General features: G+C 36.4%; 15 protein-coding genes, 1 long non-coding RNA gene and 1 other non-coding gene across 40 annotated transcripts in view; 7 read left to right on the top strand and 10 right to left on the bottom strand.

Annotated features, from left to right (window-relative positions):
- LOC130981719 (phospholipase D gamma 1-like) overlaps positions 1 to 1606 on the bottom strand; it is a 5458-nt gene extending 3852 nt beyond the window's left edge. The window contains exon 1 of the mRNA XM_057905369.1: positions 442 to 1606. Within this exon, the coding sequence (XP_057761352.1) occupies positions 442 to 1401 (960 nt within the window). The 5' untranslated portion in view covers positions 1402 to 1606. The remainder of the gene's footprint in view (positions 1 to 441) is intronic.
- A 959-nt stretch (positions 1607 to 2565) lies between these two features.
- Positions 2566 to 3528, top strand: LOC130980464 (uncharacterized). Its single transcript, XM_057904143.1, has 3 exons — positions 2566 to 2643; positions 3096 to 3212; positions 3307 to 3528. Exons 1-3 carry the CDS (start codon positions 2566 to 2568, stop codon positions 3526 to 3528), a joined length of 417 nt encoding a protein of 138 aa, XP_057760126.1.
- A 10348-nt stretch (positions 3529 to 13876) lies between these two features.
- On the bottom strand, positions 13877 to 17718 carry LOC130981953 (homeobox protein HD1). The gene is made up of 5 exons (XM_057905727.1): positions 16731 to 17718; positions 16528 to 16648; positions 14441 to 14769; positions 14227 to 14363; positions 13877 to 14129 (listed from the first exon to the last, which is right to left on the bottom strand). Exons 1-5 carry the CDS (start codon positions 17019 to 17021, stop codon positions 14123 to 14125), a joined length of 885 nt encoding a protein of 294 aa, XP_057761710.1. The 5' UTR covers positions 17022 to 17718; the 3' UTR covers positions 13877 to 14122.
- Positions 17719 to 26113: 8395 nt separating this feature from the next.
- Positions 26114 to 32949, bottom strand: LOC130981993 (uncharacterized). Its single transcript, XM_057905790.1, has 12 exons — positions 32554 to 32949; positions 31316 to 31434; positions 31076 to 31182; positions 30904 to 30991; positions 29324 to 30362; positions 29159 to 29213; positions 28956 to 29037; positions 28738 to 28818; positions 28270 to 28374; positions 27601 to 27650; positions 27341 to 27458; positions 26114 to 27053 (listed from the first exon to the last, which is right to left on the bottom strand). The coding sequence occupies exons 1-12, from the start codon at positions 32777 to 32779 to the stop codon at positions 26961 to 26963; spliced, it is 2163 nt and encodes a 720-aa protein (XP_057761773.1). The 5' UTR covers positions 32780 to 32949; the 3' UTR covers positions 26114 to 26960.
- Positions 32950 to 33730: 781 nt separating this feature from the next.
- LOC130982227 (protein STAY-GREEN, chloroplastic-like) lies at positions 33731 to 36132 on the top strand. The gene is made up of 4 exons (XM_057906126.1): positions 33731 to 34205; positions 34286 to 34459; positions 34851 to 35018; positions 35250 to 36132. The coding sequence occupies exons 1-4, from the start codon at positions 34080 to 34082 to the stop codon at positions 35613 to 35615; spliced, it is 834 nt and encodes a 277-aa protein (XP_057762109.1). The 5' UTR covers positions 33731 to 34079; the 3' UTR covers positions 35616 to 36132.
- A 739-nt stretch (positions 36133 to 36871) lies between these two features.
- On the bottom strand, positions 36872 to 41651 carry LOC130979615 (B-type cell cycle switch protein ccs52A-like). Its single transcript, XM_057903091.1, has 10 exons — positions 41123 to 41651; positions 40909 to 41031; positions 40575 to 40679; positions 39220 to 39399; positions 39053 to 39115; positions 38762 to 38956; positions 38254 to 38355; positions 38085 to 38147; positions 37884 to 37952; positions 36872 to 37461 (listed from the first exon to the last, which is right to left on the bottom strand). The coding sequence occupies exons 1-10, from the start codon at positions 41540 to 41542 to the stop codon at positions 37408 to 37410; spliced, it is 1374 nt and encodes a 457-aa protein (XP_057759074.1). The 5' UTR covers positions 41543 to 41651; the 3' UTR covers positions 36872 to 37407.
- A 2995-nt stretch (positions 41652 to 44646) lies between these two features.
- LOC130979177 (expansin-A7-like) lies at positions 44647 to 46227 on the bottom strand. Its single transcript, XM_057902548.1, has 3 exons — positions 45669 to 46227; positions 45274 to 45589; positions 44647 to 45147 (listed from the first exon to the last, which is right to left on the bottom strand). The coding sequence occupies exons 1-3, from the start codon at positions 45832 to 45834 to the stop codon at positions 44835 to 44837; spliced, it is 795 nt and encodes a 264-aa protein (XP_057758531.1). The 5' UTR covers positions 45835 to 46227; the 3' UTR covers positions 44647 to 44834.
- Positions 46228 to 46383: 156 nt separating this feature from the next.
- LOC130979175 (PGR5-like protein 1B, chloroplastic) lies at positions 46384 to 48871 on the bottom strand. Its single transcript, XM_057902547.1, has 10 exons — positions 48441 to 48871; positions 48240 to 48358; positions 48052 to 48148; positions 47816 to 47916; positions 47629 to 47685; positions 47462 to 47538; positions 47238 to 47289; positions 46949 to 47059; positions 46764 to 46861; positions 46384 to 46668 (listed from the first exon to the last, which is right to left on the bottom strand). Exons 1-10 carry the CDS (start codon positions 48640 to 48642, stop codon positions 46599 to 46601), a joined length of 984 nt encoding a protein of 327 aa, XP_057758530.1. The 5' UTR covers positions 48643 to 48871; the 3' UTR covers positions 46384 to 46598.
- Positions 48872 to 50435: 1564 nt separating this feature from the next.
- On the top strand, positions 50436 to 51923 carry LOC130982365 (leucoanthocyanidin dioxygenase). Its single transcript, XM_057906340.1, has 2 exons — positions 50436 to 50968; positions 51053 to 51923. The coding sequence occupies exons 1-2, from the start codon at positions 50469 to 50471 to the stop codon at positions 51612 to 51614; spliced, it is 1062 nt and encodes a 353-aa protein (XP_057762323.1). The 5' UTR covers positions 50436 to 50468; the 3' UTR covers positions 51615 to 51923.
- Positions 51924 to 53763: 1840 nt separating this feature from the next.
- Positions 53764 to 57547, top strand: LOC130979631 (uncharacterized). 4 transcript variants are annotated; one of them, XM_057903111.1, is made up of 9 exons: positions 53764 to 53988; positions 54279 to 54381; positions 54975 to 55166; positions 55306 to 55557; positions 55646 to 55722; positions 55806 to 56100; positions 56894 to 56950; positions 57033 to 57094; positions 57181 to 57547. In XM_057903111.1, exons 2-9 carry the CDS (start codon positions 54355 to 54357, stop codon positions 57233 to 57235), a joined length of 1017 nt encoding a protein of 338 aa, XP_057759094.1. In that variant the 5' UTR covers positions 53764 to 53988; positions 54279 to 54354; the 3' UTR covers positions 57236 to 57547. The 4 variants fall into 4 exon arrangements, with proteins under 4 accessions (XP_057759094.1, XP_057759092.1, XP_057759093.1 ...); XM_057903109.1 differs by having other exon boundaries at positions 55009 to 55166; XM_057903110.1 differs by having other exon boundaries at positions 53781 to 54084; positions 55009 to 55166.
- A 540-nt stretch (positions 57548 to 58087) lies between these two features.
- On the top strand, positions 58088 to 60775 carry LOC130982464 (subtilisin-like protease 3). The gene is made up of 2 exons (XM_057906478.1): positions 58088 to 59738; positions 59937 to 60775. Exons 1-2 carry the CDS (start codon positions 58118 to 58120, stop codon positions 60596 to 60598), a joined length of 2283 nt encoding a protein of 760 aa, XP_057762461.1. The 5' UTR covers positions 58088 to 58117; the 3' UTR covers positions 60599 to 60775.
- A 526-nt stretch (positions 60776 to 61301) lies between these two features.
- LOC130982322 (subtilisin-like protease) lies at positions 61302 to 63797 on the bottom strand. The gene has a single exon (XM_057906289.1). It carries the CDS (start codon positions 63776 to 63778, stop codon positions 61526 to 61528), a length of 2253 nt encoding a protein of 750 aa, XP_057762272.1. The 5' UTR covers positions 63779 to 63797; the 3' UTR covers positions 61302 to 61525.
- Positions 63798 to 73918: 10121 nt separating this feature from the next.
- LOC130980465 (uncharacterized) lies at positions 73919 to 75409 on the bottom strand. Its single transcript, XM_057904144.1, has one exon. The coding sequence runs from the start codon at positions 75407 to 75409 to the stop codon at positions 73919 to 73921; it is 1491 nt and encodes a 496-aa protein (XP_057760127.1).
- Positions 75410 to 77403: 1994 nt separating this feature from the next.
- LOC130979209 (uncharacterized) lies at positions 77404 to 86139 on the top strand. Of its 18 annotated transcripts, XR_009086570.1 has the most exons (18): positions 77404 to 77866; positions 79217 to 79270; positions 79342 to 79577; positions 79694 to 80041; positions 80142 to 80218; positions 80358 to 80450; positions 80657 to 80764; positions 81033 to 81652; positions 82062 to 82138; positions 82534 to 82627; positions 82699 to 82758; positions 82848 to 83920; positions 84391 to 84721; positions 84830 to 84909; positions 85229 to 85287; positions 85365 to 85424; positions 85674 to 85704; positions 85926 to 86130. It is a non-coding gene; the product is annotated as an uncharacterized LOC130979209 (long non-coding RNA). The 18 variants fall into 18 exon arrangements; XR_009086562.1 differs by lacking the exon at positions 85674 to 85704 and having other exon boundaries at positions 85926 to 86139; XR_009086571.1 differs by having other exon boundaries at positions 84391 to 84508; positions 84628 to 84721; positions 85365 to 86130.
- A 3096-nt stretch (positions 86140 to 89235) lies between these two features.
- Positions 89236 to 91722, bottom strand: LOC130979612 (uncharacterized). Of its 4 annotated transcripts, none has more exons than XM_057903088.1 (6): positions 91699 to 91722; positions 91189 to 91420; positions 90923 to 91027; positions 90741 to 90800; positions 89823 to 89887; positions 89236 to 89726 (listed from the first exon to the last, which is right to left on the bottom strand). In XM_057903088.1, exons 2-6 carry the CDS (start codon positions 91324 to 91326, stop codon positions 89588 to 89590), a joined length of 507 nt encoding a protein of 168 aa, XP_057759071.1. In that variant the 5' UTR covers positions 91327 to 91420; positions 91699 to 91722; the 3' UTR covers positions 89236 to 89587. The 4 variants fall into 4 exon arrangements, with proteins under 4 accessions (XP_057759071.1, XP_057759070.1, XP_057759069.1 ...); XM_057903087.1 differs by lacking the exon at positions 91699 to 91722 and adding an exon at positions 91601 to 91692; XM_057903086.1 differs by lacking the exon at positions 91699 to 91722 and adding an exon at positions 91570 to 91681.
- Positions 91723 to 110001: 18279 nt separating this feature from the next.
- LOC130982417 (subtilisin-like protease 1) lies at positions 110002 to 112474 on the bottom strand. The gene has a single exon (XM_057906419.1). The coding sequence runs from the start codon at positions 112421 to 112423 to the stop codon at positions 110141 to 110143; it is 2283 nt and encodes a 760-aa protein (XP_057762402.1). The 5' UTR covers positions 112424 to 112474; the 3' UTR covers positions 110002 to 110140.
- Positions 112475 to 124064: 11590 nt separating this feature from the next.
- Positions 124065 to 124172, top strand: LOC130983421 (small nucleolar RNA R71). Its single transcript, XR_009087413.1, has one exon. It is a non-coding gene; the product is annotated as a small nucleolar RNA R71 (small nucleolar RNA).
- The last annotated feature ends 15832 nt before the right edge of the window (positions 124173 to 140004 follow it).

Genomic DNA, 140004 nt, shown 5'->3' on the forward strand with positions numbered 1-140004 from the left:
AATTTATCATATGTCTTTAGAGTACATATTAACTAAATCCTTTATTAAATTTAATTTTAGTAAGATTATCCTTTAAATATTGTAACCTGCTTAATTGAACTTAAAAATAAGTATTAAAATTAATACTATATGAAATCAGTTAACACATCACCCAATTTTAATAAATTACACAAGATTATAATGATATATAGATAAATTAGATATTTTCATTATTAAAATTGAAACAGCAACATTGTTGATCATAATTGTTTGATCCATATCCAAAAAACTAACCATATTGGTTTATATTACTACCATTATCTTAATCAAAAGGACTAAACTATAAATTGAATAACTGTCAAAAACCAGCTAGGCATGACAAAAAGCTTAATTAAAACAACAGCATAAGCAGCGGCAAACAGAATCACCAATACAAAGCTTAATTGAAGTTTAATTTGTTACCGTTTTCTGACCAAGGAAGCTATTGGAAGTAGGATCATCCCACACAAGGAGCAAAACTCTCACACCTTCCTGTGATTTGGCTTTGAGAAGTTCACCTAAAGTGCAATCCTTTCCATCACCTCTAGTACCTCGAATCAAACTGACATTGTAGTAAACAGACCAACCAACAATATATACCAATCTACGTGCCTCACTTATTGCATCAAATATGTCATCCCAACAACTTTTATGCTTATAATTGGCATCCAAATTGTTAAGGAAACCTTCATGAACATGAGCATCCTGATAGAGTGTAACTCTTCCACCCTTTCTAAGAGGAAAGTAAGTGTCTGGGACCCCTTCATAATTAGGACCAGCACCTACACCATTACCATAAAGGGCAACCTTATCAACATGTGTGTACTGAATTGACAAATTCAACACTGCTCCGTGCTTACAAGGTTTTCCGCTAGCATTAAGGATAGGGAAAACGCCTTCAACTTTTGTACCATCGATTAACCTTTCCACTGGGATCCCAACTGCACCTATAATCTGTGACCCCACATAATCACTGTCCTTGACAACAAAGTGAACCTCTGCAGCATGATGAGCAACAGGGACATTGAAGTGCTGCATCCAAACAGGGCTCTCAGAGTTTCTGATGACAAAGGTTCTGGCTATTACAGCACCTGACACAGACACTGTGACATAGGGATCACTGGTGGATAAGTTTTGGGACACGTGTCCTTCTATTTTGCCTCCGAGATTCTTAGGGAGCTTGGAAAGCATGCCTCCTAGCTTGTTGCTGAAGGTGTCCATGTTGGGAAGGTTCTTGGCCTCGTGGATCCATATTTCCAAGTTGCCATGTAAGAGGAAAATGGGTAAAGAGGTTGAAGAAGTTGGAAATGGAAGAAATTGGTGGGGTTGTCCGTGATTTGAGCCTCCAAAGGATGGAGTTTCACCGTACACCAAATGAGCCATGATTTGGAGTTGCTAAAATGGCTGGAATTCGAAAGAACGAAGAATGAAGAGGATACAGATATTGCAATGCAAGATCGATGAGTGTTTGACTTTGATCATTGAGTAAAGGAAAGTCAACCAAATGAAAATGCGAATTGGGATTGGAACGGGAGGAGAAACCAACATGATTGAGAAAAGAAAAAGTCTAGTCTTTCATTACAACGGATTTCAACGTTATTTGTTCGTTTAATTTCTAGACGAATGAGAACAAGTCTGATCTCACGCTTTATTTTTTTATTATTTTATCATTGTGAAATATTTTATTTTCACAATATGAAACAACTCACTCGATCATAGTTATAAAAGAGAAACGTCGCATTACCGACAAAATTTATCATTTTTTTAATTTTAAATATTAAAAAGTAAATTCTAAATTTTCATAATATAAAATTAAAATATTAACCCAAAATATTAATTAATATTGATAAAAAATATTGACTCTAATATTTCTCTTTATAAATTCCTTGAGCCCTTGATAAAAATGGCTAATCATAAATCTGTGTTCAAGTTTTTGGAGAAGCCGAGAAGGTATAACATCAGTTCTTGAAATGGTCAAATATATTCTAACTAGAATAAGAGTGATGCTCCGAAACCTAAATTAATTATATTATATAATATAAATTTAAAAATATTATATTGTTTATAAATTAATTAAATAATATATAAATTAATATCAAAATTAAAGATTTTTTTTGTATAAAATATTTTAAATACTAAATTATAAATTTTAAATTCTAATAATATAAACTTATGATGTTAGTTTAAAAGTATTAGTTAATATTGATAAAAAAAACAGAAAAGCTCTGCATACAAGCCATAATGGCTTGTATGCTTTACAAGTTCATTAACTAATAAACCCTTAAAACGCGCTGCAACCCTACGTCCAATACACGCGCTATATAACTACCAAATTTAAAAGATTTATTTCCTTTCTACGTTCTTCTTCTCGTTCTTCTTCTTCTGCTTCTTCTTCTTCTCGTTCTTCTCTCCTTATTTCTAGATTTGTTTCGTTCTTCGTTCTTCTCCTCGTTCTTCTTCTTCTCGTTCTTCTCTCTTTTAACTCCAGCTTCGTTTTTCATCGATTTTTGTTTACTGAAATCAAAGTTTGGATTCGTTTTGAAGATAATGGTTGATTCAACGTCAGATTCTCAGCTGAATCAGTGTGAAGTGGATTATGAATTTGAATCTAACGAAGTTCCTGAGGTTTGATTTACATACGTTTACTTTGAATTTTGTTGTAGTAATTTGTATAGCATTGTGTAGCTGAATAATTCGTGAACATTGACTGTCAAAATAATGCATGAAGATAAATCTGTGGATTGAATGTAATGTATTAGTTTTGATTAATTATCTGGAATTTATAGCAGATGCTCGGGTGTAGATCAGATCTTTTTTGGGTGTATTTTTGCTAGAAGTGTGGGTATATTTACAGTTTACTGCTTTTTCTGTTATTTTAACTGAGTTGTTGTTGTTCGGGTGTATTATATCAGACATGATTGGATGTGTTTTTAGTTTTTGACATGGTGTATTCTGCAGCCTGTGTATTTACAATTTATGGCTTTTATTGTCATTTTAGTTGAGTTGTTGCGGTTCGGGTGTATCATATCAGACATGATTAGGTGTATTTATAGTTTTTGACATGGTGTATTCTGCAGCCTCTCTCAGTTGTTGATGACCAGTTTGTTCCAAAGGTTGGAATGACCTTTACCACCCTTGAAGATGCTGAAAAAGTTTACAGGAACTACGCCAAGGCTGCAGGATTTTCTACAAGAGTTCGGAGCACAAATAGGAAGGGAAACGAGATTAAAAACCAATTGATTACATGTAGCAGAGAGGAAAAATGGAAATCTAAAATATCTCAAACAGCACAGGGAACTAAGCATGTCTATTCGTCGTACAATAGAGAATAACGAGGAGGCTGGTATTAGACTAAGCAAAACTTACCAATCATTTGTTGCGGCTGCCAGGGGTCATCGCGAGTTAAATTTTATTGAAAAGGATGTGAGGAATTACATTACGAGAGAAGTGCGAGAAGCGTGGGTGTGCTTAAAGACTCATTTGATAGGAATTGAAATGATTTTCTGCTGAATTTTAGTCTTGTGGACAACAAGTGGCTTTCAGGTAATGTTTGTTTAAAATCTGCAGCAGAGGTGTAAATTTAATTTTTTTTCGGGTGTATTTATAGTCTGTGTTTGGGTGTATTCTGCAGATCTCTATGAAGATCGTCATATATGGGTTCCAATCTATCTGGATCACCACTTCTGGACAGGGATGAGAAGCACACAAAGGAGCGAGAGCATGCATTCTTTTGGGTGTGAAAGCAGTGTTCTTTTGGGTGTATTTCTGAATTTTCTTGTATTTCACATTTTACATATATATACATATATATACTTCAGAATCTTGTTTTTATGTTATAAAATACTGTTTTTTTTTTTACAATGGTTTAAGGGTTTTAGGTATTAGGGTTTAGGGTTTTAGGGTTTACGGTTTAGGTTTTAGGGTTTACGGGTTAGGGGTTAGGGTTTAGGTTTTAAGTGTTTAGGGTTCAGGATTTTAGGGATAAAGCATCAGGGGATAGATTTTTGGGTGTATATTCAACTTTCTTTGGGTGTAAAAAATGGCAGGTTATGGGTGTATATTTAGTTTGATGTTTTCCTTCATATTATAGTACCTGTAATTCATACATTTTGAATACAGCAGAGAGAGTTTAATTATTGAAAGAAATTTTATAATAAACTGGATTATAATTGAAAAATTTTTACAGCATGTGTTCAATTTGTTACAGGAATATATAACATTTACATTAATCAGTGTCAATATCCTTAGAATCTATCTGACAATTTGGTGATGTACCCTTAGCGGCGGGATGTGCATCAGGCCACCAAATCCCAAATTCCTAACAATTGTTTTCTTTTCCTCGCTCATGTTTCTGAATTTCTCACTTAACAAATGTGTTGCACACTTAAGGTCTTTGGTTTGCTGTAAACAAAGCAAAATTAAAGTCAGATATATTTCTATTATATAAAACTGATTTCATCTAAGACATATATTTGTTCTTACATTTTTTTCAGCTTGGTTTCTGCCTGCCATTTTTTCTGAAATGAAAAATACACCCATAGATATCAGTAAGATACACCCATAGATATGATTCAGATGCACCCATAGATATGAGTCAGATATACCCATAGATATCAGTCAGATATCACTCAAACATGCATTAATATATAAGGTCAAGCAACATTACAAGGTCAAGCAATATACACCCATGGACAAGCAAATATTAGAACAGTTGCAACTGTTGACTATATTACAGTATATCAGTTCAGAAATATACACCCAACAAATTATGCTATATACACCCAACAAAATACTCAATATACACCCACCAAATCACGCAATATACTCCCAAAAATCAGTTATCAAAAGAACTAGAACACCAAGAACAGTAACACCTAGAACAACTAAGAAGAACAGAATAACCTAGAAGCAAGAATAACAGTAAAACCTAGAACAAGTAGAACATTAAAAACTGTAAAATGAGACCTAAAACAAGAAGAACAATAAAACCTAGAAGAACGTAGAAGAACAGTAAAACCTAGTTCGAAATCTGGAAAATATATAGGAATGGTAATGTAACGTACCTTGAGTATTATAGCTTTGTTTTCTCTGGAGATTCTTGATCGAGAGTTTTATGGTGTGTTGATGGAGTTTTCGAATGTTAGCTTTGAGAAGTAGAAGAAGTGGAAGAGTCTGCCATTAAGGGGCGGTTTACGCTTTTGAGTGGGAGCGCGTGAATGTTACGCTCCATTCAATATAATTAGTGCGCGTGTGGAATGTTTGTGGGCTGGGGGCTTGTAACACTTGTAAGGCCTTATTACTTGTATATGTAGCAGGCCTGTAAAAAAAATAATGAATCTCTAATATTTCTCGTTATAAAATGTAACCTTTTTTATTACATCTATTAGTAATATATTAAAACAAGAATACAAAGTAGTTTTTAGATATATTCTTAACCTCCTTAGTTTCTATCATAATATCATATAACATTTGGTGGTTCTAGATTCATTTTTAAATTTTTACTCTTCTTTCTTCAACTACAATAAAAAACAAAAAAAAAATTATGAAAATCATCATGAAATCCCTCATTAAAATTATGAAACCTTACAATGAATAAAATTCAATGTAAATCAATGTAATAATTTTACCTTAAACTTCTATTAAATTTTTTAAATGTTACACCTTAAAAAATTTAATGTATAATTATCATATTCTACATTGATCTTAAGGTCACATTACAAGAAAAAAATAATTCTTAAAAATGCCACTAAAACTATCAAATGTTACAAAAAAAAACCAAAATTAAATGTAAAAATTCTTTTAAGATTTCACAAAAGTTAGAATAATCAATCTACTTTAAATATAACTAAAAATAATATAATTATATATTATATAATAAAATATTACAACAGTAACTATAACGGTCATTTTAACGGTCACAAATAACAAAGAACAATATAAATATATGTACATTTAAATACAACAGTAACTATAACTCTCATTCTTTTCATTCAACTCTTCGAGCCGCATAATTATGTCGTTCGAGATCAAGGTTGCCGAGGCAGCTCTCATCAACAATCGTACTATGGTAACTCAGTACATCATTGAGGTTTTTTATCGGTTTGTTGATTTTTTATTCTTTTATATTTTTCTAAACTCTATCTCGATCTCTTGAAGCTCCTTTTTCTCCGATTCATTGCTATGTCTTGCATTTTTTGAAAAATGTTGATTGTATTAGTGTTTTTTTTTTTGTATTGAAACAGGACTAAAGTCCAAAGAAAAAAAAAACTAATTACAAATAAGGCGGGGTAAGATAGCCTCTCTAACATCCTCCAAGAGAATAGCAACTAAATCTGCAGGAGGATTATCCCATAACAAAAAGCCCTCCTCCAACTGTATACTCATTTTTGCTAGGTAATCAACACTCCTATTTTCTTCTCTATATGTATGTACAAAAAGGACTCTCCAGTTTCTTCTTTTCATCTCAGAAATTTTTCTTACTAGAGAGTTGGGATGTTTCTCATGACATTTCTCTTCATTTACCAGGTTAATGACAGCACTAGAATCACTCTCCAGAATCACTTGCTTCAACCCCAACTCCCAGGCTAGGTTCAGGCCTTGGACGATCCCCCATAGTTCTGCCTTGAAAGTTGTTTCGCACCCAATGTTGTGAGTGAACCCCGACACCCACTTCATCTCATCATTCCAAATGAGATTGCCACATCCCGCCCTGCTGTTGAGTCCTTACTGAGTCCCATCGTGTTAAATTTTGCCCAGCCTATTGGAGGTGGTTCCCACCGAATGTGTGCCTCTCTCCACTTATTCGACTGCCCTTTCAGGTAAGCTTTCTCCATTGCTTGTTTGAACTATGCTGTTTGTTTGATGATCTCTATATGAAGCTTGTTTGGTCTTCTGTAATTATCGTCATGAATTTCCCTATTTCTCCAGTACCATAATCGCCAACAAGTAGTGATGAATGTGTCTTTCCATTCCATTCTTTGGACTTGCCCGAATTGATTTTTTAAGTTTTCCTGCACCCATTCCCTCCAATTAAGCGCAAAAAAATCTAAGGATTTCACTAGTGTTAAGAAGGTTTACCCAAATTATAGAGGCCTTTGGGCAATTCCTCAAGACGTGTATCAGCTCCTCTGGAGTTCCTTGACAATAGTTGCAGTCTCCATTTCCTCCAAAAATTCTCGCCCTCCTCTGGTTTGTTAGCGTCTTCCCATGCATTGCAATCCGGAAAAAGGTTTTTACTCTTTGAGGACCCTTCCAATCCCACAGATGCATCCACAGGTTCCTGGTTGGCTTAGTCCAATTGCTCAGCGCCTTATATGTTGATGGCACTGAAAAATTATCATCTACAGTGTGTTTCCAACTTTCTTTATCATCTTCTCTGTCCTGAGCAGAAGGTAGCATAGTTGTGATTTTCTGAACAGTGCTCTCCGGGAGGTTTCTTCCGAGTTTATCAGTGTTCCATCCTCCTCTATTATCTGTCCACTCCCAAACAAGGCTATTAATATCTATATCTGGCTCCAAAGCTAACTGGCGCAACACTCCTTCCCCTTCCACCCAATTATCATTCCAAAAATTTGTTGTCAGTCCATTACCAATATGTTGTATTGTGTTCGCTTGAAAGGTTGGCCACAATTTTAAGAGTTTCTTCCACAAATCAGAATCCCCCTTTCTAGCTTGTATACTATCATCTATATGTCTTCCTTCGGAATATTTGTGCAGCAGTACTTTAATCCATAAGAGATTTGTTCTCTCCTTAATGTACCAGAGAATTTTGAGGAGAAACAAGTCGTTCATAACTGAAAGCTTTCTGAATCCCAGCTCACCCTCATGCTTAGGAAGGCAGAAGGTTTTCCAGTTAATGATGTGCATTCTTCTATGCTCTGAAACATCACCCCAAATAAAGCTGCGTTGCATTTTTTCAACACTGTTGCAAATGCCCTTCGAAACTCTCTCGTGTTGCATTTGGTAGTATAGCGTTGGACTAAGCACAAACTGTGATAAAGTTATTCGCCCCGCTAAAGAAAGGCATTTACTCTTCCACCCATTGAGTTTGCTGCTAACTCTTTCCATGACATCCTTGAACTTCTCTTTCTTCTCTAAAGCCAGTAATGCTTCCAATTTTCCTCCTAGTGGTAGTTGTTGTTCCCTTGAAAAATACTATAGAGTTTTTGTTATTGTTAATCTTTAAGCCTGACGCTTTGCAAAAAATCTCCATGATGTAGTTGATCTTGTGCATTTGTTCTTGGGTAGCTTCTGCAAATAAAAGCAAATCATCTGCGAATATTAGATGAGAGATCTTAGGCCCTTGTCTTCCCACCCTTATCGGATTCCATTCCCCCTGCTAGACATGTTCTTCTATGAGATGTGATAGCTTGTCAATGCAGATCACAAAAAGATATGGAGAAATAGGATCCCCTTGCCTAATTCCTCTTTTAGGACAAAACTCCGCTGTTCTACTTCCATTCCAAAGGACATTGTAGGTAACCGTGGTGACACATTGCGTGATAATATCCGTCATCTTCTTCAAAATTTTAAATTCGTTGAGTCTTTGCTTGATGAAATTCCAATTAAGCATATCATAAGCCTTTTCAAAGTCAACTTTGATGGCCATGAATTGCTTTTTTCCTTTCATCCTTCTCATAGAATGCATAATTTCCTTAGCTATAAGGATGTTGTCTTGTATCTTCTTTCTTGGGATGAAGCTTGACTGATGGACTGAAATCTGGTCATTTAAAAGGGGCTTGATTCTATTCGTTATGATCTTGGCCATAATCTTTTAGCTCACATTACATAAGGCAATAGGTTTGAATTGGTTAATAGTATCAGGACTGTTCAGCTTTGGCATGAGTGCAATCAGGGTTTTGTTGGCATGTTTGATGAGATCTGGTTCCTTCCAACACATAGTGATAAAGTTGCAAACCTTTTCCTTCATTAAGTCCCAATTATTCTTGTATAACAGTGCTGGAAAACCATCACTTCGTTCCTGGGGCTTTTAGTGATCCTATGCTGAAAAGTATTTTCCTAATCTCTGCCTCATCTGAAATTCTGCTCAGGTTCCTGCATTCAAAAAGGCTAAAGTTAGGCAGAGAAAATTGTAATAGATTAAAGGGAACAATCATTACCTCATCTTGGTAGAAATTGTTGAAATGATTAATGACGTGATTTCTTAGTTCTTCCTCTTCTTCAATCCATCTTCCGTTGTTGTCTTTAAGCTTTAGGATTATGTTCTTTCCCCTTCTAATAATGGTTTTAGTATGGTAGAACTTAGTATTCCTATCTCCTTCCACAATTCATTTTTCTCTAGATTTTTGGAGCTAAAAGGTTTCTTCTTTGTCTAAAATCTCGTTCAAATCCTTATTGAGTTTCTGTTCAAGTTCATCAAGATAAGGATTCTTTCCATAATCCGAACTTCTCTGAATCCCCGCAATCCAGTTTAAGATTCTTCTCTTTATTCTAAAAATATTTTCAAAGCAATTCTTATTCCACTCAGTCAGATCGTTTCTCAAATTATCAAGAGTGTTTCAAGAGTAGATTATTGTTCACCCAGCTGTCTTCCAAGCATTGCCTGAAATCTGGGTGAAATGCCCACATAGCCTCAAATCTGAACGGTCTATCTCTCCTACTATTAGGGTCGTTGACCATCTTAATAAGAAGAGGATGGTGATCCGAATTAGTTCTAGCGAGGATCTCAACTTTGGCTTCGCTAAATCTAGTTCTCCAAGATGAGTTAGATAGAGCTCTGTCGAGCCTCTTGAAAACTCTATCCATCCCCTCCCACTTGGGTCCTCGCCAAGTGTATCTAGATCCCACGAAATCTAGATCAATAAGTCCACAACTATTAATCCAATTAGCAAATAAATTACAAGCACTTCTGTCCGTTGTTGCCCCTCTTTTTTTTTGGTAGTGTCCTTTATTTCATTGAAGTCTCCTGCTATGAGCCAATCTCCTTCCATTAAGACATTGGGCTCTTGAACTTTGACATGTATATATTGGTCATGGTTCTCTATGGCATTGATATAAAGGTCATCCCTATTCCAGCAGACTCATATGCCTCCCGCAAATCCTTGTGCTTCTTCTATGATGTGATACTTAAAGCCAAGTTGTTGTATAACTGTTGTAGCAGTACTTCCACTGCATTTAGTCTCGAGCAGAACAACTAAGTCTGGCCTATGATGCCTATACATGTCCTTGAAAGTTCTCCTGAAAGCATTACTTGCTGCTCCCCTGACATTTCAAATTAAGCAATTCATTAAACAAAAAAGAAAAATGAAGAAACCAACAACCAAAATAAACCATAAAAAAAAGCCTCAGCCAAGCAGAACCGAGAAAAAAGCTTAGTCCATATTCATATTAGTGTCATTTATGACACTGATTTGTGGTGTCGTGAAGTCTATTCCTTCCACAAGCTTCTGCATAGGGTCCATGCCTCCCCCCTCTGTCTCCATTTCACTTGGCAGAAAGTCTGGTGGTCTGTCTTTGTTGTGTGGATCTTGAATTGAGGATTCAATGCATTCTTCCATGATGGTAAGAGCTGTATTTTCTTCCACCATCTAATTTTTCTCATAATGGCAATCTCCTTTCCATTGTATGATTTGTTGAGGTTCTTCTATGGTTGTTGTATCTTTGGTGCTTTTTGTTAGGATCTTTGCTCTTGGTTCTGTTGGTGCTGGTATGCTCTGATTTTGGTTCAATTTTGTGTTGTCTGTCACCACCTTTTTTCCTTTCTTATTTGTTGTTATGGTTCTTGCTCCTTTAGATGAATCATTTTTTACTCTTTCTTTGCCTCTACTTTGACCAATGGTCTCCTTTTCTTTGTCGTTGTTGCTGTCTTTTTCCTTTGGTTGCTCTAGTTCTTCATATGATGTTTCCTTTATTTGTAGAACAGTGAATCTTGATATGTTATTTGATTCTATTTCTTGTCCCCTTACTTTACTCATCTCTGCTTCATTTTGGTTAACGTCATCCTTTAGGATCTTCTTTCCCCTTTTGGGCTTTTGGACCACCATCCATTCCCCAAACCTATCATGTGCATCTGTTTCAATTTGCTTCTCCTTTGCGGTATCCTCCTTTTTTTGCTTCCTTCTCCCTGGCGATTTTCTTGATTCATTTCTCTAGGCGTTTTATTACTTGCTCCCTTGTTAGTATTGCTTTAATCCCATTTTCATTGGTTACTTCCTTTTTATTTGGACAATTTTTTTTTATCATGGTTCACCTTCCCGCAGCTGAAGCATATTTGATACATGCCTTCATATTCCACTCTATATTCCCTCCCATAATGAGATATCTTCCTAGAAGAGGCTTTGTCAAATCCACTTCCACGCAGAGTCTAGCAAATTTTTTCTTGCACAATTTAGCTGTGTTGTTATCTACCTTTACCGTCCTTCCAACAAGATTTTTAATTTGCCTTAAAATGCTTCTATCATATAGTTCAATCGGAAGTCCAGGTAGCCTTATCCATACCGTCACTTTGTCAATTATTGCTAGTTGGGGGTTAAAGTTAGGCTCCCATAATCTCACGGTAAAATAATGGTCATAGACCTTCCAAGGCCCCTCTAGTAGTGCATGGTCGAAGTCCTCACTTGCATATAGCTTAACAAGATACTACTCTTCTCCCAAGTCAATTACTTTAATACCCCTTTTTTTCCTCCACATAGCTTCTAGTCTTCGTTTCATTACAGCATATCCCACTTTCTTTTCTAGCAATTTTACTATGAGAGTATTTCACCAAGGCTTCCATAATCTTCTTTCAGTAACTTCATCAATGACAATATTGAAAAGCCCATTTTCAATTTTTTTTACTCTGACATTTGTGTTCTAATTGTATGCATTTTTATTAGCTTTTTTTTTATCATTTTTTCATCTTCTGCATCCTTCTCTACTGGATCTTTCTCCAGAAATTCCTCTCTTGGGCTCTCTCTTACTGTTTGAGAAAAAAGATCTTCCTTTCTATTGTGTTCCTTTTTGGCCATGTTGTTCATGCATCTACTCCTCATCTCTTGGCATAAGGATTTGGTCTCCCGTAAATCCTTCTCATTTTGTTCTGACTTTTTTAATATTCCTCCGTAATAGGTCTTGCTCCTCCAGGGCTGGGTGATCCTCTTGAACTGTTCCGCCAGGGTCGTCGGTGGTGTTCATGATCGCTGGTTGTAGTTGGAAGTTCACTTGTACGAAGAGAATAGATGCAAACGGTCGAGAGCTAATGGCTAAAAAACTTGAAACTCTTCCTTAATTGTATTAGTGTTTATTCTTGAATTGTAAGAGCTTATGCTTTTTTGTTTTTTGTTTTTTATTTTTTTTAATAAGAGAGTTCAACACAATACATTGGAGCGACAATAAAACCAACAAAAAAAAACACATCAAGACAAAAACCAAAAAACTATCTCTAGTATGATCTTTGACATTGCCATCAACAATAAACGGAATCCAAACTCTCCACTTTTTATAATTGATTAAAAATTTCTGGAACACCTCCTCTACACCCCTTCTTTATTGTTGAACATCTCCGGCTTATGCTTTTTTGTTGTTGGAGCTGTATAACAGAAATTGATGATAAATTGATAATGGTTCTAGTTTTAGAATTTGTATGGTAAATGAAATTTGATAGAAATAAAAATTGAGTATGACTAATCATTTGTTGTTGTGGAATTGGCAGCATGGGGGAGATGTTAATATCAAAGATCATACTATATAGTTAAGGATTTTTTTTTTCACGGTATCCTTCAATCTGGCGGTAAGTTAAAGACTAATTTATTGTGGTACTAAGCTCTATTTAAAGGTTTGTCGTTGGTTAATAGATTACTGTATGTACAAGATAAGATTCGAAAAAGAGAGTATGAGAAAAAGAGGGATAGAAGATGGGGTTTTAATGTTATGGAGAGAAGTTTATATCATCAAATGCATCATATGACGTCGTTTCACGCAAAAGAGGCGTTACTCCTATACAACGTCGTTTTGGGATTACCAACGCGTCAGAATTAGTCCATCTCAGCTTTCTAATTGTAGCATATGAACGGAAAGTGACTTAGGGACTATTATATATGAATTTTGGAGTGTAAGTTTGAAGATAAAATTGGATAATTATTAATTTTAGAGACCACTTTAAGATTTGAATGTAATTTTAGGGATCAATTTGAGAGTTAATTCGAAAAAGAGAGTTGCATATTAAATGTTTATGGTGACTGATTTAATTATGTTATAACAAATTTCAAGTTGCAATTAACAATTTTGCATAGGATAGAAATTATTATTAAAAGTAGAGATTTTTTTAGTTATAAATTGTATTCGATCATCTTAAAATTTACATAAATTGTGCAAGAAAATTATATATATTTTTTTCGTTAAGTAAATGAGATCTGCGGGATGTATCACCAATTGATAAAAAAGATGATGGGACCACTGAATCATTCATCTTGAAGTTTTCTTTTTGGGGTCAAAACTTTATATTTTTTAGAGTATAGTTGGATTTTTTTTTTCGGCAAGATTTTCATTTAAGGTATAAACATTTTAACGATTAATTATAGATATAATTGATCTTTATAAATAAATTAATTGTAAAAATTCAGAGGTCTAATAATGTATTATATTACAATAGCAAAACCATTTGATTCAATCGTCCACTGTCTTGAAACAAAGAAAAAAAAATTACTGGTGGGAGTCGCTTGATGTATATGCATGTTAGCTACTTCGGCCATGAGCCTCAACTGAATTGTAAAATCTAAATAAGTGAATTTGGTATTGATTATACACTCAGTTCATCAGCTTGAAATGACAAGCTTTAATTTACTTGTTGATATAATATTCGCCAATTGAAGTCTTAAAGGTCACTTTTATCTTTGATTATATCAAGCATAGATAGTCTGTATAATTATCATAATAATAGTAATAAAATTGTTGATCAGCAGGTCAATCTCATCATCCATCAGAAACTTAGCAAACAATTTACAATGGCAAGTTAATTAATTAACAAGAAAGAAATGGAGACAACAAAAAGCTAAGGGTTTGATGCATGGCATCCTTCAAAGTCCAGAAACAGCTAGCTCGCGAGCATCTCTTTGATTGATAGCTATCTTAGATTAAACGTACATCTCCTGAATCTGTCTTCAATCCCTTACATTCTATATCACCAACAATCACCAATAAGTATATAATTAAATCCATATACTTATTAATTATGCATTGCACATACATATACTTGTTAATTATAAAATCTACCTTTTGCGCTTGGACTTGAGGGAGGTAACTGATTGAGAGTTGCTGTGCCAATTGCGTTTCCTTTGGTTGATGAACCAGTTGTTGATTTGCTTCAGCTGCAACCCTGTCTCCTCCACTAGTTTTGCCTTGTCATCTTCCTGCATGCACAATGATTAATTAACAATGAAGATATGTAATGAGATGCATGGATGCATGCATATATATATATACATACAGTTGGATAAGGCCACTTAGCATGCTGCTGCCACCAGTTCTTCAAGACAGAAGTGGTGTCACCGGGTAATTTGCCAGCTCTACGTTTCCTCAGGATTTCTTCCCTAACATCTTCAATCCTTGACTTGAATCCTTGCTTCAGCTCAATCTTGAGTTCTTGACGGACTCTTTCCATCAGTGACCTTTCTGATTCCGTAGGGAGTAAGGGACCAAATCCCATCATGTCATCACCACCACCACCACCACTCGACTGATCCAAACAGAAATCCATCTGAAATTCATCTTCATCATCTGACATTGTTGCCCCACTTCCTTCTCCCAGGCTCACTCCTGATATCATCAATTTTATATATACACTTATTAATTTCTGCTTATAAAAGTATAGTTTGAAGCACTTTATGATCCTTACAATTTTTGTCTGCACATCTCAATCATACATAATTACATATAATAAATAGCATACTCTAGGTCACATTAGGCATTGACTAAGCCAACTACAACATTTATTTTCACCTAAAGTGGGTTGCACGCCTAAAAGTACAGTTGAACGTCATCTTCATGCCTAGCTAATTAGATAGTAATTATAATATTGCATCCATAATTATGAGCTGCATATATAGTTTCATAGCTTCTATTTCTTTTTTTTATTAGTAATATTTAGTTTGTGTTTTTATTTTTATTTATAGTATTTTTATTTTAAAAAATTTATAAAAAAAATAAAAACATAAAAAAACACAAGCAAAACACATTCTTAAATATGTCAAATTTAATACATACCAACTAATTTAGAAACAATTATTAGCTCAATCAATCAATCAAACAACCAAGCATCATTTAAAATGTATTGTCTGATACCTAATACACAACAATAATCATAAATATTTCTCAATACCTAATAATATGGCTAGTAAAATAATTAAGAAATTATTTGAAGCAAAAGATGTGATTTATTTAAAAAGATAATTGAGACGTGTAGAATCTAAAAAGTTGATATGGCCGTTAGGTATAAATGACATTATAGATAGACATTTTCAGCTAGACATACAGGCCCTATCACAAATTTATTAGAACTAAAGGTACTAATACTATTTAACATGCACGTTTTAGTGGATAAGTAAAGTTTTATCAATTTGAAGAGGCTCTTCTAGTGGGAATGAAGGGGATAAAAAGGAAAATAAAGTATTGCTGACAAGTCACGGGAAGTCAAGAGTAAAAACTTCCCCCCCTTGGTTTACCCTTCTGATTTTTGTGAGTTTCGAGTACATACCCGTTTATGACTAAGATCTAATTAACAGCTAATGATATTAAAATTTAAAAAAGAAATTTGAGTAAAACAACATCTTTGTTGATTATATATACATGGTTCAATGTGCATGTGTGATAGCTCCAACTGTATGTGTTAAGTAACAGACTTGTTTAGGTGCTGTCATTTGTCAACAATAACTAACCACTTAAACAACTTATAACTATTGCTAACTAAAAGAAACTAACTGATAGATTGATCCTAACAGCATGAAAGCTCTTCCAAAGTTTTATATATATAGCAGTTTTCTTGATTGAAAAGCCTTTGACTGCTTTGCTTTGGAGGTACATTATAGAGCCCGCTGGTTACTTACCTTTGTAACTTGGAAATGGGATTATTTGGATAATAAGTAGCACTAATATGATTTAATCCGAATATGGATGGGAAAGGGTTGCAGTGGATAGATAGGAATATTCTATTCATGGTACATGCATACACAAAAATCAGAAAGAAAGGCTGATGATTTGTGATTGACATGATACCTTTACATTTTTGGGATTATCTCTTCATCAACAGTAGTTGTAGTTCCATTCCCATCCCACACTGTTCCACTCTAAGTCGTTACTGTTTTCTATCAGCCTTTAATCATTGATTGTCATCTTCTATCTCCTTCTTTGTCTCATTACTAGCTATATCTATCTATGTGTGTGCTTCATCACTTGCGTGCGTATGTATGTATATATATATTTTATAAATTAAATAACCAACTTAATTAATTAAAGCAAGGTAGTTGTTATGTAAGAAATTTGATAAAACTAAAATGGGGTGAAATTAGAAAAGAATACCGGTGAGAGCTTGCAAGGTATTTTCAATATCACGGCAGGCCATGACAGCCTCGACGGCATGGACTCTGACATGTTGCTGAAGCTGCTCTTTGAAAGTACACAACACTATCAAGTACTGAGCCTGCGATATTAATATACACATATATTACTAAACAAGAAGAACAATTAATTAGGCAGAAGAAGTAGAAGGGAATATTAATTACGAGGAAATTATCAAGGTCTTGACGGTCGTGAGGAGAGAGAGAGAGTGTGTGTTGAGAGACATAGGAGCGAAGAACATGGTGTGATTGTGATAGCTGTGCGTCTATAAGTGGAAGCTGGTCTATTGGCGTTGCAACTCTCAGGCACGCCACGTGTGCTGCCAGAACCTGCTCGTACAGCGGGTGTGTTGCTATCTCCGCCTTCAGCTGCCGCTGTTGCTGCTCGCCGCCGGACCCTGTTGCTGAAGACATCTCTCCTCCGCCCATCATACCCAAGCTTGGTTCTTGCATCATTACTCTTTGAACCCAAGGGGTGGTGTGATGATAATAAAGGCAAAAGGTGTTTGAAGAGAAAGAAAAAGAGATTCAGAAATATGAGAGGAAAAAAGCTGTGTAATTGAGGACCACTCTATGTATATGCTGCTGCTATATATCTATGTGTATCGTATCATCATATGTATGAAAGAGAAAGAGAGATGGATATATAGGAAAGTAGTCTTAGTCTGTGTCTGTGTGTGTGTCTGTGTCTCAGAGAGAAAGAGAAAGAGAGAGAGTTGGTGGTATCGTTTTTCGGTGAGGTGTGTGTGTGTGTTAGTATAATATAGGGATCTGAGACACACAACTTTCTGCACCACTTCTGATGGGAACAAAGATCTTACATACACATAGAAAGAGGAACCAAGCATAAGCATTTAAGACTCCATTCTTATTTGCGTGTTAGAGATTGAGAGCGAGAGAAAGACGAAATCACAGAGACACACTCTCTATGCTGCAGAATCATTATTATCAAACTCCATACAAGAACCACCCAACAAAATTTTAACTAAAAAAACGAAAAACAAAAAAATAAGCAGATAAAGCTGCTTCTCACCCCTGACATTTTTCTCTCTTTTTCGGTTTTTCCTCCTCCATTTAATTCCTTATTTCTCAAATTGAATTATTGGCTTAACGTTATTAGGTACTACCTTAATTATTATCAGTTCGGTTGGGTTATCACCTATCCGTATATAAATTGATTTATTTGCACATGGTTTACGCTTATACGCGTTAAGCATTGTTGGTTGGTTCTGGTCACTGTAACATTCATTGTTTCTTTTCTTTTGGTCATGACCTCTTAGCCAATTATAGATAAATTACAACCATATTTTAGTTACTTAGCTAATTAAAATTTTTGAGATTTAACTTATATAATATTTACTACTTTTTTACATTATTCTATAAAATACACTAAAAATTCTTATGTAACATAGCAACATTGTCATCCGCTATGTTGTTATAACAATGTTAAAGAGAAAATTTACATAAATTTACTTACTTTAAAGACATTAATTAATTAATATTGATGTACCCAAATAAAGACATGAGTACGGCAACTGAAAATACGGCATATGATGACTTTCAGTAGCTGAATCAACATATCAATACTTTTTTTTTTGGGTATATTAACAAAAATATACATATAATATCATGTATATTACCGTAATCTTTTACCAATAGATAGACCCACTAGGAGTTTAATTTAAATCAAATACAAATATGTAGGCACTGAAAAATTAGGCTTAGATGACCATTATTACTTCAATTATCAAACGGGCAGACCAACTTAATGTCTACTAAATGCAACAATCGTTAGTTGTACCAAAAAGAAAATCAAAGCTTAGTTAATATAGTATAATTTAATGTTTATAAAATAAGAAAATAATGTTTTAAGTATACGCAACCTGAAAATATATATATGCTTGCAATTCCAACCAGTAGGTTGAACCAAAAATTATATATGGAGCGAAATATAATAGGGAAATCTCAACCAAATGGAGTGCTCCACTAATCAAAAGAAGATAAAGATATATATCCTTTTTTGTCACCAACCTTTATTTAAGTTTTAATCTTGTTAGTTATGTATAAAGTCGGCTAAAGGTTGAGCTGTCAGTGTTTCTTCTCATTGTTGGAATGGTGCTAACTAAACTTTTCATCTTCCATGCTCTTTACCTGTTATGCTAATATTCCTTTTTCTACTTTTTCCTATATGTATTATTTTTCGTATAGGAAGTGTATATATACCGTAAATATTAATTAACTGAGAGGTTGGATTGTTGGAATCAAAGCAAGAAGGGGAAATGAATCTGCACTGCTCTTTGCTTACGTAGCAACCATCTGTTTGTTAAAACTGAAACTCACCACCAACTATGAAATGAAACCAAAGAGATCTTATAGATTAATTAAGGCTTTAATTAATTCGTCACCCAAATCCAAATCAAATTTGTCAGCTTCACCCACTAAAGATATGTAATCTTCTCTGATGTGAAATTTTTTATCCATCATTTGTCCAACTCTAACCGCATCCATCAAGGGGTTGTATATGGATGTAGGAAATAACAGAACAGTACAGTTTTGGAAAGATTTTTAGTTATCTTACGGTGTTCTTAAAGAGTTGTTTTTAAGGCTTTTTTCGATCTCAAATCTTTAGGTTCTGTTATTAGGGATTGTGGATTTTGGGATGGATTAGAGTGAATATGAAATTTTCAATGGAGGAAAGAACTTTTTTGGTGGGAGTTGGCACTAGTAAACCAACTCCATCAGGTTTTATAGTCTGTTCAGCTAACATCTGAGAGGGAGGACAGAGTGGTTTGAAAATTTGATAAATCTGATATTTATTTGACTAACTCATTTGTGCAGGTATTGCAGAAAGCGGTTCTTCTGGAGGAAATAACAAGTTATAGCTTCACAAATGCAATTTGGAAGGGTTTTGTTCCACCAAGGATTGAGTTATTCTCTTGGTTTATGTTGGTGGGTGGGTGAATACTAAGGACAGACTATGTAGACTAGGTGTAATTAACCCAAATGATCGTACATGCATCTTATGTGGTAAGTTTGTGGAGTCTGCTTTTCATTTGTTTGCTGGTTGTGAGATTTTCTGACAGGTGTGGTGTGCTTGGTTATTCGCCCTTGGAAGGAAATGGAACATGTCTGATACACTCAAACAACACTTTGAAAGCTAGACGAATGTTGCAGCAAGAAGAGGTGAGAGGAGGAGGTGGGTGATTGGCTTCTTTGCTGTTATCTGGACAATTTGGCTAGAACGGAATGATAGAATCTTCAGGAATCAAAGCTCGCGTGTGGTGGATATTATTACTAGATCCTTCTTGCTCTCCGATGAGTGGAGTGGTGGTGAACCCTATGGTTGATAATGGCAATGTCGAAGATAACTAGGGGTTGTCATGACTAGAGTTGTCGGGTTGTTCTTTATTATTTTATATGCTCCACTTTGTTGTGTTGAGTTTTTTTCTTCAAAAAAATATTATAATAATAATAATAATAATAATAACTCACAAGAAAACAGGTTTTTTTAAAAATAAAATAAAAAAATAAATATTTTTTTTAAATAAGATATTTTAACATTATTTTTCAAAATATGATTTTTTTATAATAAGGGCAAGTTCGCCGCATCCGCAAATTCTATGTTAAGTTCGACATAGTATATAAACCTAGTGGGACCATTTACTTTTCTTCTTTCTTTTCCAATCTCTCTTTTAAATTTACTCTGGTCGTCTTTTCTTAATATCGGTTTGACACCGGTGAAATTCATTGCGGACGACATTCTCAATTCCAAGTCAGTAAATAATAGGTTAGTTAGAGTTAATTTTTTTTAACTTAGTTAGAGATACTGTTTACATGTTAGATAAAATAATTAGTTATAAGTTGCATGTTAGTTAGAGTTACAGAGTTACTGTTAACTGTTTTTATGTTAGTTAAATTTTTTATGTTATTGTTTTTAAGTATAGTTGTTGTTTTGTTATCTATAACATATTAATTAGTATAACAAAGTAAATTGTTAGTTAGTTTAGTGAGAATAATTAGTTTAAGTTGTGAATCAGAAAGTAATTAGTTGAATAATTAATTAGGTTAAGTTAGACTAGAAACAAACTTGATTAGTAAAATTTAGGATTCAATTAGTTATTTACTAAGTTTTTAAACTGTTTTGGATTTAAATATATTTTTTATTAATTTAGTTAACGTAAAAGGAATCGAGTTTAGTGTGTGTGATTTTATTTTATTAGATTGTGTTTAGATGGAGCAGTAGTTATTGGGTTATGAGAGTGAGATGTATAGGTTGGATCACACTAAGCACATTGCTGGCAGACTTGATTGAGTGGTACACTTTTTTAACTATTTTGTATCTTATTGTAATTAATAAGCAGTAAACTTGTTATTTTATGTGTTCACCGTTCTGGTTTTTTCTTATTTTTTGTTTTCGTTTGGTAAGCGCCTCGGATCTTGCGCACCAGACGAAATTTGATGACACGGCCATCGGAGTAGATTAGGCCATATCTTAGACGAGCCAAATTTGAGTATGTGACCTATATGGTCGAGTTCGAGCATGATTGGCCGCTTGCATCATCTTTGATAGAGAGGTGGAGGCTTGAGTCCTACACGTTTCATCTATCGTGCGGGGAGATAACTATCACCCTGCAGGACGTGGCCTATCAACTGGGACTCAGGATCGACGGTGATCCTGCGAGCGGATGCATTGGTGGGTGGGAGCAGCACTATCAGGGACGCACCATGAGATTATGTGAGCAGATTTTGGGTGTTGTTCCCTACGCAGATGACAGACAGTCTCAAACGAGGTGGACTGTGAAACTCACTTGGTTTCTTAACACGATTTATAGAGAGCTGGAGCAGGACGCCGCAGAGGAACGCCTGATGAGGTACACAAGAGGGTACATCATGGAGTGATAGGAGATCTCCTATTTCCAGATGCATCTGACTCTCGGGTGCACATAAGGTGACTACCCCTACTGGAGGACCTCGAGGCGTGTGGCTGGTTATTGTGGGGGCTGTGCTGGCATTACGAACTTCAACACTATCGTCCTTTAAGTCAACATTACGAACTTTAACATTAGACCCCTCCTGACTATCCTCAGGTGGCATATTTAGATCCACCATAGTCCTTCTAATAGTTCGTCTAACAGCTCCACTCAACGGACTATCATCGACAGTATCTGCAGATGATCCTCGGCCACCCACCTCAACGAGATACACAAATAATTCCAACAGATAAACATTTGTCCATCGGTTGTGCCACGATCTTATAAGCCGTACGTTTTCGTCGTCGCGCAAATGGTATCTAATTCAAGACAATAAAAATATTTCTCACAACCGTGATCTGATAAATATAATAATAACAGAGACAATACAACTGTAATATACCTTTTATAAAATAAATTGCCATCTATTTCGGTCGGATATTTGTAGTAAACTTTTTTCACTATTTTTGTCTCTTGCTGTCCAACGGAGTACAATATCAAATTCTTCAAAACTGTTAAACTGTAGACTTTCGGTGTCATATAGGTAATTATCAGTTTTTCCGATCTAAAAACGATAGAACCTTCTTCGTCATACATTATTTCAATGAATGGATAACAATGGATTCCTTGACATCATAGAGAAAATGCCAACAGTAAGAGAAAAAAATAAACAAGGATATTGTGCTTTTCTGATCTACTCTCCAACAGACATACTTTTATCTTGGAAACCTATCATATAGTTTGGGGTGCGACAAACTCTATATAAATTATAAAGTTTGGGGTACAGCGAACTTGTTCTTATTATAAAAAAAAAAAATCGTGTTTTAAAAATTAAAATTAAAATATCTTGTTTGAAAAAATATTTATTTTTTTATTTCATTTGAAAAAAAAATTCCAAAAAAACAATATTGAAATGTCTAAAAAAATGTTACTAGAAAATAGATCAATAAAAAAATCAAAACTCAATAAAATTCGATATTTTAAATTGATAGTCTAAAATCAACATCAAAAAATAATTCTGAGATAATAAATATTAAAATACATTAAACGAGTGTAATAAACAAAATTATAATATCTCATTAAAAAAGAAAATTGTTATTCCAATAAGAGAAGAAAAAATATTATAAAAAAATTTAAAAAAATAAGTCTAATTTTTATTAACACAAAATACATAAATTTAATATAAATATCAAAAGTATTTTTTTAAATATTTTATCTAACGCGGATCTTATTGTTGTTTTGATTAGACATTAAAAAAATAGATAATATTAATATAAGAAGGGAGAAACCAAAACATAAAAGAGAAAAACAATCATAAATCAATCTAAGTATATATCTAATTCTTTTTTCTGAAAAAAGAGTATTGTAGTTGGCTAAAGATAGAGTATATGAGATAGGAAAGTTGTTAAGTATACTAATATACCGGTATTTTAATAATTTTTAACCATTAATTTTAATTATATAAATTATATATATTTTTTATAATTATTATTCGCAATTAAAAATTACTGATATATCCATAGACTTACAAATTTTCTTACAAGATAAGATAAAAGGAAAAGTAAACTAAAGGATACGGATAGAGGCGGCTTTGGGTGGGGTGGGTACAGGTAACATGTGGGCTGTGGTTGAATCCTAAAAAGTAAAAAAAAAAAAGTAATAAAAATTAAATACATAAAGCAACTGGGTATGAATGGGGGCAAAAAATTCATAAAAATCTGAAATGAATATTCTTTCCGCTCTGTTCTTGATTACTTTTGTTTGAAGAGTACGTGTTGCGTTGAAAACAAGGAAGCAAGCATTTTATCCAACGATTTCACGAATAAAAAGCCTTCAAGCAACATCTCTTATTTGTCCACTTATGTTATTCCATTTCACGTTAAATCAACTCATAAAAAATATCTAAGTACGAAGCTGGAAAAAATATCTGCTTTTTTTCTTCTAATTTTAATATAAATAAGTGTCATATTAATTTTTTATTTTTTACTAAAAATATCTATCTTTTAAGATTTTACTGTGAATAATATAGAATTTTAAAAAACACAAGAAGGAGAAGAAAACAGTTTATTTTTAAATAAATTTAATATTAAGTTGAAAAAAAGTAGAAAAATATTAAAAGTTATTACAATAATAGTATAGTACAACAAAACTCAGAGAGATACCAAGATCCCAAAGGAAACTAAAAAACCAATTACTCCTATTGGTTACAATATCTGCCATAAGAATGATAGGTCTCCACAATCGAAAATTGATCGATGTTGTATATTCATTAATGTGAGAAAGGATAATACACTTGATGCATATCGTTGAAATTTGGATGAAAAGTGACTCGTTTGCACACTATATATATCAGTATCAGCAGCTTGAGAAAAAGAAAATTAATGGCAGCAAGAAATCAGAGGCTTGTTATGAATGGAAACCTGACCTGACCCTAACTTTGGAGCATGGTAGGTCCAGCACTATATCTATCTATATCCCACGTGATCTTTTCCCCCAGTTTTTCACTTTTCCGTTTGCATGTAACAATTCATGTTCATGTCTAGCTATGAAATTACACACTTCAAAAAACAGGACTAGAAATGTTGATTTTATATTAAAGAATAAAAATATATCTAGGGACACAACTTAATGTATAAATAAAGCAACTCAATAATTGAAAGAATAAAGCTTAACTCTCTTGGCTATTCAATGATGGGATTAAGATTTAAGAAGCAGGAGTTGGGGCATGAAATAGCAAGGGATTGACAAACCCATGATTTGACCGTTAACCGTTAAGACATATGTAACCCCGAAAACCTTTATCAAATTATTCTAGCCCTTGAAATTTTTAGAAATATTGTAATCCTTCTTTTTGCTTGCAAGCCTCTTATTCCCTTTCACCATATATATGGGGTAAAGAAGTAAATATAAAATTAGTATTCACTAATAAAATAATATTTGACTTTTGTTATTAACAAAATTATTTTTAAAAGATTTTAAATTTGACAAGCTTACCACCAAACTCGTTGAAATACATTTCCTTCAAATACAATAATAATGTAGCCCACCGTGTTTTGCTAACCTGGCAAAACCCACCCTAATCCTAATCCTAATTCCTCCCCTCCCCAACGTGATTGAGAAGCTCAGAGAAAAAGAATAGCCATGAGCACTCCAATAAACATGTGTGGGTCGGGTATTATTGCAGGAACTATGGTAGAGTAAGAGAGGGAGGGAAACACCAAGAGAAGAAGGAACCACGGTGGTCATGTCAGTATCGTGCTCATCGAAGATGTGCTTCGACGAATTTCGAAGCATGTTTGTCAAATTTTGAAATCTTTCGAAAATCATTTTATCAATAACAAAAGTCAGATATTATTTTGTGAGCTCTCGAATTTTTTGGATATTAATTTAGTATTTACCTCTAGGATAAATTATGAAAATGTTTGGATTTTTTTATTTTATTTTTATTTTTAAAATTTTAATAAAAAATAAGAAGTGAAAATAAAAGACAACATCTTACTTTTAATATTTGATTTGTGTTTTTATTTTTAGTATTCTTTTTTTTTCCTAAAATCTTATAAAAAAAAGTGAAAATACTAATTACAATAATCAATTAAATAGCATATTCACCCTCTACCATTTTTAATTGATCATTGTAAATTAGTATGTCCATCATCTACTACTTATTTAAAATTACATAATTTTTTTATATTATATTTTGCATGAATTTACATTATAATAACATTACTCCTATTTTAATAATGTTACTCATTCTAAAAAAATCTTAATAGGTGGCCTTTCTTCTTCATCCGTGTAAAAAAGCCCAACTAAAATGTTGTATTAGTAGTATATGGTAAATCTTGTCTAAAAGTAAAAGTGATGGAGCTGGGAAGAGAGCAAAAGCATAATGGAAGCGAGAAGAAAATGAGAATGAGAAGAACGAGAGAACATAAGTGTCCAAGAAAAAAGTGGTGGTGGTCTTCTATGGAGGTAACAGCTGGACCTGCGTCACCATCACAGCTGTAGTACTGTCCTCTTTTATCATTATTTATTTCTTGCGTCCACAATATTACCAACACGATCAATATAAGTGGTCCCCCAACTATTTTAAATCAAACCTTAATTAAATTCAAATACTATAGTACCATAAAATAAATGAATTGCATTGCTAAGAAGAAAAAAAATACAATAAATAAAACCAAAAACTCAACTGCCAATGTACAAATCAATGACCAGTGATCTCACCTATCACTTTCACCTCACCACAACAAACACACTTCTATCATTTTCAGTTTTTGTCAACAAAACTATACTCTTTAATGATATTATTGATGATATCGTAAACCTTATCCTGCTATAATGAGTAACATGATATGCAGTCAATACTTATTTAATGCCGCCAATTTAAATTTTCATATAATAAATAATAATCTAATTTAAATTATTCAATCAGTACTATCTTGTAATATTTCGTTTATGTAATAAAGTAAAAAAAAAGTTAACAATTCGTATATCATTTCTAGCGAATTAGTGAATTACCACCACTTAGCACCTCTGGAAACATGTATAACACAAAATGAAACGTCAAATATGAAAGAGTCTCGACGATGTAAATTGTAATTGTAATTACAGAAGGAGAGATACGGCATTCGACAAATTCAACAACACCCTAGTCCCACAAACACCAGCACCGAAAGCTACTATCACATTCTAGATTTATTTGACGAGAAAGGCACGTACTACTGCACTAGGCTACATTTGACACCTTCAAAGAATCGTATTGCATGCTAAGTCTGTTGGCACTTGCTATTCTGCCACAAAACCTAGTCCTATCACAAACAGAATGTTTAATTACTATTAAGCTGAGTTTTCATCACAAGCACATAAAGGGTGCTAAAAAAGATTCATCCCACAAAAGGGTGTATAAAAAAATCACTTAACAGAAAAAATTTTATCTATCTTTTGTTCCCTAGGAAATTTTGTACCAAAGTCCACCGCATCCAACATGGATATCTAACCATCAAGCCGACAACAAAATCTATATCAAATTCTGTAGCTTTACATGAATTATTAGCGAAGGAGGGAGAGAACAAGGTTAAAAGTTAAAAAGGCAAAAAGAGAATTCTTTTCCTCCCTACTCAGCCTCTGAGCTGCGCTGCAAAATCAATCAGCATAAAATGGGGACCGCAACTTTGGTTGGGATGGTTAGAGTAGAGAAACTAATATAGAGCGTGGAGGGAGGTTAAGGGTTGGGATTCCAAGATACACAAGACAAGACCTACCTCTGTGGTCGTAAACACTATATACTACCAATATTTACATTAGAAACATAACCTAATATCACATACATGACACCAGGCATAAAGTTGTTGTAATGAGATACATGGAATCAAGGGCACGCATTTCAAAGTGAAATCTTCAAAAAATTAACTCCTGCTTATGTAATTCACATCACTGTACATTTATCTTTGGCTTTTCCATCTGCTCTGGGTGTTGTAGATCCAGAAGACGATGAATGCCTCCCCGTGTTTCTTGCCACCTGTGAATAACATTTAGTAGAAAGTTTGCAAAAGCTTCCATTTTTAAATTTCAATTATATAGAGAGCTGGTCATCAAACCAATGCATGTTCCTATTAACCATCCAGACATTTGTCATCGATTTAAGATCTCCATTGAAATTCAAAATTATCAATCAACCCAATTGCACGTATGAGGTACGAAGGCAACAGATACCAGGGATGTATATATCCAAATCATTTCAGATAATGATCGGTTGACAATAATACCATAAATTAATCGCAGCAATAATTGCAAAATAATATTTACCTGTGGACCTGTGATCAGTCTGGAGCCACCAGTGACTGATGATTGTTGAGTATTATGACGTGGAGGCTGCTGCTCAAACTCCTGTTGTTGCAAGGCTATTGCTAATTGCAGATCAGAACTGTCACACAATTACAGGTAAGATCAAAATTAACCATATCATATTGAATAATTTTAATTGAAATTACAACTGGATTTAAAAAGGAAAGGGGAAGGGAGAGCAATTTAAAAGTATGGTGCAAATGGTAAGTTCAGAAAATTACTTGATATCTAAGCCCGCCTGTGCAGCACTATCTATACTGGCAAGATAGTCCTGAAATATGAGCAGTTGTCTTTATATCAATGGGAATTCGGTTCACAAGATTAGATTTTATATCTTTTATAATTCATACCATTGAATAGCTTCATATATAAGATTAATTTTGATACTGATGGTATAAAAAAAAATTTACACTATCATCCAATGATATTTCCACTATTGTGAGAATACTGAGATAGTAGATTGTTAGACTCGTTTGATGATGTGATAAATATATAATTCAAATATTTGCCTAAACTTTTTTTGAACAAATAGTATATACAATTAATTCATAATATTTATTTTTATCAATTCAACCATTGAAGGATAACTATTTATAATCTTGATCATTTACGTCAACACTTATTTTCAAAAGATAAGTACATCAATAAGAATGTCAACAAGAAGTTCTTATTTCAAATTTATGTTAATGTATATAGAAAATGTGTTGAACTATTCGGTTAACTTAAATGTTATAGACATGATCTATAAGAGGAGCTTTCAATCCAAAAATGATTTTTACAAAAAAAAAAAAAAAAACTTCCGATACAGAAAAGTTATTCAACAGTGTAGAATGATTTTTTGATATATCTTCTCTACATATGAAAAATAACTTTTGAAATAATATACATACAGCAGTGCTGGTCATGACATTACTCTCATCCCAAGTGTTATTTTCATGGCTTTCTACCTTGAATTCCTTAAAGTTGCTGGTCATAAATATGGTATCACCATTGACCTGAAAAAAAAGTACAACACCATCTTAATTACCGTAATTTAATAATGACCTTACTGTTACTTGTTCATAATAGTGAAGAAAAAGCAAGAAATACATCCTCAACATCAGACATCAGTTCATCACAATAGAAAAGGAACTATACGTAAGAAGACACATAAAGTCATTCCAATTGAATAATACACATCCAAGACAACAGCACCTATATGACTTGGACTGATCTTTCAGTACCAAGAAGTTCGAATACATATGAACACAATACACAGTTCTCACCAATATCAGCATAGAATGAAGGGAAAAAATCATTAAAAATTTATACGGTAACCTGGGTGAGTAAAGATCATTCATCAATAAATAGTGTTTTACCTCATTCAATTTTTCCCACACCAGATCAGGTTGATTTATGTAACCTTGGTCTGTAGCTAGAAGATACAGCTCACCTTCAAACTGTGAATATTAATGAAAACTTCAGGACTGTAAAGACAGACTACGCAAGAAAGAGAATCAACAATTCCCACCACCCCTTATCAATGATGGGTGTGGTACTTTAAGTCAGGAAAAGGAAAACAAGCCTTTTTACTGACCTTAAACATGGTGCTGAAATGATTGTTTCGGAAAAAAACACATAATTCCCGTTCTTTGAGACCATCTTGTAGACAGAAAAGGCTGCAAAAGCATTTATTATAATTTATCATTTGTAAATTCTAAAAAGAAAAATTCCTCAATAATCAATGAGGAGAAAAATATGGATTACATTATTTAAACCAACAAGAGGAGGTCATCATACCCATAAAATGTCAATTGGCTGGCAGTATTCCTCATGAAACTCTTGATCAGTTCTCCTGATCATTAAAGGGGGATAAATTAAGGTGGGGGAAAAAAAGAAAAGAAAAAACTTTTACTAAAGATAATAATACAAATTATCTTAAAGTGATATTCTGATAAAAAAAACCTTGTTGTGGAGTAATTTCATCCTTAGCTCTTACATCAGGCGCAAGCAACGTGCTTTTGTCAGCCTGTTCCGCAAGAACCACCTCACCTTCATATACAGGTTCATGATCCTCAAAATTCCCAGTTCTTGTATCCAATACACATTCCTCTCCTTCATATATGGGTTCACTCCCATCAACACTTGAAGTCAGTACTTCAGAAGCATCAGTTTGATTATATCTGACACTAGACGAATCTGTATCCATATGATTAGAGGATACATATGATAATCCTGTTGCATCAGGTTCTTGAGATTCACCTGCAACTTCAGGACCCATAGTCTTAAAAATGGATTCGTCATGAACTTCTACACCCCCTCCGGAGTACTTTTCAGAAGAAATAACAGCTGCATTCTCATTTTGAACCAACACATCAACACCGTTCTTCTCAATCACATCATTCTGGGCAAAAGACTCTGTAGGTCCCACTGAAGCTGACTGATGAAGTTCATTAATGGTATCTGGCTTTAAAGATGAGTTAGCTGTTTCTACCTGAGTTGACATAGAAGATGTTTGTTCATTTCTGTCCTTGCCAGCAGCAGAGAAACCATCAGATATGGAAGGTTCTAGCTCATGGAAGTTGCTGTTTACAGCACCAGTGCTCTTTTCTAACTTATCTCCGCAATCCACAACTATATTCTCATCCATACTGACAGAAATTGGTTCTTCATTTATATGACCTACAACATGATCGCTTGTTGAAACTTTAGAATCAGCCTCAGACAGCTTCAAAGCTCTTAACAATTCTGCCTCTTCTTCAATGTCGCCTTTTCTTGGTAACTGATCAGAAACAGAATTGGGAGGATCGTCAAAAGATCTGGTTTTTGATAAACTGGGAGAAGGAACTCCAAGAGCAGCAGTTGTTGCAGCAACAAAATCGACACCATCTTCTTCTGGATTAGTTTTATGTTGAACTTCCATGTTTAATGTTTCAAGAGAAACAAGTTCTCCCATAAGAGCATTATAGGATTTCAATCCTATTGCATTTGCAGTATCAGAATCCTGGTCAACAAGCACATCAAGATTTACAAGGGAAAAAGAAAGGTCGTAATAGTAAGAAATAAACCTTGCATGCTTAATGAGACACAAAAAGGCAACATTTTGATAAGTATTAAGATGCAAATTCAAGAAAGAACATCCACATTTTAAAATTTACGATAAACAACTCTTGATCATGGTCGAATACCCCAAAGCCATATAAATCCCCTACTAGAATCCCATACTTCTGATATGGAACTCATGTCTCATACTTTCCTAACAACTAGCTAATAAAATGCTAGAGCCAACAATGATGAGGGCTAGATCAATTTAAGATATGGCACAAAAATGCCACACCATAGTAGTTTCAACTTTTAGGGAACTATGTCATTTTGCAATCTGATATATAAACCCTACTTCAAAATGCTTACCAATGTAAATATTCACTTCCATGTCACTAATTGATGGTGTTAATAAAAAGATTTCATAGATGCATTTAAACCAAAAAGCACAACAATATCATCATGGTAGAATGAGTATGAAGGTTTGAAGGTGAACAAAATACCTGAGGATCAACTATCCAGCCATGATACAGAGGGATGTCCAGCAGATCAAATATGGCACACTCTGGGGTGAACTCAAAATCATCTATTCTGCAATTAATATGCAATCTTTTGTTAGAACTATTAATTTATTATGAATGCAACACAATTGCCAATGAGAAAACCATAGCCAACCTCCTAAATTTTATATTCACATCAATGCCCGTAGCAAGCCTAGGGAGCAAATCAATTGCATCAGCGATGTTTTGTTGTTGGTTTTCGACATACCCTGCGTCTTTGTTCTATAAGATAACAATTTAAAAAGTTGTCAACTCAGGTTACAAAGAATAGAGCCAAAAATAAAAAAAACATTGTCAACTCAAGTTACAAAGAACATAGCCAATGCCACCAAAAATAAACGAAAGAAGATCTTACATTCACATTACTATTGGAATCAATTAATCGCTCTGCAACCAATGACAACAATTTCTCCTGTGAGACTTCAGAAATATCTGGACTCAAATTTATGTTGTTTCTTAGCAGAAGAACATTACCTGCAGTAATAAAATATAAAACAATAAGCAATAAATATGATATCTTCAAACAAGAAATGTAACGTAAATATAGCAAGTAGCCCCCCCTAAACTGCAAAGCATTGTGCATGGTGTTTGCAATAACATCTAAGAGGGATTCAGATTATTGCAAATCTTAGTGTCTCAAGGAAGCACCGTAGTACAAACAAAAGGATAAATATAGAAGGCAAAGGGTAACATGAAGAGAATAGACTTCAACTTTTATACAATGACGTGACAACTACAAGGCTACACATAAAGGGGCCAGAGAACATATCTTACATTAGGGATAAGCTTTTAATCATTTATAATTATTTTATTTTCTTCAATTTCACTTGTGGTAATTATAAGTCTCTGTAACCTGAAAGAGAAGAATTTTGAGGGAAGATTTCTTAAGATAATAAGGAAATTGGTCAAATGGAAAGTTCAAATGAAGATGGCAATTCTGTTAAGATACATGGGCAGAGCAAGCAGTTAAGTCATAGTGCATCAAAGATTCGAGAATAGTTTCGAAGACAGTATTTCTTGCTAAACTAACATAGTATTTCTCTAATAATAAAAATATGGAAAAGGAGATTAGCTCAGATAATATATTTCGTTTCTAGACCATGGTCTTTGCTGTACTCTCAATCGAATATATATGGAACAGAACATGTACATTAATGCAGCAAGAACGAAGATAAAACGTGAAAGGCTAAAGACCTAAGGGGGACATATTAGGAATCGACTCTCCTAATGTTGCTTGCGCAGCTAGGCAGCACATACTTATATCTCTAGCCAGTTATATAAACACAAAGGGCATCGTGACGGTAAATCCCAAATGGCTGGAGTTATTTCCTAATTTGCCATAACATAATTGATATTATGGTAAAGAACCATCAATGTTAATAACAGAATCCAAAATTACGAAGTTGATGCATGAAGCAACGAAATATGATACTGGTTCTTGAATGATAATGTCAATGATTATGGAATAAGATAACGACAATAAAGAAACAACATAATTGAGCTGATCCCTGTGCCGATTAAAATAAGAGGAATTAAATTTCTTAAGAAATAAGGAAGTGGAAACCCTAAGAGAGAGGGGAGGGGGGGACTGACAGATAGCGAGGAGAGGGCAGGGGCCATTGTCATTTTGGAGGATGATTGGCGTTGTGCGTCCAAGAAACTGGATCGTCTTTGTTCTGTGTGTGCACTCTTTCACTTGCTCCTGCTGCGGCTGAGGGTGCGGCGGAGGCGGCGGCGGCTGTTGTTGGTCCTGCTGATCGGTGTGTTGGTCGGTAGGGACAGAAGGGGAAGAAGGGGAAGAAGGCGATGACGATGCCATTTGATTTGATACGATACGATGCGATGCGAAGGGAAGAGAACAAGTGAAAGTCTGCGAATACGAATAAGAACGAGGATGGATGGCCTTTTTGCTATTATGTTATGTTATTATGTTTCCACAAAGAAACAAAACCAGAAAGAGGAAGTAAGTAAACGGAAAATTACGCCAATTGCGCATTTGTGATGACAAAATATATATCCACATAATATAAAGCTTCTCTCTCCGTGCTCGACGTGATTCTCAATGTTTTCCCCGTTTATTTTTTTGCTAAGCCTTGTTTTCCCGTTTCTTTCCTCTAATTCTCTTCATTTTATCCATTTATAATTTATTTACAGGAGACCAATTTAGTCTCTTAAATTAAACTTAGTATGAGTAAATATTTAATCAAAATATCGTATGTTTTACAAATTAATTCGAAACATATTTTTTTACTAATTATAACTTGTAGAAGTAGAACACATATTGCGAGATAAAATAGAAAAATAAAGATTGCGAAAAAAAAAATTGGTATACAAAAAAATATATATTTTGTAAATGAGATTTTTTTTTTAGTCCTTTTGTAAATGAGATTTTGTGTCTTAAGCTTAACTCTTTTTTTTTTTTTGGACAAAAGCTTAACTCTTAAGTACCGTGTGTAGCACGGGTTGCTACAAGTCATTTTTTGGGGGGGGGGGGGGGGTCATGGGTTGCTACAACTTTCATTCTGATTACAAGTTATTGGGCCTACTGCGCCTATTATTTACTATAACTATTGGGCTGTATGTCGTAACCAAAGAAAATATATGGAATTGAATTGGGGTTGAATGGTGATGAGGCCTGCCCAAGTTAGAAGCAAGGATGTATATCGGGGGAAGAGAGGGAAGAAGAACACGTGTGTTACGGTGGCAAAGAAACGTGTTTAGTTGATGCGGAGACAGCACTACCACCGAATCAATCCAAAACCATATTTCCGATGCGTATCACTATCAGTAGCCTACCACGAGTTGAAGCAACAGTTAGCATTGCCCCTAAAGTCTCGCAAATTAAACCACACTACACGCATCTACATACACTTTACGTTTCCAAGAGCAATGGGAATAGGAAAAGCATAAGCTAAAAAGAGAAGAGAAGAGAAGAGAAAAGAAAAAACTAAATCGCAGTCGCAGCCATAGACAAAGCCCTACCTACCTACCTCTACCTACTTCTAGTGACTCGTTGGTCCAAGAGCAAGAGTGTATACTAAAGTAGTAGTAGTGTATCGTTTCTCATTTGCGTATTTTTTGGAGTCCAAGAAGATTGGTGCCAGTTAGGTAGGGGGAACATGGGTACTCTAACTGCCACAGTTCCTGTGCTCCCTTCCAAGCTTTCCCCTTCTATTTCACCCCATCGGATCTCCATTTTTCCTCACAGGAGGAGATTCAGCAAGAACAACCAAGCTCTTGTGCCAGTATGTCTCTTCCTTCCTTCCTTCCTTCTTTTTATCTTTTGTTGTGAATTGTGATGGATGGAATGATGATTGATTATCAGGTTGCAAGGTTGTTCGGGCCAGCGATCTTCGAGGCTTCGAAGCTCAAGGTATTGTTCTTGGGAGTGGAGGAAGATAAACACCCGGGGAACCTTCCAAGGACATATACCCTAACCCACAGCGATGTCACTGCCAAACTCACTCTCGCTATCTCTCAGACCATCAATAATTCCCAGGTACTTCTCCTTCCATCGTAAATTTATCCACGAATCCATTCATTATTTAGTACTCTTGAATTCTGGGATTGGAAATGGGATGCCATATATGTATGAACATAAATAGATATAGCCAGAAATTTTGCCAAATATAGTATACTATTGCATATTTATTGATTCTATGAAAATCCTAAATTACCCTAAATAGGTGTTTCTTTGTTGGGAAGATTTTACCCTGTTTGCTTATTATGTTCCATCACTCGACAAAAAAAAGCAAGGAATTTTGAAACCAGGTAGAAGAATAGTACTAATATATTAGAAGCTGAATCTTATGATTTGTTGAGTATTAAAGTGGTTGTAAGAAGTCAGTTATAGGGAAATAAGTAAGCGTGGAAATTGGATTGGATTGCAGCTGCAGGGGTGGTACAACAAGTTGCAAAGGGATGAAGTGGTGGCACAGTGGAAGAAGGTGAAGGGAAAGATGTCTCTCCACGTTCACTGCCACATTAGTGGAGGTCATTTTCTCTTGGATATGTTTGCTAGGCTAAGATACTTCATCTTCTGCAAAGAGCTTCCAGTGGTAAGCAACTCAAAAATAATAATTGTTTACCAGCATAAATATCATTGTAATTTCTAATTTGGGTAGACACAGCACTCATTCACTCTTGGATTGGGTGTATGTTTGTGAGTCTACACCAAAAATAGGATGGCTTGTTGGCAAATAATACCTAAATTGCCTACTAGTTACTAGTCAATCAAATATCACATCTGAATTTGGTAATTGCAATATGTTGTTGCGTGTGGGAAATAGGTGTTGAAGGCATTTGTTCACGGGGATGGCAATTTATTCAACAGCTACCCGGAGCTACAAGACGCTTTGGTTTGGGTATATTTCCATTCAAACATTCCGGAGTTCAACAAGGTGCAGTGTTGGGGCCCACTGAAGGAGGCATCCGCACCATCAATTGGGTCCACTTCCAAGGGGGAGGAGGACCACCACCGTCAAGATGAGGGGGTGGCAATACCACAGCCATGCCAACAAGACTGTGAGTGTTGCTTTCCACCTTTGACGCTCAGCTCAATCCCGTGGCCTCAAGAGGTTCCCAATCTCGGTCACCAATATCAACCTTATGATTATCGTGCTGAGAATGGGACCCAACAATCCCACAACTTGTAATATACAAGAACTTAAAGTCATATTCGTGGGGATTGATGGTTGCTAATTATTCATCTATCTTTCCCCTCTATACTTGTTTAGGAAAAGAATTGAAAAGATTAAACCCACTTGGATTAATGTACAAAGCCAAAATTTATTTATGATTTTTTATGTTACTTTCTTTTCTTTTTCTTTTTACAATTGTGGATGGATGGAATTTGTGTCATAAAGGTTCATGTATGTATAATATGAATTATTATTTATTAATGATGCGTGATTTAGTAGGGATTATTTTATCGACTTTTATATGTATGTATAGCAGTGGTTGTTAGTATCTTGATTTACCATATTCCAATTACCATTTGGTTTTCATATATTTGTTATTTTATTCTGGCCGAGGCTTACAAGAGAACGAGAGATTAACAGGTTTGGACGTTTGGTATTGGTATTGTCTGGCTCTGCTCTTCTATTGGGCTCCTGGAAACGATTTTCAAGTTTTTTCTATATATAATTATATATACAAAGTAAGTTCGTTGCATTCGGTTTGTGGTGCCTAGGAAAATTGCCGACAGAGCCAATAGCACAGTACAACTGCGTGCTAAATTCAACCTAAAAGAAAAAACTTGTGGTAAGACCAAAATTTAAAAGGACACGCACAAAATCTGATTCCATTCCTTTTATCTGATACTTGCATTCCTCTATAGCTCCTTGAATGACAATAAAGTTTATCCTATAACTTTTAAAAATTGGCATGTAGTGTATATATAATCCAAGGAAAAATTTAGAGACTAGCAACTTTTGTGTTTTCTAGCCAGCATTTAACCATCAAAAGAAAAGTGAGTGATTTCTCATTATTGGATATAATTTCATACCATTAAAAACATTATTGATAGTACCGGCCGTAGCATTTCTCATAATCCAATAAAGAGAAGAGTGCAAGGACAGAATACACATGATAAATGCATCCCATACACGAATCAATATTCAGACATATTAGGTGTGTCATGTGTGGTCCGCTGGGTCTAATGTCCATATACAGTGATTGGATCACATTAAGTGGCGTGTTGGACCACAACATTTAAAAGTCGGGCTCATGCCAGTTCCTTCCAGAACTTGCCTTCACTAACTAGCTAAGATCTTTTTCTGAGTCTATAAGATATAATGTCTATTCTGACAAAAAAAAAAGATATAATGTCTATCTTCAAAGAACAAACAAAATTAAAGAGAGTTCAAATAATTTTTTTCCAATATATAAGAATAAGATATAATATCTACCTTCAGCACTTGCACTATAGCATCATTTTTTTTTTTCAATTCTATTAATTATAAGACAAGAGATCAAAATAATGACTATTTCATCAAGGGTCGAAAGAAAAATCGGCCCCCAGTTTGTTTTGTAAGCATACCCGAATCCTTCCTAGATACCATGATTCATATTATTATTATTATATACAAAGGCAGTTAGTTTCATTACATGGCAAGGATAGCTGCAAGGCGGGGAGAAGCAAACTCAAGCACCATCATAGATTAGAATAAAACATGACCATAGAATGAGAAACAAAATTGGTTATACCTCCCTTAACATGTACAAATAAATCTAAGGTGCTCGAGACTTGTCATCGATGGCATGGATTTTCCACCACCAGCAATCTTGTTGCAACTTCATAGCTCCCTGAAGAGCTTCCGCAGTTGGTAGATAAAACCATGGTGATGACTCGGTATTTTAGCAAAACTTTCCACCATGCTGTTCCCACTGAAATTTCTTTCGGCACAGTAATCCAGAGTTTGAATCAAGTCAGAAATATGAGTGGAGTCACCTAATAATTGTTCTCCCAAAAGATAATGCTCCAATTTCACTCTCAGTATTCTGCATCAATAGCCACAAAAATATATCAATCTAGTAGAACAACGAAGTTAATCAGAAGGCTATTGTCACTTCAAGATTAATCTCTATGCATAACCCATTTCATAGCACTAGCAATAAACATGATACTAGTGAACGTTCCATTAGCCATTTCTGCCAAGAATGCAGAGCAATTGGAAATCCTAATCTAGAAATAAAATAAAATTCCATAAGAGCGAGAAAAAAGAAGGAAAGCGAATCATGCTGCAGCCTGCAGCAGTTATGGTTAATTTGATGTATCACTATATTGACTTTTTGAGGGAATAATGATGAGAAAATGACACCATACAAACTAACCAAGCATGAAGGAGCTTGAATCTTCAAGCAAATGGTCAATCAAGTAAATAAGAGGAGCATTGTTCTATATCTTTCAATGAATGATTTACCTGTGATTTTAAGGAAGGGAATACGTTCCAAAACCTAAGTGTTTCATCTCCAGCACCAGTGACAATAGTCTGTAACAGTACGTCAAAGTCATCACAACCAAAAAATTTGTGCATTTAAGAAAATAGAAATTCATTTTCGTAGTAAGCTACAAGCTACTCATTACGTAGAGAGAGCAATAGGTGCAAAGACAACTGAAATACCTGCCCATCTGGAGAGATGGCAAGATACAGAACTCTATAAGTATGGCCTGTAAGAGTTGCGAGCTGAATAACAAGGACCAAACAAAAAAGGCAAAATATGTTTGAATTAGTTTTCTTTTGTTAGAAAGAAATGAAGATAATTCTGTTATATCATAGCAGGATCTTGTACCTTAGACATGGTGGGGTATCTCCAAACTATTATCTGGTTCTGGGAGTAGCCATGTGTGCTTACCAGTTCATTAACATTCTTAGACCAGGCAAGATTGCAAACCTGACATATGTAAAGTCAAACATTATTATGTTTGTTATAGAAAAGAATAAAAGAAAGGGAGGGGTAAGAATCGTCTTTATCCTTCGCTCGGTATATGAAAGTTGATGCTATGAATGTCATCATGTTACACAATTGATGATCGAGCCCTCTATTAACATTTCATTGATGATTAATCATTCAGTCTTCAATTCTATTGATGATTAATTAATTTCACTTTCCATAGAGTTGGGTTTGATTTGGTAACTTGTGATCCATTCATAGTTTGAGTTTCCAGAAATACCCTTCAACATGAGACATGTATTTTTCATAGTGCTTCCACCCAATAATCAGCCATGCAGTAGATGAAAAAAATTTAAAACAAAGTCAACTAGATATTATGAAAGTGATTCTGGACAAGTACTTTTACCTGACTTCCAGTGTCCATACAGCTTAAGTGTGAGTTTGTGGTTGTATTCCAGAAACGAATACATCGATCTGCAGTTCCTCCTCCAGATGCAAGGAGTCCATGAACATGAGGAGACCACGCTATTGCTTTAACAGCTGCCGTGTGTTCACAGTACTTCAGGACGGGTTGAGTTGAGTGTTGATTCCAAACAAGCAACTGCAAACATATAAAGGAAATTACTAGTGTTCCAGTGCATGAAAATCAAAGGAGTAACACAGAGCTAGAAAGTTGATGAAGCTTGCAAGTACATACTCTGTTATCATTTCCTCCAGATGCTAACTCACGGTTATCATAAGACCACTTCAGTCCACAAACCTTTGAAACCCCAAAAAAGGGGGGAGAACAAAAAAAAAAGAAGTCAGGCTGAATTCCATACACAATAGGTAGTCGATTGGTTTGAAAATGAAAACAGGACTCACCTCTGACTTGTGCCCGGACAGTTTACTGACAAAATCATCTTGTGCACGTATATCTCTTTGATAAATATTTTTATCCTTGCCACCAGAAGATAAAAGAGATGAACTCCAGGCCAAGGCCCCAACTCGTAAACGATGACCTTCCATAGTTCTTATCATCTTGCATTGAGATGCATCCCAAATCTACATGGAGAATAATTAGAGCCATTGGCCAATTCATGAGTGGTTAGCAACATTAAAAACACACATGTGCATAACGGAATGCAGAGAACAGAATAAGGCTCAGGTAAGCATGCTAGTTTTAAGAGTGGGTTCTCTTCTACAATATTTAGTTTTAATTGCATTAGGTATTAATAGTGACCAAGTTACAAAATCTTATTGCATGAATAGCAGCATCAGCTATATGTACAATCATTTACCATTGCATCATACTCTTTAATGACAAATAGATCATTTTTATTCAATTCTTTTAACTCAGCCAAAACTGTTGGATGTTTACGGTTTTGTACTCATTTTCTTTTTAAAGCTAAGATTACAGAATTAAGCTCCTTTACAAGGCTTAGTTCATCTACAGATGTCTGACAGCTCTTCCATGGTTTCTGATCCCCTCTAGCAAGCTCATATTATTTACTTAAATTTCTTTTTTCAATGATCAAAACAAAATACACCATCAATATCATTGACGTCTAGCAATGCTGCCTGGTTTTTGCCATTTTTCTTTCTTCCTTGCATTAGGAGTGCTTAACAAAATTCATTTGAAACATTAATAACCCTTAATGCTTATAATGTTAGGACATGCCACGAAATGCTATAGCCATTCCTATTCAGTTCTTACTAAGGAATTATAAGAAGAATTCACACCTTTGGATGTTAAAAAACATAGGAGTAGCACGATATGGATGTAAAGTAAACTTCAAACAAAATAGATTTTAAGAAAGTTCAAAGCAATAACAAAAAGAGACTGTTCACAAAATTGATACCCTTAATAATTAATGACGAGATATTTTGTCGCGTTATATTAAAGTACGAGAAAATAACTGATACCTTATAACTGTAATTGTGGTGCGGAAAATCCGTACCCCACAGCTCACAGCTATACTATTTGCAACGGGAGCCAACATTTCATCATGCATTACAGTACTAAATACACTCTGTTGCAAAATTTTATCACGTGTTATCTATAACCTAAATAGAAATTTGAGCCAATAATTGCCAAGGGGATAAGTAAGAAACTCAAAAACCTTTCCACACAAATAACTTGCCCTCAAATTGCTTCAAATATCCATAAGACACAGGAAGCCTAGGTTGAAGGGATAAAGAAAGTATAACTGTGATTGTAGTTGATGCAATTTTGTTACCTGAACTTGACCACTATTAGTTCCAACAGCAAGGAGTGTACCGCGCTGAGCCCACCCAACAGAACAAACGCAATCATCATTCCCCAAGTCACACAATTTAGTTACCTGCAACATTATAAACATATGATGAAACAAAAAATGAAAACAACAACAAAAATTTCAACTTGCCATTAGAACACCAGCTAGATAAAAACTAGATAAAGTTCTGAAGTTGAGCATCTCCCATGAGCCATATCATATCCAAAAGGTGAAATACTTATGACAAAGGAAGATTTACATTTTAGAAAACAGAAATAGTAAAAAACTTTGAATAATGAGGTAGAAGTCAATTCACCTTGCTGCTACAAGCATTCCACAAATAAACGCAGTTACCAAGACCAACAGCCAAAACATTGAGCGAAGACCAATCCACGAGGTTCAAATAAAAATCATCTTGCAACGCAGGCGCATCCAGAACCTGCCACAACAAACACACACAAACCACCAGCATTAGCATTACAATTTTCAGGAATTCCCAAAACCCCCAAAAGTAATAATAAAAAACCGACCTTGTATGGTGAACGGGGAATTTTCCTGGGAGGCTTAACCGGGGTATGATTAACAGTGGAAACTACGTCGTCATTGTGGATGAAGGGGGAGAGAGAGTGCATGGACTGGCGAGTCTCCGTCTTGTAACGAAAAATGTTGTGGCTGGTCTTATCGGGCGTGAGCGGTGCATCGGGTCCGAATAGCGCCGTGCGGAGGAGGGAGGAGTAAGGGGTGGAGGTATTATCGGTGGCGGGAATGTCGAATAGGGAGAATTTGGAGGCGGATCTGTACGGTATGAACCTGTCGGAGCAGATTGTTCTCGAAGGGGACTTGTAGTGGTTCGAGTTTATCATTCGCTCCACGCGATGAGAGGAAAAAGAAGAAGAAGGAGAAGAAGAAGAAGAAGATGGAGAAGGAGGAACAGTATTCGAATGGTCCATTGAGGAAGGGAAGATGGTGGAATCGAACCACTTCTTCTTCTTCTTCCTCTTCCTTTTGGGGTTTGGGTTGTGAGCTGTTTCCTCTTCACAGTTTTCCCGGGAAAATCCAAGCAATATTGCGGGAAAATCTGTGAGCTTTATTGTGTTCCCTTTTATAGTTCTAACTAATATTTTAATTAATTATTAAATAATTAAATATATTTTGACGTGCAACAAAGTGTGAAGCTAAAGTGCTAAACCCACCTAGCTAAGATTTAGCTGGAGAACGAAATTTAATCAATCCATCCACGATTTATTTACCACTCCAATCTAATATTATAATGTATTCTTTTGTATAACAATAAAATAAATCAGTAATTATCTAAAATTAAAAAAAAAAAATTATATACACTGTGTATTTGATTTTTTACTATGTCTACTTTTGATCAAAAGTGGCTTATATTGAGAAGATAGCTAGTTTAAGTGTTTAACTATAGCGCTATCATTAATGATTGATCCCCAAAAAAATTATCCAAGATTTTTATATCTTTTTTAAATTTATAGTTAAAAAAGAAAAGGGGAATAGGCAAAAAAAGTTTAATTAACTAGCTGTTATTTGTATTTGTTCCTCAATCTTATAAGGGTCGTTGAACAACGTTTTTTCCATGATTTGGAAGGATTTGAATGCATCTCATGCCATTTATATTCCGTTAGAGGGTGGGGGGAACTTGCATTTAGGATATGCAAGTCAACAAATTTAAGCATCAAATATAGATAAATATAGTTCCTTTTATTATACTTTAATAATTTTAAATTGATTTTCGAACTAAATAATACATTTATTAATCAAAATTCTTTGTCAGTCTGCTATACCTTGGTATTACTTCCAACTAAGTATATATCCACCTGGGTTCCAAATAAGCATAACTAGCAAATCATCAACACCACTTAAAAATTTTAATTAAATTTCAATCTATGTTGGTTTAAATATGGCATTATATAGTTTAAAACTTTAAATTAATCTATTTTCAAAAAGTTAATAATATAACTTGTTATATTTTGTATTATATTAAAAGGAGTCATTTAGATAAAGATATCAAAAATGTCTTTTTTAAAAGATATTTTTAAAAATTAAAATTTAATACATATAATTAATTAAACTGTGTTATTTTTATTAAAATTAGACCAGACAAATTAGTTTAGCTAAAAAATTAATAAATTAAATTTTAAATTAGTTTAAATTAATATTTTTTTATAAAAATAACTCTAATATCCCTATTATAAAAATAACTAAAATACCCCTATTATATATATATATATATATATATATATATATATATATATATATATATATATATATATTGAAAGATCTAAATTCTAATCCTATGACAACAGAGGAAAAAATGGCTAAAATTTAGAATTCTTAAAATTAATATATATAATAAGAGTATTTTAGTCATTTTTTATAATAGAAGTATTGTAGTCATTTTTTATAAAAAATAATATTAATTTAGATTGATTCAAAATTTAATTCACTATTTTTTTTATCAAATTAATTTATCTAGTCTAATTTTGACAAAAATAACATAATTTAATCGATTATATTTATTAAATTTTAATTATTAAAAAACATCTTAAAAAAACGTTTTAAACATCTTTATTGGAGTAGCTCCTTATATTAAATTATTCAATATTTACCAACATTGAGGTTAATGTGTAGATTAGTTTAGTCTAAAAATAGTCACCTATTACAATAATATAGTCGAATTAGTGGTCAGTTTATTAATCTAAATAATTCGTCGATTTTCTTCGACCAAAATACTTTCGAGTATATCCAAATGATTCTAGCTCAGTTTCTACAAATTTTTTATGTTAGTTCTCAGAATAAATATCTTCGTTTTTCTGTAATTGTTAACAGATCGAAACAAAACAAATTAAAATATATTGAAGATAAGGTCTCAAAAAAAGCTTTAAGTGTGAAAAAAATCAATATTATCCATAAGTGAAAGAGAAATTCTAATTAAAATAATTGGTACCGCCATTCCTATTTACATCTTAAGTTGCTTAAAACTTTCTGATATGCTAATAAAAAATATTCACAAGAAAATGGTATAATTCTGGTGGGATAAAAAAAAAACAATGTAACACAAGATGTATTGAATTATCTGCGACACTATTATAATAAAGAGTTCTCTCTCTCATGGATTACATGATGAGCACACTCACTAATCAGTAATCATAATGTAAACTTGCTAAGGTACTGATTCATACATAATGAGAGGTCCAAGTCTAAATTAGGAACAACATAAAACAGAGCTCATCCAAGTTGCACTCATGTCACGATAGAAACTAAGGAAGATTGGATTTTAAAGACTTGAAAACATTTAATTTAGCTATGTTAAAAAAAAAATAAGGTTGGAGACTAATTTTTAAAACCAACTCTCTAATTTATAAAATACTCAAAAGCAAGTACTCTTTCTTCTCATCATTTATAAAAACCCAACCAAAAATCAATCCATCTTGGGGATGAAGTATCTTGGAAGGCAAAAGGTTCTAGGGAAAAAAAAAAGTCTAAAATGGAAAATAGGCAGGGATGATTTAATTTTTAACTTTGAAGAAGTGTGGGGTGATAATACTGATATAATCTAAGGACCTCAATTATTGTCTCAACCAAAACTTTCAATGGATTTCACAGTTACTTCTGATCAATGGTTATTAGAATACATCATTTATTAACCCCTCGTATGACTCAAAATATACTCGGCATTAGAAGAAATCGAAGCTTAAATAAATTAAAGAGTGGCCTTACTTTATGAATTCTGGTTATACAGTTGCATTCAAATTTTTGACACCCCAATAGAATTCCTCCTAAAGTTTTCACCCGAAAGATGATTTGGAAATCAATTTGGTTCATCAAAGTTTTAAACTCTTTATTTGAAAAGTTATCCATGGAGGTCTACCGGTAAATCAACATCTCAAAACTAGAATTCTCAATTTCTAAGCTATATGTCCTAAATACAAGAATGTCCTAAAATAAAGCCATGCACTATTTAATTAATTGTCCACTGCTGGCACCAAAGACTTGGCAAGAACTGGGAGTAATGAATTTATCTACTGTAGAATTGGACCTCTAGCGGTGGTGGAAAAGCACAACGTTATACCTTGTTATTGAAAATTTGAAAATTATTAATCAAACATCTTAATTCATCTAAGAATTTTTAAATATGATCTTCACATAAAATCATCTAATAAACAAGGCAACCGATGCGGTTGTGGCGACAGATTCTGACTTATTTAGTCACATTACATACATTTATCTGAAATTGGCAGCGGAGGAGTAAGTGAGTCCATAGTTCCAATTAGAAGGAGCAACATTCCATGCAATAATAGTCTCTTTAGTAGTGTAAGAAGTAACCCTGAAAGACAGAGACTGCCCAGCCAGAGTCGCAAACGCTTGGTAGGAAGCCCCCCAGTTGTGGCTCATCTGAATCCATCCCGTTCTGCTTCCTCTCACCCACATGCTCGCAATGTCTCCTCCGCCTCCCACGTTCATCACATACACCAATAGCCAGTATCCATTCCCTTGGAAATTAAATCGAAGCCCTCCCTTTCTTTGGCATGGCACTCTGATACGTTAACCAATAAGTTACGAGAAATATTTTATGCCATGAAAACTCACGTGCAGTTGTATTAATGTGAAGTTAATAATTGAGTCTTTAGATGACAATTTAGTCAAACCTGTTAGATTATACCTGCGGTATAGAATGGGGACTATGCCGGCCTTCCACTGGGCAATTTTCATGAAGACCGGCTTGGACAGGTCAAAATGGGCTCGCGGAGGGTTGCACCAACCACCGTTATCGGAGGGCTCGGACCAATTTGGAGGGCAAAGATTGGTGGCAGTGACGGTTGTGAAGGCCACGTTGTTATAGCATGCACTTGATTGGTAGCACTTTATCTGGTAGCATGTCCCGCACGCATACCCGTTGTTGAACAACCTTGAGCTCAATGCTGCCGTGTCCGTCCCGTAACCGCTTTGAAACAAATTCCCGTACCCACATGCTCCTCCTTCGAAGCCATAGTGAAATTAATTAAGATAAGCAACGGTAATTAAGGAATAATTAATTAAGATAAGATATATATATACCCATGGTGGCAGAAGCTGTTTCATCACCGTAAAAGGTAGCATGTGCAAGAGCCCAGCTACTTGGTCGAAATGTTGCCATTACTACTTTTGACTCCCCCATGAATGTTGCGAAGATGCATGTGAAAGCAATTAGAAAGCTGCGACGACATTGAAGAATGGAGGCCATGATTATAGGTTGGAATTGTGCCAGATATTACTGTTCCTTAGAAAAGGAATGCAATGCGACCATGGTCACGGACAAGTACATCAATTCCTTATATATATATAAGTTCCAAATTCTTTGGACACGTATGTTGTAACTAAGAACTTGCCTTCGTGATCTCCACGAACATGGTATGGTGCCTCTAATCTTCCAAAAGTCAACACCACAATATATTGTCGTTCTTCTATTGTTTCCCGCCGCCACAATATTGACCTTAGGAATTAATTGATATTTAGTAAGTGAACTATACGGTTTTGTTAGCAAGGGTGACTCTTCCAGAATTCATAGTTATATTAAAAAAAGAGGAATATATATTATATTACAACATGATTTTCTTATGAGAGGATAACGTGCGGGCAGGTTCCGTTGGGTTGTTTGGTGTATTTCATCACCGGGTAGAGATTAGAAAATTAATTCTCATTAGTCAATGTAATAATTCTTTTAAGGGTTGTTTGGCACAATTCTTATACAGGGGATGGGGAATTTGGAGTTGAAACTTGATCGGTGACCGTGTTAATTAAGGAATAAGGATCCTGATTGCACTATCTCATCCAGTGGTGTATGAACAATTCTTGGTAATATATGATACACAAAGCTCATATAATTAAAGCTTTCAAGTATGATAGTGGTGGCACATATTACAATAGTGATTTATCACCACTGTTTTCTGAGTTGATAAAATTAGTCACTACCCATTTGTGTGTCTTATATATCTTCACGTACTCCACTTAGGAACTGCTTCCTTCTGGTAATGTAATCAATCTTGTAGTTGAATCATACACCAATGCGGTACCACAGCTGAGCATAATGTTAATTTCGATTGTCAGACTAATTATCCATCATAAACAAATATTATTATATAAAATGAGTAAGTGAAGTAGTGTTATACTTACTTTTCACATTTGACTTTGTTGGTGGAATCGCCACTTGAAATAGAAAGTATAGTCCCAAAGAATGAAGTATTTTCAGTACCACAGTTAGGACAGGGACCCTTCAAAAAACAAATTAGTTTAGTTTATGGTATGGTATGGTATGGTATAACCTCAAAATATAAACAGTGTTACAGAAATTCTTGTACCTTTAGAATCAAGGAATCCTTTATAATAGCACTTGTAAGTGACTGAGCCAACCACACAAGGAGGGGAACAGCGGCAAACCATGTGAAAATGAAACTAAACGGCTCTGGAAGCTGCATTCAACAATTAACAGTGTATGCATATAAGAGGAATCACTCTCAAAGTCTCAATTGTCTTAGCTTTGTTCATATTTTACTACAAAACCAATTCAGATGCTATTACAACCAACAATCAAACTACATACAGCAAGCAATGGGAGAAGGGAGAAGGAGGAGAAATTAAAGAGCATACCTCTAGAAGATATGTGATCTCGAAACCAGTAAGGTCATCGAGGAAGAAGAACCTAACACATGAATTAAGAAATTTTGAGGCACTAGGAAATTATGCTAACCATGCCAACTATAAGCTGGTTTGTTTCACTCCAAATGGAATATGTGAATCACCATGGATTCTTGAAAAATCAAGGCAGACCAATAAGTTAAGTTGCTGGGACATGGAAAGAGAGTTATACTTACAATCCTAATGCAACCACAGTTGCTGGGACATTGAGCAGAAACATCTTTAAGTAGTCAACAGATAGGTCACTATAAACCTGTCAATAGTAGTTACTAGTAAGGACTAAGGAATAAATAAGAATTTGACATGTGAAAAAAATGCATATGCATATGATAATGATTAGTACCTTTCTACTACGAAGACTGCATCGTGGACCCTCGGCCACAATCTCACTCCCTTCCATCTAGAAAACAACAGTGGAATCACTTGATATGAACATCTAGTCTATAAATTGCAACTGTATTTCCAAATTTCTCTGCCAGAAAATAATCTACTAAAGTGTTTCATCAACCAAATATATAGCTGTAGCAAACCTTTAGCCTCAATTTCAACTGGTCAAACTCCTTGTCGCTCAGGATTGGTTTTCCAGAAACATAGGCCATGGAAGCTTCCAAGAATTTCTGTTCATCAGAACCTGCACAAATGAACCAAGGAATACTTGAAAAAAAAGATTAAGTTACACGTCAAGAGGAATTCATTCATGTATCATACTATTTTTATATCAGTAGTTCAGTATCAGGGGTCAGAAAATTAAAGATATGTTCCATACTTAGCATGACAACACTGCTCCCTTCCCACATGAGTTCTTCTTTTAGATTATCAAATTCCTCATTTGACATAATCGCCTTCCCCTCATAATAGAATGCCTGCTCAACAAAGCAGAAGAACAGGGGTGTTTCATAGGACTTAGGGTAAATTTTAAAGAGTTGTTAGGACTTTTAGAGGGGTGTTTCATACTTGGAGTGCTTGAAGAAACTCTTGCTCCATTTCTCCAACTGATCTCTTTTTCTTGTCTATGCTACAATATTGTAGGATTTTGCCATCATCATCAACACCATCATTTTCTTCAACCTTGCCTGAAATGAAAGAGACAATTAGGAACAATAATCAACAGTGTTAAGACCAACCATGATAGATAGATATGAAACAAAAGAAGACCTTGTTGCTGATCGGCAGTGGCCTTGGGGGAGAGCATCAAGAGTCGGCGGCGGAGACATAAGTGGCGGCCACTGACTTGAACAAGGTGGTGGGCACCAAAATTAGCAGAAGAGGAAGAATAAGTTGAAGATATTGGAATGAGAGGTGTTGGGGTAGGAGCACGAGGGTGTGCCAATGCAAATGCTAATAACTTGCTTGCCATGGTGATGGATATAGTATTACTACAAGAAGATTGCAGTGTTTATGGCAGTGTTATGTGGAACCAGGTGCATTTGGGGAAGTTGGGAGGGTGGTTTTTGTTTGGAGGGAGGGAGAGCGAGCTCAAAGATAAGGCATGAAGCAAACGTGTGGAGGGAGTTGAAACCACTTTATTATTCTTGGTTCCTTTCATTTCTTCAATTCTCTTCTCTTCTCGCTTCTGCTGTGTGAGACATCACTTTGGAACTTTGTTTTGATTCACCGTATGTTTTCTCTGACATGTCTTCGTGACTTGTGGACTTCATCGTTCACCATGTGTCCACACACAAAAATCTAGCATTCCCTTTGGACCTGGCCACGTGGATGTGTTTTGAAGCTATGTGTTACCGACGTGGCTTTCCACAGTAGTTGCATCCTCCGTGGCTTTCAGTATCAATACACAATGAATCAAAGACAAAGAACAAGTATTAAAGGAGAGAATCTAATCAAAATCAAAATACTATTATAATTCAACACTTCTTAGAGTAACACTAAAGGAAAACGAATAATATGAAGATAATGTTGGATCATTGTAATCTAACTTAACCCGGATCCTCCGATAATATTGATCCCAAATAATATTGAAGCATGGTAACCTCCCCATATTTCTACAATAGTCGTACAAGAGTCAGAATTGGAACAACAAATGTAAATGTGATTGTAAAATTTCATATTTAATTCTTGCTAACTGCATTTTGCTATTAATTCTAAAATAAGAGAGGTCTTTTTTTTTTGCCTCACTCTATTACTTTATCAATTTCTTCCAGAATTACAACCACAAGTGTCCCTGCAGCTGGTACTAGTAACTGATTCTTCAATAGGATTATTTTTTATGAGTTATACTTATATCTATTTTTGATGATTCTTCTGTAGGATTATTGACTTTGATAAAAATATAATTTTATTAATGGCAATAATATTTAAACATATAATCCCATACACAATTTTGTAAGCGTTTATTTTAATTAATTCTTTTACAATGATAACAAATATGAATTAGATTCTCAAGCTCTCAGCATATTGATTTTATGTTGAATCAATATTATGAGTTGGAGTCAATTTTTTCATAATAACCATTTTTTAATATTAAATTTTATATTCCAAATTTTAAATTTTAAATTCTGACAGTAAATTTTATATCTTTTTTAAGAAATTAAAATTTAAAAAATAATTTTATAATAAAAAATTAACTAATATTAACTAATTAGAAATTAATTTCGTATGTTTATTCTTGCTCTCCATTGAAATCTTTTTCTCCTGGACTATCATGAATTAGCTACAACAATATTACAGTATCAAATGGGCAGCGGAGCATGTGGCTGAGGGTTTTGGTGGCACGCCTCTTACCGTATCAACCGTTCCTTTTCCATCCCCAATTTGTTTGTTTCTTTAAATCGTATATTTACTTTATAACCTTTAATAACCCAGATTATTTTTCTTGTTGGTAAAAGAAGAATCTTGGCGAAGAGACAGATGGGAAGGTTAGGCAAGGTTTTGTGCAATGATGATCATGCTTTAGCTGCCACCCAACCTTTAATGTTTGAATGTTGAATGTTGAGTGGCCGGTTGAGATGTTCACGTGATAACTATCATAATCACATCATATAATATTGTAATATGTCCCACACACTTCTTAAACTACAGAGTCACATACACATCACATATGTTGAAACTGCCTTAAGAAATCTGAATGAAAGGGCGGGGTGTGTATATATAGACAAGATTCATTGCGGACAAACTCATAGAAGAACAAACGATTATTAGCACCTACCTAGATACATATAGGGTACAATGGCAACTAGGGTGGCTTCAAGAGTTGAAAGCTTAGCAAGCAGTGGGATACAATCCATTCCCAAAGAGTATGTGAGGCCACAAGAAGAGTTGACCAACATAGGTGATGTATTTGAGGAAGAGAAGAAGGAAGGCCCTCAAGTTCCGACCATTGACCTCAAGGAAATCGATTCTCCGGATGAGGTTGTGAGAGCCAAGTGCCATGAGACTCTCAAGAAGGCGGCGCAGGAATGGGGTGTGATGCACCTTGTCAACCATGGCATCCCCCAAGACCTCATCGACCGCTTGAAGAAGGCCGGGGAGACCTTCTTCTCGCTGCCGATAGAGGAGAAGGAGAAGTATGCCAACGACCAGGAATCTGGCAAGATTCAAGGGTATGGAAGCAAGCTTGCTAACAATGCAAGTGGACAGCTTGAGTGGGAAGACTACTTCTTCCACCTTGTTTTCCCAGAGGATAAGCGTGACTTGTCCATCTGGCCCAAGAAACCTTGTGATTATACGTGAGTAGTTTGCATCTTTGGTTTGATGAGTAATGGAACCATGTGTCATTAAATAAATATGTATACATGTATGTGTTTTTGCAGTGAGGTTACAAGCGAGTATGCAAGGCAACTGAGAGGACTAGCGACCAAGATTCTTGGGGCTCTGTCTCTTTGTCTGGGTCTAGAAGAAGGGAGGCTGGAGAAGGAAGTTGGAGGGATGGAAGAGCTTCTACTTCAGTTAAAGATCAATTACTACCCTATTTGTCCCCAGCCAGAACTTGCACTTGGAGTTGAAGCTCACACAGATGTTAGTTCACTCACTTTCCTCCTCCACAACATGGTACCTGGTCTTCAGCTCTACTATGAGGGCAAATGGATCACAGCAAAGTGTGTCCCAGATTCCATCCTCATGCACATTGGTGACACCATTGAGATCCTCAGCAATGGTAAGTACAAGAGCATTCTCCACAGGGGTTTGGTCAACAAGGAAAAGGTTCGGATATCTTGGGCTGTTTTCTGTGAACCTCCTAAGGAGAAGATCATACTGAAGCCCCTGCCGGAGCTTGTCACGGATGCAGAGCCAGCACTATTCCCTCCTCGCACTTTTGCTCAGCATATTCAGCACAAATTATTCAGAAAGACTCAGGAAGGTGTCCCTAACTGATGATCGTTATCAGATGATAATAATTATTAAGCATCATCATCATGTGTACTAATACCGAGTTTTTGAAGTTTGTCTATAATAATAGGCTATCCATGAGGCCTCTATTTTACTAGTTTAAGTTGGTTGGCTATTTTGGATTCTCATTTCTCTCTCTGTCTTTTGTTGCCATTTCCTCTAGCAAGGAAGAGTATTGATGTATTTATGTTTTCGGATTTGATTGATACAAGCTGTGGTACGTCATAATCCAAACCAATTTGGTAGGTATATTCTTGGCTTCTTGCACTTTTTTTTTTGTTTTTTCTTTTTCTGGTGAAGTATGCTTTTTTTTTATTTCAAATGTTTGTAATAATTTATTAAGGAATCCAAATTTGTTTTTCCAATCTTGTCCTTCTCTTCCACTCGACCACTCTCCTTCTCTTCCTCCAATTTCATCGTCCACTCCTCATTCTTCATACACTAACCAGTAACACAAACCAATTCTTCTTCTTCTTTCAATCACCATTAACATCATCAATTCAATTCAATTCAATCACCAAATTCTTTTCCAAACCATTGACATTAGGAAGACATCATTTAAATGTAAAAAATATTAAAGCTCATTTACAAGACCGCAAAAGCATCTTTTCAAGAGTAGATAAATCATAGAGCAGTAAAAATAATAAAAAAAATTTGCAGCTTCAAACACATTGATTTGAGCTGCCACGGCTCATCATAACTACACTTCACATTTTCAACAACAACATTTTTCTTGCAGCAGCAGCAATTAAACTATTTAATACACACACAATTGGATGAAAGAAAAGGCGACAGTGGCATACTCTAGTTCGGCGGCGCCCCCGCAACACATTGTCAGGACTCTTCCCGAGCCACGTCTCCAATCGTCAGAGCCAAACGCGACCTTAGCACCATGATCTCCTCCGTATCCGACGGTGGCAAAGTGGAGAATGCCGTGTTGGGTTTGGAGATTGGAAAATTCGTGGATTTTTTTTTTCAGATCAATTAGACAGCTCTAGTCTTAGGCATTACAAATTCATTCAGACACACAATATTTAAAAGTTTCATCAACTATTTGGGCTTAGCAAATTTCGAATCCGGGTGTACCTAATGCAACAAGGTATAGAAGATGAAAACTTGACCAAAGTCTTCGTGCAAAGTTAATAGATGTTGAAGCTGCGACGGAAGAGGGAGAATTTTTTTTTTCGGTGTACGAAATTTTTTTTTGTGATGGTCGTAGAAGTAGCTGGCAACCCGGCTGGCCCACCAATTAGATAGCTTGGGTGCTGACAACCCGGATGGCCCACCAATTTGGTAGCTTGGGTCTTTTCCAAATCTAAGTCTGGCCCATTTAAGATATTATCCTTGGGCTGGGCTTTCTAATTAACTATTAAAGGTTTCAATCACAAATCCGGACAAAAATGGGTGACGGCAGGAACATATATTCATAAAAGACTATCCGTCCAAAATCATAAATTCATAAATGACTATAGGCTTTAGGTCTTTAACTATAGTGTAAAATACTCAAATGTAAATGAAAAGTATAGAGTAATATAATAATTAACGTATATGTAAAAAAATGTTATTTTTATTTACATGGTAATTTTTTACCAAAATATTCTTTGGAGGTTGGTTATCAAGAATAAATTGTCAAACTTATTTATTCGAATACAATAACTTGAATATATTATTTAAATCAATTGCTAATTTAAAGAAATAACTAATCATATGAACAAAAACTCAATTTTTAAGACTAAAACTAGTGTATGTTTTCGTTACATAAAATATATGAAATTTTTTATTAAAAATCAAATAAAAAAATATATATAGAAAATAAAAAATACATAATAATCGTATGAACAAAAATTCAATTTTTAAGACCAAAATAAAAACAAATAAATTAAACTAAAACAAGCAAAAAAATGTATTACAGAAGAACCAAAAACTAATTTATGCTTGTCACACTATTAGAAATCTAGAACACTAACCTAGAAAATTAGAAACTATTTATGTGTCATTTCAAACAAAAACAACACTGCGCAGGAAAAAAAAAAAAGAGAATGAAGTTGAATTTTAGTAGCATTGTGCAAGAACAACATGACAACTGAAATTAAAAAAAAAAAAAATAATAATAGAAAAAAGCAAAGAAGCTAAGATTTTATGAATGAAATAGCTTGGGTGAGAGAAAGGCGTGAGTAGCAGCAGCAAAACACAACACTTCACTTCACTTCACTTCTCACTTCTCACTTCTCACTTGTTATTAGCCATTAGCCGCAGCCGAAGGTGGAAGAAGAAGAAGAAGCAGAATCCGGAGCTGATAACGCCACAGCACAGCTAGGGGTCCCACCTCCCAATCCCACTTCCTTCCTTTTCCCTTATTGTGAGCCTCTCTCTTTCTCTCTCTTCCAACCTCATCTACAATTTCTCGATAACAACATTGATAGCCTCTTCATCTTTGCTTCAAATTTTATAATTGGTACCGTATTTTACTTTACCGGCCTTACTTTTTGAAACCAAGTTTCTAAGTTCCTTTATGTTTTAGAGATATAGCTGTTTGTGTAGAATGGTGTAGCAATCTATGTTTTCAGCATAGTTGTTTGTTTCCCTTCTCAGTTCTTCTCTCCCCTTTTTAGTGTTTGGTCTAATTAAACATTCACACTTTCATGACAGGTCAATTAGGATATGTCTTCTGATAGTGCAAAGGAAAATGCATCCGTAGTTGATTCTTCGCTCACTGAATGGAAGCATGACATTGGAAATTCAGATGACCCAGGTAGTTGACATATGTTCTATTCTCACCTACATATCTTCTAAATTAAATAGCCTTTATGTTATATGTTGTTTGGATTATCTTTAAGGGATTGAATGAAGGGGATTAAATTATGTATTTAAGATTACAGACAGTCTATACAGGACAAAATGATGGACCCAAAAAAGGATAAAGTTACAACTTTTTAGTCAAGAGTAGTGTTAGGGGGCAGCAGGTTTTGTAATTTGTAGCTATCAATTAGCTATTACTTTTTTTTTTTTTGCTGGTTAAGTGCTGGCCAGAATTTAATAAAAGTGCTGACTCCTTAGACTTTCTTATTAGTGAAAGCAAATAGCTACCAAACTTTACACTAAGTGTATTCTAGAATCACTGACTTCAATACTAAGAATGATATTATAGACTAAAAAAAAAATCATAAATACAGTTTCGTACCCTCTAATATATGCATACTAGCATGAGCATTTATGCAGTTTTCCTATGATCTTTGTTTCTTTTCATTATGGCAGTAATTTCTTTTTGCTTCTGATTTGTGATTTGTCTGTAAATCTTTTATTAGAGAACTCAAGTTAGTGTATTGAATACATTAATATAATTAGGGTGGTAAAGCTGGACTTTCTCATTGTCAAATAGGTATGAGTATGACAACTGGAACTGGAGTGGAAAGCATATATAATACAAAATATTTTATCATTAAGAGTTTAAATCATCAAAACATCCGTTTATCAGTTGAGAAAGGAATTTGGGCTACTCAAGTCATGAACGAACCCATTTTGGAAGAAGCTTTTCATGTAAGATCCCTGCTTGTCTTGGCTCAAGTTTATTTATTAAAAGTAACTTCTTATTGGCATTAGTGCAGCAAATAATATAATAAGAAATCACTATAAGTTAAATTGAATTCTCTTGATGATTCTTTGCATGCTTTTGCAGAATTCAGATAGTGTAATCCTTATATTTAGTGTCAACATGAGTGGCTGCTTCCAAGGATATGCACAAATGACTTCCTCCATTGGGTGGAGGAGAGATAATGTTTGGAATGAGGGTAGTGGTAAGGGTAATCCTTGGGGTCGCAGTTTTAATGTCAAATGGCTGCGTTTAAATGACCTTCCCTTTCATAAGACTCTTCATCTGAAGAATCCCTTGAATGACTACAAACCTGTCAAAATTAGTAGAGATTGCCAGGTTGGTTATTATTATTCTATCTTGGATCTTGCAAAATTGTGCTCATATTGCATGACTTTATGAGTCTCTCATCAAGTACCCTTTGCAGGAGTTATCACCAGATATTGGTCTTGCTCTTTGTGAACTCCTTGACGGTAAAAACGAGGTGGATGGCCTGCTGACGAGGTACGGCTTGTTAGAGGTGAAAGATAATGTGCTGTTAACTACACTAGAAGAAGGCTTCTACTTACTGGTTTATGAATTTGCAGTTCATCCACAGATGATTTATATTGGAAAGGGCATCATTCAAAGACATCAGGGGGTTTTGCGGGAGGTGAAGACTATAACTTCCATCCACTCCATTTATCATGGTCAATGTCCCTGCCATACTCTTCCATGCTTTACCAAAATCAAGCTGAGTTAAGTCAATTTCATTCAGCAAGCAATAGATTCAGTGGGACAACAATCACCAAAAGATTGCCTACCACCACTGTGTCATCAAAAGTGTCAGGGACTAAACATGCTCGTTTTAGTTCCTTAACAGAAGATGATTTTCTTGACATGGTATGTGAAATTTTCCTCCTTTATCATGTCAATTGTTTTGTTTGTCTTTTTTTACTTGCAAGTTGTTGTTTTGGTTGTCCTTAAGAATATGATGAATTGCTATGAATTTTACAATTCGAGAAAGTGAAAACCACAATGTGTTGAAACTTGGCATCTGAGCCAGTGAGCTGGTGAGGCTGTGCAAAGGAAGAAAGAAAAATGGTGAAAGAGAAGAAAGAAGAATAAGAAGGAGAGGCGAGAATATGGAAGATAGAGCTGAAGGTTTTCCGTTAGTGTGGCAAAATCACTCCCTGTACTATACAAAGAATGATCTTATTTACACGTGACTAACAAAATTGTTATTCTAACTAATTGTACAGCTGTAATAACTAGATTAAAGATATACAATGAATGATGTAACTATGGTAAATAAATGATCTAATTATATACATCTTAGTCATGCTAGCAGAGTTGCTATAATGGATACTCAATTAATCATTAATGAGCTCCAATACAAGGATTGAAGATTCTTTTTTGCTATTATTTATGAAATAACAGGAATATTATGGCTCATGTGGCGTTAACTTGGAAGAGACTCTTGTTAAAAATATAGCTCCTAATCCATATACCTCCCCAGTCTCTTTTGTCAACGGATGTGTAGAGGAATTGTCATTTCCTGCATGTTGTACTCCCCCTCTCCTCAAGTTTCTAGGTGTTTGCATGCATCAACAATGCAGCCCCCTAATCCATATATTAGAATGAAATAAATTATTATGATTCAGATTGTCTCCTGATTTATGTATTTTTAACACAGTCCTATGAAGAATACTTGGAGATCCATAGCAGATGCAGGAAACAATTGTGCCTCGGTGTCAGTATGCAGATAATTATTATTTCACTATTTTCATGTCTCTATCACATGAATCCATAACTAACCATCTAAGTTCTTACAGGCAGCTCAACCATCTTTCAAACAGACGGAATCATTGAGAAGTAATTCGCATGGTGATTATAGGTAAAAAGGTTTCATCTCATACCAATTGTTTTTTTCAAACCGAAAGTCAATTATGTGATTCCTTAGTGGGTTTTTTTTTTTTCCAGCAATTTGGACGAGTTTGATAGAGACAGGACCAGCTCTCAAAGGAGCAATCAGTAATCTCTGCCTTGGATATAACTGCTCCAACATGGAGACGTTTTGCATCCTGGACTTGTGGAGTTGTCAATCTTAGGGTGGCCCTATTCCATAAGAACTCGTGAAACAAAATTTAATTGTAATTTATCTAGAATTAAGATGTAGTATTGTACCTCTTATTAAGTGAGTAACTCACAGGGCTTAATTAAGTCCTGTTGAGCTATTTGTACAGAATGTAGAATTAGATTGGCAATAACTTTCACTCTATGTATGTAGTTATGTACTTTTCTAATCTGAATAATTTCTGGATAATTGTCTATAAAAAAAAAATGCTTATTTTGGTTTAGCGAGTGTAAGAAACTCAAATGCTTTAAACGTGCTATGAGATTTTTGGGATTCAGGCGATGTTGAAAATTCAAACATGTTATGAGATTTTAGAATACAAACCTCATGCTCTGGATTTTTATATTCTCTGTTATAGTAGATCTTGAGATCACTGGATTACATATAAATGTGATTGATACTTTCTGTTAGTTGCTTTCGATAGTCAGAAATGGCTAGAAAAGATGTTAAAGGACTTAAATCAACATTTCATATTATTGTTATTATTATTATTATTATTATTATCTGCAATACCTAGATCATTGGCGATGAGGACTAAGGCTGAAATCTATTTTCAAATGTCTTACATTGATAATAGCTTACCAGCTAGCTCTTGCTGGTTGTACTTCTCGTCAAGAACGGCGTTCAATCTTCAAACATTCCCTAACATGAAAGCTATAGCATCGTTAACATCCATATCCCATATTTGTCTTCACTCCACACTACATTCTATAAACACACGAGGTGCTAGTTGATGGCAATCTAAGAAACTAGCACCTTTGCTACTTGATCAAAAGTGCAAACATGACTGAAGCCAAGCATGGAAAACCGTCCAACAGCATGGAACTTACATTGCTTCTTGCTTTTGTATTCATTCTAACTTTCTGTGCAACTTCAGCACAAGAAGCTATGGAAATGGTAGTTGAAAATGAAAGCAATCTATTGACTACTTACATTGTTTACGTCCAAAAGCCTCAGGGTGAGGATTCTCTTCAATATGACGACTTGCATGGATGGTACAACTCACTTCTACCAGAGAGTGCCAAGACTCAGAACCAGCAGCGCCTTGTTTTCTCATACCGAAACGTGGTGTCTGGATTTGCTGCGAAACTGACAGCAGAAGAAGCAAAAAGCATGCAAGGGAGGGAGGAGGTTGTGTCCATTCGAGCCGAAAGGATCCTTTCTTTACACACAACTCATAGTCCAGGCTTCATGGGATTGCAAACTGGATTCCCATTGTGGAGAGGCTCCAACTATGGCAAAGGCATCATAGTTGGAGTGTTGGACACAGGAATAAACCCTTCACATCCATCATTTTCTGGTGAAGGAATGCCTTCTCCACCGGCAAAATGGAAGGGCCATTGCGAGTTTACAAAGCAGAGGACTTGTAACAACAAGCTCATTGGGGCAAGAAGCTTTGTCAAAAACTCAAGCAGGGATCTTCCTTTCGATGATGTTGGCCACGGCACTCACACGGCCAGCACGGCCGCAGGGAGGTTTGTGCAGGGTGCAAGTATCTTTGGCAATGCTAACGGTACAGCTTCTGGCATGGCACCCTTTGCCCATTTAGCAATTTACAAAGTTTGCCAACTTGATGGTTGCTATGAAAGTGCAATCATAGCTGGTATGGACGCTGCCATTGAAGATGGCGTGGACATACTTTCCCTCTCTCTTGGAGGCCCCCCTTTTGAATTCTTTGAAGATTCAATTGCATTGGGCGCCTTCGCAGCCATTCGCAATGGCATTTTTGTTAGTTGTTCAGCTGGGAATGAAGGTCCTGGCTATAGTACATTGTCCAATGAGGCTCCATGGATTCTCACCGTTGGTGCTAGCTCCATTGACAGAAAAATAAGTGCATCAGCCAAACTTGGCAATGGAAAAGAATTTCATGGGGAATCAGCATTCCAACCCAAGTACTTTGCACCAACCCTATTGCCACTTGTGTATGCAGGAGAAAATGGAAATGAATCTTGTGCATTCTGTGCTCCAGGATCATTGGAGAGTTTGGATGTTCAGGGTAAGGTAGTGTTGTGTGAGATAGGTGGAGATATTGCAAGAATAGACAAGGGACAAGAAGTTAAGAATGCTGGTGGTGCTGCCATGATCCTCATGAACAGTGAGATTAGAGGTTATACTACCCTTGCTGACCCTCATGTTCTTCCTGCGGCACATGTGAGTTACCATGCTGGATTAGAAATCAAGGAATATATAAACTCAACCTCAGCACCAACAGCAACAGTCTTGTTTAGAGGAACTATCATCGGAGATCCATTTGCCCCAGTTGTTGCTTCCTTTTCCTCCAGAGGTCCAAACAATGTAAGTCCAGGGATTCTGAAACCAGACATAATTGGACCAGGATTGAACATTCTTGCTGCATGGCCTGTTTCTTTGGACCACGCTTTTCCACCAATGAACATGATTTCAGGTACAGTTTACCATATAACATTTTTATAGGCCTGTCATAGTTACATGGCACGCAATAAGTTCAGATTAATTGTGAATTGATACACGCAAATTAGTACACAGTACTACAAAGACATTAAGAGACATATACTTGTTTGAAGGAGGAAACAAATATTGCTCTATTAACATTGTTGTATGAATAACATTTAACTTGTTTCAGGTACTTCAATGTCTTGCCCTCATCTCAGTGGCATTGCTGCTTTGTTGAAGAACTCTCACCCAGACTGGTCCCCAGCTGCCATAAAATCAGCAATAATGACCACTGCTCACAAAGCAAACCTTGAAGGTGAACCTATATTGGACCAATGGCTTGAACCAGCTGATGTATTTGCAACTGGCTCTGGACATGTCAACCCTCTCCAAGCAAATGATCCAGGACTCATCTATGATATTGAACCAAACGATTACATTCCTTATCTATGTGGTTTGGGTTACACAGACAAACAAGTTGGTACTATCTTGCAACAGAAAGTGAGATGCTCTGAGGTAAAAATCATCCAGGAAGCACAACTCAACTATCCCTCATTCTCTATTGAAATGGGGAATACTTCACAGTCCTACACAAGGACAGTGACAAATGTTGGGCCTGCAAATTCGACTTATGTTGTGGAAGTTGAAGCGCCTTTGGCTGTTGAAATGAGCATAAGCCCTGCCACATTAACATTCCAAGAGGTGAAAGAGAAGCTTACATATCTGGTTGAGTTCATCCCTGAAGATGAAAGTCTCAGAGGGAATAACACTTTTGTTCAGGGCTCTATTAAGTGGGTGTCTCTGTCTGGAGAGTACTCAGTTAGCATCCCTATATCTGTCATATTCAATTGAAAATTTGAAGCATGCGGCATTTCAAAGTTCTTGTTACTCTTTTTAGTGTCATATATATTAGTATTGTATAGAGTAAATGAATAAAGATTTTTACTAGGACTAGGAGTCTCCATGCATGTAATTGCAACACTGATTTATGCCAGTTTCTAATGTTAATCTCAGTATTAATGCTGGCTTGCATTTAATTAAGCTTGGCAATCTTAACATTCAATTTTGGGTGTTTCATGGATGTATTTCTGAATTGGAGAGTTTTGCTTATCAACAATGATAACTTGATTGATTTTAGAAGTCTTGATTGATGCCTTACAGGAAGCTTATGGAGATTTAAAAATTGAGCTTATATTTTGAGCTTCACTATAGGCGCTCCACACAATGTAGCTTATTGATGTATTGAGATTTGAGAATTAAGATTCATTTGGTACCAAGTTTATTTGGTTTATTATTATTATTAGAAATTTAAGTAGTTTGAGTGGAGGGTACAGTCATTAATATAACATCTCATTTAAATTTTGGTTTAAGTAAAAACATCACCTGTTTTATATTTTTTAGTGAAAAACATCACCAAAATTCTTTATCTTATTTTAATTACTCTTACTTTTTAAAGACCTTTTAATGCACATTTTCATGAAGTGATTTAATGATACATATATATTAATGAAATTAAAAACTTGGTCAAGTTGAAGAATGAGACAATAACATTTGAACTATTTGAATTGTAAGGTGGAACATCTTGAGCAAAAGCTATTGTGAAATAAATCAATTCCATTTAAAAAATAAAAAGAAATAAGAAGCAATTAGTTGCAAACGAAGTTGCATATATAACAGGCATTCCGCGCGCAAGAGCATTATCCCTTGAAACTTGTGCAGACACTACATTCCCTTTATTTTTCGAGCATCACCCTCTGCTAACTCCATGTATAAATGTAATCACTTGAAAATAACAGAAATGGGGGTTCTAACAGTGTGTTTCTGAGATATCCATGTGAGAGCACCTTGAGCAAAGCTATGGTTTCCTCTATTTTCTCTCACTTGTGGAATAAACTCCACCGAATATGTAACCTTCTGATTCAACTCACTGAACCTTATCCGAGAAGGGTTTACGCTCACACCCAAACCAAAAGGCACATCAATATCCACACTATAGGTTGAATTTGCTGGTCCAACATTGGTCAACGTTCTAGTGTAGTATTGTGAAGTAGACCCCAATATAATAGAAAATGAAGGGTAGTTGAGTTGTGCTTCTGCTATGACCTTAACATTGGCACACACCACTTTCCTTTGAACAAGAATTCCAATCTCTCTGTCCGTGTAACTCAATCCACAGAGATAAGGAATGTAATCATCAGGGTGGATATCATAAACAAGACCAGGATCATTTGCTCTATTAGGGTTAACATGTCCTGCACCCGTTGCAAAAATGTCAGCCTTCAAATGCCTTTGATCCACAATGGGTAGGCCTCCGAGGTTCTTTGTATCCGCAGTGGTCATGATAGCTGATTTAATAGCTGCCGGAGACCAATCAGGATGCGCGCTTTTGAGTAAAGCCGCAATGCCGCTGAGGTGAGGGCATGACATTGAAGTGCCGGAGACAACATTGTACGATGGTACTTTGTTGTCTACAGAGACACCCCATGCTGCTAGAATATTCACCCCGGGTCCAATTATGTCTGGTTTCAAGATTCCAGGGCTTTCTTGGCTTGGACCCCTTGAAGAGAAGAAAACAACTTCTGGTGCAAGTGAATCACCAATTATTGTTCCTTCAAACAAGATCGTTGCTTGTGCTGTGCTTGATGAGTTTATGTAAGATTTGATGGCGAAACTTGCGCCAAAGCCTACTTGCACTGCAGGGAGAGGGTAAGCGCTGGTGGGGGTGCTGTAGCCAACGATTTCTGGGCTGGTCAGAATCACGGCGGCACCACCGGCTCTCAGAACTTCTTGTCCTTTGAGAACACTTGAAATCTTACCTAAATCGCAAACCACAACCTTTCCTTTGACATCAAAGTTGTCTAAGGATCCGGGTGTGCAGAAAGCAGATTCATTGTTTCCATTTAAACCAGGATACACAAGTGGCAATAGCTCTGACGAAAAGTTACTGGGCTGGAACAATGTTTCTCCTTGATATTTTGCACCGTTTCCAAGCTTTGCTAGTGCTGCTATTTTTCTATCAATGGTGCTTGCACCAACGGTGAGAATCCATGGAACTTCATTTGACAAAGTGCCGTATTCAGGACCACTGTTAGCCGCCGAGCAACCGACGAAAATCCCGCTTTGGATGGCCGAAAAGGCGCCGATCGCAATTGGGTCGTCGAAGAACGGAAGAGAGCCTAAACCAAGAGACAGAGAGAGAACATCTACGCCGTCTTCAATGGCAATGTCCATTGCAGCTAGAATGGCACTTTCTGTGCACCCGACTTTGTCGTTGCATACTTTGTACATTGCCACGTGTGCACCGGGTGCCATCCCAGCTGCAGTTCCCTTGGCATTGCCAAAAACACCGGCGTCTTCCACAAATGCTCCGGCCGCCTCTGCAGCTGTATGTGTTCCATGGAAGAAGTTTTCAAAAGGAGGCTCTTCAAGGGCTTCCTTGAGAAGATTTCTTGCACCAACGAGCTTGTTGTTGCATGTTCTTTGTCCCGTGAATTCGCAATGACCTTTCCACTTGGTCGGTGGAGGCGGCATCCCTTCGTCGTTGAAGGAAGGATGGTAGGGGAATATTCCGGTGTCTATAATTCCGATGATAACGCCTCTTCCAAGGTTGGAATCTTTCCACAACCCTTGTCCCTGACGCAAACCCAAGAAAGATGGAGTGTGAGTTGTGTGAAGAGTGAGGGTTCTTTCAGGTCTTGCTGAAACAACTTCCTCTTTCTCTTCCAAAGCTTTGGCTTCTTCTGGTGTCAACTTCACGGCGAAACCAGAGACCACGTTGCGGTAAGAGAAAACCATACGATCCTGAATGGAGGTTGCAATGGTTTGCGGCATAAGTGTTTGGTACCAGCCATGCAACTCTTCTGATTGAAGAGAAACGCCATTGTTATTCCTTTCTGGCCTACTGACATGAACAATGTAGGTTCGTAACTCACTTTGGTGGCCTTTGTTTTCTTCTATGAACTCTTCGGCCATTGAAGTTGGGTTGCAAGTAAGCATGAAAAGGAGGGCAATGAGCAAGATGGTTTTCTCCATGGTTGGAATTTGATGGAGACAATTAAGGTTGGTGTAATAAGAATGCTAAACCATGCACGTATATATATAACACAATAATGTCGCGTACAGCTGAAAAGTAAACATAATTGCTTCGTGATTAACGGTTGCTAATTGACCATTAGCTTTGTTACTACTTGGAAACAAATTGAGAAGTGCAATTAGCAGGCTTGTGACGGTTTGATCATTGGGTTTTGTAGTGCCAATTGCAAGGTGCAGACGTTGCGCATGTGAAACCACAAGCTAAGTGACAAAAGATGTAGTTAATTAAGGTATGATAAACTTTTAATAATAATAAATTATTAGGCCATTTGCATGGTAATGCCCGCTAGATTTTGTTGATCTCCTTGCTTGGAAGGAGCTACAATGCAAAGCAATCAGGGATGAAGAATTTTTTATGAAAAAGTATAAGTAAATAACGTAAATGTTGAATAACTTAAACAATGATTTTAAAAATAAAAGTTAAATTAACTATTAAAATTAGATTCTGGTCATCAGTCGAATCTGGCGCTCCTGAAAAATAAAAGAGTTTGCAACCCACCAAACTAACATGCTTTTTGATATTATAAATGCATTTATATATATATATATATATATATATATATATTGTATATATCTTAATTAATAATTATATCTTATTAATTCTTTTACTCATTTAAAATTTAAAATCTCCTTATATTTTTGTCTTTTTATTTTAACGAGTAATTTTATATTTAATTTAATTAATTTTTTATTTTATATTTACTCACTTAAATTAATTATTTTTTAATTTTACATAATTATTAAAAATATTAAATATTGTTAAATATTCTTTAAATTAAAAAAATAAATAAAAATATTTTTAGTAATCATACCATATTTTTGTTATTGATAATTATATAATATTTATTAATATTAACTCTTTTTCAACATATATATAATTAATTAATAAATTATTGAAATAGTAAAATAACTTAATTTTGTATAAAAATTTTATTATAAAAAGAAATTAAATTTGATATAATTATTTAATTATAACCGAATCAACCGGTTTAACCTGTAATTCAACGGTTGAACCAGTATTTCAATGACCCAATAATCTCATCAGGTTGATTACCGGTTCGGTACTGATAACTATGGACCTAACTTCATTATTTACTTTGCCGCTTAACATTGACGTACTCGCATCCAGACACTCTTACTTGGATCTCTCTTCTCTCATCTCACCCAAAAATAATGATCTTCTTAAACCGCGTGCACTTTTTGTCATTATTCCTCCAATAGCTCAAGAGGCACGTGACCGTCGAGGTGCACTGATCTTTCACCATCACGGAAGGAAACTACCTACCATTATTTTCACCGGTGGCCGCTGTTAGTAGTTGTCGAACCGTTGAAGGAGCAGTAGCAGTGTTAGTCATTGCATCGTTTTTACCACGACCTTTTAGTGAAGCTACTTCAATGGCCAGTTCAGGATGGTCATTTTAGTAGGTATGTGGATGGTTATTTTAATTTTTATGTAGATAGTTATTTGATTGGATTGGATTTAGTTATATATATATATAATTAAAATATAGTGGATGTTCAATTTCCTATGTATGCGAATGATTATTTTTATCCTTAAGTGGATAGTAATTTTTACTAGGGATGAGCGACGTCGATGACAGTGTCTGGCAAACCAAGCAGCGAAAGCGACGAGGAGTCCGACAGCGCCGTTCGTTTCCAGTCTGGAGGAGAGCGACGTCGGTGAGGGTCATTGTTGATGAACCAACGACAATGAGAAGGATCGCGGCGGCGATGATGGAGATGGTTGGTGACCAAGCGATAGCAGCAACTGTAGAGGATTTGGGGGAGAAGCTTGCTTTAGTAAATTAGAGCATAATAGATGGTTAAAATTTTTGAATTAAACAGGATTTTTTGATTGGATAACTTGGGTAGAATATTTTTTTTTAATTTCATTGGGCCAAATTTTTAGTCTGTTGTTTACATTGTTTAAATTTTTCGTTGTCTATATAGTAGAGTATTTTTTTTAAATTTAGACCAGCAAATAACGAGCATTTGAAAAAGAATGAGTAATAAAATTAAAACTTCATAGTACGCATCACGTGAGACATTTGAAAAAAAATTATACCTACGAACTGAATAATGACTAAATTTGATTAAAATTATTGGTCATTATGACTTTTTGTATTATAAATTAGTTGTTTATAAAATATATATTAAAATATGTGATTTTTTTTACATATATTATTTTCTTTACACACATATATATATAATTAAAATATAGTGGATGTTCAATTTTTTATATATGCGAATGATTATTTTTATTCTTAAGTGGATAGTAATTTTTACTAGGGATGAGCAACGTCGGCGATAGTGTCTGGCAAGCCAAGCAGCGACGGCGACAAGGAGTCTGGCGGCGCTGTTCGTTTCCGGTCTGGAGGAGAGCGACGTCGGTAAGGGTCTTTGTTGATGAACCAGCGACAGTAAGAAAGATCGCGGCAGCAATGATGGAGATGGTTAGTGACCAAGCGACAGCAGCAACTGTAGAAGATTTGGGAGAAAAGCTTGCTTTAGTAAATTAGAGCATAATAAATGGTTTAATTTTTTTAATTAAATAGAATTTTTTGATTGGATAATTTGGGTAGAATGTTTTTTTTTATTTCATTGGACCAAATTTTTAGTCTGTTGTTCACATTGTTTAAATTCTTTATTATCTATAATAGAATATTTTTTAAATTTTAGACCAACAAATAGAGTATTTGAAAAAAAATGAGTAATAAAATTAAAATTTCATAATACGTATGTGAGACATTTGAAAAAAAATAATGCCTACTAATTAAATAATGACTAAATTTAATTAAAATTATTGGTCATTATGACTTTTTGTATTATAAATTAATTGTTTATAAAATATATATTAAAATATGTGATTTTTTTACATATATTATTTTCTTTACACATAATATTAATATTTTTTATGTTACTTATATGTTACCACCGGGACATTGCCATATGTCATTATTGGCATCGCTAATTAAGTTCTAGATATTATAGGTGATTCGTCCGAACACTAGGTAGGCCGAGTTTAAGCACTTCCGAGCAAACCGTCAACCGAGAGGAAGAGCTTCACGTCGGCCAAGATTAAACACCGCGGTGGGAATACCTGCAAAAGATACTCCGACGCTCAAGTTAGCAATATTCTCAAAAGAGAGAGAGAGTAATTAAGTGAATATGAAGACTGATAGTGGAACCTGGTTTTAGTCGAGAATGTTAATTCGGTTTTATAGGGATTGTTTTACCGTTTTCATGTAGATAAGTCCTAGTTTGTAGGTTGGTTATGATTTTCTATTTTTATGTGATTCGGTTTGCTGAGCACGTTTCTTATTTTTCGAATGGGTGAGAGTGAGCTTGTCTGCTTACGTGCCGAGTATTCCGGGCGTCTGGTGCGGGACTGAGCTTAGTTGTCCACGTGCCGAGCTTTGCAGTTGACCGAGGATAAGGGTGACGTATTATAGCCCCCAAGCTTGCCTTGGTTTGGACAGGACTAAGGCGAGCTTTTGGACCAAGAATGTCGTAATCCTCGGTCACCGAGCTGTCGTATATTTCCTTGCAACCCCCAAAGCTCGGTTTAGTTCCATGAAGAATGCAAGACGTTTCTGTAGTAGTGGCTTTGTTTTTTGTGCCACTATGACATGATTGATGTGAAAACTGCCCGCTTTTCTAGGTACCCCTGTCCGTTGGATGTTGTGGTCATTTATTGCTACCTCTTTTTTAACATTTTGGATTAAATGTTTTGGCAACCGTTTGTCTTTTGGGGGTTATCTCTAGTGTTGCATTTTCCTTTTCCTTCATTCTGCTGTGTTTTGAAAAAATCTGTTTTCCCTTCCTGAGAAAAAAATGAGCAAGCAAGGTTAGTTCTGGCTTTTTCTGTCTTCTGTCTTCATTTGCTTATTTTTGTTTTCTTGTTGTCTATGGAGAACTGTAATGTCGGCGATCCTTATGACTGGGTTGACGTTAAGGTGAGAGAGCGTATGTCTCAGTTTGATGATGAAGAATCCGTAAGGCTGTTGGGGTCGAGTATTTGGGTTAGGCAGGGTAGTAACATTAGGATTGAATTGTTACCTTGTGGGAGGGGAGATCGGGTTTGTGATCGGCTAGATGACTGGTCTTTCTTCTATATGTATAGCTGTTTATTTACTGAGTTGGGTGTGAAGCTTCCTTTTACTGAGTTTGAGTGTGGGGTTTTGTACTGGTTAAACTGTGCTCCAACCCAACTTCACCCTAATTCCTGGGGCTTTATTCGGGCCTTCGAGATTTTGATGGATTTACTAGATCAGCCACCGTCTCTTAGGTTATTTTTTTCCTTATTTCAGGCGAAAGGGGTTAATCGGGGTTTGTGGGTGAACCTTAGTAGTTATCCTCGCCGTGCCATATTTGGTTTGTATAAGTCTTCGTTTAAGGATTTCAAATCCATGTTTGTGAAAGTTAGAAGTGTTCCTGAGGAGTTCCCTTTTTATTTGACCGAGCATTTAGTCGAGAGATTTCCTTTGTTTTGGTGTCCCGAGCCATATCAAGCACTTGACGTAGATGATAGGCTCCCTGATGATGATATTGTAATGGATTTTCTCTTTAAGTCTTTGGGTCCAAAGGGTTTATTGTCGGTTGCCGAGATGTTGAAATGGGATACTGATAGGCAGGCTGTATATCAACATATAGGTAATTTGTTTTACTGTGCTTGTTTTCTGCTTTCTGTTTTGATATGTTCTTCCTGATTTGGTTGTTTATTGGTTTGTAGCCGAGAAAGCTCCTGCTATTACTACTGCGGGGCTGAAGTCTTACTTTAGTCAGCGCAAAAAAGGTGAGAAGGAGGTTTCTTCCAATATGGGGAAAGGTCCTGCTGCTTTGATTCAGGGTGGTCAGAAGCATAAGAGAAAGAGAGGACATGTTCAGGGTAATCCTGCCGAGGTCTTAGAGTGTAAAGAAGAGTCCTCCATGATATTACAGATGGTTGAGTCTGCGTACGAATCGCAAAAAAGGCTCCATGGATATCCAGCCAACGAACATGCTAGGTCTCTATGGGTCAAGCTATATCCTTTTACTACCATGGCTGATGAACTCTGTTGTTTCCCAGATGATATTAGGATGATTGATGAAGTTGGTCGAGCTGGTGTTAGCCGATTTCTTCAGGTATAACTTAATGTTTGTGTTCGCAAGGCTCTCTTCATAGTGTTTTTTGTTTACTGACTTGCTTTTTTCTTAGGTTATTGGTGCTCGGATAGTTGCCATTGGTCGGTCCCAGGAGCTTGCCTTAGAGAGGGAGGAGAAAGAGGCTACGCGTGTTGAAGAGCTATCCGGAATTATCCAGAAGAAAGATGAAAAGATTGCTGAGTTGTCTTCCTCCATGGAGAAAAAAGATTTGGAATTGGCTGATGAGAAGAAACTTCAAAAGGCTTCATCTGAGAAGCTGAAAGTTATGGAGTCCGAGAACAATCAGCTTTCTGCTCGGATCAAAGAGTTAGAAAGCGGGATTTATGAGGCTTTTGCTCAAGGCTTTGACCGTTCTGTTTCCCAGGTGAAGGTGCTATACCCGGAAACTGATCCTTCAAAGTTTGATGTTCTAAAGGTGGTCGTTAATGGCGAGCTTGTGGATGACGAGGCTGTTGCTGGGAGTGAAAGTGAAGGATCCAGCATAGGTGATAAGGCAGAATAGGCTTTTGTTAGCTTACTCTTTTTGCTTTGTGCAAGGTGTAGTAGTTTTTAAACTTGTGACTGTTTTGATTTTGTTAAACAACTCCGAGTATTAATCTCGCTAGCGGCATTTTGAGTTCCGAGTATGTAGCTCGACTTGATAATGACTTATGAAGTGTGGTATTTCGATAAGTTTTAATGGTATGTTGTTGTTGAAAAAATAATTGTATGCGTGTATTGAAGGTGGCGGGAGCCATCCTTTGTCTGATCAAATTGTCAATAAGGAGAGCTGAGGCTTTAATATAGGGCTTGTGTTTGAATGAGCTTTTAAGATTTCGCTCGAATAACTTGGTGATTGCTTGCGTTTGTTTGTATTTACCTGTGCTTCTCCGAGTATTATTATCGGAGTGTGCGCGTTGTTCTCCGAGTATGAAGCTCGAATTAATTTTAAATGTTCATTTGTTAGAATGCGCGGTAGGGACCAATGTGGGAAATGTTAGTATGTACTTGTCCGAGTATTTTGCTCGGTATGCGCATGTTGGATTCCGAGTATGAAGCTCGGATTAGTTGGAAAAAACTTTGACTTGTTTTTGTGGTGGAGGTTTTCCGAGGGATAAGCTCGGCTTGTGATGTTAGGGTTCCGAGGATTATGCTCGGATTATTTGAAGTGTTTACTAACTGAAATGTATGCTAACTGTCAAAATGAGAACCGTTTTGGTTGCTCACTAAGTAGTATGAGTACAATGATTTGTTGCGTCCGGCCTCATTAAAACCCTTTCCGAGTAAAACCCTTGCGTTTTGGGGAAAAAACCGTCGGAGGAAAAAAGAGTACCATCATTCGCTATTACACGGGCTATGTCATGATTGATATTCCCTTAGAGAGGAGACGTTCCATGTTCCTGTAAGTTGTTCTCCTCTAAGGGTTTCTAATTTGTAAGCTCCTTTTTCAAGGTTTTGAAGAACTCGGAAAGGACCTTCCCAATTTGCCGCTAATTTGCCATGTGCTGGTGGTTTCCGTGCATCTTCTGTTCGTCTGAGTACAAGGTCTCCAATGTTGAAGGACCTGTGAACTACTCTTTTGTGGTGTCTTTGTTCTAGGTATCGTTTTTTGGCTCGCTGCTTTATAGCGGAGATGTCTCTATCTTCTTCTACGAGGTCCAATTCGGTTGACCGAGCTTGTTGATTGTTTTGTTGATTATAGAGCTCGATCCTTAACGTTGGGACGCTGACCTCTACTGGAATAAGTGCTTCTGCGCCATATACTAATTTGAAGGGAGTTTCCCCTGTGGCAGATTGAATGCTGGTGTTGTAACCCCATAGAATTTCTGGAATGAGGTCGGCCCATTCTCCTTTAGCATTGCCGAGCTTTTTCTTTAATTCCTGCAAGATAATTCTGTTAGCCGATTCAACTTGTCCATTAGTTTGCGGGTGCTCTACTGAGCTGAAATGATGTTTGATGTTAAGGTTTGTTAGAAAGGTAGCGAGCTTATGATCTGTAAACTGTCTCCCATTATCCGAGATTATCTCTCTTGGGATACCGAATCTGCATATGATATTTTTCCATAAAAAAGATCGTACTTTTTTTGCCGTTATGTGCGCTAGTGGCTGTGCCTCTATCCACTTAGAGAAATAATCTATTGCAACCAAAAGGAACTTTACCTGGCCTGGCGCTTTCGGGAAAGGTCCGAGGATATCTAATCCCCACCTATCGAAAGGCCAGCTTACCTCTGTGGTATGGAGTTCTTCGGCCGGGGTCTCCGAGAGGGTGGCGTGCTTTTGACAATTATCACATGCCTTGACTTTGGAGATGCAGTCGCGTTTTATCGTCGGCCAATAATATCCTGTTCGCAGGATCTTTGCTGCTAAAGCTCGGCCGCCAATATGGTTGCCGCAGACTCCTTCATGTGTTTCGGTCATGACATCCTCGGCCTCCTCCCAGCTGATGCATTTAAGGAGTGGTCGGGAGTGTCCCCGTCTGTACAAAGTGTTTCCTAACACTGTATAGAAGCTTGCTCTTCTTCGGAAGAGCGGCAAGTTCGGCTCATCATTTGGCATGGTGCCTGTGCTGATGTAATTGAGAAAAGGTGTCCGCCAATCTGGGACCTGTGTAATACTCAGAATTGTATCCTGCTCAAAACTTGGTTTGTCAAGTGTTAGCTGGGACAGTGCCGATGTGTTTTCGGCTTGCCGAGTTGTGGCTAACTTAGATAACACGTCGGCCCTGGTGTTTTGTTCTCGGTTTACATGAATAATATCAAATTCTTTAAATTTTGAAATTAGATCCTTTGTTATGAGCCAATATTTCTCTAACAAAGGATCTTTTACCTGGAATTCGCCCTTTATTTGATGTACCACTAACGAAGAGTCGCATTAGGCTGTTATTCGAGGTATTTGCAGTTGTAGGGCGAGCTTTAGTCCAGCGAGTAGGGCCTCATATTCTGCTTGATTGTTGCTTGCGTTGAAGCGGAACTGTAGTGACTGCTCGGCCACCACTTTGTCTCCTTCCTTTAGTAGAATTCCTGCTCCACTGCCCTCTTTGTTTGATGCTCCATCCACGTACATGCTCCAACTGACCTCTGTATATTGTGTATCGTTAGTCATTTCCGATATAAAGTCGGCCAGCACCTGTGACTTTAGTGTCTTCCTTGGTTCGTATTGAATATCAAATTCAGAGAGCTCGATCGCCCATTTTATTAGTTTGCCGGCGAGCTCGGGTCTGGTTAGTATCTGCCTTAGTGGTTGGTCTGTTCGTATTATGATTGTGTGACTCTGGAAGTAGTGCTGCAGTCTTCTTGCCATAGTGACTAGTGCCAGTGCCAATTGTTCTATCTTCGGGTACCTTGTTTCTGTTGGTTGCAGTACCCTACTGATGAACTATACTGGGTTTTGCTTTTTCCCTGTTTCTGTTACTAGAACCGAGCTTATAGCATGGTTAGATACTGATAAATATAAGTACAATGGTTTACCTGTCTCTGGTCTTTGGAGGATTGGTGGTGATGTTAGGTTCTGTTTGAGTTCGGTAAAAGAGTTCTCACATTCGTCTGTCCAGGTGAACTTCTTGCCTTTAGAGAATGTCTGGAAGAAATGATAAGATCGGTTTGCCACTGCTGGTAGGAAACGAGATAAGGCGGCTATTCGTCCTGCTAGTTGTTGGACTTCTTTTACCGTCTTTGGACTTGTCATGTTCAGTACGGCTTTACATTTTTCTGGGTTGGCTTCGATGCCTCGTGAGGTTAGCATGAATCCAAGGAATTTCCCTCCTTGGACTCCGAAAGCACATTTGTCCGGATTAAGTCTCATGTTGTATGCTCGGAGTTGTCTGAATATTTCTACCAAGTCATCACAGTGTGACCCTTGTGCTGATGTTTTTGCTACCATATCATCTACATAGACTTCCATATTCCGGCCTATCTGCTGTTGGAATACTTTGTCCATTAACCGTTGATATGTAGCACCTGCATTCTTTAAGCCAAAAGGCATTACCTTGTAACAAAAATTTCCATGTTCTGTTATAAAAGCCGTTTTGTTTTGGTCTTCTGGGTGCATCAGAATCTGGTTATAGCCAGAGTATGCATCCATAAAACTCAAAGCTTTGAAACCAGAGGCGTTATCAACTAATTTATCAATGCAAGGCAGTTGATATGCATCTTTAGGGCAAGCTTTATTTAAGTTTGTAAAGTCGACGCACATGCGCCATTTACCTGAGCTCTTCCTTACCATTACCACATTGGACAACCATGTGGTGAAGCGAATTTCTCTGATAAAACCTGCGTTGAGGAGCTTCTGAGTTTCTTCGAGTGCTGCTTGTTTTTTCTCCTCTCCGAGGTTCATTTTCTTCTGTGCAACTGGTCGGATTGTTTTGTCAATTGCTAGCTTGTGGCAGATGACTTCGGGGTTTATCCCGGGCATGTCATCTGGTGTCCATGCGAAAAGGTCGGCGTTCTTACGCAGTATGTGAATGAGTCTTGCTCGGTTTGCCCCTTCTAACGCTTCTCCAACATATGTGCATTGCTTCTCGTCTGCTGTTAGTGTTACTTGTTGAAGGTTGTCCATTGGCCGAGGTCTTTCGCCGAGATCCTCCCTAGGGTCTAGGTCGGCTAGTGTTGCTAACCTGGCAGACGTGTGAATTGCTTGAACCTGGGGCCGAGCTTTCTGTTTTGTTTGGACTGGTTTTAGACCAGCGTTGTAGCATTGCCGAGCTTCTTGATGGTCGGCGTGTACCGTAGCGATCTTGTTTTCCTGCACTGGGAACTTGACACACAAATGTAATGTGGACACCACTGCCCTGAATATATTCAGGGCAGGTCTCCCGAGTATAATATTGTAAGGGCTGTAACAGTTTACTATTAAGTATTGAATATCAATCGACTTTGACGTAGGGATTTCTCCCATTGTGGTCTTTAGCCATATGTGTCCCATGATGGGGACTCTCTCTCCGGAGAACCCAATTAGCTCTCAAGAGGAAGGTCGTATCAATTTTTCAGATAATTTCATTTTTGTAAAGGTAGAATAAAATAAAACATCAGCACTACTACCTGGATCTAATAATGTCTTTCTCACCAACAGTTCTTCGACTTGGATTGAAATTACCACGGGGTCGTCGAGGTTAGGGCTTGACGATTTGAAGTCTGCTTGGTTGAAGGATATTGTGACATCTGATTCTTTGTCCTTCCTTGGTTGTATGGTTCCTTCGATTGCTAGCATTGCTCTGTAGCTTCGTTTCCTGGCCGAGCTTGTTTCTCCTCCGCCTGCGAATCCTCCTGATATATGGTTAATGACTCCTCTTGGTGGATCAGGAGTTGTCCTTTCTTTTTTGTCGTCGGCCTTTGCTTGCTTATGCTCTGTCCTGTCCGAGTTTCCTCCTCTGCCCTTCCGGGTCTCGATAAATTTGTCCAAGTTCCCTTGGCGTGCTAGCCTTTCCAGGAGGTCCTTTGCGACGATGCAGTCATCCGTAGTGTGACCGAACTTTCGGTGGAAAGCACAATGCTTTGTCTTATCTACGAACCTTTGGTCCTGGTAGTTCCCTGCTCGGGCTGGTGGCTTTATGATTTTGGCATTGAGGATTTCTCTGATGATGTTTTCTCTTCTGGTATTAAATCTGGTGTATGTGTTGTATTTTGAAGCGGGCTTGGAAGGTTTCTTACTGTCCCTGTTTCCTGGTGATCTGAAAGTTCTTTCTTCGTCTCTCCGACTTGGTTGTTTGTCCGATTTTTGGGCTTCTCGGAGTTCTTCGATCTCCATTTGACCTGCCGCCCTTTCTCGGAACTCCTCTAGCGTCTTTGGCTTTGTTATAGCGATGGTCTCCCGAAATTTGCCGTGCCTGAGACCGGCTTTCAGAGCGTGTAGGTGGACGGCCGGGTCCAAGTCCTGGATTTTCATAGTGGCATCCGCGAATCTGGTCATGTAGTCTTTCAGGCTCTCGTGCTGGCCTTGTTTGATGGTGCCGAGATAGTCCGATCTGTGTACGTAGACTCTCGACGCGGCAAAGTAATCGATGAATGATCTGGCCAGATCTTCAAAGGAGGAAATTGATCCTTCAGGGAGTTTAGAGAACCAGAGTAATGCAGCACCGTCGAGGCAGGTGGGGAATGCTCGGCAAAGGACGGGCTCGTTCTTAGGGCCATTGAAAAACATCATTGATTGGAACTTCTTTATGTGGGCTCGGGGGTCGCCGAACCCTTTGTATGGCTCCAGTGCGGTTGGGAGAGTAAAGTTTTTTGGCATCTGATAATTTGTGATCTCCTCGGAGAAGGGGTTGTTGAGGGTGAGCTTTTCTTTTGGCGGGGCAATGTTTAAAGGGTCCGTAGAACCTTGAGTCGAGTTTTTGGAGCTTTCTCCATTGTTCTGCGTGGACAGCTCAGCTATTCTTCGTACTTCCGCCTGAAGCTCGGCGATTCGAGCCAGGAGGTCATCCTGTGAGAGTTGTGGACTTTCCTTGTCAGCCATGTTCGAGGATCGGGAATCCTGCGAAATAGGGTAGAAGACTAAACAAAGGAAAAAGTGGGGTTAGATGTACTCCGGCCCCATGGTGGGCGCCAAGTGATTCGTCCGAACACTGGGTAGGCCGAGCTTAAGCACTTCCGAGCAAACCGTCAACCGAGAGGAAGAGCTTCACGTCGGCCAAGATTAAACACTGCGGCGGAAATACCTGCAAAAGATACTCCGACGCTCAAGTTAGCAATATTCTCAAAAGAGAGAGAGAGTAATTAAGTGAATATGAAGACTGATAGTGGAACCTGGTTTTAGTCGAGAATGTTAATTCGATTTTATAGGGATTGTTTTACCGTTTTCATGTAGATAAGTCCTAGTTTGTAGGTTGGTTATGATATTCTGTTTTTATGTGATTCGGTTTGTTGAGCACGTTTCTTATTTTTCGAATGGGTGAGAGTGAGCTTGTCTGCTTACGTGCCGAGTATTCCGGACGTCTGGTGCGGGACCGAGCTTAGTTGTCCACGTGCCGAGATTTGCAGTTGACCGAGGATAAGGGTGACGTATCAATAGGTAAGAAATTAAATGCACAAGTTATCTTAAAACTAGAATGTGACCCAAGGCCTGCATTCTGCAAGGCTTGGAAATATACATAAAAGATATAAGATGATGTTTCCTCATTGTAAAACTAATGTTGGTTTATTCTCACTTCTCATTATACCGATTGATATGTTTATTAAACGGGTAACACTATCTAACCAATGACTTATCTAACCAACATGAACAATGAATTTTGAAAATAATTTATTTTAGAGTAATGCTAGAAAATCAAAAAGATATTAGTCAAAAATCAGCCAAATATTTTTAGATGAATTTAAAATTTCTACGAGTTAATATATATAGATGTTTCTTTTTCATACTAAATAGATATTCTTTTATATATTTTTCGAATTTTTTTGTATTGCAAACGTAAATGTTTCTATTTCTTTAAAAATTTTATAAATATTTAATTATTTTTGCTAAAATATAATTGGATGTTTCTTTTGTTAAGTATTAAGATGTTTTTTTTCATATTAAATAAATATTTTTTTATAATTCTGTAATTGTGTAGTTTACAGTCTCTTTAATCATCAAAACGACACCTAATATCCCAAAACGCAGAGAGCAACATCCTCATATAAACAATGAAATCAGCTTTCTCCCAAACATTGCAAACAAAATAATCAACTGTCTCCTGGTCCAAGTAGTTAGCACCGTTCAGCCAATTGAGTCTCAGGATCCCAACCTCCAGCTAGAACACGTCACATTTCGGCACAGCTGGATGGACACTGAACTGAAACGACATGCCGTTGTTCCACTCGGCGTCGTACAGGATGACGTTATCGAGCTGTTCTTGAATGATGTTCAAGTTGCGCCCATTGATCCAGTCGTACCATAGGTCAATCTTTTGCAGTGCTCCGCTTCTGTTCATGAATAGCACCGAGTGGAATTGGTGCGGCCAATCTGCTGGAATTAGATCTAGAGATTCTTTAGGGTTTATTAGCTGCCATGGCTGCTTCGAGTGGAGTCAAACACCGAAAATAAGGAAAAAGGTGTGAGCTTTCAACTGCTTCGAATGCGTTCTTGCGAGTGACGCTGCGGTTGAGGCTGGATAGGGTTTGAAGGAGGTGGTTAAGGAGGGAAGAGGAGAAGGTTTTGTCGGTGACGAAGTCGAAAGTGGACTTTGTGTTAAAACAATTGTCCTGGATACGCTTGTTGAGGGCGTTGCGGAGAGCATGGAAGTCGCGGACGCTTCCAACAGCATTGGTGAGAGAGAGAGATCGGTGTGTAATTGTTGGAGGTGGATATGTTAATATAAAAGAGAAGATGAAGACTTTTATAGATTTTAATTAGATTTACTTAATTAATTTTAAATTTTGAATTTAAAAAATTTAAAATTAATTATTAATATAAATTAATGTGATTTTTGTTTAGTTTTTTGCTGATAAGAGCTTGTTCCATATACTTTTCCCATTTTAACTAAAAGACAACTTAATTTTTCTCCAAATTCCAATTTTAACCATCCCAATTTTTACCAATCCTAATCAGTTACCCCTTTTTGACTTAGCAGTCAAAACCGTTTTCCCTACCCCAAAATTGAACGTGTATTTACTGAGGAGAGTACTCAACGCCAGCGCTCCTCCGGCAAAGTGAACAGCCGTCCAAACCAAAGGCCTTCTCGTTTACAGGTTCTATCCGTCCAGCCTCTCCGCTGTTGCCATCATCCATGGAGCCTTCGTCGTGCAGCAACCGAGCGGCCGTCGACGTGTAGGAGACACCCCATCCCCGCCCATGTTCCCCGCACCGGCGACGTCACCCATCGCCGCCCGCGTCCTTCGTCGCCGCAAGGGCCATCCGTGTCTCCCGCGCCGCCCGCATCCCTGCTGAAGGCCCGGTCTTGCTGGCGTTCCATCTCCCTGTTCGATGCCTTCTCAGGTCAGTGAAAGGCTATCTGTGTTTTTACTGATTAGATGTTTACAAAATTGTTTAGTTGATTGTTTCTTTTGAACCGTTGTGCTGCTTGTACTCATTGACTGAATTCGGATACGTTCTGTCCCGGATATTTGGAAGTCACGAATTAGTTTCAAGCACGTTGTTTTGATTACTTTTGTTTTCTTGAAGTATGAGTTGTTTATGCAATTTAAAAGGGATGGTACTTCACTATGTGAATGGATAGTTGTAATTATTAAAGAGAATGTAAAATTTGTTTCAGTCTTGGGACCTAATTTTTGCTTCAGTTAGGTAACCAACTTTTGTGTCACATGTGAAAACTATTTCAATTTTACTGTGGCGTATGTTTGATTTTTTATAAATATTGTTTAAGTTATTTGATATGTTCACTTTTGGAATAATCTGCAAGCTAAATTCTAATGTTACAAAACCTTTATGTATATAAAGTTTTTGAACTGGGTTGGGGTTATTTGTTACATTTTTAATCACACTTAATAGTGTAATATACATTTTCTACACATGATTACTAGTTTATTTTGTTACTTGCTTGACCATGGATGTTCTAATTTGAATAAGATATATTAAGATTAGATGATTATTCTTAATAAGAAATTAATTAATATTAATCCATGATAAAATAAATATTATTTTTTTTTTCAAAATATATTTCAAGAAAATGTCAAAGGGTATGTTTTGATTTTATTTTAGGTATGGAATTTGTTTGAGTTGATTTACAATATTTTAGTTTATGTATTTGTATTTCATTTGATTTAATGTGAAATGATATCCATTAGGGATGTTTGCTTTTGTAAGACAATTTGATACAAATCTGAGACGAAATTTTGTGGTGAAGTAACTCGTGACATATTATTTAGGTTCTGAATACTATGGAAGACTAACTATAATGGCAGAAAAAATTTTGGGTCTATGGTTCTGGAATTCAGTAGGTCTTATTCGTTTGTATTTTTAATCACAAGTAAAATTGTAGTATGCTGGTAATACTCGTCTTCACATTGTTTGTATGCTACACTCACACTGCGAATGTTCGACTAGGATTTTGCTTACTTAATCGGATGATTATTTCACCTGGTGTCTAGTTGTTTGCCTGTTTGGTCTAGTGGTTGATTTTCTGATTGGTTGACTTGTTTCTGGTGTGATTGATAGTTGGTTTTGTTAACACTGCACCACGTCGGTTATTCTGCTTATTTGAAAATGAATTTAGTGCCATGATGCCGTGTGTGTGGAGCTCTTGAGGTGGTTAGTTAGGTTTCTAATTCTATTCAAATGATAAAGTGTAGTAAGTGGCAAGAATGATGATTTACTAGTTCATTACAGGCATGAATGTGGTCTGAGTTTGATTTGCTGAGTACCATTCAGATGGGGAAAAAGGTAATATGCGTTTTGTTGTTAAGCAGTCTTTATTCTAGTTGCTTATAACTTGTATTCTTTTTTGTTGATAGAAATTAGTAGAGACGCGCTGTTCTCCATGCTATATCAACGGGATGATCACCCACCTGGAAAACATTAATGTCGTCGCGCAGCTAGCGGAGATCGATGCAATTGGGTTCAGATTCGTGAAGAGGATTCCAAAATGGGCAGTGAAGCAGAGAATAATGATAATACAACTAGTGAAGACATACGATGTGGACACAAATACACTTATAGTGGATGTCAGTAACATCCACGTTAATTCTGAGTTAGGAAAACATTATTGTTGTTTCCTTTTTAGTTTTTGTCATATATAGCTTGGTTAGTTTCCTTTTTCTTTGCGTAACATTTATTGTACACATTTTGCTGAATCCAAAATTCTAGGTTTTGCCATACCTGAATTAAACAAGAAGAATCCTGTGCATCTGGCCATCAAAGAACAGTTTAAGGAAAAAAAACACCCAGTTGCGCGACTTTGTATATGCCTGTCCCATGGACATTGAAGCAGAACGGGCAAATTTTAGAAGGCACTTCATCTTGGTGGTCCTCAAGATGTTCCTATGCCGCACGAGTCAACAGACCATTTCGCCGTGGCACATACCTCCTATTCTCGATGTCTCTGACCCCAACAAATTCAATTGGGCACATAATAAGACATTCAAGTGGTTGGGGAGAGCAGTAGAAAATTCAAATCTAAGAAGCATGAAACTTGTGGTGGTTGTCGCTCTGATGGTATCTTTTAAAGTTTAGTTGCTTATTTTTCCTACTTGCTTTTATGTTGCACCACATAACCTTTCAATGCAACCTTGTCATCCAACTGTTATACTTTCAGCGATTGCAGCATGGACCACTCGATCGCTGTCGAGAACCAGAACCATGGACCACTCGACCGCTAATGTCCTTGCCGATGTACTAACCCTGATGATTTATTCGTTGTTATATGCTAATCCACTTAACCATTGAGTAATTTTTTTAAAAAAGGAATAATGTTCCACCGCGAGAATTTAGATTTTTTACTTTCTAAGCACAATTGACCTTTCCCTAATAGGGTTGCATCGGAGATAGGGCAAAAGTGAGTGAGGAATCAACATCCAAAAAATAAAGCCGAAAGAGGGAACACAAGGCTAGAGCGGCGCACAAGGTAATGTGTTTGTTGGAATTTAAATGATTTACAGCATTGAAGTTATAGGTGGTTAGATTATATGCATATTTGAATTGTTCATTTGCAATTGCAAAACTGGATGCATGCCCCTATTTCCTTTGGATGTTTTGTACGGTTAACGTAAGTGTAATTGTATGTCCAACATAGTAAGGGCGCTATATGCATTTATCAATGGATGTACACAGGAAAGCAAGGATGGATCTGTTAAAAGCAGGCACCGTAAATCATTAGAAAAACCGCCACCTAGGCCCGTTGAAACAAAAGAACCTGATAGCCATACAGCGCCACAAGAGGTGAGTGCATCTTGTTGTGGAGATACGTTGACTTCATAACTTATGTACTCAGATTAAATACCAATTTTGTTGGGGTTGCGGGCTGAATATTTTTTGGGTGCCATGTTAGTTTTGTTGGATGTTGAAATGTCATTGTATGCGGGTGGATATTGACATAGTGATGTATGTGTTCATCTTGGAACCTACCTTGCCTATATTTTTAATTGAATTTTCTCATGTTGTCCCTATTTTGTGAGTGGAATTTGTAACATGCTTGTTTATAACACAGGAGACTAGAATAGGCACGCGCAAAAAGCTGCTCGTCGTCAGAGGCAATTCCTGGAAAGGCAGCACATCAGCAACTGAAGGCCCAACGTGCAAGGAGAGACCTGTAGTTGCCTCGAACTCCAACGATGACGATGATGAGCCACTTGCACGAAGAGGGCGCCGACTGTTTCAAGACCACTGGAATCCAAATGGTGAGCATGTAAATGAGGAGGCCAGCCCGTCAGCTCCACCGGAGATGGATCCAGTTACACCATCTACAGCACTTGTGAAAGTTACTGATTACAATTTTGACAGGCAAGTTCAAGAAATAACCATCTGTTTTATATGTCAATTGGCCATATCTCATTTTTTCTGTGATTTGAATCCGCTTACAACTAGTGTTATCTTACTATAGTTGCATTCGATGCAAAGACTTTGATTTGAACTTCGTGCAGTGTCCATAAATTGAGGAAATATTGGTAAAGGTTGAACAGGAGGAACACAAGGCTGATTAACATGGAACCCCACTTTTGGCAGTTTCTGTTGCTAACTTATGTGTCAAACTTACTTGGCAGTGTTGAAAATCAAGCATCTCAGGATTTTGCTGCTCCTAGCAATGGAGCTTCTGTTCAAGATATAGAGGTAACCTCCCACCCCCAACTCTATTCTCAACTTTTAGGTTTTCTTGCATTTATACAAGTGTACAAGAGCAAAGAATTAATGATTTCAAAGATAACTTAAACAGAACACTAGAATAAATTTGCACCCTTGGTTTGATCCCTTGTAAAATATTTAAGCAACCGAAAAATGCACCAAACCATGTATGGCAGGGTAACAGCCGAATAGAAAGTTTTGTTATCACTGGGACTGTTTAATTGGCACCTAGATAACATAAAAACAATAGAGGAGCTTTTCAACAAATTTATTTCTATTTTTACACATTAGTTCTAAATTGATTTTTGTCCAACTTTTCAATTGTTACTTCAAGTTATAATCATCAGAATTTTATATGATATATGTTCCTTATATTTTTCTATGTTGTTTAATGCAGCTTTGAGGAATGTGGAATTCCTGCTAAGTTTGTTATAATAGATGATGGATGGCAATCTGTTGGTATAGATCCAAATGGTATTGTATAGAAAGTTGATAATTATACAAAGTCAGTATTTCTTTTCTTAATTTTTTCCTTTCTAAAATTTTAAGCTATGTATGCTTATTTGTTTACATTAGTTGATCAAAATCTGGAATGGGAGAAAATGGACTACTACTATTAACTTAGTGATTAAATTCTATATAGATTGATCGTTAATGTAATTGAATGAGCTGTAAATGTTAATATTAGATCCAATATGTTTTTGGTGGAGACTTATAGCATTTCTTTATAAATGTATATACTAGAAGCAGGGCTTTATGCCTTTGCCATGTGGTTATTTTTCATTACCTAACTTTATTAAGAAGAGAAATAATTTGATACAAAAATGATCATTTAATCATTTTCTATTATATGATTTTGTTGCAAGCAGGTCTTCATTCATGGAGGCCTTGGAGGGAGAATTGACCCAAGTAATCAGAAAATTTTTTTGTCCTGAATTTTATAGAATCATTCTATTTGATCAGGTTAGATTTTGAACTGCTTTTAGCTTAAAAATGCTCCACCCTTTTGAATAATGAAATTTATTCTTTATCAGTGGGGTGCAATTGACGACATTGAAAAGCTATGAGAATACTTGGAGATTCTAGAATGGCAGGTCTCTTCTCACCCTCTGGTTGTTAATCATCATACATTTTATCGTCATTATGTAATGGGCTATGATATTTTCCTTCGTGTATTATGCAGGTATTTGGAGGATCATAGGAAAGCACACTTGCTCTTGCTTACAACCAAGCTCACCCAGACAAGGTATACTAATTTGTTATTATTTATCATATTTTTTTTGTGAAGAACCAATTAGTAGGTCGGTAATGTATAATTTTTTATTCCCCAAATATTTTGTTGTTAATCTCTTAAAATATCTTTTAAGTTTTACTGGCATGATCCTCAGGGGAATTCTCCTCTTAAGGAAAGAAAGAGATTGACTGATTTTATGAAGGTGGTGTTGTTGCAATATTCCGTGATGGTTGGTATATATAGAGCATTCCTTTTTATTTATTTATATGGGATTATGTTTAAATACCTCTAGCACAGTGAACTTTCATTTCGAAGTGAAGACAATTTTGACTTATTTAATATATGGAACTATGTTGAAACTTTATTTTATGCCACTTTCATTGCATATCAAAGATTTCAAATTTTCCATTGAGAAAGTTTTGCTTTAATGATTTTACACACATTGATTCAATCACATGACATGGTTGTTGTTTAATGCATGGTTAGTGTTTAAGGTGGTTGGACAAATCATTTTTTTATTATGGATATAGCACATTGCTATTTGGATGGCAATACTAATGCTATTGAATTTTGTTCACAAGATTCGTACCACCATGTTCTAGCTGTCTTTACATGCAATCTCCAACAAGGTGATCACCCCAGTCAACATGGAAGCGGTTCTCTCCTAATATTAATTGACGTTAAGTGTATATTGGGTCAAACATGGTTTATAATAAAAAGCTTTTTTGATATGATCTTGAAAATGTAAGATCAATAATATTATATCCCAAGATTAGGCTTGTCCTAAGAATGCTATCAATTATTAACCTTTGTTTTAGTATTTATATTAACTTATTATTCCATATACAGGTTGATTGTTTTTGTGTGAAGGTTGTGGTTGAAGCATGTGATTTTCATTTTCATTTTTATTTTTGGTGTTGGTGTGTGGCATTCAATAGATAGATCGGTACCAAAAGATGGAGAAGTCAATGGCAGAAATGTCAATGGATGAAAACGAGATCAGTATCACAAGTCAGGGAAAGGTGAGCACTACATTACTTATGCCATGACCTTGCTTCAGGCTCCTTACCTTCGTGCTTTCTATTTACTCTTTCATTAGCACAGCTTACAATACAAATTACTATCGCCTCTGTTCGTTTAGAACATTTGGTGTTGTGATTATACTCCTTTCTTTTATTCTTTGGATAAAATAAGAATTACCTTGAAATGAATTAGAGAATTTACAAGAAGCTAAGAATCATGCTTAGCTGCTGCAGTGCGAACATTGAGTGTTTTTTTTTTATTTTAAATTCAATTATGAATCTAAACTAAGTACATGTTTGGCAAATAGTTCTTTTTATTTTTAGAACCTGTTTCGGGAACACATTACATTGTAAGTATTTTTGGACCTAAAAAATGTCAAAACAAAATGAAACTTAAATTGTGGGAAATGTATTTGGATGAATTTGACATGCTATGTATCTATTGATGTTGTAAGGACCATTTTGTACAGGTTTTTGCTCAGATTATATTGTTTGCTTCTTCATTGGAAAGGTGTTCCAATGAAATTGTTTTCAAAGCAATGGGTAGAGCCATCAACAAAAGTGTAACAATTTTTGGAGTTGATCAACGTCTGTTCATTTTGTAATTGGCTGAGCTAGGCTATCTTCATACATGATACTTTGTTTTATTCTGATAAGTTCTTTATATTTTGTTTTTTTATTTATATATGTTGGATTTGCTTCTGCAGCTGTGGGGTGATCAAATAATATACAGGAGAACACACAAATTGAATCCGCTAACATCACTGGTACTTAAGAGCCTCTAGACGAAGGCCTCCTTTTGTATGTGCAGTTTCTGAATAGTATTTTAAAATTGGGTGATTAAAATGTTCAGTATTCCATTTAGGTTTTATTTTTTTCTATTTTATTTATTTATATGATATTGTCCAGATGCAATTTGGGAACCACAAGGCATGTACTATTTGATAACAATAACCCTTTCATAGAAGGAAACAATACATCATCTGTGGGTAGGTTGCAAGAAGTGGTTATGGTGGATTTGTTCAAGACAACATTTTGGAAGTTCCTTATTTTGACCATAGTTGTTCATGCACTTTGCTTTTACATGCAGAGGACTTTGGGTATTTAACACAAATGATCAAATTATTGTTTTAATTTGCAGTGAAAATAAGTTATTTTATATTTTCTGTGTTAGTTGTTAATTAAGTTAGAAAAATATGTGGACTGATTCTCTGCACTTTAGCCGTTTCCAACATTTCTATGTGTTGAAAAAATTTTATATAAATTTTGAGTATTTGGTATGATCTTTAGTTTGTTGTGCCATTTTAGGTATTGATCACCATTACCAGCTGACTAAGTGAAGGCATCAAGTGATTTTGATTATGGAGGTAGGTTCATATGACAATTGGTGTTCTCAAAAAATAAATGTCCTTCCCGCCATCTGAATGACCTTTATGTTCTGCAGAGAGTTCACCAAATGGCCGAATTCAAGGTCGTGGTGGATTAGGAAGAGGAAGGACCAGAGGTATGTATCATGTTCTTGCATTCATTTTTGTATTCCATGTTATGTTTATAATTATATCTTTGTAGGTTTTGGTGTCTCTTAGATAAATCATTTGTTAATTGTAATGACCGAGTCCTTTAACTTAGTTACTTAGACCATTATATTTTTCTTATCTCAATTTTTCATTTTCAATCTATAGCTAATGCCTTAGATGTTATGTATAACACTTGAGAAAGTGATGGCTATATGCATAGAATCTGGGGTTTTCAGGTACTATTTGCATAGAATCTGGGATTTTCAGGTACTCATCAGTGCATCTAGATAACTTCTGCGTGTTTCAATATCCTTTTATGTAACTTGTCCGCAACCAATTAATCACATTAAAAGTTGGTAGGGAAACATGTCAGAATTTTTCCTTTAAAAAAACTGTGTTAGGAAGGGTATGTGAATTTAACAGGTTAACAGAATGTTTATTCTATGAACATATTTGGTATGGTTGTTACATTTTCTTTCCGGTATTAGTTTTATTGCTGTCGATTACGAGGATGGAGAGGCTGGGATCGCAACATGGAAAATGCTAGGGGTGAAGGGGCAGAGTAAGAGAATGTGGTTTTTGTGGATACAACCAAGATGTACCTCTTTATTGATGTGACACTTAATCCTTATTGTTTTATTTTTATTTTTTCATTTTAACTGGATGGCAAGCATTGTCATTTTTTCCTTTTTTTTTCCCTTTATATTATAAAATGATCAAATTCATTATTCTGTGTATAAAATATCATATCTTCCTTTACATCCGACATTTAACCTTTTTATTCAAGGATGTGCTGCAACATGATCATCTTTTATTCAAATGTCTTTTTTGTACATAGATGAGAGAAGACAAAGAATTATATATCTTGCAGTGTTGATTATTTTAAAGGTTTTTGTGAAATACTTGATAGTATATTATATTTAAATCTTGCTACATGTTGCATTTATCAAACTTTGTCAATACTTTTGGGTACTCTTTATGAAAGTTCATAATAATATTCAGTAAGGGTGTTCTCACAAAAGAAAATCAGTTTAGCCTTTTACTTTTTATTACCTTTGTTGTTTCATTATTTTACTCTGGAAGACATTATATGCACAATTTTCTATAATGTTAGGGTAATTCATAATTATTACTTTCTATTTTTACCATTTTTTCTTATTGCTTCATGCCTGTAGTGTTTGATTTAGATTTGATGTTTTTTTATGTTCTCTCACGTTTAAGGATGAAAAATTAACACTCACTTGTGAACTACTTGATTCTATCAAAATTGAGATTGACTTGACTTTTTTTTATTTGATTGAAAATTCTGTAGGGCATTTTATTTTGACAAACCTAACAAAAAAACTTTTTTTTTAAATACCTATATATTTATGATATTATAACAATTATGGGTGTGTTTTTATTTGTGTTGGAGAAGAGAGAAGCGAGTTTAAGTTTCTTGAACGCTTTATCTTTATGCTTGGCAATATTTTTATCCTCTAAATGCAGAAGTGATTTTTATATTCAACTAGCAAAAATTTAGCAAAAGTTACGAATTCTAGCTTTTCTGTTTAGCTTTTCACGATGAAATTTATGTTCTATGTATCAATTATGTCCATTATTTATATATTTATTATTTTTTTATAATATTTTTTTCTAATACTCTTTTATGCATATTATTTTTTATAAAACTTCTGTGTTTTTGTATGAGTTCTTTTACTGTTATTGTTATTTTTTTGTATGGAATAATTTTTTTATTTTGTATTAAAGAATATTGAAAGTACTAAAAAAATATTAAAATTTATTTAAATATTTAAAATAAAATTATAAGATAACATAAAATAATTATTTAAATTCATGTTATTTTCTGTAATTTTTCATCTAAGAGTGATTTTAAATAATGTAATCCAAACAATATTTAGTTTACTATAATTTATTTTAAATACAAATTACCAAAGATAAATCAAAACAAACCTCCATTTGCAAACGATAATAAAAAAATAGAATTACTTTAAGCAACATAATTTATGGGGTAAAAGTGTAAAACACTATAATAAGCCAAGGAGAATGAAATTTTACACAAATAAGCCAAATAAAAAATTGGTTCATGAATCCACCAACGCATATTACTATATAGTTCGAATCAGGTTCATTCAAACTCTATTTACACATAATTCGAATCATGTTGATTCGAATTATGCACAAACGCGCACACACACTAATTCGAATCATGTTGATTCGAATTACATTCACACACGCTGCACATAGTAATTCGAATTGAACAGATTCGAATTACTCATGATTTAATTCCGTCCATTTTTTTATTAAAAATTTAATAATTGATTAAAAAAATTAATAATTTAAAAATAAAAAGATATATATTTTATTTCATGCATTAAAAAAAAGCTAACAAAATATTTTATTACGAGACTTCTTTAAAATATTAGTGAGCTATCAATTCGAATTTCATACAATACTCTTTTGCGCATTTTTAATAGCTCATGAATATTTTTTTATAAATTTTTTAAATAAATTTATTTAAATTATACCACAAAAAAATATTTTATTCTATACAAAATAATTTTAAAAATGGCTTAAAAGATGTTAGGAGTACTATAAAAATTTGTAATGTCCTAATGACTTAGGACATTAAAGAAATACTCTACATAGTCAATAATAATTTAGAAATTAAAAAAAAATATAGTTATAACCAGTATTTACTTAAATTAGTAGAATATTACAAACTTTCATAGTACTCCTAACATTTTTTAAACAATTTTTTTAAATTATTTTGCATAGAAAATGGCTTAAAAATGCCCTTTATTCTAGACAAAACAATATAAAAAAATGGCTTAAAAAAATGTTAGGAGTACTATAAAAATTTGTAATGTCCTAGTAATTTAGGTAAATATTGGTTGTAACTATATTTTTTTTAATTTCTAAATTAGTATTGACTATGTAGAGTATTTCTTTAATGTTCTAAGTCATTAGGACATTAAAATTTTTTATAGTACTCCTAACATTTTTTTAAGTCATTTTTTAAATTATTTTGCCTAGAATAAAGTGCATTTTAAGCCATTTTAAGCCATTTTTTATACAAAACAATTTAAAAAATGGCTTAAAAAATGCTAGGAGTACTATAAAAATTTGTAATATTCTAGTAATTTAGGTAAATACTGGTTATAACTATGTTTTTTTAATTTCTAAATTATTATTGACTATGTAGAGTATTTCTTTAATGTCCTAAGTTATTAGGACATTACAAATTTTTATAGTATTCTTAATATCTTTTAAGCCATTTTTTAAAATTATTTTGTATAGAGTAAAATATTTTGTTAGCTTTTTTTAATGCATGAAATAATTTTTTTTAATTTTTTAATTATTAATTTTTTAATCAATTATTAATTTTTTAATAAAAAATAGGCAGAATTAAATCATAAGTAATTCGAATCTGTCCAATTCGAATTACTATGTGCAGCGTGTGTGAGTGTAATTCGAATCAACATGATTCGAATTAGTGTGTGTGCATTTGTGTATAATTCGAATCAAGATAATTCGAATTCTTGTGAATAGAGTTCGAATGAACCTGATTCGAACTATATAATAATATGCGTTGGTGAATTCATGAACCAATTTTCCATTTGGCTTATTTGTGTAAAATTTTATTCTCCTTGGCTTATTATAGTCTTTTACCCTAATTTATGTTTGTAATTATTCTGTTTTCTATTAAGTGATATTAATACTAATTGTGTTCATATTATTATCAATCGATATTATACAAGGAAAAAAACTTATCAAGGTTGCATGTCCAATGCATTTAATTTGACATTATTAGATGTGAATATTAAAGATTTTTTTAACTTATTTATTGAAATAGAGTATATGATTCCGGGCAAATGCACGGTATTCGACTAGTAGATAATGAAATTAGGAATTGAAGGTAATGGCATTGTTGTGCATAGGAGTGGGACATGGGGTTGTGTCATTCATTGTATCTTGAAGTTTGAATACTGTACGGCGTTCAACTACCACAAATGAACACATGCGAGTAAGGTAATCAATCCCCCATGCCCTTCAAAAACAGGGCAAAAAAAACCTCTCATCTAAATCATTTTTGTATAATGAGAGCTTTCTACCTCCTGCTCCTCAACTAACTACTGTACTACAACGACTACGACTGAAATTCGAGAAAAGCAACGGCACACACCGTAAAAATAGTTCCTAGGCAATAAAATCCAATAACACGTTCTGTTGTTAATACCTGAGCTCTGAAAGCAATCTCAGCTCTATCTATAGCCAACCTCGCCAACCTGCATCAGAATCCACATCCAGAAAGTTTGCACTTTAAAGAGGATAAAATTACAAAAGAAACTAGTGGGTCAATTGTCGGTTAAATTTAAATGGACCTCAATTCCCTGTTATTCTTTTCCATATCATTCCTTAGTTTCTCAATCTCACGTTGCAACTGCATCTACATTATAAATTTTGCATCATATAACAGCACAAAGCAAGTACAAATTAACAACCTCAGTGTAACTAGAAATTGAGGAAAAAATTACAAGAGCAAACAAGAAATTAAGTGTAAAGAAAAATATGAGAAATCAAACTAGTTTCCATAGTTTAGAGCCACCCTTTATACAATTTTACATACAAATTTTTCACCACAAAAGTTGTTTCAATAACAGTAGCCATTTGAATTACTCATGTTTCCTAAATTCATGTATCTACTCTAAGATGTAAAGACATAAATCTATATCAATATAATCAAATCTCTCGTCTCATGATTAAATGAGAATATGAGGCATGCCCCATGAATATTACAGTCCTTATTTAAATAAGATGAACATTGAGAATGATTACAAGTATCAGAAGACACAGTACCACACAACAAGAAACAGACACATCAATTTCTATCAGAAATATTTGGCTCTCGTTTGATTACAAGATTTCAAATCTATGGGTTAACCAATTGGAGTTTTTAAAAATTCCATCCCAATATGTAGTCAACAGACCATATTTTAAATTCTAGAGAAAAGCAATTTACAGAATGACATATATTAGATATTAAAGTTAGCATAATTCCCTCTCAATATTCAGTTATCCCGATATCAAACAGGATAAAAGTAACGTTAGAAACGTAGTTACATTTGAAAATACAAAAAACTAGGATGTTAGCTTGAAATTTCAACATCATTCAATGAGGTAACTTAACAATCATGTCATTGTATTAGAATGTGCTATTGTTGTCCAGAACAAAAGCTAAAAAACAGATGCTTTGCAATTAGTATTCCTATTTATATCAACTGCATTAGTATGTAATATACCTGTGACCTCTGCACTTCAGCTTTGATTTTCGACTCGCTGGACTCTTGAATCATTTCAGTCTTTTAAGGGACAAAAAGAAAAAGAAAAAAAAAACTTATGTTAGTACACGAAACTAGTATTTTAGATTCCAAGAGACTGGTAAAGTTCTCAAACCAACAATATAAACATCAAAAGACCTTACCCTCTCCATTAATGATTCTTGTACTTCTTCCAAAACTTCAGTTATAACGGCAGATATTGCCTGAGCCTGCTTTGTGGGCACTCCTTGCCCCTCAAGTTCGCTAGTCTAGAAAGCAAAAGCGTAACCAATGACAAAAACAAACCATTCGTTAACACTCACTAACGAGCTTAAAAGTACGCATTTGCAATTAGTTAGAAAACACACAAGTGAACAAAAAACCATGAAAACAGAGAATAAAAAATGGTAAGAAGGTAAACTTAAATTACAACTGCGGATGCATCACAGAACCGCCGAACATTTGATTTCGCCATCCGGGAAAATGATCTGAGACTTGAGTTGAAAGTGAAAGATTTTGAGAACCCAAAGCCCGAAAATTGAGCCAATCGCTTACAAGCCGCAGCCATTTCCTCAAAAATAAGAAATTGGAGCGAAGAAGAATTTTCGAACCCTGAGTGTGCCCTAATCCCAAATCGGATATAGCAACCTTGTTTTCAACCACTGTTTAAACAAAGAAGAAACAGAATCCAAGGACATAAAATTAATCAAACACGAACGAGGCCAAGAAAGCAGATGAATTTTTCCAAGATTTAATTTTGATTATAAGAAAATGCAGAAAAGGGAAGGAGTAATCGGTAAGAAGAAAGAACCAAAAAAGGAAACGGATTCGTGATTGTAAACCTATTAGAGGTTTTATGCAGCTAATATAAAAGTTATGGGTTAGGAAAAATTTGAGATGAAGAGGTATTTATAGTTGGAATGGCAACTTGCTGGATCACCTTTGTAACTTCTTTTCTATTTTATGGATAGTTATCTTTTTTTCCTTTCAATTTAGGATTTGTTAGGATTTTATAGAAATTTAGTTATTTTTCTCTCTTGCGTAGGATTTGTTGAGATTTTATATTTAAATATGAATAATGTTATTTGTTTTTAAATTTTTTTATGAAATAAATTTAACTAAATTAAACTAAATTAAATAATATTTAAAATAATGTTATTTATAATTAATTTTTATTGATATAAGACTAATTTAGTTAGACTTGATTAACAAAAAAATTTAAATATATAGTATTACTCTTTAAATATATGGGTATTTTTATAGGTGCAGTTAAGATTTTGTAGAAATTATTTAGCACTAATATAATTTATTGTTCTAAAAAATAGTGGTACTAATAAAAAAAAATACTATTTTTATGAATTATTAGATTTTATTATATGAAAATTAAAAGATAAGATAAAAAGAAAAAGGTATGTCTAAAATTAGTTCAAATCTTTTGAGTTTATTTGATATATCATAAAATTTGAAACATTAAATTAGATTGATAAATAGGCTAAAAAAATTTAGATATAGAAGTAGGATGAGTGATATACTTTAACATTGTAATTTTTACTGTTTTTTAAAACTATGAGAGGTACACAAATCGGATGATCGATTTGTGTTTAAAAAATTTAAAAAAATTTGGAATATACAAATCGGACCGGCTGATTTGTGTACTCCAAATTTTTTTAATTTTTTAAACACAAATCGGAAGGACCATTGGACGTCCAATTTGTACTCCCTAAATTAAATCATCTCATATTTTAAAAAAATATCATAACCGATCATAATTCAAAAAAATACCATTATTAATCTAATATTAAAAAATAAAAACAAAAATGTGTGATAAACAATCTAATAATTTATTAAAAATTACTCTAAAAGATACTAAATCTTTTAATATTTTAAAATTGGTCCCGTATAAATTTGAGAACCAAGCCACGAACGAGGCCAAGAAAGTAGAAGAATTTTTCCAAGATTTTATTTTGATTCCTCACAAATCAATACAATTTATCGGAAACCAAACAAGATGAGAAGGAAAAGGATAGAGGTGGAAAAAGAGAGATTTTCATCGAGTTACCTAAATGTGAAAAGGATAAGGAAATGCAGAAAAGGGAAGGAGTAATCGGTATTTTTGAATCGGTAAGAACCAAAAAAGGAAACGGATTCGTGGTTCTACGATGGCAGACCTATTCTTTTTTGTTGACTAAATAGAAAAGAAAGAAAAAACATAGAGACAAAACCAAATTAATTGGCTAGGTTCATATCTAAATCTATTAGATGTTGAAGCTCATTCTATGGTTGGCTCCAATTCAAGTGAATGTCCGTGCCAGAAGCAGCTGCTTTAGCCATATAATCTGCAACACTATTTGCATTCCTCTGAATTAAAAGAATAGAGACTCTCCAATTCCAATTCATAACCTCCTGTATATGCTTTGTCAAATCCCATTCAGAAATATCCTTACCAAGCATTCTTTGGTTTACCAAGAAAAGAGCTTCTAAACAATCTGTTTCACAAATAACCTCACGAAATCCACTCTCCTAAGCAAGAAGTAAATTTCTCCAAATTGCATACAATTCAGCAAAAAGAACACTGCACACTTCGACTTTCCCGGTGCAACCTTTCAACCAATATCCATCAAGATTGCGAATGATACAACCAAAACTAGCATAGCCAAAAGGAGCAAAACAAATAGCATCACAATTCAATTTAACAGAATGAACTGGAGGTGGAACCCAATGCAAACAAAGCAAAGGAGGAGACAAAGATTGATACATAGCAAAAATAGTGTGAAACTCCCTTACTGAACTACAAATCAAACTCACCACTTTACTAGCACTCCAAGAATCATCTATATTAAATAAGGTATGATTCCTGCTTCTCCAAATCCACCAGATGGTCGAAAAAAAAAGAAAAACATCTCCACTCCTTACACCTCTATAGAGCCAATCACGTAAATCCAAGTTATCTAAATATAGGCCTAAAAGGTTCCAGACCTCCTTGGCACTAGGGCACTCCCGAAGACAATGAAGAATGGATTCAGAACCATTCTGACTCTAATGACAGGTGCTAGATAAAGTTAAGCCACGACCCAAACAAAACTCTGCCGTAGGAATAGCATTATGAAGACTGATCCAAATCAAGAACTTGTACTTCTCGAGAATATGCAGTCGCCATACCGACAACCAATTATCATGCTCATTCCAGTCAAACTTTCTTTTAGCTAGCCACCTGTACCCACCCCTAGCTGAGTAGAGTCTAGAAGATGCCACATCCCACGACCAACCCGAACTCTCTCCAGCATTCAAATCCGGATTATAAGCATTCAAACGCTGTTTGACATCTTCTGGAATGTTAGAAAAAATATCATGGAGATTCTATTGACCATCTTTCTAAATGTCTCTAATAGTTAAATCACAGTCAGATATATGTACAAAAAGAACATCTTGAGCAATTGGGCCCTCAATACTCCAATTGTCAAACCAAAAAGATTGATCAAGTGACCTAACGTACCAAGAGAAGGCATCCTTAAGAGCACCAAAAGCCTTTGAGATACTCTTCCAAACACGAGAAGCGTTGCAAGAGACAAGGCCATCTAAAACTCCCTCATTCCTCAGATACTTTGTCCTTAATAGAGCAACTCAAGGCTTATCCTGACAATAAAAAAGTTGCCAAACCAATTTACTAAGTAAAGATATATTAACACACACAGGATCTCTAACACCCAGGCTACCAAATTTCTTTGGAGTAATCACGGTCATCCAATTAACAAGAGAAAGACCTCTACCATCAACTTGACTCTTCCAAAAGAACTGTCTCATCATAGAAGACAATTTATCACAAACCCAATTTGGAAAAAAAGATACCTGCATATGATAGACAGGAATGGATGCTGCAACAGAATTGATCAGGCAAAGTCTCCCTGCTTTATTTAGAAGCCTTCCTTTTCAGTTAGTTAATCTTTCCCTCACCTTTTTAATTACCGAATGAAAATAAGCCCTACTGGTACCGGAATGATTAAGGTTAACTCCAAGATATCTTCCTAAGTCCAAAGAAAAATGTATTGAAGAAACACTAGTAAAATTATCTCTTCTTCGAGCAGTCACATTTTTAGAACAAAAAACTTTAGACTTTTCAAGATTCACTTTCATGCCAGATACCTTGCAAAAAATATTAAGAGAATGCATGACCATTTGGACCTGACTCTTTGTAGCCTGACAGAAAAGTAAAAGATCATCTGCAAACATCAAAATGAGAAAATTTTGGGCCACCCCTAGTGACAGAAACTAGTTTCCAAACACCCTTGACCACCTTATGAGATATATAGCAAGCAAGTCTTTCCATACAAAGCACAAATAAGTAAGGAGACATTGGATTGCCCTGTCTAAGTCCCCTTCTAGGAGCAAAATTATCCAATCTATTCCCATTTCACATAATAGAAAGAGATGATGCACAGACATAATTCATAATCATATTAACAGTGATTATAGGTGTTACGATGGGTAACCAGAGGTTAGTAGACTGGACTCGTTGGGTTGGCCCAATCGTCTAAAGGAGAAAGCCCTTTGACTGGTTCCACGTCTGAAAGCCTCCGTCCGACTTGTGCGTGTGAAAGAATGGGGGTGGTACTTGCAAAGACACTCCGATGCTTAAGTCAGCAAGGGTCTAAGCAAGTTTAGAGAGTATTGGAACTTAGAGATACCTGAGGGGTGTCAGTGTATTTATAGTGGTGATCCAATAACCACCGTTAGAGTGGTTTCCACCTTTTAAGGAGGATAACCGTCCCTTTATCTTAGGAAGGTTGAGATATGGCTCCTGGAAGTGGGTTGAGAGATTTTAGGGGTAGTTACTTACTGGAATAAGTGGTATCCGCCAGCTAATCTTCACTCCCGACTTCCTTAGACCAAGTCGTCGTTAGATCCGACTTCTTGAGAGAATGTCGGTGTCGAGTGAGGGAAAATCTTTAGATTGGGCCTTTTATTTAGACTTGGGCCTTAGTGTTGGGACAGGGTATGAACGTGCCCCAACTCGAGTACAATCTCTTTTTCTTAAGAGTTGGATTCTAGTATTTTAACTCGGGCTTGTAGCCGATTTGGTGAGGAACCGACGTGTTTTTTTGAAACCGAGTGATCTAAATTCCTCAACAGTCGCGTCTAATCAAACGTTGCGTCCGTTAGAGGTTCCGTATTTACACGTGAGGAGCAGTTACATTGATAACGGCGCATTTTCTTAAATGTCCATGTTGATTTACCATTATGCCCCGGCGTGTTTATAAATATTTTTTCCTCTCTTTCTTTGTTTCATTTCTGAAAGCTTTTCCGCTTACACTCTCTGTTGGAAAGAAAAACTCCTTCCTTCTTCAAGTGCTTTGGTTTGTTGTCATTTCTGCCTTCCTTACAAGCGAAAGGTTATTTCTTTTTCCTTCTCCTCTTTTACGAATGCTTTTATTTGCATGTTTTTGGTTTTAGAGGAGTGTTGACTGTAGGCCTAGTGGCTCTGTTTGATTGAGGAAATTTCTTTAGGCCCTTTAGAGACCCTGTTTTTGATCCTTCCCCTTTTCCTTTGTAGGTTTCGTCACCCTTTTACTAGAACAAGAAGTCTTTCCCTGTTTCTGAGTAGGTGGATGCTACTGTACTTGGGTAGGATCCTGGTGCACGAAATTGTGATCACTACAACTTCGCACAACTAACCAGCAAGTGCACTGGGTCGTCCAAGTAATAAACCTTACGCGAGTAAGGGTCGATCCCACGGAGATTGTTGGTATGAAGCAAGCTATGGTTACCTTGTAAATCTTAGTCAGGCAGACTCAAATGGTTATGGATGATATATGAATAAAACATAAAGATAAAGATAGAGATACTTATGTATATCATTGGTGAGAGCTTCAGATAAGCGAATGGAGATGCTTTGTCCCTTCCGTCTCTCTGCTTTCCTACTGTCTTCATCCAATTCTTCTTACTCCTTTCCATGGCAAGCTTATGCAAGGGTTTCACCGTTGTCAGTGGCTACCTCCCATCCTCTCATTGGAAATGTTCAACGCACCCTGTCACGGCACGGCTATCCATCTGTCGGTTCTCAATCAGGCCGGAATAGAATCTAGTGATTCTTTTGCGTCTGTCACTAACGCCCCGCCCTCAGGAGTTTGAAGCACGCCACAGTCATTCAATCATTGAATCCTACTCAGAATACCACAGACAAGGTTAGACCTTCCGGATTCTCTTGAATGCCGCCATCTGTTCTAGCCTATACCACGAAGACTCTGATCTCACGGAATGGCTGGCTCGTTTGTCAGGCGAGCGCTCGGTTGTCAGGCGATCAACCATGCATCGTGTATCAGGAATCCAAGAGATATTCACCCAATCTAAGGTAGAACGGAGGTGGTTGTCAGTCACACGTTCATAGGTGAGAATGATGATGAGTGTCACGGATCATCACATTCATCAAGTTGAAGAACAAGTGATATCTTGGAACAAGAACGAGCGGAATTGAATAGAAGAACAATAGTAATTGTATTAATACTCGAGGTACAGCAAAGCTCCACACCTTAATCTATGGTGTGTAGAAACTCCACCGTTGAAAATACATAAGAACAAGGTCTAGGCATGGCCGTGAGGCCAGCCCCCCAAATGATCTAAGAACTAGACGTCCAAAGATGATCTAGAGATCTAAGGTGATCAAAAGATGAAAATACAATAGTAAAAGGTCCTATTTATAGAGAACTAGTAGCTTAAGAATTACAAAGGTGAGTAAATGACATAAGAATCCACTTCCGGGCCCACTTGGTGTGTGCTTGGGCTGAGCATTGAAGCATTTTCGTGTAGAGACTCTTCTTGGAGTTAAACGCCAGCTTTTGTGCCAGTTTAGGCGTTTAACTCCCACTTTGGTGCCAGTTCCGACGTTTAACGCTGGAAATTCTGAAGGTGACTTTGAACGCCGGTTTGGGCCATCAAATCTTGGGCAAAGTATAGACTATCATATATTGCTGGAAAGCTCAGGATGTCTACTTTCCAATGCCTTTGAGAGCGCGCCAATTGGGCTTCTGTAGCTCTAGAAAATCCACTTCGAGTGCAGGGAGGTCAGAATCCAACAGCATCTGCAGTCCTTTTTAGTCTCTGAATCAGATTTTTGCTCAGGTCCCTCAATTTCAGCCAGAAAATACCTGAAATCACAGAAAAATATACAAACTCATAGTAAAGTCCAGAAAAGTGAATTTTAACTAAAAACTAATAAAAATATACTAAAAACTAACTAAATCCTACTAGAAATATACTAAAAATAATGCCAAAAAGCGTACAAATTATCCGCTCATCAGATCCCTTGGTGGACACCAACTATCTCTCTGAACTTCGTGTTCACCACAATATTTGTCTTTTAGAGGACGAGCCCAAATATGAGTTGATTGCCCCGGGTCCTGAAGATCGGGTTTGTTTTGGAAAGGCTGTCCCTACTAACCCTCATTTCCTTTTTATGTATGATAGTCTTTTTACCCGTTTAGGAGTTTTCTTGCCTTTCACCAACTTTGAGATAGAGGTTATGAACTACTGCCGAGTTGCTCCTACCCAACTCCACCGCAATTCCTGGGGTTTTATGAAGATTTACCAACTTGTCAGCCATGCACTGGATTTTCCGACTTCTTTGAAAGTCTTCTTTTATCTTTTTCATATGACTAAGCCCTTCAGTGGGCAAAACAATAAGCAACAGTGGGTGTCTTTCTGAGCTATTCAAGGCCGAAAAATTTTTAACCTTTTTGATGAGTCCTTCCATGATTTTAAAAACTTATTTTTTAAAGTTCAAGCCGTAGAAGGTCACCACCCCTTTTTCCTGGATCAATCTTTTTTTCCTCGCTTTCCCCTTTAATGGTTAGAGGCTTCCCCTGTGGAGAAGTATGGTCCGGATGATCTGGACGAGGTTGAGAAGCTTGTTGTGGGGTTCGTCCGAGAAGTTTAGGGAATGGCCCCTTATCTGGACTCAAAGAAATTTTTCCCCGAGTTTTGTTCGGACCTAAATAGGTAAATTTCGTTGTTTTTTTATTTTCTTCGACTTGATTTTGTTGCTTTGACTTTCAAATCTTTCACTATTTCTGACTTGTAGATTGATTCTTTTATTTTTCCTTTTTATAGAAATGGTGAAGAAGAATTTTAGTTCCTCCTACCAGAAGGTTTAAGATGCCAAGAAGAGATCTCGGACCCGAGTTGACGTCACTAGAGCTGCTGGCACTCTTCCTCCTCCTCCTCCTCCTCCTCCTCCTCCCCCTCCTCCTCCTCACAATTTGGGGAGCTCCTCTTGTCCCATTTTGGTATCTTCCTCTTCTGCCTCTTCTCTTCCTCCTCCTCCCACTCCGCCCCGATCTTCCCCTGAGCCTGAGAAGAAGAAGCGTAAGACTTCTGGTTCTTCTGGGGCTTCTATATTTGATGGTCCTCAATTTGTCTGGAACCATGTTTTTTCCCATACATCAATCAATATGGATGATGCTATGGTTCGGGACCCATCTGAATGTTATAGTTCAGGGGAGTGTTCGGGCGGCTGGGGTGTGTACCAAACTCCTTGATATTTTGGAGAAGACTATCCTTAACTCTTTGGGTTTTGCACAAAAGGTGGAGGAGCTTGAGTGGAGAATTTTCCTTTATTAGGAGGAGGAGAAGAGGCTGAAAGAGGAGGTCGCCAAGTTGAAGGAGGAGAAGGATCGGCTTTGGGAGAGGGAGAAGAAGTTAATGGGCCAATGTGCCATGACGGATGGCCTTAAGGAGAAGGCGCAGCAAAATTATATTAGGCTCTTTAGGGAGAATCTTAACTTGAAGAAAGAGCTGGCAAGGTGTCGGGATGCTTTCCAGGATCTGGAAGACTCAGTGGCCGAGGGTGTGGAGGAGGCCAGGAGGATCTTTAAGGAACAAGTCGTAGTTATTGTTCCCGATTTGGACCTTTCTCCTTTGGACCCTGACAAGATTGTAGTGGATGGGGCCATTGTCTCTCCTCCCTAACCTGAGACTGACTTTGACCCGAAGACTCGGGGACAAAGGATAATAGAGTCTCCTCTCGTGAGGAGCGACCAGATGACAACCCGCCGAGTTCTTCAAGAATGCCTGCCTCTATTGCTGAAGAGATTGCTCCGTCCTCTCCTACTACTGATCCGACTTCTCACCCTACTGCTGACCCGACCTCTGGTGACTCTTAAATTTTTTTTTCTTGTTTGAGCTATTTGTGGGCCTGGCTTGTGAGTCTCTCTGTTGAATACTTTTATATTTATTTTTGTGGTGGTTTGCTCTTAACATTTCTTGGCCTTATTATGGCTGTTAACAAAATTAGAAATATTCTTGTTTGGACAAGGGTTTAACATATCTTTGGTGTGTGCATGCTTTTCAATTTTTACTGTGTTAGGTTTTAATAAAAACCTTATTGATCTTTTGCTTTTGAAAAAAGCCTTTTATCTGGGCAAGCTATGTTTTGCCTGAGGATTCTTAAAGACCTGACACAGTTTTTGCCTTTCATTTTTTATGTCTTTTCTTTTATCTCTTTTTGACATTCCTTACTTATTAAAATTTTCTTTATTTGAATCATTCGTAACTTAGGTTATTTTTGCGATATATTTTGCTTTTCTCGGTATTACGACCTGTTAGTCGTTATTTGTCCGAGTTACATGATCAGCTTTTATAATCTCTTTACACCGACTTGTACCTCGTCGTTTTATCCTTACGACAACCCAGGTCGGTCATGGGATTTTCACATTTTGTCGAGTTTAAATCGGCACGTCTCGTAGAAAAAATAACTTAATGGAATTTACCAAGAGATATAAAAAAGAAAGATCTTTTATTTATTTGCATAGGTACCTTTTGCTACTAAGGGCTTTAGAATTGTTGCCTCTTAGTCTCCTCTTTGATGCCTCGTTCAAATCCCCTTCAGAAAAACCCTTTTTTCTTCTTTGGAAAAAAACCATGAAGTCAGAAAAAAGAGTACATCAGGGAGTGGAGTTCGCTTTAACTGTAGTACCTTTTCATATTACAAGCATGCCACGACCTAGGTAATTCGGTGCTGTTCAAGTCGGTCACCTTATAGTAGCCTTTTCCTAGGATCTCACTAATTTTGTATGGTCCTTTCCAATTAGCAGCAAGCTTTTCTTCTCCAGACTTGTTGACTCCTATGTTGTTCCTGATTAGGATCAGATCGTCTGGAGCAAAACTTCTTCGAATGACTTTCTTGTTATATCTGCTTGTCATTCTTTGTTTCAGCGCTGCTTCTTTTATTTGGGCTTGTTCTCGAACCTCAGAGAGTAGCTCAAGTTCTTCTTTGTGCCCCTGTATGTTTCCAACCTCGTCGTAGAAGCTCACCCTTGGACTTTGCTCGTTGATCTCAACTGGTATCATTGCTTCTATGCCATAAGTAAGTCGGAAGGGTGTTTCTCCTGTGGCCAACTGAGGTGTAGTCCGATAAGCCCATAGTACTTGAGGGAGTTCTTCACCCCATGCTCCTTTAGTTTCTTGTAACCTTTTCTTTAATCCAGATAGTATGACCTTGTTAGCCTCCTCGGCTTGCCCATTTGCTTGTGGGTGCTCTACCGAGGTAAATTGGTGTTTGATCTTCAGACTGGCTACCAGGTTTCTAAAGGTGGAGCCGATGAACTAAGTTCCATTATCGGTGGTGATGGAGTGAGGTACCACATACCTTGTAATAATTTTCTTGTAGAGGAACTTCCGAATTCTCTGGGCTGTGATGGTGGCTAATGGTTCTGCTTCTATCCACTTCGTGAAGTAGTCTACTCCCACTATTAGATATTTCACTTGTCCATGCGCCTGAGGGAAGGGCCCTAATAGGTCCAATCCCATTTAGAGAAGGGTCATGGAGAAGTTATGCTAATGAGCTCCTCAGGGGGAGCAACGTGGAAGTTCGCATGCATTTGACATGGCTGACATCTCTTCACGAACTCGGTGGCATCTTTCTGCAAGGTTGGGCAGTAGAATCCTGTTCGGATAATTTTTTTGGCTAATGACCTTGCTCCTAGATGATTTCCGCAGATACCATTGTGGACCTCTTCCAAGACTTCTATTGTCCTTAAGGTCGGTACGCACTTTAATAATGGTGTTGATATCCCCCCTTTTATAGAGGATATTTTTCACCATAGTGTAATTTTATGCTTCCCTCTGAATTTTCTTGGCCTCTTTTTCCTCTTTGGGTAGGATGTCGAATTTTAGGTACTCGATTAATGGGTTCATCCATCCGAGGTCTAATCTGGAGACTTCAAGGACGTCTTGCTTAGCCTCTGTTTTTGCCACAGAGGGTTCTTGGAGAGTTTCTTGGATCAAGCTTTTATTATTCCCCCTGATTTGGTACTAGCTAGCTTAGAGAGTGCATCTGCTCTACTATTGAGATCTCGAGTTATGTGTTTAACTTCGGTGTCTACAAAACGCCTAAGATGTTCCAAGGTTTTGTCTAGGTACCTTTTCATATTGGGATCTTTAGCCTGATACTCTCCATTTATTTGAGAGGTCACCACTTGTGAGTCGCTGAACACAACTACCTTGGTCGCACCGACTTCTTCTGCCAGCTTTAATCCTGCAATCAAGGCTTCATATTCAGCCTGATTGTTAGAAGCTGGAAAGTTGAATTTGAGGGAGACTTCTATTTGCGTTCCCCTTTGGTTGAGTAGTATTATGCCTGCACCACTTTCAATTTTGTTAGAGGATCCATCTACATATAGCTCCCACGTAATGAATTCTTCCTCTTGATCTCCTGCATATTCTGCTACGAAGTCGGTGAGGCATTGGGCTTTTATTGCCGTCCGAGTTTCGTACTTCAAGTCGAACTCGGAGAGCTCAATTGCCCATTGAACCATTTTACCCGCAATATCTGTTTTTTTGAAGGATTTGCTTCATGGACTGGTTCGTTCGTACCCTTATTGTGTGGGCTTGAAAATAAGGTCGTAGTCTCCGAGAGGCTACTATTAAGGCATATGCAAACTTTTCAAGTTTTTGGTACCTTAATTCAGGGCCTTGTAGGACTTTACTGGTGAAATATACAGGATGCTGTCCGACCTCGTCTTTCCGTATTAGAGCTGAGGCTATATCTTTGTCTACTACGGATAAATACAGGACAAGTTCTTCTCCAATTTTAGGTCGGGTCAGAATGGGAGGTTGGCTTAAAAACCTTTTGAACTCCTGGAATACTTCTTCGCATTCAGGAGTCCATTCGAACTGACATCTTTTTCTTAGTAGGGAGAAGAGTGGTAGGGATTTTAATGCTGATCCTGCCAAGAACTTGGAGAGGGCTGCAAGTCGGCCGTTTAATTGTTGGACCTCCTTTAGACAAGTCAGACTTTTCATTTCTAGGACTGCCTTGCACTTGTCGGGGTTTGCTTCAATTCCCCTTTGTGTCAGCATAAATCCTAGAAATTTTTCAACCTTTACCGCGAAGGTGCATTTTGCAGGATTTAACCTCATCCCATGCATCCTAATGGTATTGAAAACTTGCGAGAGGTCCGTCAGGAGGTCGGTCTCATCCTTGGTTTTTACTAGCATGTCGTCCACGTAGGCTTCCATTAAATTCTCAAGGTGAGGAGCAAACACCTTATTCATCAGCCTTTGATATGTGGCTCCATCATTTTTCAATCCAAAAGGCATGACCACATAGCAATAGTTTGCTCTAGGCGTAATGAAGGATGTTTTTTCTTGATCCGGCTTCTACATCGGGATTTGATTGTATCCCGAGTATGCGTCCATGAACGACAAGTACTAATACCCCGAGGTGGAGTCTACTAAGGTATCAATATTTGGAAGTGGATATGGGTCTTTGGGACATGCCTTGTTCAGGTCAGTGTAATCAACGCACATCCTCCACTTGCTATTTTGCTTTTTGATCAGCACTACATTTGCCAGCCATGTCGGATATTTGACCTCTTTTATGAACCCGGCTTCTATAAGGGCTTGTACTTGCTCTTCCACCACTTGAGCTCGTTCAGGTCCGAGTTTCCGTCTTCTTTGCTGAACTGGCTGCGATCCGGGATATACTGAAAGCTTATGCGACATGAGTTAGGGATCTATCCCTGGCATGTTGGAGGCTTTCCAGGTAAAGAGGTCGGAGTTCTCTTATAGAAGCTTTATAAGTTCCTATTTTAGCTCTTCTTTCAGGCTGGCTCCTATGTTAGTATTTTTTTCTTCCTCTTTTCTGACATGTACTTCTTCAGTTTTTCCCCCTGGTTGTGGTCGCGACTCTTCCTTAGCTCTAATTCCTCCGAACTCTATGGTGTGAACCTCCTTGCCCTTTCCTCTCAAGTTCAGGCTTTCATTGTAGCACTTCCTTGCCAGTTTTTTATCCCCCCTGATGGTGGCTATTCCCTCTGGCGTTGGGAATTTCATGCACAGGTGGGGGTGGACACCACTGCTCTGAGCCGATTTAGTGTGGTCCTGTCTATTACCTTGTTCTCCTTTCTCATTTTTTTTCTCCTTCTATATTCTCTTCATCCGATCGTTATTAATTATTACCAAGTATCATCATCGCAACGTTTACTCTTGTCTATCACTTTGATTTATAATCATCTATTGTGTTAACTTTTATGAATTGTTAAAGTTTTGCTAAAAGAATTAAGACATAAAGCATTTAAAATTTTTTGAAATTATTAAATTTTGATGTGAGTAATCCTAAAAAATAATATCAAAATATATTATGTTCAACCAAGATAATAAAAAAAGTACAAAATTGTAAATTTTTTAACTAATAATTATAAATTTAAGTCACAGTTTAATATAATATAGTATCTTATGATAGAAGGCAACCATTGCTATCCACAATTGACTGCTATTTTATAAATTTCATATTTATGTTATTGTGCATATTAATTAAACTATACTTTATTATTTCATTTTACATGTTTTGAAATAATGCGATGGTATTATAAGGATGAGATTAATTTTCATAATCTAATACGAATCTTCTTATTATTTTGTTCATCATTTGAATACTATCCATAAAAAATAGTTACTTAAAATGAAACACTATATAAAGAGAGACAGAAAATTTTAGATTTATCGTTTTGGTTTGCTTCTTAAACCTCACTTAATATACTCAGATTTAATAGCTTTGATGGTAGTATTTTTTTGTAATTAAGTTTCAACTTTCTCTTTCTCTCTCTAACTCTCTCTACAATTTTGAACAAACTTAATTTTATTATTAAATAATTTTTTAATTTTAGAATATTTTTAACTTCCTATAAAATAAGTATCTTTTAAATTATCTAATGCATAAAAGATTACATCTTTTTCATGTGTATCTTAAAAGTTAAAAATTAAAGTTAAATAATATTAATTTTTTTATTAATTACAAAAATAATATAGTCTAAATGATATTGATTCTTTTATTAAGATAGAGAAACTCTATAAAAGGATAATATTAATCTCATATTCTTGTATATGAGAACATGTACCATTTATTATATTATATATAATCTTTGTACCATATAACAAAAAGTGTAATCTATAAAGCCAATACAAAGAGTTGACCATGATTTTAATTTCTAATTTTTTTGGATTATATTTACTTTCTAACAAACTATTTCATAAAGCAAATTATAAGGATAAAATAATCATAAAATTTATTTTGAAAAATCTAATAACCTCCCATTAAAATAAAAACAGTTTTGCTACTCCTATAACCATAATAATACATCTCCTAACAAAAAATAAATGCAGAGTATCTGCAAATGGTTAGTAAATCAGGAAATGGACTAAGTGAACACCGGTGCTAATGGTCATCCATTTTGAACAAGGGTGAAGCTCCTGCAGTACAGTCCCTTGGTGATCCTACTCAAAATGCCACAGACAAGGTCAGATCTTCTGAATAAGAGAATGCTGCTTTACAATCCCAGTCTATACCACAAAGGCCGTAATCGCCCCAACCTCGGCTGCATTGATGACTCCAAGTACCCAACAAAGTTGTGGATTAGCCGTCTAAGAGATGTATAATCAAGCTTGTAATTCAACACTTTCTTGCTACATAATCACATGAACCCATGTAGAATCGGGATGACAGCTACGTTACACTCCCAATTCATTGGTTGAAGAATGAAGATACATCTTGGAATGAAATCAAACAGAGATTGAAATAGAAACAGTAATAGTATTAATCCATGAAAATCAATAGAGCTCCTAACCTTAACCTAGGAGGTTTAGCTGCTCATAACTTTTTAAGAAAATATAATGAGAGGTTCGAATGAGGCAAAGATCCCAAATAGTGGTGATCTTTGTTATATTTATACTAATCTAGTGACTAAGGATTACAGAAATATGACATACTAGAGTCTTTAGTGCGAAAATCCACTTCTGAGCCCATTTGATGAGTGTTTGGATTGAGCTTGGGTGACTTCCACGAGTTGGCACTCCCCTTAGGACGTTGGACACCTGGCTTGCTCCTTTTTGGGCGTTGGACGCCAGACAAAGGGTGAGTGGGGCATTGAATGCCAGTTTTAGACCTTTATTTCAAAATTGAAGTATAAACTATTATATATTTCTAGAAATCCCTGAATGTTAGCTTTCCAACGCATTTGAGAGCGCGTCATTCGAACCTCTGTAGCTCTAGGTATTCTCTTTCAAGTGCAAGGAAGTCAGATTTTGACAGCACCTGCAGCACTTTCTCTGTTTCTGAATCGAATTTTTTTAAAACTTGCCAAAATCACCCCAAAATCACCTAAGAGCATAGGAAAAGATCCAAAACTCAAAGTAGCATCCAAAAAGTGATTTTAACACTAAAACCTACTAAAACTCAATGGAACTTAACCAAACATGACCAAAAACATAAGAAAAATAGTACTAAAAAGTGTATAAAATATCCGCTCAGAAGAATACCAAACTTAAACTATTATTTGTCCCCAAGCAACCAAAAGAAAAACAAGGATAAAATGAGCGAAAGAGGAAAATACAACAAGTATCATGTGTCAATGAAGCTTGGTTCCAATTATCTAAATGAGGCTAGTAGCCTTTTACTTCTAAATAGTTTTGGCATCTCACTTTTTTTTGAAGTTCAGAAATATTGATATTCCTTGGAACTACAATTTGGATAGTATTCTTGATTTTCTTAGTTTAGCTTTTCTTGATTCTTGAACACAGCTTCTCTTTGAGTCTTGGCTGTGACCCTAAGCGTTTTGTTTTCCCGTATTACCACCGAATACATAAACGCCACAGACACTTAACGGGGTGAACCCAATTGGATTGTGATTCAATTTTGCTAGAATCTCTCGACAGTGGTATTCAGAGTTCTTAAGCACACTATTTTTGCTTGGATCACAACTTTAACCGCTCAGTCTCAAACTTTTCACTTGACACCTTCACGCTACAAACATATAGTTAGGGAAACAGCTCATTTGAACTTTTAGGCCTTTTTTTATTGTGAAGCCCTTCTAACCATACGGCTTTATTTTACCGAGTTCTTTAAAGAAAGTTGTCTCGCACCTTAGGTATTTTCTACTTATCCACTGGTGTCGGTTTCAAGTACAAATACCTTTTTTATTAAAGGTCGTTCGAACTTTTTATGGAAGTATGATTCCGCCTTTTAAACAAAGTTCTATGGTCGGTCCGCGATCTCAAAAGCATCTTTGAGGTGATCTCGTAATTTCTATAGGATGGAGACCATGGGTCAGATGTGTAGTTCCTACTCTATTATCTTTATTTAATTATTTATTTAAATTAATGTTAAGACTTTAGTTCTTAGCTACTGATTCTTGTCCTACTGCTGATTGCTCTGTATTCGGCAATCAAATCTAAAACCCAATCTATTTAATTGAATAAACGATGATCGAAAAAAAAAACAGAAGAACAAGAAAAAAAAAACACACTGAATAGCTTTTTAGTTCTTAGTACAAATCAGAGGTTATTTAAGATTTTCTTATTTGCATTTGGATATAGTATTCAAATTATACCCGAAAATTTATATTATTGTTAATAATAATTTCAAAACATAAAAAATAAATGACTACTTGACTTATAATTTAGTTTAACTTTTTGTGTAAATATTTAGATATTAGACAAAATTTTAAAAATGAAAAAATTGTTTTTTTAATAATATTTATTTTTTAAGAATATATATTTTATATTTAATTATTTTTATTATTTTTTTGTCACCCTTCTCTAAGTATTTTTTATTTTAGAGAATTTAGGAAGAGAGGAAAAGACTTTGAAGCGTTAAACTCTGTTTAAGAGTTTTATTATTCGGATAATAAGGGATTTAGAGATTTTTATTAGCACTGCAAAATTTTCTAAACTCCTCATTTCCAATTTTCTCTAAGGTGTGTTCATGGGTGGAGGGAGAAAAAGAAGGGAAGGACTTTTAAGAAGTTTTGAATATTTACTATATATATTTTATAATTTTATCATTTATTAAAATATTATGTACAAAAGTAAACAACGATTGTATTATAAATTAATCACTAAATTAATTATTTCGTATAAAATAGTGCACACACAATATTTTCAACAAATAAAAGATTAAATGGTAATACGATAATTTATTAAAGATAAAATAGTAAATTTAATTGAAATTCAAGTAAAAGCATACGGGTTAAAAACAAGAGCTGTCTATAGTTTGTGATATTTGGAATTAAATTAGAAAAATATTACATTTTTATAATGTAAGAAATCCTAATCATGTAATTCACTAAAGAATTTTGTAAAAAAAGGGGTTTATCTCCAAATATATCATAAGAAAAATTATCAAAAATATTCCTAAAATTTAGGAACATCAACAAAAGTACATATAAATTAAAAAAATTAACGATTAATTTATAAAAGATGGATTTCGTACGACAAAAGTATCCAAATCTTAATTTTTTGTTGATTTTTTAATAAAATTTTCAAACTACCCCATCTTCAACCTCAACTCACTTTTCCAACCTTTCATAATCTAACCTGCACCATTAAAACCATTGCCATGGAGTTCGAAACTACTCCTACAATAGACCAAGTCGAAATTAATGGTGGTGGTGGTGTAAGAAGACTTCGACCAGTTCTTGACAGATAAATTCAGTACGGTGAACTCTTTTTCATTTTTTTTATCACATCCCTTCACACAAAAAAAACCCCCTAAATTAAGGGGAAAAAAAAGGGAGAAAACATCTAAAATGATTAAATTTTTTTTATGGTTCTTTCTCTAATTCTTCATCTGTATTGATTGATTCTTTTATTAATCTTAGCGCTGCAATCCTCTATCGCGTTACTATCCAGAGTTCTCCCACTATAAATGTTTATTTCTTCTGTTGTAGGAGTAGTTTCAAATTCTATGGCAATAGTTTTAAAGGTACAGGTTGGGTTATGAAAGGTTAAAAATGAATTTAGATCTTCTAAATTTTAAATTTTCATTTTAGAGGGTAAATTGTGATCTCTCATCCTTCAGTGGTTTCTCTCTCATATTTTCTGTTGGTCTTACCTATGAAATAAATAGGAAGAGATCACATTTTACCTTCTAAAGTGAAATTCAAATTTTAAAAGATCCAAATTTCAAAATTGAGTTGAGATTGAGAGTGGGGTAGTTTGAGAATTTTATTAAAAAAAATAGGATTTTGATACTTTTGTCATACGAAACCCATTTTTATGGGTATATGGTTAATTTTTTTAGTTTATGGGTACTTTTGTGGTATTTTTGGTAATTTTTTATATAATAATCTCGCTACATAATCAACAAGGATTTTACCAACTTCTGCCAACTCTTGTTTATGGCTGTATTTAATAAAAATGTTTTTGTGGATGTGTCTAATAGAAATGTCTTTTTTATTATTGTGTCTAATAAAAATGTCTTTGTGGATATGTCTCCTTATACATATCAATACTAATTGTAATTAAAATATAATAATCAATCAATCCCATTACGTAACCAACAAGGATTTTACCAATTTCTGCCAACTCTTGTTTATGGTTGTATTTAATAAAAATGTCTTTGTGAATGTGTCTAATAAAAATGTCTTTATGAATATATCTCTTTATACATATCAATACTAATTGTAATTAAAATATATTAATTAATTATTGTTGACAATAAATTAATAAATAATATGTTAGTACCCTATACTTTTCTTTATACATATCAATGCTAATTATAATTAAAATATATTAATTAATTATTATTGATAATAAATTAATAAATAGTATATTGGTACCTATACTTTTCCTTCTCTTAGTAAGAACTTAGTTATCCCTGTTCTGTTTCAGTAAATAGATTCAATTGAAACGAATTACTACTTAACCAGTACAGAAGCAAGATCCGGACAACACCAGATAAGAACAGAAAACATAAAAATTTAAACAACAATTTAAATCCAACCTTCAAATTAAGCATAGATATTATACGGTAACAAGAACAGAACAACTCTAGTAATCATCATTACCCCACCAATTATTACACCATTAGCATATGAAAACTACAATTACTTTACTCATCAAGTGAAAATAACAGCAATGGGACTTCTCACAGAATGCTTATCAGAAACCCACTCTATAAAACCTTGCGCCGTAGATGAAGCACTAATAGTTTCTCCTGTTTTCCGAGTAAACGTCACCGAGTACCTCGCCGTCTGTTGCTCGCCGTTGAACACAAGAATCTGCGGTTCCACGCTAACATGTACACCGGCCGGGGGAACAACTTCCACAATATAATGCGAATCAGCTGGACCAACATTCATAACTGTTCTGTTGTAGGTCTTAGGGAAATAATCAGCAGATCCCAACACAACCGAGAAGGAAGGATAGTTCAACTCTGTAGCCTCAATCTTTTTTATCAGGTCGCAATTCACAGGCTTATGCGTAACCAGCTGAGCCATTGTGCTGGTGAAACCCAATCCACATAAATAAGCAGCGTAATCATCAAGCATAATATCATAAACCAGTCCAGGATCTTCGGCCTTGGAAGGGTTGACATGGCCGGCTCCAATGGCGAACAAGCTCGCAGGACGTAACTTCTCGTCAGGAATGGGATCACCTTGAAGGTTTGTTGTGTATGCCGTGGTCATGATTGCAGACTTAACAACAGCAGGTGACCAATGAGGGTGAGAGCTCTTAAGCAATGCAGCAACGCCACTTATGTGAGGACAAGCCATTGATGTGCCTGACATGATTGAGAAAGCAGGTGGTCGTCCATTGTAGCTAGTTCTCCAATCGGCCGAAGAAGCTAGAACATTCACTCCGGGCCCTATAATGTCAGGCTTTAAAAGCCCAGGACATTGCCTGCTCGGGCCTCTTGATGAGAATGAAGCAACAACGGGTGCAGACGTGTTACCTGTGATAGTTCCTTTGAACAATATTGTGGCCTTAGGGTCCTTGCATGAGTCTATGTAGCGCATGATTTGCAACCCTGAAGCATGGCTCACATGTGTAACAGGAAGAGGGTACGTTTCTTCAGTTGAAAGGGTATATCCACATGTATCACTATTGGCGAGAATCATTGCGGCACCACCAGCACTTTTTACGGCTTCTGCTTGCTTATACTTCATTGTGTTCTTCCCGTTAACACACACCACGATCTTTCCTTCCACTTTCATACTCTCTAATAGACCTTTGTTACAGGGTGCTCCATTAAGATGAACCAGAGGGTTGTAATCATTCTTGAATAGTTTTGATTCGTAAAGAGACTCACCATCATACTCTGCACCATTTCCAAGCTTGACTGATGCTACTATTCGTCGATCCATAGTGCTTGCTCCTACGGTAAATATCCATGGAGCATCGTTCACAACCGTGCTTGATTCAGGACCTTCATTACCGGCTGCAATGGTGACAAGAATCCCCTTCTGTGTTGCTCCAAAACTACCGATCGACATGGCATCTTCGGAGAACAATTTAGACTCTCCGGCTAAGGAAACAGAGATAATGTCAACTCCATCGTTAATTGCAGCATCGAATGCGGCTAGAACAGAACCTTCACTGCAACCAATCATGCTGCACGCTTTGTAAATGGCTAAATGAGCATGAGGAGCCATGCCAACAGAAGTTCCGTTGGCCTGGCCAAGAACATGAGCATTTTTCACAAAACTGCCAGCAATTATGCTGGCAGTGTGGGTGCCGTGTCCGATGTCATCGAAAGGTGGTACGGGCGCGGCCTCAGACATATAAGTGGACCCGACGGTGGTTATTGCCCCAATTATTTTGTTGTTGCAGCCTTTTCTAAAGTGACACTTGCCTTTCCACTTAGCCGGTGGCGGCGACATTCCTTCGTCGTTGAAGGAAGGATGAGAAGGCGATATTCCGGTGTCAAAAACTCCAATGATCACACCTTTCCCAAGGTTGTTCTCTCTCCAAAGGCCTTCGTCTGGGTGCAGTCCCATGAAGGCAGGGGTGTGAGTTGTTTGCAGCTGCAGCATCTTTTCTTCGCGAATCATGAGAACACCATCTTTGTTGGCCATGTGTAGTGCTTCATCTTTGGTAAGTCTTGCTGCAAAAGCATAACCAACGTGTCGATATGCATGAAGCATTCGCGTTTGGCTATTTAAACTTGCAGTATCAATGGTGGAAGATGGCAAGAATGACTCGTACCAGCTATGGAGATTGTTGATGTTATTATTGCCTTCTACTGATGAATGGAACCATATTCTACTTTCTGGCTTCTTAACATGAACAATGTATGTTCGAAACTCATTTCCTTCTTCGCTAGCTACCCTTTGAGATAGTGATGAGGGAAAAAACAAGATTACATTGAGGACAAAGACTACTAACTTAATAGCCATCATGCTAGCAACTACATTAAAAACCTTAATTCATGCAAGTTATATATGCCAAAACCTTAGTTGTGTTTAGGTTTTGTGCACAACATTCATAAATATATATTTTATAGTCGGGGTCCCTTGGGGATGGAGAAAGGGTATACGTGAAAGGTAAAATTTGGAACTTGTTTGCATATATTATTGGAGGCATAAAGGGATGAATTTTGTGTAACTCGAAAGGAGAGGGTTAATGATGAATTTAATACATTTATTTTTATTATAATAAAATTTCAAGTGCCGTCTCATATTTTGTAAAAGGTAGAGTATTAAATTAGTCCTTACATATAAATTTAATCCTGTTTTAGTTTTTAAAATTTAAAATGTTCTATTTGAATTTAAAAAAGTTTCATTTAACTTTAATGTAGTCTTACCGTGAATTCAAGATTAAATAATTCACGAAATATCTTACCTAACAATAATGCAAGAATAATGTCGATAATTTGGAGAAAATATACAAGCTCGAGAGGTATAGAATTAACAGCGAATTCATTTTCGCGAGTTGCTAGCCTTGATTTAAACATATGAAGAACATCGTCGGAAACTCGCTTTCTGCAAAAAAATTCGCTAGCAGCAACGAGGATAAGGTCATCGTCACCTCCACTACGGGAACTTCTCTCGGCAACCGAAGAGGTTGGTTATTATGAATTTTCCAAATTTGAAAACCGAGTTTCGTTAATTATTTAACTTTAACTTTACAGTAGGACTACATTAAAATTAAGTAAAACTTTTTTGAATTCAAATAGGACATTTTAAACTTTAAGTACTGTTCATACTCTGCCCCAACAAAAAAGCCAGGCCCAATAAAGGATAAAAGACCCAACCCACGAGGAGGGTCTCCAGTCCAATACTCGACCTCTTTGAAGAGGTCGAACACCGACAAAAGAGTCCAACTCTACCTGCCCAAAGCAAGTAACTACCTCCTCGAATCTCTCCAACTATCTCTATTTTTCCTGAAAGATAGATCCTAACAAACTCCCAAGATAAAGGGAATGATTATCCATAAGAAAAGATGGATCTACTCCAACAAAGATGGTTATCTACTTTACTATTAATACACTGGTATCCCCTAGGTATAATACATGTTCTACTCTACTAAAAACCTGCTTAAAACCCTTGCTAACTTAAACATCAGAGTCTCTTGAGGTACTACCCCCACCTCCTCACGAGAAACTCGGACAGGCGATACCTCGACACCAAAGAGGTCAAACGCTACCACACAAAGGGATCTGGACCTTGTGTTCAGGCCCAAATCAATGCTTCAGGTAATCCTCGAAATATTGGCGCCGTTTTCGGGGACCTGAAACTCTCCCTTTGACAAATGGCAGGTCATGAACATGAAGACGGCCATACGACATTTGAATCTGAGCAAGAAGCTCAGCCAGAAGACCAGGCCCTCGTACTTCCCACTCCACCACAACACCAAGACCTTTATGGGGAAGGGACCTCGGAAAATTCTCATCCAAGGAGGATCCATTCTAAAGTCCACCATCCCGAGAATGAGGACCACCATCATACAACCAAGATCCTGGACATGGTTCACGGACAACAAGATCGACTAGAACAGCTTGAACGAAAACGAAGTTGAACGACAATGGGAGGTAGAACTAGAACTACGAAAAGAGGTGAAAAAACAAAAGGGAGTTTGAACAGAAGCTCCGGAAGTTGGAAGCCAGTCTCCATAACAGGAATAATCAAACAAATGGGGAAGAAAGTTCCCTAGGTAGAGAAGATCCTTTCACAAAAGAGATTATGAGAGCTAAAGTTCCCAAAAACTTCAAATCGCCTGACGTTGACCTCTATGACAGCACATCTGATCCCAGCCACCACCTTAGCAACTTCAAAAGCAGAATGTACCTAGTCGACGCCTCTAATGCTACCCGTTGTAAAGCTTTTTCAACTACTTTGACCAAAGCCGCTATGAAGTGGTTCGACGGCCTGCCCACTAGATCGGTTGCCAGCTTTGACGATTTGGCGAGAAAATTCCTAACTAGATTTTTCATCTAAAAGGACAAAACAAAGCATGCCCTGAGCTTGTTGGGGGTGAAGCAAGAGGTCGAAGAAACTCTTAGGGACTACATGGAAAGGTATAACAAAGCTTGTTTGGAGATCCAAAATTTACCAACTGAAGCTGTAATTATGGGTTTGGTCAATGGCCTTAGAGAAGGACCATTCTCCCCGTCAATATCCAAAAAATACCCGACTTCTCTCAACGAAGTTCAGAAAAGAGTAGAGAAATACATCAACATAGAGGAAAATTTTTGACTCAAAGAACCTCCCTTACGATCAAACCTGTCCTACCAACCTCGGGATAAAGAAAGGGAATCCAGGAAGAAAGAGGAACACAATATAGATAAGCCTCGAGAGTATCACAACTACACTCCTCTTAGGGTCTCCCTAATAAATGTTTACACAAAGAGGTATGCCACACAGAGAAGCTCCTACCCCCTTGCCCGATTAAGCACAAGAAACCTGGAAGTCGGACGGAATGCTGCAAGTATTATAAGCTCAACGAACATCCCACTAATGAATGCTACGACTTGAAGAATGTCATAGAAAAGTTGGCCAGAGAAGAACGACTTGACAGAAACTTGGCCGACAGGTCGGATAATCCGATGAAGAGAAGACGGGATGAAGAAGGAGGACGGTCAGAACGCCCTCCTCACACCCCAGAGCGACACATACACATGATCAATGGTGGATTTTCAGGAGGAAGAATATCAAAATCATCATGAAAGAGACACCTCAAGGAATTATATCAGGTCGAGGAAGATAGTCAATTGACCAACCTTACCCACTATTTCATTCACAAAAGAAGATGCTCAAGGAATATTACCAAGGCATGATGACTGAAGAACGGAGTTCCTGTCGGTAAAGAATTTCACAAGTATAATCGCGTTGTAAGTATAGCTTCTAAACCAACAGAAAATCCTTTCTTACAAACGTTTGGTTGTCATAAGTAACAAACCCAATAGAATTTATAAACCGAAGTATTCAAACCTCGGGTCGTCTTCTCAAGGAATTGCAGGGAAGTATGATTTATTATTGATTATAGAAAACCGTATTTTGGGTTTTGAAAGGGTTTTGAACAGGAGAAATAGATTGCAGAAAATTAATAAATTAACAACTAATAAAACTCTTGGTAAGGTATGAAAACTGGAAGTCCTATCCTAGTTATCCTTATCAATGGTGCTGAGAATTATATTTTTGCTACCACTAAGTCAACCTCTAACTATGAAGGTAAGTTAAGTGGACAAATCAATTTAACACCCAAAGTCCTAGTCAACTCCCAGGGAAAGACTAGAGTTATAGGAACCTAAATTAATCAGCAAAGATAACAATTATCAATCACAATGAGTTTGACAACTCAAGAGTCACCAATTAATCAACCAAAGCCAAAAGGGAAAATAAATCATAAATAGAGCAAAACAATCATGAGTCTGAAATACCTCAATGTGTATTAATTAAGAAAATCAATCCCAACATGGAAAAGCTCATAAGCCAATTTGGCAAACTAAAATAAAACAATAGAATGAATAAAAATAGAAGAGAAATTGAAGTAAAGGAACATTGCACCTATGATGAAGAAATAAATCCTAATCCTAATAGAAATCCTAATCCTAAATCTTGAGAGAGAGGAGAGAACCTCTTGATAAACCCCATTTGTAGGGTTTATCTTGTGCTTGATTTAGGGGATTTTATCACCTTTTACCCACATTTATCCATTGAAATAGCATGGTTTTATAACTTCTCCTTTAATTGTGCTTAAGAGTGAAAACATGCTTTTTAGGTCTTAAAATAGCTAAAATGAATCCTCCTTGATTCCATTAGATGCCTTGATATTTTTGTTAAGTGATTTGAGGTTTAGGAGGCAAAGATTGGATCAAGGAAATGAAGAAAGAAAGCATGAAAAGTTGGAGAACTCATGAAGAAATGAAAGAACCGGAAAGCTGTCAAGCCGACCTCTTCGCACTTAAACGACCATAACTTGAGCTACAGAGGTTCAAATGATGCGGTTCCAGTTGGGTTAGAAAGCTAACATCTGGGGCTTCGAAACGATATAAGATTTGTCATAGTTTCTACACGTATGGTGGCGCGCACGCGCATAGTACTCGCACGCGCCGTTGCTGCCACCTGGTTCACTTAAAGCAAAACGTGGCCAGCGAATTCTAAAGCCTTGTGGGCCCAATCCAACTCATTTCTGATGCTATTTAACCCAAGGAGTGAAGAGGGAAACACATGTTAGTTATCATTAGTCATAGTTTAGTTTTAGAAGTAGTTTCTAGAGAGAGAAGCTCTCACTTCTCTCTAGGATTAGGATTAGGATTAGGTTTAGTTCTTAGATCTAGATTTTAATTCATCTTCTTCTACTTCTATCTTCTCAATTCCTTGTTGTTACATTCATTCTTCTTCCATTCTTTTGTTGTCATTTCCTTTATGTTGTTCTTATGTTTTGTTGTAGATCTACTATTGTTCCTTCCATTTTCTTTCAATTCAATAAGAGGTAATTCATGTAGATCTTGTTTCCTTTAATTGTTGTTGTTAATTCTTTACATTTGATTGTTGTTAGAATTCATTCTTATTGTGATTTACTATGCTTTCCTTTTATGCCTTCCAAGTGTTTGATGAAATGCTTGGTTGGATTTTAGAGTAGAATTTTATACTCTTGGCTTGGAAAGGTAACTAGGGAACTCTTGAGTTACTAATGTCCAAGTAATTGATGATTGGGATCCATTGACTCTAGTTCTCACTAATTGAATTAGTGGAGAGTTAGGACTTATGGACTAGGATTGATATAGCTCATTTGAATTTCCTTTACTACTAGTTAGAGGATGATTTAATGAGATTAATCCTTGCCAATTCTCATATTGTGGTTAGTGATTAGGATGGAGATCCTTGACCACCAACCCTTGCCAAGACCTTTTTAGGCCTTAGTTTACTTTCTTGCCATTTATCTTTCATGTTTCTTATTAAAACCCCAAAAATAACTCACAACCAATAACAAAACACTTCATTATAATTCCTAGGGAGAACGACCCGAGGTTCAATACTTCGGTTTATAAATTTAGGGGTTTGTTACTTGTGACAAACAATCTTTTGTATGAAAGGATTATTGCTTGGTTTAGAAACTATACTTTACAACGAGATTTCATTTGTGAAATTCTAAGCCATCAAGAATCCAATCATCACCTCTCTCTCTAAAAACTACATCTAAATTATGAAAAGTATGACTTATGAATGAATGTATGTTCTCTGAGTCCCTGCATGTTCCCTGACTTTAATCTGTGTTTCTGAGCCAAACTTTGAGTCAAAACGCGGCCCAAAACTGTCTCCAGCGTATTCTATAATTTCTGCAGATCGCGCAGGTCACGCGTACGCGTCAGTCAGCGATTTCCTCTCCACGCGTGCGCATCAGGTACGCGCTCGCGTCGTTTGTGCGAACTCCAATCCATGCGTACGCGTCGCTGTGATTTTGTCCAATTTGCGCGCACGCGTCATCCATGCGTGCACGTCGCTGTTCACTGGTTGTCTCCTTTATTTCTTGTGCTCCTTCCCTTTTTTGCAAGCTTCTTCTCCATTCTCTAAGCCATTCCTGCCCTATGAAGCCTGAGACACTTAACACACAGATCACGACATCGAATGGTATAGAGGAGAATTAAAATACATAATTAAAAGATCTTTAAGAAGCAAGTTTTCAATCATAGAACTAAACTAGGAAGGAATTGTAAAATCATGCAAACCATATGAATAAGTGGGTGAAAAGCTTGATAAAACTACTCAATTAAACACAATATAAACCATAAAATAGTGGTTTATCAATGACTCAGTGGTGATAACTATGATCAAATGCTAACCTCCACCGAACCTTGATAGATCAAGGTAGCTTGGCTAATATTCTGTTCAAACCCGCTTTTGACAAACTCGGGTTAGAAGAAAAGGATCTAAAGGCCTACCCAGATAGTCTTTTCAAATTGGGAGATACACCCATCTGACCTCTTTGTTACATGTCACTATACACCACTTTCGAAAAAGGTACTAGGTCAAAGACACTAAGCATCGACTATATCGTAGTCGATGTAAACTCGGCCTACAACGCTCAAATAGGTCGGACAATCCTAAACCGACTTGCAGCTGTTGTCTCTACTTCATACCTCTATATGAAGTTCTCCACAGCAGATGGGATAGCTATTGTAAAGGGAGACTGGTGCGCGAAATTGTGATCACTACACAACTTTGCACAACTAACCAGCAAGAGCACTGGGTCGTCCAAGTAATAAACCTTACGCGAGTAAGGGTCGATCCCACGGAGATTGTTGGTATGAAGCAAGCTATGGTCACCTTGTAAATCTTAGTCAGGCAGACTCAAATGGGTATAGTGGTATACGAATAAAGCATAAAGATAAAGATAGAGGTACTTATGTAATTCATTGGTAGGAACTTCAGATAAGCGTATGAAGATGCCTTCCCTTCCGTCTCTCTGCTTTCCTACTGTCTTCATCCAATCCTTCTTACTCCTTTCCATGGCAAGCTTATGTAGGGTTTCACCGTTGTCAGTGGCTACCTCCCATCCTCTCAGTGAAAATGTTCCTATGCTCTGTCACAGCATATGGCTAATCAGCTGTCGGTTCTCGGTCAGGCCGGAATAGAATCCAGTGATTCTTTTGCGTCTGTCACTAACACCCCGCCTGCTAGGAGTTTGAAGCACGTCACAGTCATTCAATCATTGAATCCTACTCAGAATACCACAGACAAGGTTAGACCTTCCGGATTCTCTTGAATGCCGCCATCAATTCTCGCCTATACCACGAAGACTCCGGTTAAAGAATCCAAGAGATAAACATTAGAGCCTCGTTTGCTTGTAGAACAAGAGTGGTTGTCAGTCACTTTGTTCATGAGTGAGAATGATGATGAGCGTCACATAATCATCACATTCATCATGTTCTTGGGTGCAAATGAATATCTTGGACAAAGAACAAGCGGAATTGAATAGAAGAACAATAGTAATTGCATTAATACTCGAGGTACAGCAGAGCTCCACACCTTAATCTATGGTGTGTAGAAACTCCACCGTTGAAAATACATAAGAACAAGGTCTAGGCATGGCCGTGAGGCCAGCCTCCCAATGATCTAAGAACTAGATGTCCAAAGATGATCAAAGAATCTAAAAATAATCCAAAGATGAAAATACAATAGTAAGAGGTCCTATTTATAAGAAACTAGTAGTCTAGGGTGTACAGAGATGAGTAAATGACATAAAAATCCACTTCCGGGCCCACTTGGTGTGTGCTTGGGCTGAGCAATGAAGCAATTTCGTGTAGAGACTCTTCTTGGAGTTAAACGCCAGCTTTTATGCCAGTTTGGGTGTTTAATTCCCATTTAGGTGCCAGTTCCGGCGTTTAACGCTGGAATTTCTGAGGGTGACTTTGAACACCGGTTTGGGCCATCAAATCTTGGGCAAAGTATGGACTATCATATATTGCTGGAAAGCCCAGAATGTTTACTTTCCAACGCCGTTGAGAGCGCGCCAATTGGGCTTCTGTAGCTCCAGAAAATCCACTTCGAGTGCAGGGAGGTCAGAATCCAACAGCATCTGCAGTCCTTTTCAGTCTCTGGATCAGATTTTTGCTCAGGTCCCTCAATTTCAGCCAGAAAATACCTGAAATCACAGAAAAACACACAAACTCATAGTAAAGTCCAGAAAAGTGAATTTTAACTAAAAACTAATAAAAATATACTAAGAACTTAACTAAAACTACTAAAAACATACTAAAAACAATGCCAAAAAGGGTACAAATTATCCGCTCATCACAACACCAAACTTAAATTGTTGCTTGTCCCCAAGCAACTGAAAATCAAATAAGATAAAAAGAAGAGAATATACTATAGACTCCAAATTATCAATGAAACTTAGCTCCAAATTAGATGAGCGGGACTAGTAGCTTTTTGCCTCCGAACAGTTTTGGCATCTCACTTTATCCTTTGAAATTCAGAATGATTGGCTTCTTTAGGAACTCAGAATCCAGATAATGTTATTGATTCTCCTAGTTAAGTATGATGATTCTTGAACACAGCTACTTACTGAGTCTTGGCCGTGGCCCAAAGCACTCTGTCTTCCAGTATTACCACCGGATACATACATGCCACAGACACATAATTGGGTGAACCTTTTCAGATTGTGACTCAGCTTTGCTAAAGTCCCCAATTAGAGGTGTCCAGGGTTCTTAAGCACACTCTTTTTGCCTTGGATCACAACTTTATTTCTTTCTTTTTATTTCTTTTTCTCTTTCTCCTCTTTTTTTTCGTTTTTTTTTGGTATTCACTGCTTTTTCTTGCTTCAAGAATCATTTTTATGATTTTTCAGATCCTCAGTAACATGTCTCCTTTTTCATCATTCTTTCAAGAGCCAACAATTTTAACATTCATGAACAACAAATTCAAAAGACATATGCACTGTTCAAGCATACATTCAGAAGACAAAAAGTATTGTCACCACATCAAACTAATTAAGCTAGTTTTAAAGATGAATTTGAAATCCTGTACTTCTTGTTCTTTTGTGATTAAAAACAGTTTTCATTTAAGAAAGGTGATGGATTCATAGGACATTCATAACTTTAAGGCATAGACACTAAGACACTAATGATCATAAGACACAAACATGGATAAACATAAGCACTAAATTTTCGAAAAACAGGAATTAAAGAACAAGGAGATTAAAGAACGGGTCCACCTTAGTGATGGCGGCTCTTTCTTCCTCTTGAAGATCCTATGGAGTGCTTGAGCTCCTCAATGTCTCTTCCTTGTCTTTGTTGCTCCTCTCTCATGATTCTTTGATCTTCTCTAATTTCATGGAGGATGATGGAGTGTTCTTGATGCTCCACCCTTAGTTGTCCCATGTTGGAACTCAGTTCTCCTAGGGAGGTGTTCAGTTGCTCCCAATAGTTTTGTGGAGGAAAGTGCATCCCTTGAGGCATCTCAGGGATCTCATGATGAGTGGGGTCTCTTGTGTGCTCCATCCTTTTCTTAGTGATGGGCTTGAGGTCATGCCTTCTCAGTTGAACTGGCTTCCTTCTTGAATCTCTCTTTCATTGAACGCCCTCTTCATAAATGTTTATGAGGACTTGGTCCAACCTTTAATCAAAGTTGACCCTTCTTCATTGCCACAACTTTATAGAAGTGGTCTTGATGCACCCTTGAGATGAATCTCTCCATCTCCCATGACTCAGAGGTGGAAGCTTTTGCCTTCCCTTTCCTCTTTCTAGAGGTTTCTCCGGCCTTGGATGCCATGAATGGTTATGGAAAAACAAAAAGCAATGCTTTTACCACACCAAACTTAAAAGGTTTGCTCGTCCTCGAGCAAAAGAAGAAACAAGAGAGTAGAAGAAGAAGAAATGAGGAAGAAGGGAATGGCTTTGTGTTCGGCCAAAGAGGGGGAGAAGTGGTGTTTAGGTTGTGTGAAAATGAAGGGGTGAAGAAGGGGATATATAGGAGAGGGGGGGTCATGGTTCGGTCAAGTGAGGGTGGGTTTGGGTGGGAAAGTGGTTTGAATTTGAATGGTGAGGTAGGTGGGGTTTTATGAAGGATGGATGTGAGTGGTGAAGAGGAAGAAGGGATTTGATAGGTGAAGGGTTTTTGGGGAAGAGGAGTTGAGGTGATTGGTGAATGGGTGAAGAAGAGAGAGAGAGTGGTGGGGTTGGTGGGGATCCTGTGGGGTCCACAGATCCTGTGGTGTCAAGGAAAAGTCATCCCTGCACCAAATGGCATTCAAAATCACGTTTTGAGCCATTTCTGGCGTTAAACGCCGGGCTGGTGCCCATTCCTGGCGTTTAACGCCAGGTTCTTGCCCTTTTCCGGCGTTTAACGCCAGTCTGGTGCCCCTTTCTGGCGTTAAATGCCCAGAATGGTGCCAGACTGGGCGTTAAACGCCCACCTGCTAGCCTTACTGGCGTTTAAACGCCAGTAAGTTCTTCCTCCAGGGTGTGCTGTTTTTCTTCCTGTTTTTCATTCTGTTTTTGCTTTTTCAATTGATTTTGTGACTTCTCATGATCATCAACCTACAAAAAACGTAAAATAACAAAAGAAAATAGATAAAATATAACATTGGGTTGCCTCCCAACAAGCGCTTCTTTAATGTCAGTAGCTTGACAGATGGCTCTCATGGAGCCTCACATTTTCTCAGAGCAATGTTGGAACCTCCCAACACCAAACTTAGAGTTTGAATGTGGGGATTCAACACCAAACTTAGAGTTTGGTTGTGGCCTCCCAACACCAAACTTAGAGTTTGACTGTGGGGGCTCTGTTTGACTCTGATTTGAGAGAAGCTCTTCATGCTTCCTCTCCATGATGACAGAGGGATATCCTTGAGCCTTAAACACCAAGGATTCTTTATTCACTTGAATGATCAACTCTCCTCTATCAACATCAATCACAGCCTTTGCTGTGGCCAGGAAGGGTCTGCCAAGGATGATGGTTTCATCCATGTACTTCCCAGTCTCTAGGATTATGAAATCCGCAGGGATGTAATGGTTTTCAATCTTCACCAAAACATCCTCTACAAGTCCATGAGCTTGTTTTCTTGAGTTGTCTGCCATCTCTAATGAGATTCTTGCAGCTTGCACCTCAAAGATCCCTAGCTTCTCCATTACAGAGAGAGGCATGAGGTTTACACTTGACCCTAAGTCACACAGAGCCTTCTTGAAGGTCATGTTGCCTATGGTACAAGGTATTGAAAACTTCCCAGGATCTTGTCTCTTTTGAGGTAATTTCTGCCTAAACAAGTCATCCAGTTCTTTGGTGAGCAAAGGAGGTTCATTCTCCCAAGTCTCATTTCCAAATAACTTGTCATTTAGCTTCATGATTGCTCCAAGGTATTTAGCAACTTGCTCTTCAATGACATACTCATCCTCTTCAGAGGAAGAATACTCATCAGAGCTCATGAAAGGCAGAAGTAAGTCCAATGGAATCTCTATGGTCTCATTTTGAGCCTCAGATTCCCATGGTTCCTCATTGGGGAACTCAATGGAGGTCAGTGCACGCCCACTGAGGTCTTCCTCAGTGGCGTTCACTTCCTCTCCTTCCTCTCCAAATTCGGCCATGTTGATGGCCTTGCACTCTCCTTTTGGATTTTCTTCTGTGTTGCTTGGGAGAGTACTAGGAGGGAGTTCAGTAACTTTCTTGCTCAGCTGTCCCACTTGTGCCTCCAAATTCCTAATGGAGGACCTTGTTTCAGTCATGAAACTTTGAGTGGTTTTGATTAGATCAGAGACCATAGTTGCTAAGTCAGAGGGGTTCTGCTTAGAATTCTCTGTCTGTTGCTGAGAAGATGATGGAAAAGGCTTGCCATTGCTAAACCTGTTTCTTCCACCATTATTGTTATTGAAACCTTGTTGAGGTCTCTCTTGATTCTTCCATGAGAAATTTGGGTGATTTCTCCATGAAGAATTATAGGTGTTTCCATAGGGTTCTCCTAGGTAATTCACCTCTTCCATTGAAGGGTTCTCAGGATCATAGGCTTCTTCTTCAAATGAAGAGATCCTCCAGCAGAGCTATCCAAAGACATCTTGGATAGTTCAGAGAGACCATCATAGAAAATACCTATGATGCTCCATTCAGAAAGCATGTCAGAAGGACATTTTCTGATCAATTGTTTGTATCTTTCCCAAGCTTCATAGAGGGATTCTCCATCCTTTTGTCTGAAGGTTTGGACTTCCACTCTAAGCTTACTCAATTTTTGAGGTGGAAAGAACTTTGCCAAGAAGGCATTGACTAGCTTTTCCCATGAGTTCAGGCTTTCTTTGGGTTGTGAATCCAACCATGTCCTAGCTCTATCTCTTACAGCAAAAGGGAATAGCATAAGTCTGTAGACCTCAGGGTCAACCCCATTAGTCTTGACAGTGTCACAGATTTGCAAGAATTCAGCTAAAAACTGATGCGGATCTTCCAGTGGAAGTCCATGAAACTTGCAATTCTGTTGCATTAGAAAAACTAATTGAGGCTTAAGCTCAAAGTTGTTTGCTCCAATGGCAGGGATAGAGATGCTTCTCCCATAAAAGTTGGGAGTAGGTGCAGTAAAGTCACCCAGCACCTTCCTTGCATTGTTGGCATTGTTGTTGTTTTCGGCTGCCATGTCTTCTTCTTTGAAGATTTCTGTTAGGTCCTTGGAGAGTTGTGCCTTAGCTTCTCTTAGCTTTTGCTTCAAGGTCCTTTCAGGTTCAGGGTCAGCTTCAACAAGAATGCCTTTGCCTTTGTTCCTGCTCATATGAAAGAGAAGAGAACAAGAAAATGTGGAATCCTCTATGTCACAGTATAGAGATTCCTTTAGGTGTCAGAGGAAAAGAAAAGTAGAAGACAGAAGTAGAAAATTCGAACTTATCAAAGAAGATGGAGTTCGAATTTTGCATTAAGGAATAGTGTTAGTCCATAAATAGAAGGATGTGAGAAGAAGGGAAGTGATTTTCGAAAATTAAGTAAAGATTTTTGAAAACATTTTTGAAAAACACTAATTGATTTTCGAAAATGAAAGTGGAAAAGAAATCAAGTGATTTTTTGAAAAAGATTTTGAAATTATAAATCAAAGAGATTTGATTGAAAACTATTTTGAAAAAGATGTAGTTAAGAAGATATGATTGGTTTTAAAAAGATGTGATTGAGAAGATATGATTTGAAAAACATTTTAAAAAGATTTGATTTTGAAAATTAAAAACTTGGCTAACAAGAAAAGATATGATTCAAACATTAAACCTTTCTCAACAGAAAAGGCAACATACTTGAGATGTTGAATCAAATCATTAATTGATAGTAAGTGTCTTTAAAAAGGAAAGAAATTGATTTTGAAAACATTTGATTGAAAAGATATGATTTGAAAAAGATTTGATTTTGAAAAACTTTGAAAACTTGAAAAAAATTGATTTGAAAACAAAATCTTCCCTCTTGTGCCATCCTGGCGTTAAACGCCCAGAATGGTGCACATTCTGGCGTTTAACGCCCAAAATACTACCCTTTTGGGCGTTAAACGCCCAACCAGGTATCCTGGCTGGCGTTTAAACTCCAGTCTGTCCTTCTTCACTGGGCGTTTTGAACGCCCAGCTTTTTCTGTATAATTCCTCTGCTGTATGTTCTGAATCTTCAATTCTCTGTATTATTGACTTGAGAAGACACAAATTAAAAATATTTTTGGATTTTTAATAATCAAAATGCAACTAAAATCAAATAACAATGCATGCAAGACACCAAACTTAGCAGTTTGTATACTACTGACACTAATGAGAATGCATATGAGACACACAAAACACTCAAGTCAAGAGAATTTAAAGATTAGAGTAAGAAATCATCAATAACATCTTGAAGATCCTTAAGACACACGAATGAATGCATGCAATTGACACCAAACTTAAAATGAGACACTAGACTCAAACAAGAAATTTTTTAGATTTTATGATTTTGTAAATTTTTTTTTTTCAAAAATTAAGTGGAAAAAGAAAATAAAGGTATCAAAATTCTTAATGAGAATTCCAGGAATCATGCAATGTTAGTCTAAAGCTTCAGTCTAAAGGAATTAGACATGGCCGGCCAAGCTTCAGCAGGACATTGCATTCAAGAGCTAAATTGATGAAAATCAATCAGCTTTGGTGACGATAAGAACATCACCTTGAAACACTAGAATTCATTCTTAAGAACTCTGAAGAAAAATACCTAATCTAAGCAACAAGATGAACCGTCAGTTGTCCATACTCGAACAATCCCCGGCAACGGCGCCAAAAACTTGGTGCGCGAAATTGTGATCACTACACAACTTTGCACAACTAACCAGCAAGTGCACTGGGTCGTCCAAGTAATAAACCTTACGCGAGTAAGGGTCGATCCCACGGAGATTGTTGGTATGAAGCAAGCTATGGTCACCTTGTAAATCTTAGTCAGGCAGACTCAAATGGGTATAGTGGTATACGAATAAAGCATAAAGATAAAGATAGAGGTACTTATGTAATTCATTGGTAGGAACTTCAGATAAGCGTATGAAGATGCCTTCCCTTCCGTCTCTTTGCTTTCCTACTGTCTTCATCCAATCCTTCTTACTCCTTTCCATGGCAAGCTTATGTAGGGTTTCACCGTTGTCAATGGCTACCTCCCATCCTCTCAGTGAAAATATTCCTATGCTCTGTCACAGCATATGGCTAATCAGCTGTCGGTTCTCGGTCAGGCCGGGATAGAATCCAGTGATTCTTTTGCGTCTGTCACTAACGCCCCGCCTGCTAGGAGTTTGAAGCACGTCACAGTCATTCAATCATTGAATCCTACTCAGAATACCACAGACAAGGTTAGACCTTCCGGATTCTCTTGAATGCCGCCATCAATTCTCGCCTATACCACGAAGACTCCGGTTAAAGAATCCAAGAGATAAACATTAGAGCCTCGTTTGCTTGTAGAACAAGAGTGGTTGTCAGTCACTTTGTTCATGAGTGAGAATGATGATGAGCGTCACATAATCATCACATTCATCATGTTCTTGGGTGCAAATGAATATCTTGGACAAAGAACAAGCGGAATTGAATAGAAGAACAATAGTAATTGCATTAATACTCGAGGTACAGCAGAGCTCCACACCTTAATCTATGGTGTGTAGAAACTCCACCGTTGAAAATACATAAGAACAAGGTCTAGGCATGGCCGTGAGGCCAGCCTCCCAATGATCTAAGAACTAGATGTCCAAAGATGATCAAAGGATCTAAAAATAATCCAAAGATGAAAATACAATAGTAAGAGGTCCTATTTATAAGAAACTAGTAGCCTAGGGTGTACAGAGATGAGTAAATGACATAAAAATCCACTTCCGGGCCCACTTGGTGTGTGCTTGGGCTGAGCAATGAAGCAATTTCGTGTAGAGACTCTTCTTGGAGTTAAACGCCAGCTTTTATGCCAGTTTGGGTGTTTAATTCCCATTTAGGTGCCAGTTCCGGCGTTTAACGCTGGAATTTCTGAGGGTGACTTTGAACGCCGGTTTGGGCCATCAAATCTTGGGCAAAGTATAGACTATCATATATTGCTGGAAAGCCCAGGATGTTTACTTTCCAACGCCGTTGAGAGCGCGCCAATTGGGCTTCTGTAGCTCCAGAAAATCCACTTCGAGTGCAGGGAGGTCAGAATCCAACAGCATCTGCAGTCCTTTTCAGTCTCTGGATCAGATTTTTGCTCAGGTCCCTCAATTTCAGCCAGAAAATACCTGAAATCATAGAAAAACACACAAACTCATAGTAAAGTCCAGAAAAGTGAATTTTAACTAAAAACTAATAAAAATATACTAAGAACTTAACTAAAACTACTAAAAACATACTAAAAACAATGCCAAAAAGGGTACAAATTATCCGCTCATCAGAGACCAAAAGTTAGCTCTAAAATGTTACAATGAGAGCCTCAACTTAAAAGGCAATCTAGGAGGAAAACAGGTCAACACCATCGAATTAGGAAGGGTCCGAACTCGTGAAAAATTACGCCCCCAACCTGAGGGCAAAATAGAAGAAGTATAAATTGGAAACCATGATGATAAGACAACGAATATAGGGGCAAACCTGGAAGGGATCTTGAAGAAACAGCTCGTTGACCTGTTAAGGAAAAACTCCAACCTCTTCACTTAAAAACCTTCCAACATGCACGGTATAAATCCTGACTTGATGTCCCATATACTTGCAGTATATCTAGGCTCCCGACCTGTTCAGTAGAAGCGTAGGAAGCTCGGACAAGAACGTACACAAGTTGTAGGAGAACAAGTACAAGCCTTGTTGGAGGCAGGGTTTATAAGGGAGGTAAAATATCCATTGTGGTTAGCTAACGTTGTGTTGGTGAAAAAATAAAACGGAAAGTGGAGAATGTGTGTTGATTACACTGATCTCAATAAAACCTGCCTTAAGGATCCTTATCCGCTCCTCAGCATTGATGCTCTGGTCAACTCAGCATCAGGCTACAAATATTTGTCCTTTATGGATGCCTACTTGGGATACAATCAAATCCCAATGTATAAACCGGATCAAGAGAAGACCTCGTTCATAACTCCAAATGCTAACTATTGCTATGTAGTAAAGCTTTTTGGATTAAAGAACGCAAGGGCTACATATCAACGATTGATGAACAAGGTTTTTCCACTCACATAGGAAAACTCATTGAGGTATATGTGGACGACATGCTCGTCAAGACCTAAGAGGATGCGATACTATTGTCCGACCTCTCTGAGATATTCTCTACTATAAGGAAGCATGAAATGAGGCTAAATCCCTCAAAATACACCTTTGCAGTAGAAGTTGGAAAGTTCCTGGGGTTCATGCTAATCCAAAGAGGTAAAAAAGAAAACCTAGACAAATGTCAGGCTATACTCAACATGAAGAGCCCAACTTGTGTCAAAGAGATCCAACAACTGAATACAAGGTTGGCAGCTCTATCTCGATTCTTAGTTGGGTCAGCCCTGAAATCATTTCTCCTTAACTCAATTCTAAGAAAAGAGAAGCAATTTGAATGGACCCCAGAATGCGAATAAGCCTTCCAAGACTTCAAAGCATTCCTGGGGCATCCACTCATACTTACCCGGCCTATAAAAAGAGAAGAACTCAAGTTGTATCTATCGGTAGGAAGCCGAGCTATAGCATCAGTCTTGGTTCGAGAAAACGAAAAGGGACAGCAACTTATCTATTTCATCAGCAAATTCCTACAAGAGGCAAATTTAAACTTTCAAAAGATAGAGAAGTTTGCTTATGCCCTTATCCTTACATTTCTGTATAAGAACATTGTCACAAGGTTTGGAGTTCCACACTCTATCACCACGGACAATGGGACTCAATTGACTGACTCAAACTTTAGGAACTTGGTGGCCGACCTAAAAATAAAATACCAGTTCACATCGGTAGAACAACCCCAGACCAATGGACAAGCTGAGGCTGCTAACAAAGTCATATTGGTTGGGTTAAAACACCGATTACAAAATGCGAAAGGAGCTTGGGCAGACTAGCTCCCTCAAGTCTTATGGACATATCGGACCACTCCACATTCCACAACGGGAAAATCACCCTTCCGACTTGCTTACGTAATGGAAGCAATGATCCCCATAGAAGTTGCTAAAGAATCACTTAGGGTCATATTTTACAATGAAAGAGTTAACACCCAAGCGCAAAAGGAAGAGCTCAACCTCCTCCAAGAAATCTGAGAAAGAGCTCAGATTAAGGAGAAAGCTCTGAAGCAAAGGATGGCTCTAAGATACAACCAAAAGGTGATCAAGAGAAACTTCACCACCAATGACCTCATCCTGATTCGAAACGACATCGTCATACAAAAGCCAGGAGAAGGAAAGTTAGCTGTAAATTAGAAAGAGCCTTACAAGATAGTAGAGGTCTTAGGCAAAGGTTACTACAAGGTGTCCAACCTCCAAGGGCGAGAGCTCCCGAGGTCCTGAAACGCTTGTAACCTAAAGAAATACTATAGCTAAGTAGTAAACCTCGTTTAATTAGTGCATTCTTTTTTTCGATTTCAAGGGTTTTTTAACGAAGAACCAACACGAGGTCTAGGGATGTCCACACCCCTAGTATGCTTTTGTAAAGGAATTTCTTAAAATTTAATAAAAATTCCTATTCTATTTTTTTCTTTAAAGGTTTTCCTATCTTAAACGCATTAATTTAAGCTCGATAAACTGCAAAAATCATTGCCCGACCTAAAGTGGCCAGCAAGATCAAGCGACGAGGTACAAGTTAATATAAGAAGTTATATAAACACCTCGTACAAAGTGACCTCAATGTGATCGGATAAAAAATGAGCTGTAAAAGTAACTTAATAAAGGCCGACTACTCGAAGTCGGAACTATGAAAGGAAACTAATAACTCAAAATTTAACAAAGTTGCTAAGACATAAAAGTCGAGCAAACTATGTTCAACTACAAAAATATAACTCCATTTCAAAAGAAGAAGCCACAAAATGCTTGAGCCTGACCTATAAAAGGATCAGGACTCAAGTAGGGACACTGTTCATACTTTGACCCAACAAAAAAGTCAGACCCAATAAAGGATAAAAGACCCAGCCTATAAGGAGGGTCTTCAGTCTAATACCCGACTTCTATGAAGAGGTCAGACACTGACAAAGGAGTCCAGCTCTACCTGCCTAAAGCAAGTAACTGCCTCCTCGGATCTCTTCAACTATCTCTATTTTTCCTAAGAGATAGATTCTAACAAACTCCCAAGATAAAGGGAATAGTTATCCATCAGAAAAGATGGAACTACTCCAACAAAAGTGGTTATCTACTCTACTATAAATACATTGGTATCCTTCAGGTATAATACACGTTCTATTCTACTAAAAATCTGCTTAAAACCCTTGCTAATTTAAGTATTGGAATCTCTTACAAGTACTACCCTCACCTCCTCACGAAGAACTCGAACAAGTGATATTTCGACACTAAAAAAATTAGACGCTGCCATACTAAAGGATCTGAACTTCGCGTTCAGTACCAAATCAATGTTTCAGGTAACTCTCAGAACAAGTATCAAAATAAGATTATACCTAAATATAACGGACTAATTTAATAGTTTGCACTTTTGTAAACATATATGTATCTTTTTTATTATGACCTTTGGAATCACTTTGCCCATGTTGGTACACTAATTGTTCATGCTAATCGCATCCTTCAAGTAAGTATTAATAAGTTTCTAATCTCGTTGTGTGTATATATTTTCTAGAACATAATTATTATATATGTTTATTTTGAATATAATTAAAAATATTAATAATCTTTTAATTATCCTAGTATTTTTAAATAGATAAGAAATTAAAATTTTAAAATATTTTTTATTTGAAGATTAGTAAAAATAATTAGAAGATGAGTTACAACTTCTAATATTTTTCTTTTATTTTATATTCTGATTGACTATTTGCCATGGAAGTTAATAATTTCTCCTTAAGATTGTTTTTTTGTTATAATTTTAATATTTTGCAAGAATACGTTTTTAATTTTCCACTATTTTAAATATAAAAAATATAAATAATAATGTTATATGCATTATCTTTATATATATATATATATATATATATATATTGTTTTTAATATTAAGAATGATTAATTAAAAATGACAAAAGATAAAAATTATATTGTAAAAAATATATACAAATCACATAAAGAAACTAGATGGCATTCAATTTACATGAATTTCCTAAAATAAGAAACATTATATAGGAGTCTTATTTTTATGTAAATCGAATTTAATAAAGTCAATTTAGGGATTTGCATGTAAATCGAATTTAATGCATTTAATTTATATAGTTATGTAATAAATCGAATTGATAAGATTCAATTTAGGATTTTTAATAGTAAATCGATCTTGTTAGCTTCGATTTAAATGGGAGACTGAGTGAACTATGGTAAATCGAATGGACTGAATTCAATTTATTCAGTAACAACTCCACCAGATAAATCGATTCTACTAAATTCGATTCATCATTTACAATCACCCTGCATAAATTGAATTAATATAATCTGATTTAGCGTACGTGTCCAACCTATATAAATACGAGTAGAATGTCGAATCCTCATTAGAGTGTACGGAGGATAGTTTCCTAGTTCTTGTACACTACAGAGGTACGGTTAAAAAATTCAAGCGGAAATAAAATTTACTGATAAGGATCCGTTGAGTGTATTTATTAGCCTTTCTACAAGCTTTGTTGATTTTCAGAATACCGTACTACAGAAGTTGGGACTCCAAGGAATGAAACGGGTAGAGAAGTTATTTTATAGAATTTCAATTTTTGTTATTCACGATGAGGTGAAGTACGACTTGTTTGTGATAGACAGTGACTAGGATTTATAAGTTATATTTCACTGTCACCGCTAGTTTTCCGAGGTGAGAACCCATGAACTATTGACCAAGTTTGGGGATGTGGTGTCTAATTCAGGAGGATTGAACCGGAATCATCAATCAATACCAATGGCAACAACCTCTAGTCCAACCCTTGTTGTTGTGTATTCATCTCTGTCTGAAACAGCATCTGCGAGAGATTTAGTGGCATTTCCATTTTTCACAGCTGATTTACACCGCAATGAGATTGTAGAAATAGGTGATAACAGGAATACTCCTTTTATTATTTTGGTTTTGGGGAGGTTGGAGAACCAGAAGCTGGGGAAGATGTACCGTGTGATAACTGATGATGATGATGTAGATCCCGCATGATTGATGATGATAACGATGATGATATAGGGAGGAGTATCCCTATTGGAGCTGGTGGAGCATTAAGCTCGGAAACTCAGTAGTACCTGCTGCCCTTTTTGGCTCTAGACTTAGATGCCATGAGATAGCAGGAATTTCCGGATATAGAATTTGGTGTCGGGGCCAAAGATTTATAGGACACCACAGGTTTAGCTGAGTTCCAAGTTGGTTAGCATTTTCAGAATAAAGAGAAAGTCATCTTATGTGTGAAGACTTATAGCATCCGCCGTGGGGTTGAGTACAAAGTGCTAGAATCGGATCATACCAAGTACTACGGAAAGTGTAAGGATTTCAAAAACAGTTGCAGATGGTTGATTTGGATCACTCTTTGGCAGCGGAAGGGTATTTGGAAAATCAGACGGTATAATGGACCGCATACATGTTTGGCCACGTCGATCTCCAGTGATCATAGGAAGCTTGATTATCATGTGATATCTGTTTTCATCCTTCCTATGATCAGAACTGATGCGGCTGTATCCATCAAGGTACTGAAAAATGCAACACACCCAATGATTCCTCAAACCAAACCCATGCAAGTCGCCCAGCCTCAATGTTGTGCTCAAAGTCCGTCAGACATTCACTGACATACTGTCTAAATATCGGGGGACCTAAGTGGTACGCAACATCTTGTAGCATAATCGTGCACTCCCTAAATGGTATATGGAATGTATGCTCTCGAGCCGCCATCGCTCAACAAATACATTGACCAGCGGCTCATCCAACCTAAACCAGTAGTCGTTGAGCCTCGCAAGATGAGCTAAGCCGGTCATTTACAGGTACGGTATAATCCTGTCGTCTAAGGACATACCATACTGCCTCCTCATACTGGTGATACATCAATGGGACTGCATGACAATGAAAAAATTCTCTAAGAATAATCATAACAATTTACAAAACAATTCATTCAACAACCATTAAGTAATGCAGGCCCTTTTGAACAAAATACATTAAACCCTAACAAATAACCTTACAATACTAATATCCCTAACAAATGCAAAAAAATCATATCCAAACTAAATAAAAAATCACATAAAACAAAAAAATTCTAATTAACATAAATTTTAATGTAAAAGATATTGCAAACCTAAACATAGATAACTTAACATTTAAGAATTAAATTAAATTTAAATAAATTATATTAAATTAAATTAAATCTTTACTAAACTTCTACAACCTAGTTAATCTAACATTTGAAATATAAATTAAATTAAATTAAATCTCAGCAAAACTTCTAACCTAGTTAAACTTCAAACATTTAAAACTTACATATTCTAACAAAACCTCTAATCACTACTCTAACTAACAGTTATTTTTATTTTTCCAACTTACATTTGTAGTTTCAAAATTCTAATAAACTATTAAATCACTACCTAACTCTAACTACCATTTGGTGTTTAAAAATTTTAAACATTTTAATAACGCGATTTAATATCACTAATAATTTTAGTTTATCTTAAAGCAAATAAATTTCATTTACTAACCTCTTAGATATGATTCAGGTCGTCTTCTATTTTCGTAGTTTGAATCTTGTGATTTTCTTTCCTAAGTTTTCTATGATTTCAGTGTTTTTTGGGGGGTGAAAATTTGATGAAATGTAAATTGAAACAAGTGAATTGAAATTGTATATATAGCTGTATATTTACTAAATCGTACTTAACAGATTCGATTTACCACTAGTAAAGGTTACTACTAAATCGAATTCACTCAATTTAAATCGAATTCAATCAATTTAAATTACTAGGGGCATAAACCATAGGCCTAAATCGAAGCTCCTTGTTTGGATTTACTATGAGTAGATAAAATTCGAATTGCAAACTATAGTTTTGTAGCTAACAAATTCAATTTACATATAAACTTAGTAATTCGAATCTTATTTATTCGATTTAACACATAATGGATAAATCAAATTTAGTAAATTTGATTTATATATAAATGTCAATCAAGATATGCATGTAACATTTCTTCTTTTTAGAAAATTCATATGAAATTGAAGGTCATTTAGGGTAAAATTCAATTCATATCATAGGGTTATACCATTACCCCGTAGAAAAATTAAAATTTTTTAAGTAAATATAAATTTTAATCATTTTAAATTTTATATATATATTAATAAAATAAAAAATAAAAAACTAAATTTAAATTAAAATTAAAAACAATAAAATCTTAAAAAAAGTTAATATAAAATTACAAATACCATGATCATCAAATTCTTAAAAACGACATTTAGGTTTTAGAGTTTTTGAACGATATATGAATTTTCTTTTTATTTTATTTTTAGTTTACGTTAATTTTATAAATATACAAATACTTTAAAATATTAATTTAACTAATTATATTAGTGGTTACTTACTTATTCTAAGTTATTATATAGGAGAAGTTGTGGGTTCAACTCTTACCTTTTTTACTATATATATCATTTTTAAAAGGGTTAACCACCAATTATACCCCCGGATTTTGTAAATGCTGACAATAATATCCCTCACTTTTATTATCGACAAAAATATCGTTGGATAATTTAAAAACGTGCACCAAATGCCTGTCTGGCAAGTGATGCTTTTTCTGTTGATGGAAGTGTGTGATGTGGCAAACGAAAAAGCTTGTGTGGCAAACGAAAAGCTTACCTGGATCCATTCCCAAATTTTCTAATTCAATAACCCTAATTCCTAATTAATAACCTAATTTCAACTAATGTATTAAGAAGTTAAAAGATTTTAACACTGTGAAAGAGGGTCAAAAAGAGTAAAAGAGTTAACACTGGAGTCATAGTAGCCTCTCCATCTTCTCCTCTTCAAGTCACCGTCCAAGACGATCGTCAGTCTATCGTCGCCGCAACGCTGGTTTGGAGGGACATTGTTGCATGTTGGTGGTTGTTCATCTGACAAGGTACACGTAATCTCTTTGCCTCTTTGCCATTAGGAACTTTGTCTTCGTTCATGTTGCTATGGCTATATGGTCTTTGATGGGAAAAAAATGACAACTAAGGATATGACAATTTGGATTTTCGGGCATTAAAGTTTTGTCACTTGATGCATGCGTTGTTTGCTGTATTGCATTGGTTTAGGGTTTAGTCAGGATATTTTTTCTGTTTTGGATGAACAATTTTAGTAGTTGATTGGTGCTGAACTAGTATTAAAATGTGTATTTTTCTATTTGAAATTTCAGATGTCAGCACTCATAACATTTGTGATGCACTGGGTAGGTTAGAAAGCAATCAAAAGAGTGGAATGCAATATTCTGGGGGTTCTGTTAGCAACATTGACAGGGTATGTGTGGATACTTGTAATTTATTTCTGGTAGAAGGGTTGTTTCTCAATTTAGGTTACACAGGGTTTAAGGACGTTCATTGGTTGGAGCCTGGTTTTGACTTATCAAATGGTTTAAGGCCGCTTAAGAGGGATGCTGATGTTGTTAGTATGTGTGATGCTGCTATGAAAAATGGTAATAGGATTCACTTGTATTTTGAGCATCCTGTTCTAGAAAATCCTGAGTATGTAAATGAAGTCGAGGTATCTAATGATGAGGTAGAAGTTGTAGAGGTAGATGATGAGGATGTGTATCGTGATGAAGAAAGGCAGGGAGAAGATGAGGTGATGGAAGATCAGTACAATGGTAATGGAGAAGTGGGTCAAGACAAGGTTAATGTTGATTCTGAGGTGTATGATGAAAACAACAATAGTGTTAAGACCACTAATGTACTACCAACTGAGGCACCCCAAGTTGAGGGAGATCAATCTGTTGCACATGAAACCAATGAGGAGCAAAATTGGGAGAGCCAAGCGGCAGTAGTTGGTGACTCAACCACCGAGGATGTCGGTAGATATGGTAGAAAGAGAATTAGAAAGAAACATGCAAGGCCACCACCATCAAGAACCACTAAAGTAGTAGGGGAACCACCAGTTGAAGAAGCTAGAGGAGAAGCAGAATCTGCGTATAATGTGTCAAATGAAGATGTGAATCCACATGTTGAACCTGCAGTAGAAGGTAATTTCATTTAGAAAATTATGCAATTTAAGTTTCATAAAAATACTAAACTGTGATGTTGTTAACAACGAATTATTTTATTTTATGTTATTGTAGAAGAGAATCATAATGAGGAGGGAGACGGTAATTTAAGACAATCAGGAAGAAGGAAGAGACATTCAAGGCCACAACCATCAGGTCAGAGAATTATTCCTCCCAGGGACAATGAAGCCCCAACAGTGATTGTGCCTGTACATGAGGGTAATGCTGATGGAGTTGATAAGGGTGGGGAAAATGAGTTCCAGTACGAGTCTGAGGATCTTCATAGTTTACCTGAATCAGATGATGAAAACGGGGTTCCAGTATTTCCACAACACAATCCTCAAGCACACTTTGGCCAAGTTAGACTCGAGCTGGGCATGGAGTTTGCAACGATGCAAGAGTTCAAGGATGCTGTTAAGAAGTTTAACATCCAAATGGGGAGGAAAGTGTTCTTTTTAAAGGTGGAGCCTTTAAGATGCATAGTAATTTGTTACAATCAAGACTGTCTGTGGGAGGCGTACTGTTCAAGGATAAATTTTCCACCAAGTTTTCAAATCAAGACGCTAGTTGATGAGCACACATGTCCAAAGAGTAACAAATCTAGATCAGTAACCTGTAAATGGGTGGCTGGAGAATTAGTTAACAAGCTTAGAATTTCTCCTAATTTGATACAAAGGGAGGCAGAAGAGTGGTTCAAGGTAGAATATGACATAAGTGTAGGTGAGCGAATGATGTATAGGGCAATGGAGATGGCAAAGGACATCATTGAGGGGACGGAGAAGGAACAGTATGGAAAGCTATGCAATTATTTATCAGAGCTGCTTAAGGCTAATCCTGGTTCTACATGTACTATGAGCACACATCCACAGCCAGAGGGTTTGCCTAAGTTCAGAAGTTTATATATATGCTTAGAGGCATGTAAGAGAGGATTTAAATATGGTTGTAGGCCTTTTATTTGCCTTGATAGAACATTTCTTAAGGGGTATTTTGGGGGTCAACTACTCACAGCTGTAGGACAAGACGTGAATAATCATCTATTTCCTATAGCATATGCTATGGTTGATGTTAAAACAAAGAAAAATTGGAAATGGTTCTTGCATTTACTTCATGAAGATATCGGGGATTACAAGGAATTTGGGTGGAACTTCATGAGTGACAAGCAAAAGGTAATTTATAAATCTTGTCCAACTTACTTATTTGTATTTATGCACCTATGTTGTACTGTTGAATGTTGTACTATTGAATGTTAAGTTTTCGCCATGTGGTTTAGGGACTGGTTCCAGCACTCCAAGAAGTCATGCCAAGAGTTTCACATAGATTTTGTGTGATGCACATGTGGCAGAACTTGAACAAGAGATGGAAGGACAAAGAGTTAAAAGGAGCTCTATGGCAGTGTGCTCGGGCAATGACAGACTTAGAATTCAAGAATGCAATGGCATATGTCAAGCGGATTAATGTAGGAGCTTGGGAGTACCTGTCAAGTTATGAACAATCATCATGGTCGAAATCAGGATTTTCTGAATGGCCTAAAGTGGATAATGTTACCAACAATAATGCTAAATCATTTAATGCAACAATAGTGGGCATGAGGGGAAAAAGTATCCTAACAATGCTAGAAGAGATGAGGTTCTACATCATGAGGGTTATGGCACAACACAAAGATGCTTTATCATCATACATAGGAAAGCTGACACCTATTCAGATGAGTAGGTTGGAAAAGGAGAAAAAAGAGGGTAATTACTGGGAGGCCCAATGGATTGGGGACGATGAGCATAACATATTTGAGGTTAGGAGACATGGACACAGCGTTACTGTTAACACTTTAGAAAGAACATGTACCTACAGAAAGTGGCAACTGACTGGATTGCCCTGTTGTCATGGAGTGGCTGCTATCCAAAGGAAGAATCACCGGCCTGAAGACTATGTGCATCACTGGTTGTGTATGGAGCACTACAATAGGGCATATCAGTTCCACATTAACTCTGTACCCAGTGAAGAGTATTGGGTTGACTATGAAGGTTATCTTTGTCTACCTCCTCCATACAAAAGACCAATTGGAAGACCTACAAAAAGAGGGCACATCATGAATCTGAGCGGCAGGGTAATAGCCAATACAAAATGCCGCGAAAGTATGGTCAAACTACTTGTAATTGGTGTAAAAAGGTAAACACCTCACTTGATATTAACCCATTGGTTTTGTAATCTAAATCAGTGTATACATGACTTGTTACATTTGTATTCTAAATGTGTACTAACCTGTTGTATATGCTGCAGCAAGGACACAATGCAAGGACATGTGAAGAGAAGAAAAAAAGTCTTAGGGGACAAAGTAGTCAAGCAGCCGAAACTGCATTAGGAGCAGCAAATGAACAAGAAGATGCTGCTGATCTATCAGATAGAGAGCAAGAAATGTACTATGAGGAGACTCTTGAGGCAGCAGATGAACAACAAGTTACACAAGGACACCCCCAATCTCAAACTGATAATGAGGTTAGTTTCATAGTTACACATTTGTACTTATTTTTTCTGCAACATACACAGACTTCTGGAATTTGTGTTTTGATTTTGTAGCAAGCCCAAGGGTTGGAATCAAACCCTGCAGCAGCATCTGATTCAACCACTGCTATCAACAAGTTAGCTCCACCAAAGGTTGCTGGTGCTGTAGCTGCTGCTTCAAGATTTGTGAGGAGGGGTGCATCTAGTGCTAGGGCAAAGATTCCCATTATGAGACCACCATGCACTATTGCACCAGCACATGATCCAATTAGGCCACCACAGGTCAAGCACAGTGTGGCTGCTGCTCCCACTGCAAGGGCAACCTCAGTGAGGCCCAATATACCTTTTAGACCACCACAGGTCAGGCCCAATGTAGTTGGAAGGCCCAATATTCCTGTGAAGTCCAATACTTCAGCCCAAGTGCATGTGCCAAATTCTAGCTCCAGTGCTTCTTCATTGGTTTCTCACCAAACAATGAATGCAGCAAGCAAGGGTACTACAAGAGATTCATGGAATTCATGCCTACACCTGCACCTTCAAAGCCTTCACAAAAACCAAAGAAGAAGCCATGATGAATGTGTTGTTATATGGTCTTTTGACATTGTAAAACTGATTTAGGAAACCTTTGTTTTGAGTGTTAATGAGCTTTTTGGCTGACTTGTTTAAGTTGTTTTCAGAGTTATTGAACTAAGTTGTGTTTGACTCTGTTTAGTACTTTTTGTTTTCAGAGTTATTGAACTCTGTTGACTTGTTTAATTTATTTTCAGTTATTGTCACTTGATCACAGGTTATGCTTGAATTACAGGAAATATTTATTTATTTTTTGGGGAT

The sequence above is a fragment of the Arachis stenosperma genome, chromosome 5 (assembly GCF_014773155.1).
Source record: "Arachis stenosperma cultivar V10309 chromosome 5, arast.V10309.gnm1.PFL2, whole genome shotgun sequence".
NCBI classification, from domain to species: domain Eukaryota; kingdom Viridiplantae; phylum Streptophyta; class Magnoliopsida; order Fabales; family Fabaceae; genus Arachis; species Arachis stenosperma.

What these genes read in the sequence shown, in the direction of transcription:
- LOC130982464 (XM_057906478.1), top strand. Translation starts at nt 58,118, where the DNA reads ATGACTGAAGCCAAGCATGGAAAACCGTCCAACAGCATGGAACTTACA. An exon ending in ACCAATGAACATGATTTCAG is followed by an intron (nt 59,739 to 59,936) that starts GTACAGTTTACC and finishes AACTTGTTTCAG; the next exon opens with GTACTTCAATGTCTTGCCCT.
- LOC130979612 (XM_057903088.1), bottom strand. Translation starts at nt 91,326, where the DNA reads ATGGCTGCGGCTTGTAAGCGATTGGCTCAATTTTCGGGCTTTGGGTTC. An exon ending in AAGAATCATTAATGGAGAGG is followed by an intron (nt 90,801 to 90,922) that starts GTAAGGTCTTTT and finishes GTCCCTTAAAAG; the next exon opens with ACTGAAATGATTCAAGAGTC. An exon ending in CTGAAGTGCAGAGGTCACAG is followed by an intron (nt 89,888 to 90,740) that starts GTATATTACATA and finishes TTTATAATGTAG; the next exon opens with ATGCAGTTGCAACGTGAGAT.
- LOC130981993 (XM_057905790.1), bottom strand. Translation starts at nt 32,779, where the DNA reads ATGGCATCGTCATCGCCTTCTTCCCCTTCTTCCCCTTCTGTCCCTACC. An exon ending in ATTTCAGCACCATGTTTAAG is followed by an intron (nt 28,819 to 28,955) that starts GTCAGTAAAAAG and finishes TAATATTCACAG; the next exon opens with TTTGAAGGTGAGCTGTATCT. An exon ending in TGTGGGAAAAATTGAATGAG is followed by an intron (nt 28,375 to 28,737) that starts GTAAAACACTAT and finishes CTTTTTTTTCAG; the next exon opens with GTCAATGGTGATACCATATT.
- LOC130979631 (XM_057903109.1), top strand. Translation starts at nt 54,291, where the DNA reads ATGTCTTCTGATAGTGCAAAGGAAAATGCATCCGTAGTTGATTCTTCG. An exon ending in TTTTGGAAGAAGCTTTTCAT is followed by an intron (nt 55,167 to 55,305) that starts GTAAGATCCCTG and finishes ATGCTTTTGCAG; the next exon opens with AATTCAGATAGTGTAATCCT. An exon ending in GGAAACAATTGTGCCTCGGT is followed by an intron (nt 56,951 to 57,032) that starts GTCAGTATGCAG and finishes AAGTTCTTACAG; the next exon opens with GCAGCTCAACCATCTTTCAA.
- LOC130980464 (XM_057904143.1), top strand. Translation starts at nt 2,566, where the DNA reads ATGGTTGATTCAACGTCAGATTCTCAGCTGAATCAGTGTGAAGTGGAT. An exon ending in AATCTAACGAAGTTCCTGAG is followed by an intron (nt 2,644 to 3,095) that starts GTTTGATTTACA and finishes TGTATTCTGCAG; the next exon opens with CCTCTCTCAGTTGTTGATGA. An exon ending in CTGCAGGATTTTCTACAAGA is followed by an intron (nt 3,213 to 3,306) that starts GTTCGGAGCACA and finishes TATCTCAAACAG; the next exon opens with CACAGGGAACTAAGCATGTC.
- LOC130980465 (XM_057904144.1), bottom strand. Translation starts at nt 75,409, where the DNA reads ATGGCTGACAAGGAAAGTCCACAACTCTCACAGGATGACCTCCTGGCT.
- LOC130982365 (XM_057906340.1), top strand. Translation starts at nt 50,469, where the DNA reads ATGGCAACTAGGGTGGCTTCAAGAGTTGAAAGCTTAGCAAGCAGTGGG. An exon ending in AAGAAACCTTGTGATTATAC is followed by an intron (nt 50,969 to 51,052) that starts GTGAGTAGTTTG and finishes GTGTTTTTGCAG; the next exon opens with TGAGGTTACAAGCGAGTATG.
- LOC130979177 (XM_057902548.1), bottom strand. Translation starts at nt 45,834, where the DNA reads ATGGCCTCCATTCTTCAATGTCGTCGCAGCTTTCTAATTGCTTTCACA. An exon ending in AACAGCTTCTGCCACCATGG is followed by an intron (nt 45,590 to 45,668) that starts GTATATATATAT and finishes ATGGCTTCGAAG; the next exon opens with GAGGAGCATGTGGGTACGGG. An exon ending in GTCCCCATTCTATACCGCAG is followed by an intron (nt 45,148 to 45,273) that starts GTATAATCTAAC and finishes TTAACGTATCAG; the next exon opens with AGTGCCATGCCAAAGAAAGG.
- LOC130979175 (XM_057902547.1), bottom strand. Translation starts at nt 48,642, where the DNA reads ATGGCAAGCAAGTTATTAGCATTTGCATTGGCACACCCTCGTGCTCCT. An exon ending in AGTTTCTTCAAGCACTCCAA is followed by an intron (nt 48,149 to 48,239) that starts GTATGAAACACC and finishes TTTGTTGAGCAG; the next exon opens with GCATTCTATTATGAGGGGAA. An exon ending in AGATCACATATCTTCTAGAG is followed by an intron (nt 47,060 to 47,237) that starts GTATGCTCTTTA and finishes TGTTGAATGCAG; the next exon opens with CTTCCAGAGCCGTTTAGTTT.
- LOC130982417 (XM_057906419.1), bottom strand. Translation starts at nt 112,423, where the DNA reads ATGATGGCTATTAAGTTAGTAGTCTTTGTCCTCAATGTAATCTTGTTT.
- LOC130982227 (XM_057906126.1), top strand. Translation starts at nt 34,080, where the DNA reads ATGGGTACTCTAACTGCCACAGTTCCTGTGCTCCCTTCCAAGCTTTCC. An exon ending in ACAACCAAGCTCTTGTGCCA is followed by an intron (nt 34,206 to 34,285) that starts GTATGTCTCTTC and finishes ATTGATTATCAG; the next exon opens with GTTGCAAGGTTGTTCGGGCC. An exon ending in AGACCATCAATAATTCCCAG is followed by an intron (nt 34,460 to 34,850) that starts GTACTTCTCCTT and finishes ATTGGATTGCAG; the next exon opens with CTGCAGGGGTGGTACAACAA.
- LOC130981953 (XM_057905727.1), bottom strand. Translation starts at nt 17,021, where the DNA reads ATGATGCAAGAACCAAGCTTGGGTATGATGGGCGGAGGAGAGATGTCT. An exon ending in AAGACCTTGATAATTTCCTC is followed by an intron (nt 16,649 to 16,730) that starts GTAATTAATATT and finishes TTAATATCGCAG; the next exon opens with GCTCAGTACTTGATAGTGTT. An exon ending in TACCTTGCAAGCTCTCACCG is followed by an intron (nt 14,770 to 16,527) that starts GTATTCTTTTCT and finishes TGATGATATCAG; the next exon opens with GAGTGAGCCTGGGAGAAGGA.
- LOC130982322 (XM_057906289.1), bottom strand. Translation starts at nt 63,778, where the DNA reads ATGGAGAAAACCATCTTGCTCATTGCCCTCCTTTTCATGCTTACTTGC.
- LOC130979615 (XM_057903091.1), bottom strand. Translation starts at nt 41,542, where the DNA reads ATGGACCATTCGAATACTGTTCCTCCTTCTCCATCTTCTTCTTCTTCT. An exon ending in CTAATAGTGGTCAAGTTCAG is followed by an intron (nt 39,400 to 40,574) that starts GTAACAAAATTG and finishes TTCTCCATGTAG; the next exon opens with ATTTGGGATGCATCTCAATG. An exon ending in CTGGAGGAAATGATAACAGA is followed by an intron (nt 38,957 to 39,052) that starts GTATGTACTTGC and finishes ATATGTTTGCAG; the next exon opens with TTGCTTGTTTGGAATCAACA.